The sequence below is a fragment of the Tauraco erythrolophus genome, chromosome Z (assembly GCF_009769465.1).
Source record: "Tauraco erythrolophus isolate bTauEry1 chromosome Z, bTauEry1.pri, whole genome shotgun sequence".
Classification (NCBI taxonomy): domain Eukaryota; kingdom Metazoa; phylum Chordata; class Aves; order Musophagiformes; family Musophagidae; genus Tauraco; species Tauraco erythrolophus.
This window is the reverse complement of record NC_141496.1, coordinates 57,118,581-57,262,759: the sequence shown is the minus strand read 5'-3', so window position 1 is coordinate 57,262,759 and position 144,179 is coordinate 57,118,581. Positions and strand designations below refer to the sequence as shown.

Genomic DNA, 144,179 nt, shown 5'->3' with positions numbered 1-144,179 from the left:
ACTTTGTGTGCCAGTACATGGAACTTTAAATTGTGTCACCGCCACAGAGCTGCTGATGAAAAAAACATGTCTGGAGGATTACTGGAAGTTTTTAAAATAAATCCTAATGAAAAGACAAACAGTTATGGGTTTGGAAAAGGAATCTGCCCTCTGGTAATGTGTCAGGGAAACAAACACAAGGTAGGTCAGAAAATATAGGCTTTCAATGATGGTGCTGGAGAGGTCAGCGAGAGACAGCAGTGTTGACTGTGGTAAGAATGGCATGCATTGTGCAGATTAGGTCCACAGCAGGAAATTAATGATCTAAGCTGGTGAGCCATTATATACGTTGGGCTAAGAATATGTCATGAGGTTTTCTAAAACTAGCTGAGAGCAGGAGCTAGATGCTCCTGAGAGAATATAGCTTGAAGGACCTTTTTAGATTATCTTCTTCATTCCCAATCTCAGGAACTCTACCTGAAAGTTTCCTAACAAAAGTTGTTTTCTAGATGGTATAGGCTTTCCTAGATAATCCATTCTTGCCCTTAAACATCTACACAATCAAAATAATCTAATCTATATGCAAATAGACTACTGCAAATCAGGACTGTTGCTTCTCCTCCTACATCCAGGAGACACAGGGAAATATTTCTTAATTTTTTCATTGCAGTGTAGTCCCTAGACTAAATAAATATCCCTGTCATCTCCAACTCCCTGCCATTCCACCATGCCCGATATGTTTCCTGTTGTTGTTAGACTCTTCTGGAAGCTTTCCACCAATACAACAGTTTCTAAACTGTGGTGCGCAGAGCAGAGTATTCCCATTAGTAAGGCTTTTACTCATGTGGGTTCCTTAGTGAGTCTTGACTACTGATAGTCCTATTAATACCTCAGATGATGCCCTATTGCAAAAGTATGAGTTGGCAAAGCCTCTTTGAGTCATTCCATCCCAAGCTCCTTTCCTGCAACGTTGCTGCATAGATGTTATTCTCGCTGAACTTTTGTAGTTGATTATTCCCACAGAAACATAATATTGTGCACAGACTATTTCCTTGAGTTGTCAAGATCATTTAAAAGGCTTTCTATCTGCCAAAGTGAGTGCAATCTTTTCCACTTCATACACACACAAGCTTATTAAGTGCACTGTCTACTCGAGGATTCGGATCATTAATGTGAAAACCCAGTTGATATGGTTTTACAGTTTGATGGTAAACCATTAAGAACTACTCTGACTATGATTTTTCTAATCAATTCTATATTTGTGCCATGGTAGCTCCCATCAAGACTGCATTTTTGCAGTACAGTTACGAAAATGTCATTAGAGACAGTCAACACCCTCCCTAAAGTAAGAGGTATTGTATCTACTGTCTTTTGTCTATCTACAAAGCTTCCTACGATATTTTTTTAGCCTTTGAGGAGACTGTCTTGAAGAGCAATGTATTTTTCCCTTACTTGTGGCTTTTAGGTTAGACAAACTGGTGTCAGGAATGCCAGAAGGCAACTGGCTAAGAGAATTGACTGGAAGATAACTCGAGGTCTATTTCCTCCCTGTTTTCTGTGATAGAAAGCCAGTGCTGACTAGATTGCTCTTTGGCACTCTGCTAGCTTTATATAAGCCTGATGAATCCAGCCTACAGAGATTTATCACATAAAACTCAATTAAATGTGCTCCAGGAAAGAGCTGGAACAAAGAGATATACTGGGTTATTAGTGAAAAAAATCTTTTGGGAAATGGAAAGAGGTTATTCAGGAACACATCTCATCTTTAAGCAAGGATTGATCCCACAGTAAAATCTTAGTGGAGTCTCTGCTTTCGTATCATCTTGGTAGTTTTATATTTTATGCTCTAACAATGTCGGTTTGCACTGGATTCTCTCAGTTTTCTCCTGCTCTGCTGTCATGTTTTTAGCTGCAAACTCACCAACAAGTTTCAAGGGCTTTGACACTGAAGTTTTGAAATCGATACAGCTTAAAGTGACCTCCATGGAGTTACAGGAGTCACTTGCACATCCTTGATTCAGGCCTGCTCTTGTGTCCACCTCCCTTTTTGCAGAGCTGAGTTGTGATATAATTCTGTGTGCCATTTCAGAACAAACAATGGCCCGAAAAGGAGAGCCATGAAGCACATTTTAAAGACAAGTGCTTTGAGATGCACTGAAAATACATGTAATAGCTGTTTCTGTTACCCGCTGTCAGAGAAAAGAAATACTGTGAAAGGAGTATAGAGTGGATAAACAGATTTTGCTTTCCCTTTCGCCTGCATACTACAGAATCACAGAATTATTTGGGTTGAAAGGGACCTTAAAGACCATCTAGTTCCAATCCTTCTGCCATGGGCAGGAACAGCTTCCAATAGATCAGGTTGCCCAAAGCCTCATCCAGCCTGACCTTGAACACTTGCAGGGATGAGGCAGCCACAACTTCTCTAGGAAACCTGTTCCAGTGCCTCATCATCCTCACAGTGAAGAATTCCTTCCTTAGATCTAATCGAAATCTACTTTTTTTTTCAGTTTAAATCCATTGCCTTTTGTCCTATCATTACCTGCCCTTGCAAAAAGTCCCTCTCCAGCTTTCTTCTAGGCCCCCTTTAGGTACTGGAAGGCTGCTAGAAGGTCTCCCAGAGCCTTGTCTTCTCCAGCCTGAACAAGCCCAACTCCCTCAGCCTGTCTTCAGAGGAGAGGTGCTCCAGCCCTCGGATCATCTTCGTGGCCCTCCTCTGGACTCACTCCAGTAGCTCCATGTTCTTGCCTTGGGGACTCCAGAGTTGAACGAAGTATTCCAGGTGGGGTCTCACAAGAGCGGAGTAGAGGGGCAGAATCATCTCCCTCGACCTGCTGGTCACACTTCTTTTGATGCAGCCCAGGACACGGTTGGCTTTCTGGGCTGCCAGAGCACATTGCCGGCTCATGTTGAGCTTCTCATCAACAAGCATTCCCAAGTCCTTTTCCTCAGGGCTGCTCTCAGTTCATTCTCTCCCACCCTGTACTTGTGCTTGGGATTGCCCTGACCCATGTGCAGGACCTTGCACTTGGCCTTGTTAAACTTCATGAGCTTCTCACAGGCCCACCTCTCCAGCCTGTCAAGGTCCCTTCAGACAGCATCCCTTCCCTCCAGGGTGTCCACTACACCACACAGCTTGGTGTCATCAGCAAACTCACTGAGTGTGCACTGAATTCCCCTGTGCATGTCACCAACAAAGATGTTAAAGAGCACCAGCTCAATATTGACTCCTGAGGAACACCACTCATCACTAGTCTCCACATGGACATGGAACCATTGACTGCAATACTTTGAGTGCGACCATCCAGTCAATTCCTTATCCACTGAGTGGTCCATCATCATGTCCATATCTCTCCAATTTAAAGACAAGGATGTAATGTGGGACAGTGTCAAATACTTTGGACAAGTCCAGGTAGATGATATCAGCTGCTCTTCCCATATCCATCAACACCGTAAACCCACCATAGAAGGCCACCAGATTTGTCAGGCACAATTTGCCCTTAGTGAAGTCATGTTACCTGTCACCAATCACCTCTTTTTCTCCCATGTGCATTAGCATAGTTTCCAGGAGGATCTGCTCCACGATCTTGCTGGGCACAGAGGTGAGACTGACCGGCCTGTCTTCCTTTTTACCCTTTTAAAAAATGGGGGTTATGTTTCCCCTATTCCAGTCAGTAGTATACTTTTTGTTGATATCAGAGTCGCCTCCAGCCTCAGCCATGGTTTGCACGCATCTAGCCCTACCTTTAAAGGCCCTAACTCCTTCAGTAGAAGAGCTTGGTATTACTCAATATATGCAATTTAGAAGCTGGACACTTGTCTGTACCAAAATTCCATTTTTCATCAAGTAAGAGTTATATAACAATGTATTATTTATTTTTTTTTAATCTGGCCCTTCCGTAATGACTTTTTTTTATGATTAGTTCTTAAACCAGAATAGTAGTAGTGATCACCAGGTAGTGATGCCTAATACCTTATTTCCATCTGTCCCATTGCACAAACACACGAAATAAGTGCATATAAAAACTACTTGACAGTTATTTTAATATTTTCATGAAGCTTAGACAGCAAGACAGACTTGCACAGAAGCTGGGCAGAGGCAGAAACTGATGTTCTGGGTACGCCACTTCTGAAAGCTGAGTATTTTCTTAACCAAGTACTTGTCAACCCTAGTTTCTTCTTCCAGTAAAAAAAATAATTCGTATCTCTCTTTTAGTGGGAAAACAGCAAATATTATGTTTCAGTAAATATAGATTGTAGAATTTGTATTTTCTTGTTGTAGTCAACAAACAAAACAGTAAGCCGCTTTGTTTTGACTTAGTGGATATTCTGGAGTAATCTTAAGAAGTTGGCCTTTTTGTTGTATACCATGTTTCTTTCATGCCCAAATGGTCAGTTAAGTTTGTCTAACTTCCTCAACAACTTTGGTCTTGTCAAGAGAAAGACATTCTGAATTCTATCTGGAATATTAAAATAGGTTAAGATTTGATTTGTAAAACAATTTGTAAGCTCTCATCTCTTATTCTGTAGATGTGAACACATGTGTTGAAAGCATTGGGGCTCCAAATGTTAGCATTTGAATACCTGTGATTAACAACACCAGTACTGGCAAATAAGTAAACTCATTGTGGATAACATTATACCTTATAGAGATTTTTTATAAAAAGCTGTGTGTTTCTGCTCCTTTTCACTTTTTTTTCTTTTCCTTTCACCCACTCTTCCCAAACACAAAAATGTGTCAAATTCTTGTTGCACCTAAAAAAAATGTTCCTTTTGTCATGTGAGGAATGACATGATTTTTTTTTTTTTCAATAAATATATTAGGGTTTTAACCACCCTTACGCAGACAGTCAGCTACTCTGGATCTATGCAGTTGGCTTGTTTGATTGCTGGGAAGACATCAGGGCAGCTCACCCCAAGAGTGGGTGATGCCTTTCTTCTGCTATTGCCAGATCTGGGCTATTAATGCCTCTAGTCCAACCTGTGGCCACAAGGAATGCAACTTGTGAGAAGAGCATGAGATACCGTACTGATAAAAATACTTAGAGTTAGACCTTGGCCTGACTCTTTTTCCACCTATGGCCTTAGTCAAATCACAATATAATACCAACTGCTTAAATCCAGGTGGCTGAAACTCCTGCTTACTGGAATACTTCCACTGTGTTCCATACTTGAGCTAGAGGCACAGTCTGTTTTCCAGTCTTTTGCTGAGTTTAATTAACATAGTGCGTCTTTTAGAAGGGTACTGGAGAATCACATGCATCTTTTGTTTATTGAGTTACGGGGGTCTTATGTCGCAGAAGCCCTTATGCAAAGGCTAAACTCTGCTCTGAGTTGTCACCTCTGGAATGATTTCATTACCTGCATGAAACAACACTTTTAACAATGAACTGAACCTGTTTCAGGCTGTCATTTGATTTCTAAAACATTTGGCAGCCACTGAAAAATTCTTATAAACTGAATAACCATGTTCAGGAATCTTGTGAGAAGTGAGAACTTTTTTTTTTTTTTTTTTTTTAACTTGTATTAAGTGAGGTAATATCACAGAAGACGCAGAAATGTTTGCGAGTAAAAGCATCACGGTAGGCTCTTTAGCTTACAGTTTTGTGAATGCAAAAAAGCTCAAGGAATATATCAGATCCATTCTAGAAAATAACACGAGTCTAACAGTGTCAGGGCAAGCTTCAGGTATCACATCCCTCTCAAGTCTAGTGCCAACTGTGGTTATCTTATTTAAAAGGAATGGGGGAGAAGGGCAAGTGTGTGTGTATGCATCGACATGAATATTCAGTCTGTCCCAATATTAAGTGCAAACCCCAATCCACTTCTATAGTCATGTGGCAGGAGATGTGACCATCCCCCAGGACCCTACAGGGGCAAGTGTGTAGTGGGCTGTCCTGTCTGGATGAGGGCTTCCAATATGATGTATTATGAGAGGCTGAAATTTGATGTAAAACAGTTGTGGAGCTTCTTTTAATTTTATTTTTAAGATAAAGAATCAAGCTTAGTACTTACATGTTGTATCAGACTCTGGTTTAGTGTTCATCTACTTGAGAAATTCCTCAAACGGCCAGTGCATGTGTAATGATTTGAATCTTCCTACTAAGATGGCTACTAAGGCTGTCGATTATTTTAAATACTTCCATTCTATGTTAATACTTATGTCACTTGCTTATCAACAGATAATATGAAGAATTCCATAGCTTCATGTGTGCCTGCATTTAATGCTTTACACTGCTGAATACAAGGTGACAGGGTGAATGACAGCAGAGCAATAAATAATGGAAGTCTAGGACTCATAGAGGAGCCACAGATGTCTTGAATTCTGAGAATACAGAACACTGCTTTTTAAAAATGAAGTTTTTAATTCTACAAAATACACCAGGTACATCACAGATGTTCTTGGAGCTTAGAATGATGCTACCTGCTCACAGAAGGGAGCTTGCCATGCAAATAAAGTTTCAATTTTTTACTTCTGAAGAGGCACAGCCTGATTATGTTGAACGGCACAGGAATGACAGCTGTCAAGCCCTGTGTTCCGTCTATTTGGAAATATTTATTCTTTTCACTATGTTATCAAATTTAACTCCAAAACACTTTAGTTTCCTTTTCGGTTTAGAAGGATGCCAAAATTTAACTGAGGGGCAAACGTGTTTCTTTTTTATCACTTCAGAATGATTTAGGGGAATGGTAGACCACAATTACAAATGCAGTCTTTAAATATTTATCTATCTTGGAGACTACAGCTTGGATGATACTGAGTTTAATCTGTTTACAATTGATTTTATTTTTAGAGGCAAATATTTAGGGAGAAATCCAGCTTTATTAATGAAAGGTACTGAACTCAATAGCTTAAATCAATGAGAACTATGAATACTTATTATATCAAGATGTAATGAATTATGCTTTCAAATGTTTAGCCCTTCTCAGGGTTTAGCTCATGATGTGATTAATCACATAGGTATGACAGGCAGGATTTCAACCAGAACACTCTCGCTAATGTACCTAAGCACGCGCAAATAGCGATGAAAAAAGAAGCAGGATCTTTTCAGGCTGAAAAGTGGCTTCCTGACCTTCAATAACTTTGTAAATCTAGTAGAGTTTAATACAGATGAAGAAGAGGAAGTGGACCAGTGGACCACATACAGATGTAGCCACACTCTGCTTTTTTTATGTGCTGCAGCTGTACGTTGCATTGGGAACAAGTCACCCAAGTCTTGAGATGTGAGCGAAGTAAATACATGGCTTTCGTGGCTTGCAGATGTACCATGTTACTGGGAGGCAGCATGGGAACTGGCCCACGTACAGACAGATGCCTGGTTATGCTCAGGTAGCTAAAGGGGAAATGGAAATTACAACACTCTCACAACACAATGCAAAAACACTTTGTTTTTCATGAACTGAGGGAGAACATAGCTGAGGAGAAATTAGTATTTCTGTGTGAATAGCAGGTGAAGGCACACCCAGCACACGTCTCTTGTTCTGGCTGTGTGCTGGGGCCAGAGTTTGTCTAAGATACCTTGCACAGAGAGGACTGCTGAGAAATAAAGAATTTATTTTCTCAGGATAAAGAACCACAGAAGAGCATAAGTGAAGAACAATATTTGTTGTTCTGAATAAATGTGATTCTTCCTTCTGAGCTTGTCTAGGGCATATCAGAAAATGCAGAAGATAAAACCAAAAAGATAGGAAGTTTCCCTTGCTCAGTCAGACATACACAGAAGAGAAATTCCACCTTACCAGTGTCTGGTTTAACGACTAGCAAAATTTCTTTTGCTGAATCGCTTCACTGACGTGCATGTTGCTGCTGTAGAAACTGCTACACTAACATCTCCCATGCACTGTAAACGCCTGCATTTCTAGCCCTCATTATGCAGCTCTATTAAGCTGCACCGCTGTTGTTTCTTGCAAAGGTCCACACAAATAAAATACCCAACTGACGGTCCAACTTTTTACATACTTCTGTCTGTTCATAAAACTTGACTAAGTAAACATTTTATTTTGTTTCCACGTATTTATAGTTACACATATCTGCCTGTGGTAGTGGCACTCGTGTCTACGCAGCAGAAGTCACCAAAACTATATAGAAAAGGAATCAGGAAACATATTTCTCAGTTTGGTGATGATGATAAGGAGTTCTTTTATTAACAGGAAAAATACAGCTAATAATATATGGTATATGTATAGTCAATTTCAGTAACGGCTGTAAATTCGAGCTGGTATTCTTCATTAATGGAAAACTTTAAATACATTTGCTGTAATTGCTTATAAAAGAAAAAAACAGGAAATTTTAACTTGTCCTGGTCCAATAAATTTTGCTTTCTTTTCAATTGGTGGCCTAACTTCAGGAGGAAAGCCTGAGGGCACCATCTGTCCTCAGGCCCAGCGTAGATCAGGGTGACCTGGGCTCCCCCAGAGAATTACCTTAAGCAGAGGAGGCATTGAATCAAAGTCTGGGAAAAAAAATTTCTAAACTACATTTTATGTCTATTTTTGTCAGCTCTTTATTTTTTTTTTTTTCAAAAGGAGAGAGGTTCCTACTTCATAAAGACAATTCCATACCATGCATCTCAAGTGACTGGAAGAAGATGCTTAAGACAAGAAGCCTTGAAGGGCAGTGAGACTTAGGGCATTTTTACACTAATGCGGTCAGACAAACTTGGGTTTTCTTCCTTCTTCTGCTCACCTGGAGACCATAAATGCAGGGAACAAGGCTGTGGGACATACCTGAGCTGGCTGGAGAAGGAATTTGTGCTTTCTAGGTCAAGGTAATGTGCTCTCAACAATTTTGCTTATTCAATTTGTGTCTATGGCATTAAGAGATTTACAGCTCCCGTAGGGGGAAAAAAAGTGGTTAGGAGGATGAATATAGCCAAATACACATAATTACTTAAAATTCAACCCTGGGAATATTACACCAGCAGAGATAGAATCATTGTTGCTGTTAGCCATCTCGCCTGAGTTCAGTAAACGTACTTTTACAAAACCCTATAGCTTTTGCTGATGAATCACAAATCAGAGACCTCAAATGAACCATGGCTATTTTTCTTTTCTTTTTCATTAGGGACCAGTCTCATGGGAAATGTAGGAAGACTGAATCACTGGAGCAATGTAGGCATGCCGAGAAATGGCAACACAAGGCAGCTCAAGACTGCAGCTGTGCTTTGCTGCACAAGATGGGAGGGCTTTTTATACCCTTTCTTCTCCTTGTCCACCTGAAAGCAACTAGCAAAATATGATAAGTATTCACAAAGACTAACTTTCATCGGGGAGCTCTTCAGAGGCGATCTGTTCAGAGCTGATCCACAGGACCTAATCCACAATCGCTTTAGCTTCTGCCTCTAAATGTTTTGTACACCAGGAAGCATTGTCTTACCTTTGCTAAATAGTGAACTTGTAATCTCATTTGCACAGAGAAATTAGATGCTACCCCATCAGCCTCTTTGAGGTAACGGTCTGGTAGGCTTTGGTACAGCACAAGTTGTGCTGAACCTAGAGGACTGTACTTGAAATATAATGGCAGACATTGCTTTCTTCAAAACACAGCCAGACGAGGAGACGGAGGTGATGCTCTGGGCTGGTGTAGGAAAAATATGAGCCTTGGGCATCAGGAATCCCTGCCTCACTGAATGCTGGAGCCCATAGGCTGTACAGCCAGACTCCTTTTCTCTTCTTTTTCTTCCTCAAAGACTGTACTCAATGCTTTGGCAGGGCAAAGACACAGACAGTAAAATACTAGTCTGGGAGGTTTTCCAAAAGGTAGGAGATGAGTTTCTAATCCCAAGACAATGATGTAGGAGGGAAGATGCTGCTTCTATTTCTGGCTTTCTTTTATACTCATGTTGTTCAGGAGAGGTTTCAGGCTCCGAATTCAAAGTGGAGAGAGTTGTTCACCTCTGATGCTTGCTAACCTGGGGAATAGGCTGCAAATAAAGCACATTTTTACGCTTGTGTAACCTATTAGCTGACTCTTGTGGATCCTGTTTGGAAATGCCTCTTTCTCCGGCACAGGCAGCCTAGGTCCTTAAGGCTGGGTTCCTCTGCTTGAATGTTAGATTTTTGCAATGCTCAGAGCTGTGACACGACATCATGTGCTAAATGTGATGGATACTGAGAAGGTAGAGTATCTGGTATTATTGTACATAGAGGTTTGACTCAGCATCTACTAAAATTAATATCTTTTCACTTACTCTCGTAGGCATTTGATCCTACTGAATATTTGATTTCAAGGTGAGAAATTTGGCTTACATACTTCAGAAAACGGAGGACTAAAAAGTAGGCTCAAACACAATTCTGATAGGGGTTTTATATAGAAATTTATTTCTCCTTGCATCAGCTGCAGTTATGTAGCACAGGCAGCAAGACTGAGACTTTCACAGGCCTCCAATGATCAGTTTTGGTCCTCAACCTGGTGCATTTACAATGCCTGATACTTGAGACTGCATTCTCAGCACCTTCTGAAGATCAGGCCTTTTTAACATGGCAAGTATATCTATCAAAAAATAAGACAGACAAACTTTAAAGCCATTTATGAAAAAAATAAAAAAATGGTTTAAAAGATACAGAAAGATTAGGGTCTTTAGCAAAGCACTTATCAGGAAGCAGACCGATTAATTAAGCAAATGAACGTAAGGAATGCTTATACATATTATGCGATAAAAAACCACACTGTGTCATCCAGCTCTCAACTCAATTTATGAAGAGATCTAGAAGGATTAACCAGTTCTCTGATGCCTCAGTAATTTCCAATTCCTCTCCCTCAAATTAAAATCAAAGCCTTTGTAACTCATCTGCAAAGTGCAAATATTATGGGAAGCAGTGTTGAAGTAGAAAGCTGTCTTTTCCACAATACTGAGTGCTGCAAAAGCTGTAACTAAATCTAAAATAGATCCTTTTTTGTCTTTGGCTTAGCCATGTGAGGGAGTACAATAAAACAAAGGGAGTACAAAACAATGTCCTATATATTTATAGATTGGATATAAATAGTCCAGCTGCAAATGTTGAAGTCCAATTTCTTCATTTCTCCTTTATTTTTCTTATATTTACAAGGTTACAAGATAAGCACGACTATTTTTGTGTAGATTGCTAATGCTACTCCTGTCAGATGAAAGACAGAGAATTCAAAGGGGAAATTAATATACAAATCAGATTTGGCTTATCTTTCATTAACTGAATATCTCTGCTACAGTGGTGCTTCTCTTTTGGTAAGATCAGCATTTCTCTGCACTGTTTCTCTTTTCCTCCTTCTCTTTCAATAATCCTTCTGTATCTTCTCTCTTTGTATAATTGAAATCAATATTGTCAGCTAAAACTGCTTCCCAAATCCAGTTTACTGAAGGAGAGAGAGTGTAATGGAAAAGGAATAAAATGCTAAAACATGAAACTTTTTTTTTCTGCCATGAGAAAAAAAAAAAACATTAGGCGTAAGATTCTTCTTGGGAAGGTGAAGAAAAATGTTTCACAAAAAGTATTGACCAGCTGTCAGTCAAAAAGTGACTCAAGGACGCTATTCCCACCCCCTCCTATTTTTATAATTAAATCAGCCTTCAACTGCATGTAGTTATGCATAAAACTCAAGCTATTGCTACTGTATGCACATAGGGTGACAGGGAAAGGGAGAAAAAAATACACTGTACAAAAGAGGAGGAGAAACCTTTCTGTGTATCATCCTTGATGAAACTATCACTTTTGATAAAAGGCTATTTATTGTTCACTTTAAAATCTAATTGCTCTGATTATCCAGCTTAGTCAGTCATGTGAATAGCCTTCCTCTAAAATTAGAGCAAAATAGCATTTTCAGGATTTAGTTTGCTGAATGGTTTGCTGGAGGAGACTCTCTGTCCTCTGACTACTCACCTGGCCATCCTAGCAGAGGTACTCCTGCCGCATAACTTGCACTCTCGTAACAGGCAAAATAAAGGTACACTGTATTTTAATGCAGAGTTTGTTCATATTCAGCTGCTGTTTTCCTTTATTTTGTCTTTTTAAAGTAGAGCCTTGGTGGAAGAGCAGTAATATTACCAGGGCTGCTATGCATCCTCTTAGTACTTACAAATATAATCTTAAAGTGTATATGCAATCAGAAAGAAAAACACTGTTAGAATTAATGAGTTTAAAATGTTTTGATGAAGTGACTTGCTGTTCTGCCTCAGTAAACAAAATGATCTAGCAAATTTTAGTGCTGTGGCCTTGCCATATAACAGTCTAATTTAATTCTTAAGAAATATTATACAGTTAGGGGGAAAAAAAAATATTTACTGCAAAGACAACTTGATTTCAGGGTCTACTAAACTGCCTTTTGAAAACCCCAGTGTATTAAATGGTTATCCCTTGTTAACACAGTTGTGTTTATTTCTTCAAGGAAACAGATTTTTAGATAGGGACCCTCCTGAAGAGGAAGAAAAACAGTTTATTCTCTCTCAAAATCATGTCAATCCATGTATATATTCCTCTATCTTTTATTATAGCTTTTACTCAGTTTTGCAGTTCCAACATCAGGTTTACTGGCCTATAGCGTCACTTATCTTCCCAGGAACCTTGGCATCATATTGGCCATTTGCCAGCTGCCTGGTGTTGATGAAGTCTTCAGCAAGAATTCATATATTCTGCAGTTAATAATTCAGCTATTTCATCTCAAATCACCAAATGCATAGGTAAATAATGGCTGATATGCCCTCATTTATTTTTTTTCCCGCATATCACTTTTCACCGATAAATCAATATGAGATATATATTCAAATTGTCTGCCTGGATCCCTTCTGTAAGATCTGCACTCAAGGCTTCAAGGCCTCCATCATATCTGCTACTTTTTTATACAGATGATTTCCCTTCTATTAGTTAAATTCTTGAGTCATTTGGATATGGGGATGCCCAGGACTAAAATCTTACATGTAATGATCAGCTAGGCCCCCAGCTCATGGCTATGTCTGCCCAGAACAAACAGATCTTGAATATTTCTTCTACCTTTCTCATCACCACGGCCAACTCCAGGAGGCATTTTTGCACCTCACCGTGTAGTTTCTCTCCTTCCCTCACTGCCCCTTCCAAAACAGAGATGCTGCTACCTGTTCCCAAAACTCACTTATTAAACGATCTTAGGGTTACGACTGTCCCCTAGCATGTGAGAGACCATGCTGTAGGTCTCTCCTGTGTGATAAAGTCTTAAATCCCTCTGAGCTAAATTCTCTGATTACCAGAATATGGAGTAAAGTTTTCTCAATTACTCTTACTGTTGAACAGAATAATTAAATAGCCACTGCAAAGCTCTACAGACTAATGGCTGAGAAAGTCATTTGGGACTCGGAAGCCTGGATTTCAGTCCCTGCACTATTAAGTGTTTAAAGTGTATTCTGTTAAGAGCGCATTGAGCTAAAAGATGTACATTAAGGCTCATCAAGCAGAGGAAGATATTGACCTGCATCTTAGATGTGTGCTGAGAAGGTGAAGCGTGGCACAGGTATTGCTGCATCTTCTTCCTCCCTTTTCCACCACCCCTCCATTTTGCAGGGAGCGGAGATGAATACTGTGCCCCAGGAAACACTTTGGATCTGGGAGTCTATGCTGTGTACTGTATGGTGGCATCTTATTTCATGCAGTGCCATCATCCTTCAGGTGGCAGTTGTCTACTGGCTAGATCAGGTTCATGTGTTGCTTCCCAATTTCACAGTTAAATGACTAATTCTTTCAGTGTATTGTGTAAAGTTCCTAGATGTAACCAGCAAGTAAAGGTTCTGGATTACATTAGTGGCTAGATATTCGAGAACTATTATAGTGGTAAGAAATACAGCAACTTTTTCTGTTGCTGTTGTGGTGCAGTTTTTGAACCTCTAGTTCTTGTCACAGAGATTAAGTGATGCTTTGTGGAGCTGAGTGGGTATTGAGTAGTGAGGAGTTTCACTGGTTAAATGCTTTAGAGTTATTTCCTCTATCTTCTAGCATAATAGAGTTCATCATTTTACACAATTATTGTAAAGATGTAATTGGGTGAGAGGTTATTATGTAAATCATGATTAAGAAATCCATCTACTAGGAAATATACTAGAACCAGGAACTTAGAATACGCAAGTTACTGAGCAGCTATTGAAAACAGGCAAATCTTGAAATGAGAGAGGGTGTTCTAGGATACACAACATGTATTTGTCTAAAACCTTTTCAAATTAATTTCTAAAACTAAGTAACTGCAGTTTCAAAGATAAGATTTGAGCTATTGTTGAGCTTCTAATCTGGATTTTCTTCTAATAGTTTCTTCTTTTGCCAACCATAGAACCACAGCTTCTCTGGGCAACCTGTTCCAGTGCCTCACCACCCTCAGAGTGAAGTTTCTTCCTTAGATCTAATCTAAATCTACCCTCTTTTAGCTTAAAACCATTACCTCTCATCCTATCACTACATTCCTTGGTGAAAAGTCCCTCCCCATCTTTCCTGTAGGCCCATTTTAAGTAGTGAGAGACTGCTATAAGGTCTCCCCAGAGCCTTCTATTCTCCAAGCTAAACAACCCCGATTCTCTCAGTCTGTTCTCACAGGGCAGGTCTTCCAGTCCCCTGATCCTCTTCGTGGGCCTCCTCTGGACCTGCTCAAACACATCATGTCTTTCTTATTCTGGAGACCCCAGAGCTGAACGCAGTACTCCAGGCGGGGTCCCACAAGAGCAGAGTAGAAGGGGGGAATCACCTCCCTTGATGTGTTAGCCATGCTTCTTTTGATGCAGCCCAGGATGGTCTTCTGTGCTTCACCGATCCTTCATCATTTCTTAAGTATGAGGATCATGACACATCTTCATCTCAGTTTGGTCATGTACTTAGCGCTAAACTGGATAACTAGAAAGAGCTAATTGGAGATGGGCAATTTAGTGGCCAAATATTGCTCCCAAAATGTTCACTATTGAGATACTCAGGGAATGCAGGTATTCACACAAAATTAAGAAAATGCAAAAGAATTTTTTAACAGAATTTAGAAAAATGCTGATATTCCCCTTGCCAAAGGAGAATAATTTTAACTAGTTTATTTTAAAAAGTGGATTTTTACATCCATGATGTACTGGAAACAGTATTGCAATAAACATTATTTTTATATGCAGGAGTTGTAGGGAAAATATGCTAGCAGTCAATTCATGATTACTCTTTACCATTAACTATTTATTCAGAGTTTAGTGCCTATTGTTGTTAAACATCTTAAAATTCATCAGCGACCTTATTCTTTCATCTTCCTTCAGTTAGCCAAAACGAGAGGGATTCTCTTCAGTAAAATACATGCAGAAGGATGACTGCTTAGCATACAAAACATCTAGAATTACACAAAATTGTTATCAAGTAATTTTATTTTTTGAGATTCCTAGGAGACTATATTGTGTCAGACAACTATAATAAACCTGAACTAAGGATCTGCTTTCTGTAAGAAGTAGAGATAGTCTTCCTCTTTCAGTCTTCTTGCCTGTTCCATTCATTCATATATAAACTAGAACATATACAAAAAGTTCATGCAGTAAATGTATTCATGCAATCTCTTTACACAGAAATGAAAGAGGGCTACAGCAGGTGGACAAGCCCAATAATATTGTGCACAGTTCTTCAATTTCAGATACAAATTTCTAAGGCTTGTCCTTGAAAGTTCTCACCTAGCATGTCTTATTTGTGTCCACTGTCACATGTTACTGAGAAAGTACTTTGCAGTTTTCCAGTATATCTGATTTCAGTACTTATCGCCTCTTTTCCTATATTTCCCTCCTCCCTGAATTAGAATAATTCCAGTAATCTATTTTTAATTTGATGCCTATATAAGAGTAAACTAATACTCTTTAGTGCTCCAAGAGAATGAATGCCACCACAAAAAATAGCCATCTTAAATCAAAACTATTGATTATCTACTGATTTCTTCTCAGATGATTCACGAGGCAGATGTTTGGTATCCATTTTCTCCATAACCTTATGAAAGGCACTGTCTTATTTACATTATTTTAGAAAAAGTCTTTACATCCAGGGAAATCACCTGTGTTCGCTTGCATTGCCACTGTGACACTATTTTCTTTACGCCTGGAATATTTGCACCCTTCTTCTGCCTCGTACCAAAAAACAAACATTTGTACTAGAATTAAGAAAGAGTACTAAATCTGTCAGTATCATAGTAATTGGCTTAATTCTCAGAATTGCTCAGCACCTGATCGAATCGTCAGTTTGACAAAATACATCAGCTAAGAAGTTCCAAAAGATTTGGCACACTGCCTCCAAGAGTTCGACATAACCAGAACATTCATAAGTCTGCTGAAAAGTAAACTGGGTTAATCTTTGCACATGCCTTCACTGGATAAATGATTTTGCGGTGAGCTGTCCTTCACCAGTTACGAGTTCTTTGCTTGGACATTGTAGATGAACTTGTCTTCAACAAACAATTTAAGTTGGGAACCTTAGGAAACTACTGCTTTAATGTAGCAATAAATGAACAACTTTTAAACTTCTTTTACAAAGTCACCTGAGGTAGGAATACTTCCTGTCACTGGAGGTAGCTCAGTGAACAACTTCAATATGCAGTCACAGCCAAAGATGCGTAAGTAACAGGATGAAGAATAACAAGGAGAATAGCTCAATAACTTTGAAGACAATGCGGTAGCCGCCTTCTCTGAAGTGTTGCACTGGGCATTTCCTCTCAAGAAAGGCACTTCAGTGCTAAAGGAGGCTGAGAAAGGGATAATTTCCATTGGCAAGGCATAGAAAATACTTGTGGAAAAAAACATTACATGCCCTCCTCACTTAGCTTTTTTGAGCGGTCTTCTAAACATCTGCATCCCACAATGTTATAAGAAAACATGAGTTTTAAAATGTGTTTTAAGTAAAAGGGTCTAAAAGTAAAATACACATTACAGAAAAACAGAACAGGACCTGTGTCTTCTCTCTTACCAGATACATTAATGGCAAGTAAATGACATTTTAGATACGTAAATATTCAAAATTTATAATGGGATTATTTTTTCATAAAATGTGAACTTTTTCAAGTTACTATCTTGGTTAAGTCTGAGCTTTTAGCTCAGAGAGATGAAAAGGTGGCTGGGATACCAATTTAGATTTACATCTAGCATTTCAAAGAAGAGAGCTTGGAAGAGAGACTCAACCTATTATCTCATAGCCATCACTGCCAAAACTACCATGGAGCAGAGCTGAGATCAGACAGGCATGCCCTCCCCGACAGGGAGATGCACTGGAAAGGGCTCCTGCCAGCAGCAGAGCTATGGTCGTCCCTCCCTCCACATGTACTGATCTTTCCGCACCAGTCACCAGACTTCTGCTGCCCAAGTCATTTAAAGTCAGCCTGAGTCCAACACCATCCCCCTGCCCTCGTTAGCACTGGTGAAGGGGATGGATTATGCCTATATCTACCAACAAGGTCTACTGAATCTCTGATTAGCTCCCGTCAGTGACAGGATACTTGTCTAAACTTGGAGCCTGGGCACTGCCTTCTCTCCACAGATGACAAAGAGGGGCAGTCCCGGTGCTCACAGGTCTTAACTCACCATCTAAAGCTGAGCATGACAGCAAGGACACGTCAGCCATCTCCTCCATCTGCTGAGGACATGGATCAAGTTTGTAAAGATGACAAGATCTTCTTTCCGGTAGAGCTGTTCTTAAAAGAGCATGTATCTTACATCAGCAAGCCAACTTTCATTTTTCAGGACCTAAGCCAAAATAATATTTGTATTCCACATGAATAAAATCTGTTCCCAGATTTTATTATTGGCATTTAATTACTGACATTCTTGCACTTTAACAAATTCAGTGCTGGTGGTACATCAAATTTAGACGATTTCTGCTGTATATATATTGTATTTCTGGCCAAAACACCGCCTCTTGTTCTCGTAATTACACTTTTCAATTCCTATGTCTCAGATTTTTTTTTAAACATCTGCTGTCACATCTATTTTGGAATTGCAGCTTTTTTTATCCCTCATTACCATTCTTTCCACCTCACATAGTTAATCTTTATAGTTCCAGTATTCCTTCATAGTCACTGCCGTCTTATTTTGGTTTCTAGCTCCGCTGTCATGAGTTTCTTTTATATTACAGATCAGAGACCAATAAGCAAGACTGATCCACTTGAATGGCTGTTAGCCACTTACAAAGAAATTTTTTATGAATACTAGTGGGCATTTTCACGCAGGTTCATGCTTTGCCACATTAACAGGCAGAAGTGCCACTCTTCCCTCCAGTGTGGGAACTGTGCATCCATTTACAGGGCTTTAGCACCTAACTTCCCAGTCTGCTTGCAGCCTTGAAGCTACATGTGCATGTGTAGATGCAAATATATTGTCATATATTTGTGCCGACCATACAGCAGCCACCTTTCTGCAAATGTAAGCCATGACACTTCATTAGAAAATGACACCTATAATTGTATGGCTTTTTAACACTGCTTCCTGTATTTCATTTGCTGTAGATTTATCATCCTGACCTAGATTCTGCAATTACATCTGCCACTGTCTTCTAAGACAGTTTTCAAAAGCAAACATTCAGACTATGTCTACAAAATATACGTTTACATCTGCAAAGAGACACTTTTGTACAAAGACATGAACAAACATTCTCTGGCACATGTATTTGGTCTGTGTAAATACTTGCCTGTAGAAATGAAAGTGTTACACTTGAAACAGAGTTGAACAAAGTTGGAAGGAGTACAACTGTGAATAATTTATTTTTCAGCAGGAAAATTAGGAAGTTTAGGTTCACATCAAAACAGATTTAGAAGTTCTTTTTCACCCCTGAGGCAAGCAGAAACTCTCAACATGTAATATCATGTAATTTAAAAAAAGAAAAGTGGTTTAGTTGTTGCAATAAGAAGGAAATAGTTGAGCATATAATTTGATAGTAGGTGGCATTATTCTCTCCCTTATAAAGTAGCGCTATTGTTAGACTGAGTCACCTAGGGCATTGCAAACGTTCAATTCCTTTCTGGCTTTGCACAAGGTGTCCTGAGCAGAGACATTCTTGTGTCACCCTTTTGGTATTTTTCTGTATGGGACAGATAGCTATTCATTGATGCAGGAGCAGAAAGGATGGTGTTCACCTTCAAGCCTTAGCTGCCAGACTTCAAAGACACGACCGCATTGTGTGACATTTGTTTAACATTAAATGTAACAGCCTCAGAAGAAGAAATACAAAAACTTCTGTTCTAATACCCTCATGCCCAGAAGGGAGCATGAAAAGGGTGTGAACTAAGATCACTGAATAATAGCTGATTATTTGAGAAACCAGAGCTGCACTTTATTGATTTATTTTTACCAATGCAATTTCAGATGATTCACTTCTGCCATGTAACAGCTTGGGAACAGGCACCATTTTTTTGTGGAAAATGTTGTGTCTGTCAGGGGGAAAAAATCCCAAACGATCATCCACCTTTGGGAGAACTGCAGTTTCAACCAGATATGTGAAAAGGTGCCAGCTAATTCTAACTTGCATTACAAACATATTTAGCAGTATGTTCTTTTTACTTCTCATCATAACTACTTCTAGCCTTACGAAATTGCCACAGTATGTAGTTCTGCAAACTTACCTACTTTTGTTGATATTGCTTTTTTTGTTTTCACGGTAGCACTGACTAATTTCATAGGCAAATACAACCTGGAGTGTACTTTCTGCAAAGTCATACCATTCAATAGCGAATTAGACATCCTGTGCACGTTCACGGCAGTCAAAAAAAACAAAACAAAGTAGAACCACGCTACTAACTTTTGTAAAACTGGTCACTAGGTCTAGGCGATAGGAAAATTTAAGATGGACGATCATGGTATTTTCTTTTAGCTACCACTGAATACTGATTTGGTAAGTTTTCTTTAGGTGTTTAAAGAGTAAATTTCTAGTAGATCAGAATAAAAATAGTCTAGGCAGTCTTTGCGAATAAACATAGCCAAACCTTTTATAATGCAGCTTTTTTTTTTTTTTATGAATGCCACACTTGCCATGGTGTAAATAAAATGGATACTTTATATCAAATAACGTCTTTTCTCCTTTTTCTGTTATGCAAAATGTGCTCATAGAGCACAAATCATAAAAAGGCTTGATGAAGTTGAAAAAGAAATTGCCAAAGCTGAAGCGACTCTCCAGAGTTAACAAAGAGTACATGCAGACACTTAAAATTGCTTTAAACTAGCAGTCACGTAGCAGTTTCACCTCTTGGAATGACAGTCCTGTCAGTTATGTAGCATGTGCCTAGGAAGGGCAGCAGGACAGAAGCTCACCCAAACTGACAACTGAATGTTAAATGAATGACAAATGAATACGATGACATTAGCTTGCAGTGAATCTTCTTTTTCCTAGATACTCAAGAGATGAAATACTGAATTTTCACACGTAAGAGTAACAGTGATGACTGTTTGGCATATTGTAAACTATAAGTGATTCTTGAAGGTCAGAATAACCACTTAGAGATTGTTAGAAATTTCTAGCAAATGCCATTTGAGCCTCAAAAGACTTCAGGCCAATTCTGAAAGTAGCTTTAAGACCGAGGGCTCAAAGTGCTGCATTCTCCCCTGAGCACTCAAACACTCTTAATGTGCCCATAGAGTCATAGAAACCTGAAAAGTCTGGAGATGGCCAGCTGGCTCCTGGCTCTTCCAAAGGGGACAGCAGTAGATGTTGCAGGGGTTCAGCAGGTATTTGCACACTGCTCTTGGATAGGGGTCTGCAAAAGGGTCTCTCTTCACTTCCTAGAGGGTGATTCCTGCTCCTACTCTGAAGAGAGCGATTGCTTTTTGGCTAGATCCATGTATCTTGTGTACTCTCATTCTGTCTGACCCAATGAACCGTCTCACATTTCATGGCTAAGCAACTGTAAGGGGAGGGATTGGTTGTCCCTTTCCCCAGCTATGATACAGCTTGATTGTTAGGACCAGCTCTCTGAGATGAGAGTGTGCGTGTGAGTACATCCAGGCCGGCAGAAATGAAAACCACATTTTCTTACCTACTGTGATTATGTGGAGAAGAAATTAGCTTACATTTAAGAGAACGCAACGGCTGGTGGTGTTTAAAAGAAAACTCTTAGGCTCCTACCCCATCAAGAGAGGGTTCTCCTGAACAGGAGAGTTGTTGGTTAAGTGTTGGTCTTGCGGTCATGTCCTTGTCCTCAGTGCATACTCCTGACTAGCTCAAGCTCTGCCCACTGTCCCTGAGCTCCGCAGTGGGGGTCAGGTGCCTAGAGAAACGAAGCGTGTGGAGGCGCAGGTAGATGGTGCATCTCCACCCTTCAGAGAACAAGGCTGGCTGAATACTGGAATTCTGTCCTTAAAAAGAAACTGCATTACTGAGTAGTATGTGGCAATTCAATGACTTGTTGCTCTCAACACTGTCTGACATCTATGTTGCTGTTTCCTGAGACAGTACAGGAAGATCTTACCTAGGTGCCTTGTTTGTTCTGCAGCAATGATCACAAAGGGGAAAACAGATTCCTATCATGCCTATGGGTGGCTTTCTCCTCCAGAGGATGGGCTTCTGCAAGACAGAAAAGCTAGTTTTATTCAGATCAGCTTGAACATTGATACATTTTTAATATTAGGAAGATTAGTCTGAGAAAGAACTTCTTGGACATACTTTATAACAGTTACAGCAGATTATTTTGTAACTAAAGCTAGAAGATCTTTTCCATTTCAAACTTGGTTTTAACCTTCCAAAAAGATAAAGAATCTAAAATGCTGGTCAGGAGTGAAGAAACCATACTGTCCATGTATCTCCCATTTCTGCATCAGACTACTCTAATGTGGAATATGTTTTGAATGTGTGAAGTTGTAGACAGAACGAAAAAAAATTACAGTTTTTCCTGAGAAATGGTCTGGTTATCCTAACTTTCAAAAGCAGTCTACATGTATTTTTAAATGTGACTTTACTAATACAAAAGCTACTAATCTGATTTATTGAGTTGCAGAGATGGCTTTTACCCTGCTGGAAAGAAGGAAGTTCAATTCTGTAGAAATATTTTCTGAATGAGATAAGATTTTACAGGCTATGTGAAAAGTCTTGAGCCCTTTCTCCTTAAACTGAGTTTTTATAATTAAAACTGTCTAGTCCTTTTCTCAAAAACACAGTTAATTTTTAGTTCAGTAGTATGGTAATATAAGTGATAAAGGAGACAAGTAAGAAAAATTACATTTCAGAGAATGAAAATTTCATAAAACTTCCTGGCACATTCTGGAATATCATTTCAAATACTTGCTCAGTCACTGAGCCTATCAAGCCGGAGCTGGTTTGAAGCATAGATAGCTTGAGTAATTCCTTACTTCAACAAAAGCTGAGCCTCAGGACTCTTCCCTGTCTTCCACTATCTGATACAGCGGTGCTGTCAAGTACTGTAACAGTAAGCACCCTCTCTCCTCTGCAGTAGGGAAGGGCAAGAAGGAGGGGTAATGTGAAGGGGAGAGGAGTGGAGAAGAGAAGGTGCTGCAGACAGATCTAGCTAGGAAGGAAGATGCTCTTCCCTTAGTGACTGCCCCATTCCTCTGTCCCAAACTCGTTCCTCAAGTTAGCCCTCTTCTAAATTAGAAAAACAACCACACAAATAAAATTGTTTATCAAGTAGAAAGCAGGACTGCAGGTGATGTAAAATTAAACATTGCCTTTCACATTTTCTCTGCTTCCATTTGTTCTGCAAGAGTATACATTTTCCAAACTTGTTAGAGATATTATTTCTGCAGAGGACCCCAACATACATTGGCGTGTGCGTCTTATAAATGTATCCAAAAGGCTTTAGGTATGATGACAACAACAACGAGCAAATGGACATGGGATTTGAATGTGCGGTGGAAACTGTAGAGTCCTTCAGGAAATCAGGACTACGTAATCAAATAAAAAAGCCCCCAGCAAAAACAACCAAAGAATCAACCTTAGACTCTGTACATGTTTTGAATTGGGAGGGCTACTGTCTGGAAGAACTACAGAGCATTTAGGATTTGAAAGCAGTCATACACACCACACATTTGTCACCTGACAAAAGCAAAGTCCTTCTCTCATGTTTTACAGCCTAATAAAGGATCATGTTATTAAGTAACCTAGAATGAATTTTCCAAGTGTAACCATGCCAGAGCAAATCCATAGTAACTATGTTCTGATGGTAAAATGAAAGCAGTAATGGTAAAGTACCAATGGAAAAATATTTATTTTTCAAATATGAGCAAATTAAATTTAATTATTTAGAATCAATTGCTACATGAATCAGAGCTGACATATTTTATGGAGAGGAAAAATGTTGCTAACATCTTCAATTTGTGCTCACTGGACTTGATAGGTGAAAATGCTTCAACTACAGGATTCTTCAAGGTTAAAAGTAAGCTCACACACTTGATAATCCCCCACACAAAGTCACTCTGTGCTTTTGCATAGGCTGAGATAGAAATACTGCATGATGCTACCATTTCAGTAATTGCACGGAATTAAAGTTCTGTGAGAATAATAAAAGGTAGTCAGATTAAACATAATGTAGTATTCACCCGCTGAGCACTTGTAACAGCTGTGCAAAATAGCATTAATGCTGAAGCAATTAGCTAGCTAAGAAATTCCTTGTAGGTGGCAGTATCCTTTGATAACGAGAAAAAAATATGGGCAAGAAGTCAGTAGGCTTACGTGATCTCCAAGTACCATAAAAATATCCAGAAAGGATGGAAAAGCGAATTAAGGGAAGAAACACTTTTCCCAGCTGTTTTGTGGACACCGTTCAATATTTTCAACATGTTTAACAGCAATAAAAAAAAATTGTTAGCAAAAAAATTAAAAAAAACACTCTTCATCCCTTGAGAAAGGATCCTGGATGGGAGGAAAGGTGTGCAGCAATTCTAGACATCCTCTAAGCTGAACCCTCATGAATTAAGGCATCCCCACATCTGAAAAGTTTTGTTAGCATTTTAGAGCTGTCAATCCAGTGTCCTTATCTTTTGTATCCAATATGTCCCAGATAATAGATGAAGAAATAATGAACTGAGGCGAATCTGAATTTTCATTGGTGATAATGCTGGAGAAGCAGAAGAAAATGTAGATGAGTGAAAGAGTATAAAAACAAAAGTAGAAACAGTAAAGCATGCTTCCTTCTAATATGTAGCTGTACTATCTCCACAGAGTCATTATTTGGTATTTCTTCTCCTTCCCCCTCTACTGCGGAACATTATCAAAAGGTCTTTTAAATGAGCACAGGTCGGCAGGGGTGGGATTCCAGTTAGGGCATATAACTACCTGACAACAGAAGTTGCTGGGGTGAATGTCAGAGACATCTGGTGAGTAAAAGCCCTGCCAGATGGTATGCAAAAGGTAGTTTACACATGTGGCTCATATGGTTAGTTTCCATGCCATCGTCTTGGCAGCTGTACTGCAGTCATTTTGGTGTTGTCTCACAAAGCATTTTTATTGCTGCATGGATACCCCTGAATGATCTCGTGATACCCTACTGCTGTCAGTGTTATCTCCATTTTTATTAATGTGACTCTGCTTTCACTGAATGGCATCCTTCTGTGCATACATGGAGCTACGTACTCGCTTTTTTTTTGAACTGGACAAGGCTGTTCCCTTTAATGCTTTCTAGAAACTCCCAGGTCTTGTGCAGAATACACTTTGAGTTCAAAATACTGTTATCGAATGGAATTTCCTAGGCTTCTATTTTTTTATTCATTCTTTTTGTTTACTTTTCATTACTATCTTCCCATATTTTTGACATTTTTATGAGTGCAGAATTCTCAGTGAGCCTGGCATGAGTAGAGGCAAGATGATAACAGCCAAAATAGCTTTCTAATACCTTTTGTTGTAGCCTGTAGGTGTTGCACCTCTACTCGATGCTGTTATGTGAGCTTTTCAAAAGACTAGCCGTTAGCTCTCACTTCAAATATTTGTGTTTTTTCCATCTCAGAAATCTATTTTTTCCTGTGTCTGTTGAATTTTTCCTGTCCTGCTATCGATAGTTTTGCTCGAAGTATTTATCTTGTTCTTGCAATTAGTGCATTCAGAAAAAAAAAAAATTGTTTTCCAAACATCTCCAATAATCATCATTATCAAATGAGATCTGCAGTAATTGTCTCTCTCTTATTTATACAAAGGTGCATGCACTCATGTGTAGACACACACACATACATGAAAAAACAGCCTCTTTAGCAAAGCAGCAGCAGGACCTACCACAATCATTAAAAGCAGTTCCATCCACTATATAACATAAAGGTAGAAAAAAACCCCAAAGTCCCAATCCCAAACAGATAATGTTTGTTTCATAGGGGTTCACTGTTACTAGTTCAGTATGATTTAGCAGTTCTGAGCTGCCCATGCTAATTTATTTGTGAAACAAAAGAATATAACAATTCAATTCACGTGAAGAATGTATTTTATTTCTGAAAATAAGTACACTCATTTTTAAAAGTAAACTTCAAAATTATTTTACAAAGGAAGATGTTACATTAAATAGCATCTTTCTATTCCAGCTCATTAATCAGTGTCATCAAGAGGATCGTTTATCTCTTTAGCTGTGAAAATGCAAACTCTCAACAATTCTTATTTTAGACCTTGAAACTGTGATGAGACATCCCAGGTCACACAATGGAACTGAAATAAAACCTCTAGTTCAATTAGTTTTATAAAATGCTGTGTGATTAGTATGACCTCTTGTGTTAAACATGGGAATATTAATTTGTTTATTCACGTAATGAAACAATCAAGCAAGTAGATGAAATTTCCAAAAGCCAGTAAGAACACTGTCCTTCCCATTTCTACAAATAAACAGGATAGTAGCAGTAGATGTAGTAAAACTGGGACTCGTAACGTTTATACAGGAATTAAAAAAATAAATGCAATCATTCCACCACATGGAACACAGCTATTGTCTATTTTAGTCCACCAAGGCTTTAAAAAGATCCATTATTTCTTCACAATTCTAATAAAACCTTGCATGACCAGAGTAAATGCAACTACAGGACAGAGTCTTGGTAACTTCTAAATAAAACATGAAGAGCTACCAATTTCTTAAAAAGCCTTTCACGGTAAACTATGTCCTGAGGACTTTATCTTCTGTTAAGGAGAACACTTAAAAGAAAGTATCTTTAAGCAAACATTAAGGGCATGGAATACACAGAAAATGAAAGATGAAACCTATTTAAATCTCTAACCAGTTCACAAAACATATATTTTGATCCCACATTTGTGCAGGACTTTTATTTACAGAGTGATAAAAGCCTGAATTCCCTGAGATTTCATTTTCTAATATTCATGCAATTCATGTGTTGTTTGAGAACACAGGCAAAATTGGACCAGTGAGATGGAATTACAGCATCATGTTTTTTCAAAGAAACAATGGAAGATCTGAAGCTCTGTTAAACAGACTGTTCATTCTTAAAAATAAAGGTGTCTTCTTTTTTTTTTTTTTTTTCTGGTCTTTGGCACTCAGGAGAACTGAGCACAGTGGAGAACATTCAAATACACTTTAGTATAATTTAAAAACAGAGAGATGTATTTGGAAAGTGCTTTATCACTCATGCAAGAACGTGCATGTGGATTTTTATTCAAAATGTGGTTGTTTTAAACAAATTGTGAATTATGACAAGACATTATGATGCGGTTTAGCACACATACTCCTATTTATGGGTGCTTTTTCCAAAATAACCTATTCTCTGTAAACATACTCAGAGATTTTTAATTTTTGGTCACTCTCTGAGTTATCTCTCTATATTGTACAACATCAGTGAGGGTTGTTTGATTGTGTGTGTGCAATATGTGCTTGCTTTAAAAGGTACACCCTGGTTAGGAACTAAGCAATTGAAATTTTACAGCAGAGCATATTTTAAAATTTTGTTATTGACAGTGCCTCGCTCAAATTTCTAAAATTCAAGCCATTCAAGGGTGTAAATTTTCAAAAGAAATTGAATGTCGTGTGAGATGCAGAAATCATATGGATGTAGGCTTTCATCCTATAAAGGCTTAGTGAATTTTGTCTTTGACATTAGAGAGAAGTTAAAAGATGTAAGGAAATCTTCCACACTACTAAATTTTGCAGCTGATTTTTCACACCACGAAGACAGTGCAGCCTGACTGGAAAAGGAAAAAAAAAAAAAATAAAAAAAAGAAGAATCCCCTCTTATAATCTCATCCAGGTGACAAGAACAGCACAGCTGTAACAAGGTAAATCACTCACCGTTTTCACGGTTCTTCCCTTAAAGAATCTTCCCTTAAATAAACGCAGAAAAGAGACTTTACCTGGTGCAGACATTACTCTGCCTAGGGGAGCGGTGGGAATGAATTGCTCAGTGAGAGTTTGGGAGGGAAAGGAAGGGGAAGAGGCAAAATGGTAGCAGGCGACCACCTTAAGGACCACGCTGGCGCTGCATACCGGGAAACCGGAGCCGGAGGGGAACGCAGCTACTCGGTGACACCCATCCCCTTTGACGGTAAAGCTGCGGCCGACCCGCCGGCGCAGCTCTCCAGCCCTAAACCACCCCCTGCGGTGTCCCGGGCGGTGGCCCCGCACCCCGGCGGCCGACCCTCCCTTCTCCAGCAGAGGGAAGGAGCGGCCGACAGAAATTCCAAACCCTCCCCGCCCCTATCCCCGCGCCTCCTTCGCGACAGGCCCAAGATGTGCCCGGGAGGGCTCCCCGCACGCTGGCCCCGCGGCAGCCCGCCGGGGACGCGGCCTCTCCCAGCTCCCCGCGGCGGCCCGCTGGCGGCGAGGCCGCGGCGCAGGCGGCGGGAGGCGCGGGCCCGCCGGGGCGGCAGAGAGGGAGCGAGCGCGACGCTGTGTTTTGCAGGGCGGCGGCGGGCGAGCGGGCGGGCGGAAGGCGCCGCTGGACAGCTCCGGAGCGCAGCGCGGCGCCCATGTTCCGGAGGCGGCGCAGATGTGAGCGGGAGCGAGGAGCGGGGAAGCCGAGGAGCCCCGCCGCGGCGGCCCCTTCCCGGCGGGGGCGATCCCGGGAGCGAGCGCGCTCCCCGCCCCCGGGAACTCCCGGGTTTCCGCGGCGCGGGGCTTCCCGAGGCGGGCGGGGGCGGGGGGCGAGGGCAGCCCTTACCTGCGGGCGCGGGCGGGAGGCGGGATCCCCGCGCGGGGCGGGGCGGCGGGGGGACCCTGCGCCGCCCCCGCCGCCTCACGCCGCGGCCGGTCCCCCCCCCTTTCAGGTGACGTGATGCCCGTTGTTTTGGTCCGCCCGACCAATCGGACGCGGCGGCTGGATTCTACGGGAGCCGGGATGGGCCCGTCGTGGCGGCAGCAGGACTCTCCCCTGCCGACCATAACGCATTGCGCAGGGTGCACCACCGCCCGGTCCTCCTGCGGCTTTAACGGCCCCGGCATGGACGCGCCGCGGCAGTTCCCGGCGGGCTTCGGCCCCGAGCAGCAGCAGCAGCAGCAGCTGCCGCCGCCGCCGCCGCCGCCGCAGCAGCAGCAGCAGCAGCCGCGCCCGCCGCCGTCGCACTGTCAGCAGCAGCACGGCCAGGACAAGCAGAACCTCCTCCAGCAGCAGCAGCAGCAGAGCCCATGCCTCCAGTGCAACAACTGCGCCTACTACGGGGCTGCTGCGGCAGCCGCGGCGGATAACCTGCCGCTTCTGCTCCGCGCCTCCTCGCCGCTCTCGGGCGCGTTCCGGACTCACTCCTCGCCGCTCTCCTCCGCCGCCTCCTCCCGGCAGGGCAGCCAGCTAAACGTCAGCGAGCTCACCCCTTCCAGCCATGCCGGTGCGTCCAGGCAGCCTCACCAGTACCCCCAGTACCACCAGTGCCATAGCCTGCAGCAGCAGCAGGCAGCCAGCCCCAGCAGCAGTGTCAGCAGCGGCAGCACCCACCACCACCACCACCATCACCACCACCACCACCATCAGCAGCAGCAGCAGCAGCGCCGGGAGAGCAACCCCTTCACCGAAATAGCCATGAGCAGCTGCAGGTACAACGGCGGCGTCATGCGGCCGCTCAGCAACCTGAGCTCGTCCCGCAGGAACCTACACGAGCTGGACTCCGAGTCGCAGCCGCTCCAGCCGCCGCTCGCCAGCCCCGCCGCCGCCGCCGCCGGCAGCCCCGCCGCCCCGGAGATCGTGGTCTCCAAGCCCGAGCACAACAACTCCAACAACCTGGCGCTCTACGGCCCCGCCGGCCCCGGCCCCGGCCCGGGCGGCGCCAACAACGGCGGGGGCAAGTCCAGCAAGAAAAAGAACCAGAACATCGGCTACAAGCTGGGGCACCGCCGGGCGCTCTTCGAGAAGCGCAAGCGCCTCAGCGACTACGCGCTCATCTTCGGCATGTTCGGCATCGTCGTCATGGTCATCGAGACCGAGCTCTCCTGGGGCGCCTACACCAAGGTACCCGCCGCCTCACGCCCGGCCCGGCCCGGCAGCCGGTCCGACGGCCCCGCGGAGGGGCGCCCCCGGCCCCTCAGAGAGCCCGGCGCGGCGGGGCTGCTCGTCCCCCGTCCCGGCTCCGTCCCGGTCCCGCCCTGCCCCCGGCTCCGTGAGGCGAGGCGGCTCTCCCCGGGGCCGGGGGCGGCGGTGGGGCGGGAGCGGCTCCCGCTCGTGGGTCTCTGAGGGACGGCGGTGTCTTTCTCTTGCAGGAGTCGCTGTATTCCCTCGCTCTGAAATGCCTTATTAGCCTCTCCACGATTATCCTGCTCGGGCTCATCATCGTGTACCATGCAAGGGAAATCCAGGTAACGATTCCTTCTGGGGGTCAGAGAGCATTGCTGGCATAGCTGGGGGTGCGAGGCGGTTTGTCTGAGGGCTCAGCGGCGGTAAGTACATGGCACTTCCCACCGGTTCAGACGGCAGAAGTCATCTCTGCACACCTGCCGAAGTTCAGTGAATGGACCTCGGCCCTGGAGAGAACACGGCGGGCGTATACGTGCCACGGAGCTTTGCCTGCTGGGGACCGTTGTCTGCGGTTGTGCCGTAGGATCGCTTAGCCCTGAGGTGACAACATGCTTTCTCGGTGGCATGCCTGCCGTCTTCTGTAGCAGATGTACAGCAACAGTCTTTTATTTCCCAATGACTAAATTTCGTGCTGTGTGTTTTCTCTTGACGGCAAGGTTAATTGTCTTCCCTGTGCAAGGTATGTAATCTTCACTGCACTGTCTCAGATATGAGCGTACTCTAGGAGAATGTTTAAGAGGAGGTGGAAGACTTATGTTCGACTTGCTTTATTTAGTGCCGCACAGCCACTAGGAATGTGACAGGAGAACTGTCAAGAAAGGTAGGGCTAAAGGTAGGGCGAATGTAATGATCAAAGCTGTAGAATAAGTCTCGCAAATACCATCACAAGTTCTGCCTGAGTGACTTAGTTCTGATTTCAGTTGTATTTTTTTTGACTAAGAAATTATAATTTGGCATTTCAACTCAATCGAGGCATACAGCAGATAGATTTCAAAGTTTTGAAGGGAAAAATACTTTACTCACAGATACATTGGTGCTTTTACTTTTTCAGATTAGTTAGAGATACCTTGAGCTACAAGCTGAAATGACAGCTTTCAAGGGCAAAGATGACTTTTCCCCTGGTACATATCAGTGGAAAAAAAAAAAAAAAAAAAAGAATTGTATAGTACCCTGCTTCTGTGCAAATGAATGCTGTAGTTTCAATGTAAAATGGTATCATAGTCTCCTACTTAGGGTAATGTTAGAGAAGTATTATGTTACTGAAGACTCTTTGCCAAATTGGATCCTGTTGTGCAGTCCTTGCACATGCAAAACTTCTATTCCTGGCTCAGAACCCAGTTTCTCTGCATTAATGTCAAAGATACTGAAAGCTGTTTAATGGTATTGTACTCAATAAACAAGTGTTCTGGTGAAAGAGCATCTTTATAAACTACTGGAGTACTGATGAAGAGATTTATTTAACTGTATAAAAATAAGTAAGTGGCACTGCTGCAATGTGGGAGCCTTCTCTGGTGTATCTTCCCACAAGTGGTGCTTGAGACACGAAGAGCAAAGCTGAAAAGAAAATCTCTGTAAATACTTAAATTACTCTATGCATTTTCCAGAAATTTTGAGTGGAAGATTTTATGCAAGGTGACCAAATAATTGTAGGTCCCTGTATGCATCAGCTTATATGAAGTAGTTACTGCAAGATTCAGTTGGGAGTTTGTTTTGGGTAAATAATTAAAAATTTTCATTCGCTTAGGAATGTGTTACAGATCAGAAAAAGTGATCTTAAAAAACAAAAGTTGTAATTCTGTAGGGGTTTTTTTGTCGATCGTTTTAAAGAACTTCCTCATGTATGCAGCTACATGGAAGGAGTTGTGCAGTCATGTGACTTAATCAAGGTTAATGTAGTTTTCAGTGCTGCCTGACAGTACAGAACACAAGTATAGCTGCCTATAAAATGATACCCTACGTTTTAGTCTGAGAGACACCAAGAACTGCAGTAGTCATGGCAGGGCCTGGAGTGAGCTGCAGCTTCAAGGGGCTTTCTCATTCATGTTGAAAACGAATAGGTTCTCTTTTTCAAGGAGCTTATTAGAAGGAAAGGGCATAGTACTGCCCTTAGGATGCAGAACGTGCAGAGCAAAAATGACATCCATCTGCGTTCATAAATTTGTGTTACACTTGACATCTGAAAACAAGAAGTACCTTTAAAATACTTTGGCTTAGGAATGTACGGAATCTTCTCCAGGCAAAAGAAAATGTGGCGTAACCCTGATAATGTAATCTTTAAAGCTGTTTTCTGAAGGCACACATGCCTTTAATCCAAGAAAATATCCTGCTATGTGCAGTAGAATGAATCACATCTGTAGAATCATGCCCACAGATGGTTGGTTGTGTCCTGGAGGACTGTTTGCACCAACTATTTGTCAATCCTCTTCAAGTTTGAGCATTCCTTTCTAGTTCTTCTCTGAAGCGTACTTAGACTTTACCTACCAGTGGTTGTAATTTAAATAAGCAGGAATTCATTGAGAGTAGAAAAATCGTTCTCTAGAACAGAAGGCGGTCAATGCATTCTGCTTGTGGTGTGGTATATTTCATGCTCTGGTGGAAGCAAACCAACCTAAACGTAAGTAGATTTTTCTACAAAGCATGAGACAAGGCACGTTGGGAAATAGAAAGCCGACAGTTTAGTAATTACTACTGATTGCAGATTTAATATTTAGAAACTCCTGGTGACCTAAAATGCCGTCAAACAGAAATCGGCTTTTTTGTTCTTTTCAGTTGTCTGTGACCTTGATTTATTGGTAGGAAGTCGGAACAGCCAGGCGGCAAGTAAGTCGATGGGGCGTTGCCTAGTAGCGTTGCAGGTGACTTTAGTCTTTCAGCTAAAATGACCTTGTCCATACATTTTGCTTCGAAAACAGCCAGCCACTCAGTTAAACCAAACTCCGGAGTTCGCCTGTCCCAGACCTGCTAAAGGGGAGTTGGAAGTTTATGTAGAGACTCGTAGGGACTCTCCCCAAGAGCCGAGAGTAGTACATTGACGTGAGACGAATGAGTTTTCTTCGTCGTCTTTTCCCCGGGTTGGACCATGGTTGGTGAGCGATGGAGGAGCTGGAGCACCTCCAGTCTCTCGGGGGTGGTGGTTTGTTTGTTTGTTGTTTTTTTTTTTGGGGGGGGTGGGGGGGGGGCGTTTTGCCTCCTCCGCCGCTATTTCAGCACCGCAGACAGCTCCGCGCGGTGCGGGCGGCCCGGCGGGTCCCGGCCCGCTCCCGCCGCCCGCTCCCGCTCCCGCCGCCCGCTCCCGCTCCCGCCGCCCGCTCCCGCCGCCTCCTCCCGCTCCCGCCGCCCGCGCCCGCCCCGTCGCCAGGTAAGCTGCCCCGCCGGTCCCTCCGGGCGTCCTGTTTAGCCTCGCGTTCCAAACCCCTTAGCAGCACGGCTTCGTTTTGGGGTTCCCCGGAACTTGCCCAGGGCTCTGCATGGGGCAGACCCAGGTCTCCAGAAGGGTGTAGTTGTTGTATTTAGGCAAGAGTGGTTGCACGGGTGCTGCGTAGTCTTGTGAAATACTGGAAGTGTGAAAATATTTTCATCAGATAGGTTTTCAGTGATTGCACTGTGTTTGTTGTTCTGTGTAGCTTCAAGAATAGAGCAGGAGCTGTTATTAAGTTTAATAAATGTGAGTTAGTGTTAAGACTATCATAAAAGTCAGATGAAATCAGGTGCATTTAAATGGCAATTCATAACTCTCATTATCGTTTCCAGAAAAGAGGACAGAAATTATAAGCATATTTCCTTATCCCTCCTCCTCCTCGGGAAAAAAAAAAAAACAACAAATGAACAACAGTAACCATGTTGGAGTTGAGGGTAGTGACAACTCCAAATCTGTGTGTTCTCCTTTTGATCCTTTGTTGTCATGCCTATAATGCTGTTAAAAACATCACACTTGGCTGATTATGAAATACACATTTCTCTTTTTCCAAGCTTGTATTGTTGTTGATTCAGTTCATCAGAGAAAGTACCTGTTTGGAAGATCAATGGCAAAAATGTAATTCATTGTTATCCCAGCCTAGAACAGGTATTTCTCTATTACTCCACTTGACAGTTTGAAGAGGTGGTGGAGGGAAGAGCTAAAAAGATAGCATGATCCAATTATCATAATAATTTTTGATGTATAAATTACCCACTTCATGCATAAACAGTTTGTTACTTAATACTATTTTACATAATTAAAGCAGCAACATGGAGCATGGTTAAAATTGTAGTTCCTAGACAATATATTGTTCCATTCCATATTTCTCTAGTGCAATTTGCTGTTAGATCAATAAATAAAGTGGAATTTAAAAACATTTTGAGTGGCAGTGCACGTTGTAAAGCTGCAGTTTTTCTACTTTTATTGAAAAATAGACCTCTCTGTCTCTCTAGTACTGCTGGAGATAGAAATGCTTTTTAAGTGTGCACTCCTGAAATTCTACTGGCACTTTCTTCTCTTGCTCAGAGCAAAAGATTAAAATAAAAATTCTCTGAGGTTACCAGTAAGAGGTCTTTAATGGCTTGTTGGACATTCCACTGTAGCCTTGTTTTTCTTGAGAGATGGTGGTCACAGGAGGAATATATCCCCTGGTACACTTTTCCTTTGATACTGGACTGGTTAGTGTATCCCTTCTGTAAATAAACATTGCCCTTCTATTGCCTGTCATGAATAATATTAACCTGAGTAATGCCAACCTGTGCTTTCCTCGACAGAATTTTAACCCCTTTTCCCTCTCCCTGATACAGATGTTGTCACTCATGCAGAAACGTGAAAGTTGCTGGTATTTGGTAGAAGTGAATAGAAATCTTATTTTTTTTTTTGTATGTTAGTTGAGACTTCTGACCACTTCTGAAATGTATTGCTAGTTCATACTTAGGATGCCTATGGAAAGTCTTGCAAACTCCAAGGTTAATGTTAAGCCTTTGCTTTCACAGCAGAGCCTCCCAGGGCTCCGGGGAGAAAGCAGCTTCAGTCCCTAGATGGTTCTGAAGTGGTGGGAAAATAACTTGCTACTGGTGGATTCGGAGTGAAACACTTACAGTCTTCATTAACTTTATGAAAAGTTATCATAGCTGAGAGCCCAAAAATCTTGCTGAAGAATCAAGAATCTTTTATTCTTTTCCCTGTTCCTGAAAACTTGAAGAAATGGAACAGACAGTATTAGGAAACAGCAAAGAATGGTAATAAATACATATCTTGACCTGTTTATTGTGCAAATAAATTTCATAATGCATGAAAGTAATAAACACTATTTACAGGACTTTGATTATCTTATTGTCATCAGTGGAAAGTTATGCAGTAAAAATTTTGCGCTCATGAACAAATACAAATTTAAACTCCCTTACAGTTTGCTATCATAAGAAGTAGTGAGTATTCTGCAGGCAAAAGTATTTTGTTGTATCTGTATTATTTTGCCTTCACTGGGTGGTACGTGTGCATCTCATTATCTGTCTTGTTGGCAATCTGTTGACTGTGCAGAATGTGACTTGCTGTTGCTTAGGTATATTGAAAGGTCAGGGATTGCACACACAGACTGTAATACTTCTGCTGCAGAGACAAATGTGTTAGATTGAGAGCACAGAGAGCAAGTCTGTTGAGTAACGGGTCAAAATGAAGAAATAAACTCTGAGTGATAATTTTATTCTGACTGAAGCCTGTTGAGAATTAGTGTGGTTTTTTTTTTTTCCTATTTATTTTAATAGGCCTTGGATCAGTCAACAACAAAACTCATTGTGTAGCAGTTTTGATCCAGGATACAGTAACTTCATGTACAGACTCGAAAATTCTCTGCTACCAATCAAGTTTAATACACATTCCATACGGGTATTAAACAGTATATTCCATATGTGTATTGGAGAGCAGAAAATAATGTAGGAATCCAAGGACACCATATCTGTCAAATTAACACTTCAGAGTATTTTTGTGAAAATACTTAGTTTTAGTTCCATTCAGTACATTTTTGATAGATTATATCTGCAGAATCTGTTGACCCGGGAAAAGTTGCAGGGGCCTAGTGCCTCTGAAATGCAGCACTGTAATGCATAAGGCATGGAAGGCAGGCTAGAAAATCCTTTAACATTGGTCAGCATGCAAAAGGACCTGAGGACTTTTACATTACAGTTACATGTAGAAGGTGCCTCTATTTCCAACAGGCTCCATCAGAACGTAGGAGGAGGTTGTACCTGATGATCAGGACACTGAATGGTTGGCCTGGCCATACGTAGAATTATCTATTCATATGCACTGGCGTTCTGAGCATTTTTTGAATGAGGCTGTTAGAAGTTTATCAAGATATAGTAGTGTGTGACAAAGTGCGAGAAGGTATGTTATTGCCACTTTTAGAGGAGAACATTTATAAGCAGAGATCAGATTCTGGATTTGTATAAATCGTGTAGCTTAGCTGAAATCAACAGAGATACTGTTGTCTACAATCTTAGAGGCATTCTGCATGCATGTTTAATGTGAAGGTATCGTACATGTCAGATCCTTCAACTGTGGGGATTTCAGGTTAGAAAATTCTATCAGGTACTTGACTGCAGCTCTGGTTTGCCTGAGTTTATGTGAAAGTGTGCCAGGACTGACAAGTGTAGATTAATGCTCTCCTGATTCTGTTTCTGGTTTGTATGTGATCTACTAAATGTAGTATTCTGGGCTTTGAATTTGATTTGAGACGTATTTGTTGTTCATTTTGAGCAAAGATCAGAGCAGGAGTGGCTGCTGCTTAGGACTTAGGAGAATTAAAAAGCTGCATGGAAGCTTCTGTACAACTTCAATCAGATGTTTTCACCCTTGGTTTTGATGATGAAAGTTGTTGTCACACTCCCTTACTAGAGAATGAATTACTGCTCTGAGCCTGTGAAGCTCCTTTTGAGACATGAATTACCCCTAAGAGAAGAGGCTGTAATTGATCTTGAACTAGCTTTCAGGTAAGCTGGATATAATGGTCATTGTACAAAGTTTCTTTTATTAACTGAAAATCAACTGTAAAGTATGCATTAAAACAAGTAATTTTGTTAGGAAGTTTCCACAGCTCCGTTCTGTGGAAAAGAGAAAAGTTACACATCTTGACAACACCAAAAAAAAGATAAAATGTAATACCACTTTTTTCCATGCTTTTTTTTTTTTTTTAAATGACATAAACTATATCACATTGAAAAATGTGAATGGAAAAACTTCCATTCAAAGAATGGAATATGTGAAATGTCTATGTATCACAGTGTATTTTTAATGAAGTTGTGTAAATTGACTTTGTCCCATTATTTTAATGAAAGCTGCCATAAGTAATTTCTTCTTATGACTGTCAGAAGATCAGGAAAGATAGTCATGAGAACATGTTTTACAGCTTAGAAACATTTCTTGTGTAAAGGGAGTGATAAGACATGAACATTTTATACTTTAAACTGGTGTATCTGAACCCAGGCCTTTGAAACTGAAAATGTTCAGTTCGTGTCATACATAAATATTTTATATAATGCTGATTTAATGTAGTTGCTGGCAATCACACATTTGTAACTTACCGATTCATTCAGCTTTTCCCTCTTGAACAGTCCCTGCAACTATGCTATTTCATCTGTGTGTAAACAGTCCTTAGTAAATGTAGTTTTATATTGCTATTTTAAAAACAAAAGGGTGTGAATGTTAGATGCTCCACGAAGGAGTGAAGAGGGGTGAGTTCTGAAGAGGGATATTTGCATCTTCTAAGGTGTTTCTTTATCTCATTCATTGTAGTGGAGACCAACGGAGCTTTCAGAATTAAATTCCTTTTGAGCAAATACTAAACCTTTTTATGACGGATGGAAATATCCCTGTTAATTCCATATAAAGTAAAACCAAAGGGCAGGCCTTACATATCTTTATATTTTAAAATTGCTACTCTTAGTCTTTTTAAGAGTATTTTTCTCTAGGTTGTTTTTTCTTTATAGAAACATATTTGTTAAAAGAAAAACCCGCTCTGTCAAAGTGGCACCTTCTAAACTTTTATGCATATTAATACTGTAGAGCTATCATGATGAATAGGTGAGAGCTGGATTCTGTGTTATGTGACTGGCCAACAGAATCGTTTATTGAACTGTAATTGAATACATATCACAAAGTTGCTCAAGACTGCAGGAACCATGAGGGTCATAAATAAAGAGTTAAAAGGCTGTACAGGCGTAACTCCAAGTAACTCTTGCAAAACCACTGCAGCTGGTAGGATGTGTCTGTGGGAAGGGACCTAGCTTGGTACTGAGTGTGGGTATTCAGAAGAAGGTATCAGAGGCAAAGGAAGAGTTTCTGCTTGTAAAAGAGCATATTTGAAATAAAGAATAATTGAAAAATAAATATATATGGACTCATATCCGTAGAGTTTATTGCCACCTGCGGGTAAAGAGCTTCCTGAGCTTTCTTACTTGTAGTCTGCAATAGATATTTTTGCTTGTAGTATTTTAGAGTGTAGCTGTGTTTTCCATATAACTATACATCAGTGGTTTGATGAGTAGGTGCAAGATAGCCTGTAAAGAAGGAAACACATGTATAACAAGCATTTATATTGTAGTTGTCATTGTGAAAGGGAATTACCTGGAAAAAATCTTCACATTTTTTTCTGTCATTGAAATGATGTTTTTACAGAAGGCAATGCTGAGACCAAGAGTTCATTTCTGTGGAAGTAATCTGGGGAAGGCTTTGTAACTGCATTTGAAGCTCAGGCTTGCCTGTCTTGTAGTCTTATGCTCAGATCAGTCATTTGTCATGTAAATAAGACACTGTTGTTGCCATCCAGCTATGCCTGTAATTTTTAAGAATTATCTGCCCGCTTTAGTGGATGTCTCAAACACCGTGATGTGAAATGTATGTGGTGCTCCACAGTATGTCCTAATGAGATACCGTTGGGAATCTTTATGAAGCATTTTATTCCTATTACAATTGTTTATTTGAGCTTTCATAGCACTGCAACTTCTGTAGCATCACTGCAGGTGTATGCAGATGTTCACACCTGCCCTACCCCTGACCTCTGACAGTAGTGTCTGTCACTAGAATGATGCATTATGAAGCAATGCTTCATCTTCAGTCTCTTAATAAAACAAAGATTCATCCCAAGTGGTGAATGGTACTTCTGGTTTTGTGATGATTGTTACACTTTCAAGAATAAGATCGGTTGCAACCAGGGAATGAGACATGTCTTTAATTAAAAATAAATGTTGCATCGTAGCTTTGATTCAGTCTGTACCATTGCATCGATAAAATTCACATGCATAGAACTCTGATTTCGGTCTGGGAAAATGGAGAAAGACTGAATGTTCAGGTGTGACTAGACAGCACAAAATAAATTGTTTTCTACCTGAAAGAGTTTATAAAGAAGACTAGCAATAATGGTCACTGAGCATTCACTGATAGCACCTAGTTTAATGAAGTTTTCCTCAAAAGTATTCTCACTGCATTTCTGATACATTAGTTACCATTTTAACACCAGTCATGCATGTTTGAGGTGTGTTTTGACTTCAGAGGAGAATCTGTGAGTATCTAAATTAGTGGGATCTTTAGAGCCTTTCAATTTAGAGCATCCTCATTGTATGCTAAGGATTTCATCCTTAACACCTTTGTCATTATTAAAATGTATTTTCAAGAAGACCTGGAGTCTCTTGAACAGACAGTGATTTATGAATAAGATAAGATGCTCTTTACCCAATTTTTCTTTGCTCATGGAGCTGCTCTCTGCAGTAGCTGTAAAATTCAGTTTGGCTGTGCAGCCACTACACCCGGATTTTAGTGGGTTCCTTTCATTTAGATTCCATTGTAGGATACTGTGTAGGAGTTATTCTTGAGTTCTACACAGGGAATGGGCTGATACAGAAGAAATTCTCATCCATTTGAGTTCCAGTATAGTAGAATAGGTACCCCATGACAGCTACTACTCAACACGATCCTCACATGAATAATGTCATAGGTAAGGTGACGTCACACTAAGCCCACCCCCTCCTTTTATTCTCATTCAGGTTTGAGTTTCATGGTAAAAGGCAATAATTTGCATTCTGTTGTGATTTCTGCAGTGTGACACTTTAGAGTAACTATATCTTTATGCAGTAGGATAGACCAGTGCTGGTCCTAATTTACTCCCCGTTCAGCTTCTGTGTAGTTTTAAGATAGTTTAATGGCAAAGTATGGGGGGAGGGGGAAAATAGGAGACTACCTATGAGCAGTCTGCTTTCCAGATTTGGTTGTCAGATAGGAAAACGTTTGGTTCTCCATCTTGATGTGCAGCCATACATGAATAGACATTTGTTGACCTCCCAGCAACAAAACGGGATACAGCGGAGCCAGATGAGAAGTTTAGCAGTGTGGCTGTAAGCTGACAGACCATTCTTTTCCCCTGCCATTTGACACTTGGAAGAAAAATTTAAAAAAAAGAACAGGTTTTTTTTTATATCCAGCCTGTGATCAAAGATGTCAGATTAATTATTAATTAATAATTCTTGCATTTCACCTGTAACTTTTGTATTTATGTTGTGGCTGGTATCATCCTGTGCTAACTGCTGGACATCAGACTTTTTGCTGCCCTGGACTGTCTTGTTGAGCATAATGGTTGTGAAAACAAAGCTTTCTAAAACACTTTAAATAGCAATTTTGTGTTTAAACCATGGAAGAGAGTGAGGTTGGCAGCACTCAGTGCAAACTTGTTTCAGGTATTTGGTTTGCAGACTTCTGAAAAAAAAACCAAACAACAGAGGACAGAGCATCTTTTACCTGAGAGAGCTGCTGTAAACTGGACAGATTTGATGAAGCTGTAAAATTCAAATAATTAATGGGGCAGCAATAGGAACTGCATATGCTAAGCAATGTTTGACAAAATATGCTGGAGTTTGGGATTTTGGGGAGGGTTTTTTTGGGTTTGTTTTTTTTTTTTTTTTCTTGAGGAAGCAGGTGCAGTCATATTTAGTAGTGGTCAAGTAAAACAATATTTTACCTATAAAAAAAATATAGGTGAATACCTGTAAAGAAACTTGTTTCTCTGTTTATTTAACCTCATGTTGAAAGCTGCCCTTCTTAAAGATATTTTAACTTAATCTTTGAAGCAGTTTGAAGACTTTATCTGCTATACAGTTTAGCCTGAAGCCCTTTTTAGGCCTTCAGGAGTAACAGGTACTACTAAATACCTGCTTTATTGCTGCTCCCTCTCAATTTTACATGCCAGCATGAATTACAGGGGCAGCTCTTGCAGGAATGCCTCTATGCACTTAAGAAGAGTGTGTGACTATGTTTATTAGGATTTTTAAATACTCTAGTACATGTAACTCCACTCTGCTGCTTCTGCTGCCCAGTTCTTAGTTTCCCTTACTTAGGTGGTCATGCTTTAGGGCAATGCTTGAATACTTAGATTTTGCGTTTCTGTATTTGGAGTTATTTTAAACATGTCCTTAAATGAAGTTTCTAGTTTAACTGTGTGTCTCAGTAAAAACAGTACAAGGACCTTGTAAATCCTATGTATTCACCCATTGTAAGTTAAATAAAAATTTACCCAGTTTAAAAACAAACACACAGAGTTTCCCAAATCCTGGCGTATTTATGTCATAAGTAAACACTAAAGGAGAAACTGAGAACACAGATTCTTGTGTATATGATGTATTGGTACCACTCATTCCTTGAGAACAAGTTCCTAAGTTTAGAGTCATTGGTATAGTCCTTTGGCAGAATGAATGAGTTAGCTCATTTTATCTAGCTTCATATTCAGTGTTTCTTTGTTTAACTTGTTTCCCCTGTTCACTTGCAAAATATTACTCATTTCTTCAGAAAACACATCCTTTTTAAAATTGGTTCCAGTTTTCCTAGGAGTAATGAAGCTGATCATCCCTGAAGAGAGCGAGGCTTCTTTCGCGTTGGGAACAGTGGCAGATGGCAGCTGTTTCGGGAGATGGCATTTCTTCGTGCAGTGATCTGTAGGACAAATTATTTTTGGTACTGAATGAAGGAAAACAAATCCTAAATGAAGAACTGTACAATAATAATTTAAAATTAACAACATCAAAATACTGAAATGTAGATAGTTCTTCCGAGTCACTTTTGCTTCTGCAAGAATATTGTAGAATCAGAGGCACTTTATTTCTGAGGTATTCAAAATGGGGAAGAATATAACACAGACCACTAGGTTTCTTAAAAAATGCATACTGAAAATTAGTTCTGTAAGATAGCACAGTAATTTTGTGAGAAGGTGTGCTGTGTTCTTCATATACAAAGTTTTAGAACTGCTCCTTCAGTGCAAATCTAAATTAATCTCTAACTTTGAAATCAGCGATTCCATCCCTGTACTGCCAAGATCAGTGTAGTAGTTGTAGCAGACCTGAAAGACCAGAAGAAGTTTTTAAAGAGATTGTTCTTGCTGTTTTCTGATTCTCTTGTTAGCACACTAGTATTTTCAGTGTAGTCATTTGTTTATGTTTGTGAAAGTACAAAGGGAACCTGAGCAATTCATTCATTATTTCTTTCCAACTTTCCCATTTGGATGTAATAAAGCTGGCATAGCTCATGTCCTGCTGCACTCTCCTAGCAGGGAGAGTGAGCCAGGGCAAAAGCAGGGGGGTAGCATGGAGTGGCAGCTGGTGGAAGCTGAATTCTGAACAAGTTGTGGTGTGGTTAGGTTAGGTTAGGTTGGATGCTGAAATGCTTCCTAAGGGCTGCATTCAGACAACCTTGCTCACTCCTCAGGTTCTTGTGGAAAAAAAACTGGTTGAAAACTGTGTATCTTTTTCATACCATCTCTGTCAATTTTATGAATCCACTGTTCTGGTTTGCCGCCCAGGGTATTCTCTAATAAATACATCTGTTACGGAGTAATGTACCTATTCTTTTTATTATTTCTTTTTATTTCTTCCCTGCTTTTTTAATAACAGAATAATAAATAGTATAAAACAGATTAGTGCTATTTTAGTGAACTGGTTCTGTTTTCCTGTTTTGCATGTTTATGCAGGAGACTTGTCTCAACTGTTCCTTCTATGTTCCTCTTCCTGCACTTAAAAAATATTCCAGAGCATTATTAAGTTATACTCCCTCTGTATTTGCTTGGAGAACATTTTTGATTGTCAACCTCAGTCACAGAGCTTTTGGGAGCTGCACATGCTGGATGGAAGCCTTCTACCAGTGGTAACTTAAGGAGCTTATTCTCATTGTGTTTTAAGCAGCTGGAGAGGGTGGCATCTGAAACTCTAGTATAAAAAAATAGCTGTTAAATTAAGAATATTGTTAAAATGAAGGAATACTTGTGGTGGACATTGACTTTGTAGAAAGTCCTGATTCAATCAATTTAATTCAGTCACTTACTGGTGAGTCTACTGAGTATCTCAAATGAATATAGTAACCCTGAGTGGTGGACTTTTACTTCTGGACCTCTGATCTGGTTCAAAGGATGATAAAAATTCATGTAACTAAACATCTCCCTGTTGATTACAGATTTGGGGAAGCTCAGCTGTGATTGTTCCAGCACGAGACCAAACCAGATGAAATTAGATTGTCTTGTGAAGTATCTTTTTAAGAATAAAAGTGAAAAGAAAATTTGTTTTTATATTAATCTTTTTTTAAAATCAGCCCTTTCTATTATTAAGTTCATTATCTGATTTTTTGATTTAGTTATATATTTATAAGCTTGTGATGATTTCTTAGTTCGATGCATAATTACGCTTTTCTCAGGAGATTCTTTTTCTCCAAAGCATTGGGAAAGAAATCTTGGTATCTTGAAATGTCCTTTTCTTTCCTTTGTAGCCCTTGGATTTCAATTCTTAACATTATTACCTGCATAGAAAGTTACTGGGTAGAAAGAATGGCGATTTTAGGAGCATTTCACCTTTTTTGAGTCCCTGCAGCACATGCATATATATGCAAACAAATTATGCTTGTCCCAGCAATTGCTGAGTACTATAATGGTCTTTTGGCATTGTAGGCTTTTGAGGAGTTAAGCTATTTCACAGTTGTTTGAGACAAATGATAGAGCTGAAAGTCTGGCCAGTACCATTTAAAAATCTTGAGCAATGCCTCTGAATATCTTTGGAGACAGAAAGCTAAAAAGAATACTGTCAGTCTGTGATTTAAAACAGAAAGGAAATATGGGTTGGCAGAATTTAACTTTGTGTGCTGTGTTAGAATTTAGCCCTATGTTAGTTTATGTGATCATAAATGTCCTTTCTTTGTAAAAAATCTCATAGAGTATTTGGGGCAGGTTTTTTTTTTTTATAACAATCTGAGGGATAGAGGTTAAAAAAAGATTTAGGCAAACCTGATAAGAGCGTTGTTTAACACATACCTGTTTTTTGAAATGGTTGTTGTTGTGTGTGGCCTGTCAGAGTAACTAAGATTTATTGTTCAGATGTATTTTAATGTGAACTTTTTGATGCTGCACTTCTGAAAATACAGTTGACAAAGACTGTAAATGGTCAAATGGTAAGGTTTAAATGCAGTCTTTGAGAGAAGTAATTTGAGCCTGCTTAGCCACCAGAATGAAGTTTTCTTTACATGAATTGATTTACACAGTATTTATATCAGAATATCAATAACTGCAAAAAACTCGTTTTGCACGGAGATGCCAAAATTAAAAAAATATACTATGCAAATAATCATTTTTGTGCCAAAGCTAAGTACGTAATTTTTACAATCCTCTGTTTCAACTGGCATTTTTATAATTGTGTGTGTGTGTATACATGTATACATACATAAGTGATAGATCACTCTGGCTTCCCCATTTCAATGAACTAAGCATGTTTCATTGGGCAGATAGCTATACCCACCAGACCTTGTGGATCAATTTCTAATGACCTACTAGAAAGTTTGTTTTTTACTCTGGATGTGGGAAGCATTCTGGAAAATGTAAGATAGCCAAGCCCTCATGTAATTTTGTGAAAAACATATTCTTTGCCTTCTGTGCTTTGCATGCAGAAGGTGCCTCATGACTTTTACATATGACTTAAACCCACTAACGTTTCTGCTCTGTGGCGTTGTATTTAGGATGAGGAGTACAGCAGCCCTCAGGAACTCCTGCAGGCTATCCAACATCAAGAACAGGCCTTTAGGTAGCTTATAGACCATTTGATTATGTGCCTTCTGATGATGGGAAAAGGTCGTCTTCACTCCCTAGTTAGAGGGAACTGTGTTAAAGACTAGAGATGTCTATCTCCTACCACCATATGGTTTTAAATAATTTTTGCTTAATGGGGTTCTGTGGGGACTTTGGCTGTTTGGAGTAGTGGGACAAAAAAAAGTATCTTCCTCTCTGAGTACCATAATGGTCTTTTTGGTTATTTAAGTGATTTTTTGGGGATTAAAAACTGTAGAAAAATGTCTGGTTAAAAAAGATTTTCAGTAAATCAGCAGGCTCAGAGGCTCTATTCTGCTACTCTGAATCATAGTCTCATCAGTTGTTTTATCAGGTTTAGGTGACTCCAGTATTTAACTATTTTAAATCTGTATTTTTAAATTAAACAGTTGCAACAATATGTTTGTGAGTACAGTTGATTCCCCTTCTGCAAGGAACACTTCTAGGAGTACAGCTGATGCTACTTTATCACTGTTTATTGTTTCCTTTTTTTATTTCTGTGTTAAGGTATCCCCACAGTATTACAGCAAGGTAGTGATACAGTTTTCAGATTTGTTCTTTTACCTGGATTGTAAAGGTACTTTTAGAAAATTGCTAGTTTCCTTGTTCTTTGCATTCACCAACATCTTCTTATAGGCTGTTTTGATATACTAAAGATTTACAAAATTAACTTCTCTCCTTTTGTTTTAAGTAGCTTTCGGGAGTCTCTGATCTAAGTTGTCGTTGTGTGCAATCTGTCTACTTTGAATGTGTTTCTCTTCTTCTCATCTGATGTTATACGAATTTAACAAAGTGTTAGGTAAATATACACATACCTATATAAATATCTATGATATGATATTTATTTTTATGTTTTTACTGTGTGGCATTGCAAGTATGAAGTTTATTTGAAGTTAAAGATTCATTTATGTCTTACATTTACATACAACAAGCTGGAAATAGATTACATAATTGCAAGTGAAAATAACAACATTTTTCTTATAGAGTGCGGACTTAGTAAGGGTGTATGAGAGTTCTGTATTTGAAGAACGTTCCAGAACACTAATGAAGTACTTGCATTAAATTTCAACACTGAATAATTATAAGAAATGTGAAAGCAATGAAGAGGCATAACATCTTTGCCCTTGACTGAGGTTAGGCCTTCTCTGTGGAGTGCAGGACTCAATTATATTGGAAGAATTTGCTCGCTTGTTTATTATGTCCTCTTCTTATTGCTAGCATCGTTCTCTATTCAAATGGAGAGTAGTATCTTGAAATTAATGCATGGTTATTATAACAGGATTGAGTGAAAGCAGCTGAAGGTGTATCCGTACACTTTGTGTACGGATTGTGCTGTTCAGCTATTCTTTCTTCATTCACTTACCTTCCTTGCTTTCCGAATATGAAATGTACCTAGCCAAGCACACAGGCACGCAGAAATACCTCTGTTTCTTCCAAATTAAAAGTGAAACTTGCATTTAGTAGGTTGAATAATTGCAAGTATATGAAATGTGTACTAAATCGTGTGCTAATTTCTGTGTCAGTTCAGTATGTGCCAATTTAATTGTTTTTCACAGCCTGTTTTGGAGGCTCGTATTTGTTCCAGAGTGTTTGATATCCATCATAGTTTGAATTTAGAGACACAGAATTGTAAGGAAATCTCCCTCATAAATATGATTTTGAAATGGTAATATTTTTATAAAATATAAATGTTTGTACCGGATCTGTGGTCCTTTGTGGCTTCTGTTTTTTTCTACCTTCCATGTTTTCACCTCCCAAATTTCATTACATGACGGCTGAAGATATTATCACTTTAAAATATTATTTTCCTTAGAACAAATTGACACAACTGAGGTCAAGGGAAGTTGATAAGGATCTTCTGTGTCTGCAAACATAAGCTGTTCCACTGAGCACTACAGAGAAACTTCTTCCTTTGTAGCATGTTAGGATTTCTTCTGCTAACAGGTGAATATGATGTCAAGTATGTATTCCATAATGACGTCTTAAAAAGTTTTTAAAAAACCCAGTGATTAAATAACATTTTCTTCTAAGAAAATTGTAAGATCAAATTTTAATGCCTGAGTTAAACTCAATGTTCTTCTATTCTTATCTTTTAAATTGAATTAGTACTTAAGGTATCATTTTTCTTGAATTGCCTTTCTGCATATAGAATTCTTTTTGAAATCTGTGAAGATGGTCGGTGAAAAGGAAGGACAAAAGACCATTGCTTTTTTCAACAGATTTTGTAGCTTTAAAAGAAATTTTGAAACACTACCAGTTTGACATGATTTTCGTATACTTGTGAGAACTGGAATATTTAACTCTGTTAATATATTATTCTTTTCATTGGAAACCCAGACAGCGTTTGAGAAAATTGATATTATCTATCTCTTTTTCAGTCAAGCTGGTTATTATTAATCTGTATTCTGTTCTAAATACCTGGACTTCTTCATAACTGATGTAGCACTTCTGAGATCTGACTGACAGCATTTACAGGCTAATCACAAGATTAACCTGTAATCAAATGCACTTGAGCCTTACTGTACTTGAAATTCAGCTTGGCCGGTCATACCATGTAGTACGTTTGCTAAGTGCAAACCCAAACTCTTAGCAATACATACATACATTCATACATACATAAGTTTGCCTTCCAGTATCAATTCGCATATCTAGCATGTGAAGTTTGCAGGAATGACCACAGGTAAAATAAAGCCTATGTGCTCATGTTTCATACATTGAATTCACTGAGTGTTTCTTTAGCTTAATTCAACACTGTGTGTCTTTAATAGTACTGCAATGGAGGTAAGAACTATGCAAAAGTGTGGTGGCTTGGCCTTGGCCAGCTGATAGATTCCCCACCCAGCCGCTTTCTCACTCTCCTGCCTCCCAGAGACAGTAAGATGAAAAAGTTTGTGAGTTGAGATAAAGATGGGAAGATCCCTTACCAATTACCAGCACTGGCAAAAGAAGCTCAACCTGGGGAAAATTAATTTAATTTATTGCTGTTTAAAGTAGAGTCGGATGGTGAGAAACAAAGACAAAAACTAAAACACCTTGCCTCGCCTCCATCTTCCCAAGCTCAACGTCTCTCCATTCCCAACTCCTCTGTCTTCTTCCCTGTGAGTGGCATGGGGGATATGAGGAATGGGAGTCTGGCCATGACAGTTCCTCTGTGCCGCTCCTTCCTCCTCACACTTTTCCCCCTGCTCTAGTGTGGGTCCTCTCCACGATCTGCAGCCCTTCAGGCTCAACCGGGTCTAGCATGAGTCCTCCATGGGCATTAGATCTTATAAGGAGAATCTGCTTCGATGTGGGTTCTTTTCAAATGGCAGTTCCTTCAGGAAATACCCACTTTCCTCTGGCGCGGGGTCCTCCGTGGGCTGCAGTGTAGGTATCTGCTCCAGCTTGGTCCTCTCCAGGGGCTTCAGGGAAATACCTCCTTCACCGTCGACTGCAGGGAAATCTCTGTTCCAGTGCCTGGAGCGCCTCCTCCCCCTTACTATTCTCTGACCTTAGCGTTGCCAGGGTTGTTTCTCACACTTTTTTTCCTTGCTCCTCATTGCCTGGGCAGTGTTTTGCCTTCTCTTAAATATGCTTTCACAGAAGCACCACCAGCTTCACTGATGAGCTCAGCTTTGTCCTGCAGTGGGTCTACAGCAGAGCAGCCCCTGACCTCTTCTCGCAGACATCACCCCTGAAGCACCCCCCACTACCAAAATCTTGTCACCAACACCCAGTACCATAAAATGGAGGGAAATAACATAAAGGGATGAAAACCAAGTCCACAAATACATGAATTTAATTTGTTTTGGTTTTCGATTTCTTTTAGTATCAGTTCGACTACAATAAAGTTAATTTGTGGTTAACACTTTTCTAAACAAATGACTAGAGCAATTTTCTGAAAGATAAACAATGTATTGGAAGGAGGATGTAGACTGTGTTTTCCATCTTGAAAAAGCATTCACAGAGAGGTCAGGCTTATAATTTTAAACTCTTGAAAGATGGAAAGGGACAAAGAGCAGTGCAGATGAGTAACTGTTTTTTTTTTTTGGCTATGTATATTGTGTGTAGCAAGCTGAAAACACTTTTCTTACATTAAGGAGTGCATCTTTTGTGTACCTTTCCTTCTCACCCAAATTTTGAATAATTTTTAAAAACTTGCAAAGATATTTTTATTTCCTCTTACCTGTTTACTGAACAGCCTTGTTTAGTTTCAGATTATAGTTGAAGTGATGAGAAGGTCTTCTCCTGTCAACTGAGATTGCATCTTCCTTGTCATTATGGGTTATGTTCCTTGTCAAAAAGTTGCCTGTTTGCAACTTCTTGCACACCACTACTCTCTACTAGTGACAAATGCTGTTTGAGTAAGTATTTATTTAGTAAATCATCAGGAACATCATTTACTAAACAACGTGAAATGTTTCAATACATCTGTTCCTGGGTGACAAACTGAAGGCCTTAATTGTGCAACAGCCAGCATGTGCGTTTAATTTGCAGCTACTAGTAGACATCACCTGGCTGCCTGAGCTACTCTAATATTTGACAGCCTTTGCTTTTCAGAGTTTCACCGTGAGATATCTTTTTGAGTTTGTGCAGTTTCTCACATAGTTTTGCACCCTATATTGATCTGCAATGGTTCCCGAAGCTTGAAGAAAGCTTGGATAGCTCTACAGAAGCTGTAATATCACCCTAGCTGAAGCATGGATATGCTTTAAGGCAGGCTTAACGTTGCAACTTAGAAAGTATTTTCAGTTTGTAATTCAGATATCCATTCTGAAAACACTTTCTTAAATTTTTCCTGGTTTTATCAACTTAGAGTAAGCAATTGGTTTTGAAGGAACAAGGCTTAATTTGTCCAGAGTTTTGTTTAATTATAAATGGCAATTAAAGAAAATACAAGGAATTCTTAGTAAATAATATATGAAAATTCAGTTTCATGTACATTTTTTAAAATAGTGCATGGAAAAATTATTTTTGTCTTAACCAGAGTTATGTTTCACTTCATAGTGATGTAGTAATGTCATTTTCTGAAATGGCATATTTATTTTCTTTTTAGTGGTCACTGACAGCTCTGAAAACTATGGTATTTTAAAATTGAATTATAACAAGGTTTGTTAATGACGTACTAAAGTTAACCTTATATTTTATTATTTCAGTTGTTCATGGTGGACAATGGAGCAGATGACTGGAGAATAGCCATGACTTATGAGCGTATTTTCTTTATCTGCTTGGAAATACTGGTGTGTGCTATACATCCCATACCTGGGAACTATACATTCACATGGACAGCCCGGCTCGCCTTTTCTTACGCTCCATCCACAACAACAGCTGATGTGGATATTATTTTATCTATACCAATGTTCTTAAGACTATATCTTATTGCCAGAGTTATGCTTTTGCATAGCAAACTTTTCACTGATGCCTCATCTAGAAGCATTGGAGCATTAAATAAGATAAACTTCAATACCCGTTTTGTTATGAAGACTCTAATGACAATATGTCCAGGAACTGTACTGTTGGTTTTTAGTATCTCATTATGGATAATTGCTGCATGGACTGTCCGAGCTTGTGAAAGGTAAGGTTGTTCTGTTTGTTTAGTTCCTTTTGCCTGTCTTTCTGTTTTTCTCTCCTGTTTTGCCTCTTCAGTTTTGGATTCAGGGGACCTAAACATTTAATGGAATGGAGCTTCCAGGTCCTTGATAGTTTGAGAGTTGATTGGTTCTTATTCTGTGTCACTGATTGTCAGGAATGCTTTGTCTTTTAATCTGAAGGACTTCTGCAGAGAGGTTTGTAGCATTGTGGTTTGATTGCAGTGTTTTGATATAACTTCAGGTATCTTTGCTAAAACACAGTGGACAGATGCCATAAAATGTCTTTTAAGAGTAGTTGTTGATACTCTGCATTGATATCAGCTTTCATTTATTTTGGTTGTAAGTTAAATTTATTGAGGATAAAGTAGATAAAATAGCTGTGTAAAATTCCAATGGAAAATGTTTGGGTGTTTGTTTTTTTTTTTTTTTAATTTGAGTTTTATTGTGCTGTAAAAAAAAAGAGTGCAAAATATTGTTGGGGAGTTGGCAAGATCAAAAAAGGGGAACAGGCAGAACAATTACAGTAATATAACTCTTTTTTCTTCCCCTAAAAATCAGAAAAAGTGCATGTGAGAGGCAGACATTCATTCCTTTCAGATAGTTCTCCAGCCTCCCCCTCCCACAGACTTCAGTGTAGGTGCAGAATACATGGCTATCAGTGCTGACAGCTTGAAATTGAATTTCTCAAACATAGCTTTAACAAAAAAGAAATGAGCTTCTGATTGGATAGGAGTGCTTAGGAACATGAGATAGGTAAACTCTAAGGAGACAATTAGGATGATTCCCTATGAAAGACTTAATGACTGGGACAGCTCTTAGATCCTGGAATGAATTTCTCCTTATTTAAGCTAGAAGATCTTCAACATGTTTAAGGCATTTCTGCTGCTGGTTGTTGACCGTTTTGTTTTTCCTCTTCCTTTCCATGTCTGCTCATTTTAGAAGCAGTCTAGGGGAGTTATATATGACAGGTAGCTGACTTAAATCAGCAGTTAAATTGCACACCAACTGTTCTGGTTATGTTACTTTTGGAAGTTACTCCTTGTGTTACTTCTCAATTTGTTACAAAGAAAAAATAGAGTGTAGATATCATGTTGACATTGCAGTTTTTATTGTTAAAATTGCCAGAATTGTGAAATGTAGTTTGTTACAGTAAATGCTTTGTGTCAATGTTGTTTCCTCATGTTATGGCAAGACTAATCATTTAAGAGTGTTCTGAAAATGCTGTGTTAGCAGTGACATATTATAGTTTCAAATTATTCCCCATAGTGGGAGCAGACAGAGCAGCCTAGATACCGACTCGATCTGTAATAGTTGTATTTTAATAAGGATGTTCTCATTTCGTATTTAACTGATTTCTGCAAAGCTTCTCTTTTTTGTTTCACATTGTTCACTTCTGTGTGCACCAGTTTTCTTTCAACAGAATTACTGCTCAGGAATTCCTGAGTATCTGCTCAGGCGTTTTCCAAATTGTCACTTGTGAAGTGGCTCTGAATAATTTCAGCATCCATTGCTGTCACTGTTGTACATATCACTGGTTAATAATCTGTATTATTATTATTATTGAAAAGTAGAATTAAATAGTCATTGTGTTATTAACTTTTTAATAGATGCACATTCAAAACAAGCTGATAAAACTTGTGCCTCTCACAGTGAAAATTATTGAAAAATATGAACTACTGTCTGATACACGTTTGTAATACACGTTTATTTGTTACTATAAAGATGACAGGACAGGAACGTATAGTGTATAAGAAATACTAAAAGTAAAAGAAACGAATACTACCTCACCCATTTTCCAGTCGGGGAGAGTGAAGACAGCACTATTACAAAGTTTTGATTTGGTTAGTATGTTTATTTTTATTTAGAAACTGAGGCACTTCTGCATCACTGTGATCCTGGGAATATGGTTATTTGTTTGATCAGATACACTGAACTCAGGGTTACAAGAAAGGCTGAATTTTCATCAACTATCTGCTCAACTAGTAATGGATTTTCCACATTTTAATTTGAAGTTACTGTCCTTAAAGGGACTGTAGTGGTTTGGACAGTAAGGTGGATAGCGAATGACTTCTCTAAAACTGAAACAAAACACAACTGAAAGCAAGTTAAATATAGAAGAGAGTGTTAGATTAATATGTCTCTAGCATAATTACCTTCTGTCAGTGGAGTCCAGTCCAAGATTATGTTCCTTCACATTTAACGAAATTGTTAATTTTATCTTTCAAAAACACTAAAAGGGATATATTTTGGCTTTGGGAATTAGATACTTATGTCATTCCTGCTAGTTGCACTGCCAATTTTGCATGTTTTGCCTGAGATTTTCCCTTTAGGGAATATGTAAGTATTTTGCCAAATGAATGTTACTGGCTCTGGATTCCGGTTACTAATTAGTCCACCAAAAACCTGTAGATCCATAGCCCATAAGAGAAGCACATTTTTTTAAAAAGCCCTCAGAAGAAAACCTCAAAACCCCACACATTGAAATGCTCTTAATGCTCTGCCATCTGAAGCTAAACGTCCCTTTTTGTATAGCTGGAGACAGATACAATATCAATTTGGTATGGGAAAGGACAAACATGTCCGCTGAATCCATTCTGTGCTGTGTAGAGGTCGTAGTCATCAGATGTCTCCCGAGGTCTTAATGGCTTTGATTTGCTCACTAGCTAAAAGTTTAGTTTACACAAATAAAATACATTTCTTTAATCTGCTCTTGATTTTTTGTTTTCTCAGTTTTAACTAGAGGAAATCTATTTGTTGGAATAGACTATTTTATGTACACAAAATGATCCTGAAAATAAATATTATCATTAGAAGGAGTATTTGCTCTTCTGCTTTGCACTATACGTGAAACCTTAATGAATTTTGATATATTCATCAGAAAATAGGTAGTAGGCAGCATTCTGTTAGCTTTGTTTTGATGAGAGAGAATTTATGTGAATGAAATTCGATGCTGTTAAACGGTTCACAGCATCACTTTAGCACCAAGCTCTTTAATTCATGTTATGTGGTAGTTTTACGTAAAGCTCTGCACTAGCGGATCTAGTATTTCTTCAATGTATTAATTCAGTTAGCTGGCCATCCAAATTGGAACAAGTTGATGGTGGTAAGATTTAATAGATTAAAATATTAAAATTTTAGAATGGAGATGAAACATCCTCATGCTATTCCATGTCCTTGGTGAGGGGGAAGTTGCAGTAGGCTGTGTCCTTGCTGTGAAGTTGTGTGTGCTCAGCAAAAGTTGTTGCTGCTGAATGACAGCCTGATTTTGAGACTGTTGTTCTATTCAAAATCAGATTTTTCTCATCGCCGGCTGTCCTGGGAATAGAAAGGGAGATTTGGAAGCACTGTGTTTCATAGTAAGGAAGGTAACATGAAAAAGTGTCATTATCCATCTCTCTAAGGAAAACTCTGTAGAGACAGATTATGGGTCAAGGCAGTAGAGTGGACAATCTGAATAAAGACTTCATTGCTTCATCTGACTGATCACTTGATATATACTAGGAACTAAGGCAGTACATGTGTCTTTCTCAGTGCCTTAATGACTGTATTGTTAGCTCCCAGAATGCTAATTATAGCAAGTGACACTTTGGGGTGGTGAGCAAGGTATTTTCCAGGGTTGCAGTTTAAGGTCATCCATGAGGGCAGAATGTGGTACAGATCGTGATGGTGGACAGCCAGCTGAATATAAATGGGTTGCTAGGACTGCAGAGTAATCTGGCTGAGGGAGTTTGGGAAGAAAAGGTGGGAAAAGCACTTAAGTGTTACTGTGTACACAGTGCCCAAAGTTCTTGCTTTTTTATTGCTGGGGTTTTTAGTCTGTTTGGAGGAGAAGACTACATTGCACAGGTTTTAATAACTGCCTTTTCGTTGCCAGCATCAATATATTGCTGTCTGTCATATGTAGGCTTCATAATGAACATCTAAATTTTTTATTAAATCTAACTCGATAGATGGTTGTGCTTATAACATCTCTGTGGCGCACAATCTAGAACACTTATGAATGTTACTTTCCTATAGGAATTATGAGCCCTGTAAGCAGATTACTTTTTGCAGTCTCCCATACTGATCTTGTTAGTGAAATAGCTCTGTGCATGGCTGTCAGTTGTTTATAGCAGTTAAAATAGAAATATTTGGTTTCTCAAACAAAGAATTAATATGTATATCATTAAGTCATTAAAAAGTCTGACAAATTTGCTTCACTCTTCTGGAGAAGACCTGTCTCTGCTGTTAGAAGCGTGCTGCTTTTCTAGGTTATGTAGAAGGTAGTCACTCTTCTTGATCTTTTATTTTTTCTGTGCAAGCGAAGTAAGAACCTTGCCTTCTGAATGCACACATGGCTGTAACGTGCCCATGTGTCAGGGCAACACAAGCCACATGTGCCCACGTTACACTGTTGTACATCCAGAGTGGCTCATGTCACATACCTGGAGTTACTGTGGATTTACAGCAGCAGAACTGAGAACAGGAGTGGATTTTCTGCTTCCCCAGAGGGCACATTTTTGGCACCATTTTTGGTTCTGTTTGTACTTCTCTCTAACTTCTGGCAATGAAGTCAGTTCAGATTGAGCGGTTTGTTTAGTCAGCATCTCTTCTTCTATCAGCTTCTGTTCTGTATTCTTTCCTTGCTTTAACAAAAACAAACAAACAAAAAACACACACACAAAAAATCTGTCCGTGCGTGAAGTGAAGTCCTTTTCTGCTCTCTGCTTATTCTTGTTTTCTAGAAACAAATAAATAAATACCTGTCTTAATTCTTGGAAATATGCTTCTATCACAAAGCTCACAGTAAGCAGCTAGGCAAATGTTAAGGATTCATTTGATACAAGCGTGTGGATGCACCCGGACTTCCAGTTGTAATTCTTGGAGGAAAAAAATGTTTGTCGGCTATCTCATTTCTTCTCAGTATGTGTTGACTTCTTTGGTTGGCTTGATGACCTTATCTGAGGTTGTACACTGCACATAGAATCCCAAGGCTACACTGCACAGGAATTTGCCTTCAGCAGTCTCTGCAGTGCCAGTGTGAAGATTCTTACTAGTAATTTAAAAAAAAAAAAAACAAAACACACAAAAAAGACCCAAAACCAAACCAAACTTGGATAGCTACTTTTAAACCTATTTCTAGCCCCAAATGCTCAGAAGCAATGACATATCATTTTTATTCTTTCTAGTTAATATATCTAATTACTGTCAACAAATCAAATAATGTTTGTATATTGGCAGTGCTGGCTGTTTATCACAGCTCTTCACCTTCTCTTGGCTCTCTGAAACTAAAATGTGCTACTTGCAGTCAGATTTCTCCAGTGGTGACAAAAGTTAACTGTTAAATATTCAACACAAAAGTGATCAAAGATGACCCATCATCACCTTGACTTGAATCTGTGCTATTGATGAATGATTCTCTGCCTTCTAGTCTTGATTCTTGGTTTTGGAGATTGAGTGTAGATTAACTGCAGATGCTGGGTTACTGTTTTATAATATTTATATCTCAAAGCAACTCATAACTAAAACATTTTCGTTGAAAATGTTGCCAATAGACATTAGATATATTGTTTTATCAAACAATGAAGGCAACAAGGGAATCCATCAGAGAAGTACATCAGTGAATGTCTGATGTACATAACCCAGATCAGAAAAAGAACAATTGATCCAAATAAAAAATTGGTTTGCCAGGTGTATCCAAAAGGATTAATAGCTAAATGATGCATTCTTTGGCGACTTGAAGACAAAACAGTTTACGTAGTTTAATGAAGGTAGCAGAGGCACCTGTTCTAATGCATGTAGAGTCTGATTGCTGTCCTTTTAAATTCTTAGTTTCCTTCCCTTTGGAACAACGCTTGTTGTGTATTCTCAGCAAAAGAATTTTGGGAATACAAGTAAGAAGATATTCTTCATTTTGGTTGGATTTATAGATTAGCCGTATAGCTATGGAAAGTAACAATAACTGATGCAGGAACTCAGTGGATATAGTCATCCCTTCACAAAAAATTATCAAGCGAAGATAGATAGGTATTTGTCTAGTCCAAAAATAGGAGACCCAGCTTGGGGGAAACGAGTGCAAAAGATAAAAAGTTAGAAAACAAGTACAAAAAAAATCTCCTTGCTTATGTAAAAAAGATCTTATATCTGTTTTTCAGGGTCATCTAACTAGAGCAGGAAAACTTTTTTTAGGTTAAATTCCCTTTTATTTACAAAGGATTTGTATGTGCAACAGTTGTATGTGAACAGAATGAAGTGGAAAAGCACATGTATAGTTCCAAGGTCTTTAAGAATGGTGAGCAAAGTGAAAACTACTTCTCTAAACGCAAAAGTCTGAAAAGAATGAGAATACCTACAAAGGAGTACTTACCTGCTCTCAGGGACAAAATTAGTGCTTTTTTTTTTTTTTTCATTAATCTTGAATCTGTAAAACGTAATTCAGGGAATGATCTTTCTTCTGTTCAGCAAGAATGGTTATCACATTCCAAATTCTTTCTGACAAGAGAGCAATTTATGGCAATTTTTTAATCATTATTTCATTACTGGATCCAAAGATACATCCTCTGGTCCTTGCATTTTTAAATGCTGTAGTTCATTGTTTTCCTCTCCATTTTAACCAACACCTTAAACTATTCAGAATATTTTACTTCAAAAGGAGTCAAAACTGTTTTCCATAATACCTTAAAAGCAGTCCTTAGAAAATGTGATCATACTGAAGCAGAAATCAATTTCTTTTCACTTCAAAATATAATTTGTTACTCTGGTAGCTTAATGTATTTGAAAAATGCATCCTGAAATGGGGATTTAGGCTTTACTACTGGTTTTCTTTTGCTTCTTGATCTGGGTATCAGGCCACTGTGAGAAGTTTGGATCATGGTTGTCACTTTAGTGCTAATAAATGGGTAATATGATGACTGAACTCTGACCTTAGACATTAAAGAATTATTTTATTGGGAATCTACAATTCAGTCCTAAGAATTCAAGTCCATAAGGTCAGTTACAGGAGATAGTGTGGGGTGAATTGCACAGTTTAAAGAAGTTAGTGGTTATATGGAAAGAAACATCAGAAGGTGCCTTTAAAATATTTCATATGTTTTTTGTTTTCCTTTTCAGTGCTCCTCTCCCTTGTCTCAATTCAGATATTTTTTTTTTCTTGGGTATTTTTTTGCCCTGAAAAGTTAAAAATCAGCTATAGTTTTTACTACAGCTGTTCTTGAGGTGGTAAGTGATTTGCAGCCAATCTGTCATAAGTGTTGCAAAGACATCACGCTAGTGGCCCATCTATGCTTAGAGCTTCTTCTTAGGGATACAGCTGTGCTATATCCCCATATATTTAACATATATATGGACGGTGCAGCTCACCAGACAAATCTTTACTACCAGTACGTCCCATAGCTTTACATATTTGCAGGTTACTTTAGTTTGTTCCAGGTAATTTGGTAGTTTTGTTCCCGCAGAGCTGAAAAAGCCTTATATTAAAACTGCTTATTCAAAGGATCCCTAATAGTGTGTCCTTCAATATAACTCAGTTATGTACACAAGCCCATAATCCCTATGGAAACATTTGATATTTAAACTTGCCACAAAGTTTAACAGCAGTTATCAGAGTGCCCGAATTTTGTGTCGTGCTGTGGACCAGTGCCCAGTGAGTGGAGAGGTCCCATCCCCGGCCCTTATGGATTATTATTGAGATGTTATATCAGTGTCAAATTCAGAAATGGCAGCTTCTTTCTCTAAGCAAGAGTGGAAAAGGGCAGACCTCTGCCTGCATGACTTGATCTGTGTTCCTGACTGTAAGAAATTAATGCTGCAGGGAATAGGCACTACCGAACCGGAGCGATGTGTGTGTCAGGGATTAGGGAGATTTACCTTGCCATGGCACCCCCGGGACTGGTCTGCGAGGTTGGCACGCTTGTCGCGTGCAGAGGCAGACCAAAGGTTGCATCTGTTTGCTTGCCTTCCACTCCAAGGAACTCACCCCTGGTATTTGTTTATTAAATGGTTTTATGTAAAAACAAATAAACAAACAAAAAACATTGTTACTCAGAGGAAAAGTGACAAAGTGGTAGAGGGAAAGGCATTTTGCCTTCTAAATTCATTGCAAGTGACAAGGCTCTTCCCCATTTTGGCCCAAAACACAGGAATTCTCATGTCCTTATGTAAACTTCAGTGGTATTTGTGGACTGAAATCCAGACAACTTTTTTCACTTTTATTTATACTGATTTGTTTTAAATATTTTCATAAAAGTACCCTACATTCTAACATTTGTAGTATGTTTTAGACATCTGCATTTGGATTACTGAATCAGAAGGAAATTATGATTACTTTTTTAGAAGAAGCTTGTCCTCCTGTTTCGTCCATCATTTTCTGTGGGGTGTGTATGTGATCCTGGGATCTCAGTGTTCTCAGATTCACAGTGCTCACTAACAATCAGTTTGGAGTGAGAGCCATGGTGTGTGACTTTCTTTCTTAATCTTTTAACTGTGCAAGTGTTGGTGTGTATTATCACCTACACTTATGCTTCCAAAACCAGTGATGTTACACTAGTTCAGGGCTTGTAGGCTGATCAATCAAAAACATTCCTGAATTAGAAAAAAGAACATGGATCTACTTGCAGTTATTTTTCTCTAAAACAGAGTGATATCCAATATTTCTTTTTCAGCCTTGTCTGTGTTAAATGAAATCCATTGGCAAAATTCCTGTGGGTTTCCACAAGAGTGGTTCACTGATTTGAAGTATGTTAATGGAAAACTGAAGCTGTCAGTGCAATGTGAATTGGACATCTCGGATTATTTAAGTTACAGGCCTCTGGGTTAGGGACTGTCTTTGTTCTGTGTTTGCACACTGCTTAGCACAGTGGTATCAAGAATAATACATATATATGATATTTCAGGATTAATAAATGTAATAATTTCTAGTGAGGAAAAAACAGAGGTAAACAATCTGAAAACTGATAGATGCAGATGAATGCCTCCTTCATTTGTTGATAGAGCAGTTTAAGATGAATTGTTCCGTTTTGATGAAAGCCGACCATGCTGACAGCTTCCACTGATAACACTGCCCAGGCAGGAGTAACACCCTGCTAGATGGCTTGTTTTCCCCACAGAGGCTCATTGCCCGGAATGGAGAAGATTGAGGTGAGAGGCTCTGTATTCTCACTTGCAGAGGGGAAGCTATGTTCATGTCAGTCTAGCGATGGGACCTTAAAATCCACTATCTAGTAAGGTCAGGCAACCATACTCCTATCAGGTGTGTGCAAGCACTGTGCCCAGCATTACGCTGCAAACATACACCAGGTTGAGTTGTAATGGCCTGGCACTAAACTGGGGTCTCCGTGCTGTATTTTTATTTATGGCGTCTGTGACACAAGTGCTTAAGTGTATTTTCTGATGCCAAGCTTGACAGCACAAAGAGACCAATCCCTGATCACTGGGAAGGTGCAATGAAAGTAAAAAATATTCCAAATGTTCCAGAGTAGCAGCTACCTGAATAGGATCAGAACAGAAACAGTAGTAGGTGGCGTCATTGTCATGGGGCTGCAGCCTGGTTTGGAACCTGACGCAGAATCTGTGGAAGCTAGTGGACTCACATTGACTTCAGGGCCTTTGATGATGGAGTCAAAATGATTGCATCCTGATTGTGTAATCATGCAAATCATGCCAAGTTGTTGGGATAAGCCTTGGGTACAAACTGAAGTATCAGTTGTAAGGAATTGTGTACAGGTCTGAAAATAGGTTTTGCAATGCTAGAAAATAGGGATGCATGGCAGAAAAAAATCTGACTGGCATCAGTGTACATGAAAAGCAACGTTATCATCACTTCAGAATATCTATGTCAGTGTGTGTTTATGTGAAAGAGAAATAGAGAAGGAGAAGGATGTCTGGCAATAGCTATGGTTAGAAGAGTGGGTTTGGGGGTTTTGTTGCTTTTAAAATGTTTATTGATTCCATTGATTCACTAAATATTTACAAATAACTTTGACTTGCAAAACACTACTTACAAGGTGAAAATAGCAGTAAAAACTGTATGCTATCTTTGAAACAATAAAACATAATGTAATTCTCCCCCTTTACTGTGCTCTTGTGAGACCCCACCTTGAATACTGCGTCCAGTTCTGGTGCCCCCACCATAAGAGAGACATAGATTTGTTGGAGCGTGTTCAGAGGAGGGCCACAAAGATGATCCAGGGGCTGGAGCACCTCTGCTACAAAGACAGGTTGTGGGAGCTGGGATTGTTCAGCCTTGAAAAGAGAAGACTTCGGGGGGACCTAATAGTTGCCTTCCAATACCTGAAGGGAACCTACAGGAAGGCCGGGGAGGGACTTTTTACAAGAGTGTCCACTGATAGGACAAGGGGAAATGGGTTTAAGTTGAAGGAGAACAGATTTAGATTAGATTTTAGGAAGAAATTCTTCAGTACGAGGGTGGTAAGACTCTGGAATAAATTACCTAGAGAAGTTGTGGATGCCCCCTCCCTGGAGTTGTTCAAGGCCAGGTTGGACGGAGCCTTGAGTAGCCTGGTCTAGTTGAGAGGCGTCCCTGCCCATGACAGGGAGGTTGGATCGGATGATCTCTGAGGTCCCTTCCAGCCTATGCCATTCTATGATTCTATGATTGAATATATAAACAAGAAATGACAGAATGATTAAAGATGTAACTGTAGGACAGAATCTTTTTATTAATATTAATGTTACTGTAGTCTTCTGTGATAATAGTGATCACATAGAAGTGTAAACAAATTATTCACTTAATATAAACTGAATGGGATTCATATGTGGGTATGTCAGGACTGCCAGATTGTGTCCCCGTTTTAGGAGTGCAGTGATGTTCACCAGTGCTTATTTTGTTATGATGACATAATAAAGCAGGCCATGATCATGTTAAAGAGTATTTTAGTAGTTGTAAACTTGAGAAGATACAAATGTGGTTACGTAGCATTTGTTTTGTCTCATTGGACAGGCTACGTTAAAAATATATTGAATTGTAAAATATATTGAATTGTAGGCGACTTCAGAGTACAAAGGAGATATAAACGAGAAAGGTTTTAGAAACCTAGGAATTAAGAATTGTGTGGGCTGAAAAATGAACATATTCTTTCAAAGGTCAAGATTTTGTATAAGAAGATTAGGATACTAAAAACTATCTTTTCCAGACCCATATCTGCAATCTAGGGGTTTTCACTCACTACAACTATGCTTTAATTTCCTCGCCTTTAACACTGTGACCCTCTTTTAGGGCAGATTATTTGGGCATCTTCAGCAGGTGCAAAGAAACTCTGCAAGCAGATTATGCACTGCTCGAAAGTGCAAAGCAATTACTACTTAGTAATGCACCCAAAAGCTAGTTGGAATTTAGTGAACTGCTGGACTAAACACGAGGTCCCTCACCACCCCAGTGGGTCACCAGAAGAGCCTTTGCTGGCCAGGCAAGCGGGAGCTAGGCAGTGACGTTCTGGCCTCTACAGCTCCCAGGGACAGTCCTTTGCGCTGCTGCGTTGTCACCCCTTGCTGCCCTGCAGGCATGGATGGATGGATGGATGGATGGATGGTCTTCCCTGGCCCTAGCCAGACCCACCAGCCTGGCTGGCCTTCTGGTTTTCTACTTTAGTACTTTATACTTGTCCGCATTGGGGTTTTACCTCTTGAATCGTTGAGTTACTAACCATCCCTCTCAAGCGGAGGAGGTGTAGTTCCTTCTAGTTATAGTAAAATTTAGTGATTATGACCCAAGGCCCTGCTAACTTAACGCATATCCGTTTTGGAACATGTTCTTCATTTGCAGAAGAATAAACATTTGCATCCTACTGCTTGATGAGTTACTGAACTTCCATTGTATTTCATCTTGCATCTTTGGTTGGGTGTTTCTTTCTTAGGTTCAATAGCAGATCAACAAAGATATGAAGAACAGTTTCAAAGTAATACGGTTCTGAGCATTGCACCGTAGAGCAAACATTTAAGTAGAGATGTGACTAAAAATCTTTAAAAATTTGGGACTTAACTGTCAAAACAGATGCAGGTTCAAGCTGTGATCTGGCGATCTCATGCTCTCATAAGATAAGTTAGGTAGAGCCATGAAAATCTGTGTTCAGGAATGGGTACTGATTCAATAGCTGGTGCTGAACTATCTAGCAGTTAACAGGTCTGTGATACAGAAGTGTCATTTTTTGTAAGGCTTATATCAGTGCCTAATTATTATCTTTAAATTCTGTGATCTTTTTTCACGAACACAAAAGATAGTAATATAAAAACTTCTGAGGGGAAAACTTAAACATGGGTTTATAAAACATTGCGCACCAACTGCTGGGTTTGCAGTGGGGTGGTGGCAGGAGAATGTGGAGTTTACTCCGCAGGTGGTGCTGGTGCTGTTTGGCAAGTGCACCATCAATTTGGTGCTTCAGGCTTGCTTTTGGTAGTTACGGAGCGATGACGTTAATCTCTGTCCTGTCTCCTTTGGCCACTGCATTCTTTGTTGTTACTGAATAACCTAAATTTAACAGTTGTGTAGACACTTTGTTTAATTGGCTTGACCTGAGAATTGTCCAGAATGTTTTCGTTTCTGACCTTAGTGTCAGCCGGGGCACTGGACTGCAGGACTGCGTATTTCTGGGCATGTGATAGCATATGTGGGAAATGACCTTGCAAATGATTTACATTAAGTAATAGTCTTCTAATAAAAATTATTTATCTCTTCACCGAGTTTCAGAAAGAAGATACTTGATGTTCTAATTCCTTGAGTTAAAGGTGATTTCTTATGTTATTTTATACTTTAAAGAAGGCAGTAGATGTAACCTGCAAAGCTTCCCACAATCTGAAATCATAGAGATGAAACATTACTTGAAATTTAACAGTGAGATTTCAGATCAAGATTCATGCCCAAATGTCTTTTCCTTTTGACTTGGTTTTTAATCACTCATCTTTTCAGAAAATCATCATACACCTTCAGACTAATGAGCTTCTAAAATTGTAACCTTGACTGTTTAAACTTTGGTGTTAAATTGCAGTCTTTCACAGTAGATTCTTTCCAAGGTATTCAAAAGCAAATTATATGTTACATTTAGTTAATTTAACACCAAAGATGCTTGTCAGCTCTCAGTAGTATCTGCAGCATTAATTTTCTTCCTTTTCCAAGCCTACCAGCATTTAACAAAAGTTATGCGGTGATATTTTTTGATAATACTGCTTTTGGAGTGGTATTTGCTCAAACAGTTGAATCTCCTTGCAGGCAGATCACATCGGTTGCCTTCCTTTTTCTTTGTGTGCTGGGAGGCAGAAGACCTGCTGACGCAATCAGTGTGCCGCAGCAGGACACTGTTGTCCTTCAGTGATTGTATTTCTGATGGCAAGGAGTATGGTTTCTCTTGATTTTTGGAAAATGCGATCTAGCCCAGATAATCGGCCAAGAAGCAGATGCTGTGGCCTGATGTTCTAGTGTCTGCTAGAGATGCAACAATCTGGACTAGGAACTGCATGTTTCATGAGTTGATTTTCACTTTCTTTCAAAGGAAAATAAAAATTTAGACTAAAATAATGTTAGCATGGTTTTAATAGAATTGACCCTAATGCTTTGCTACTATTCAGGTAACCGGCAGTAGTGTTCATAGTATATAGAACATTGAAATGAAGGTTTCAGTGTATCAGCAAGAGTATGCTAAATATATACAAATAATTTATAAATTCACAAAAGTATTAAAAAGTGGATGTTTTTTAGTGGAAAAGGCCGTTATTTAATGATACAGAAGATACTCTGTTTGTTACAGCATGAAATAGAGAATCCATCCTACAGTTCTGTTGTGACCTTGAACAAAGTCATGTAAGCTCTTTGTGTCTATTCCATGCAGAGAATTATATTTACTGTTATTGTTTGGTGTGGCGTCCTTACACTGAATAACAAAATGGTTTGAATTTGCCCAGCAAAAAGTCCTATTAAACTATTACCACAGTGCTAATGCTTTTTATATTGTTCAAAATTATTGTTCAGATAGAGATGCGATCTAGCTATACTGATTCTGAGGAGCAAGGGGAGGAGTGTGAAAACGCAGGAAATGCTGTTAATTCTGTATGCTTACATTTTGCTTTCTCACGCTTTGGGGAAAGATATTCAAAAAGCATAGGCCATGACCTGCAGAAGGCTGCGTGGCTGTACTGCAGCTCTGCACCTACTTGTCTTCAGTCATGACTCCTGAACCTAAAGGAGAAATTGGCTGAAGTTGGGTGGCATGGAAGACTGTAGATCTCATGTATTTTCCAGGGATTTTTAATCCATATAGTTTTAAGTCTTTGTTCTCTTCCCTTTTGAGAGATTCATGACTAAATTTCTTCACCTCAAAAGTTGCAATCTAGAGAAACCCAAGATTTTTTTCTTTTAAAGATGGAGGATAATTTTACTCTTATTCACATCTTTTCTTGAGTTCTATAAAAGATAACACTCAAAAGTAGTTGAACTCTTATAGAAAAATTTTTCTGTCTATGTTAAATATGCCTTGTTTGTAAATTTTTATAATGAATGTTTTGTAGCTGCAGAAATACAGCTTAGGTATAAACTCTCAACTCTACTAGAATGAGACACATATCTGCAGTTCAGTGTCTAGTTCTCTTAATCCTCTCCCAAACCAAACATCTTCTGCTGAAAGTCTCTGGCTTGTTTATTGTTTAATGCAATGGACTTTTGCTAATGGAACAAGGAGACTTTTACCTGTAAACTAGTGGTCATTACTCGTTTGAAAACCACAAAGATTAGCCTCCTTTTGTTGCCCTTAGCGATGCTTTCAAATTATAATCTCAGATGCTTTTTATGAAGCAGGATGGCTGAAACAGTTAAGGTACCAGAGAAGTTGTAGCTCTAGAGTCACATTTGGAGCTCTACAAATGCCCGTGATTTTATTTTTTTTTTTTTTTCCATTCGATTCAGTTTCTGTTGTATATGTAAATTCTTGCAGAAGGCAGGTTTTGCCAGGCAAGTGAAAGGAACAGGATTAATAGCTCCCTAAGGACAGCATTTTTCTTGCTAGAGCCGGACTTGCTCACACATACACATTTCCCCGTGTTTGTCCTATCAATGAACTTGTCTCATTTCTAGGGCCAAGAGAACACTGTAAATTAGATTTCAAGTTTGTTTAACATTTCGTCTTCCTGCTTGTACTCGTTGTTGCAATTTAATACTAATAATGTGGGCAACTTTTATAAACCATTCCACAGTTTGAAAAAGGAATAATTAGTGACAGTTGAAATTAAATCTAGTTTTCCTATCAAGCACGTATAGTTAAAGACAACATGCCTAAATTCACATTCCTGTCCTAGACATCCTTAGTTAAGCATGACCCCTGGTTGTGTGCTTGCCTACCTGAATCATGACCAAAGACTTGAGTTTAAGTATGAAAGTCACATAGATACCTCACACTTCTACTGTATGGTTTGCATAGAAATTACCAGTAGAGCAATCAATAGGCATTAGATAATTTCTGTTTTATTAAAGGATTATTCCAACTTGTTCAACACGTATACTGCCAGACAGATGCTGTAAGTGTAGATAGTGCAAAAGGTAAATTCAGTTGTCACGCTATCCGGACTTCTCCTCTCCATTACAACACAGAATGCCTATGTGTAACTCCTCTTTCTTGCTGAAAACATCCCCTGCTTGAATTCCTTCATAGAATTTCATTCCTTACTACAGTGCTTCACTGAAATCAATAGAAATGAAAAGTCAGAAAGTCTTGAATAAAGGCCAAAATGATCAGGCAACAGCATGGTCTTGGTAAAAAGAATTTGGCAGCCGGAAGAGCTTTCTCATGTGTACGGTCTTTAAAGAAAATACTGCAAGATCTTTTTTTCTTTTTTCTTCTTTTCCCTTTTGATAAATGTTAGTAGTATTTTAAAATGAGGATGATCCCTACAAAACTTATTCTGTCCTGAAAGCAAATAACAAATAAACTAGAAAATGCAAAACTAGCAAAACCAAAAAGCCCGGTTTTAATCTTTTTAATTACAAAGTAGGGAAGAAAGTAGAAGACTGAGACTTCCTATAATCTCACTCTCCCATTATTACAAAAATTGATGGCAACATTTCAAGGCCTAAAACGGGGCAAAGAAAGCTGTAGCTATATCTGATTTTTAAGCATTTTCTTTTTGTGTGCATTTAGCTGGGCAGTACTTCTGTCTTCAAATATGGCACTGCAGACATCTGTATAAGAAAATGAGGATGATATTCGTTCATTATCGTCACCAGAGCTAAGCACTGTGTACAGCTGTATTGCATTTCTCGTAGCCTGACTGAAATGATGGTATTCTCTCAACTTGCATTTGCCTTGAGAGGCTTGTGTCAGAAATCCGTCCCATAGTTGATTCGTGTATGCACTCACGCCACTATACGGCATACGGCACCAGAGAGATGCAAAAATTTGTCTTCTATGTGATAACGTTTCTCAATTCTTAGTAAATGAACATCCCTAGATTAATCACAAGAATTGATCCTGAAGTATTTTCCTAGCTTTCTGATCGGTTTGATAAAGAACAGAATTAAAAAGGGAGAACATTTTTCTCATTTAAAAAAAAAGACAAAAAAGACAACCTAATGCTGAAGTTTCATATGTAAAAATATAAGTGGAAAATATTTAGGTTACAACTTTTTTCCTTGTTTCATTTGCTATATAGCAATATATAGTTATGTTTTTATACTTCTTCATGTTTCATAACATAAAATGTACTAACTGTCCCCAGTACATCAGTAACGAACTGTTAGTGAAATCTGGTACGACTTTCAGATGACTCTCGAAAGTACATAGACTTTGGATTTGGAATTATCTTTATAAATATTCAGTAAAATCTGTCTAGTCTCAAGCAGTGTGACTTATAGAAGCTAAACTCAATACAGCCTTTCCTTTTCATAAAGGAAATTAAAATATACTCAAGGAATAAGGACACTTTAGCTTGCTTTAACTTAAGCATGTGGCTTCAGCAGTGTCCATGATACAGGCTGTGAGCCTACTCCCAAATCTGAGACAGTCAATGAAGTTTTTTTCAGTGATCATAGACTTCTGCTCTGATCCAAAGTTAGTTTAAAAACATTCTGCCTAGACTTTGTGAAATAGTTACTTGTAAGGTGCTGTGCTATGTAAGACAATTTTATTCTCCAGTTTATCCAGAACATATATTTTGATGAATCTATAAGTTATTTTGGTTTTTATTTCTAAGGAAAATGAAATTGACTTTGGCACTTTTTTTTTTTTTTTGGTCATCTGTTTACAATCTTTATTACATTAGAGAACATGCATATGTTGGAAAAATGGTTGATATTCTCGTGAAGTTTGGACCAGAAAAAAATCAGGCTTTATGGTAGTGAGCTTGTGCTTCATTTCTTTTTATGGAAGGCAATACATACATCAGCTTCTACTGTAGAAGACCAAGATATTAAAAAATAGTAATTTGCATGATGGTAAATGAAATTAGTTCCATGAGAGAAAAATACCTTCAGAGTGCTTAGTTTTTCAGAAAGTCTTCTGTGAGAATTCAGCATAATTTTTGCTGTATAGTTTCCCCTTCTTCTCTTTTCTCCCTCATTTTCCCACATACAGGGGAAAAGGAAGGCTAACTTTTACCTAGTTCTGCTATTTTATGTCGGAAAAAAGAGTGGGGTTAATTTTAAGTGCTTAATGATTAATTATAATTTCTAAAACTTCTATTTCTGAAGTTTTTCATCAGCAAATTACTTCAGATTCTTTAGACATCAGTTGATTCTGATGATCTCAACTTAAAAAAAAAAAAGCAAAACACAAACCTTTCCTCCTCTAGAGGGGCATGTGTATAAAATAGTAACAGGGTGTCTCCAGAGAAAATGCAAAATGCAAGATAGGGGAAAATTTTAGAAGGAAATTAGTTGCTAGTGAATATAATGAATCATTCACAGTAGAGCTCATTAAGAAACTCTTTTGATTTTGAATGATTCATATTTCTATCATAACACAGCTTTAACCAATGCTGTTACAGACTTCAAAAAATTAAAGCAAACCTTAAAAATAAGATTCATTCTTACTGTATTGACAAATTTTGAAGATTAGCCTGTGTAAAAAAATATATGACTGCATAAAGGAAATATACATACATGTATATATCTTTTAAAATAAGGTTACAAAGTACAGTGCTGAAGAATAAAAAGTTTTCCCTCAAGGTTGTGTGTGTCCCTTCAGCTTAATTATTTTGTATTCATGCCTTATAATATTAACTGTGTATTTGTAGTAGCTTCTTTTACTGAACCTCATTTGATGAAGACGATGTACAGATCGAGCAGCTCTTGGATATTTTGAGTTTTACTTCTATTAGTCTATATGTTTGTTATCTCAGTAATTTTTTAATTACTTGCTGAATTTTGATTTGAAAGCAGAGCTATTGTTCACTCCAAAGAGTGGTTTGTCAGGGATTGGGACAGACACGTTCCCTTCTCCAGCTCCTATCCTAAACCTTTTAGGCAGTATCTCTCTCCACTAGATTAAAGAGTCATGCTCTCTCCATATTGAATAAAGTTTAAAGTTGAAATAGCTTCAAAAAGATATTTTAAGATACTTCCACAATCTGTAGGACAGTGAGATGAAGGTGTTGATGTGAATCAGCCTTGTGCTTGAGAAGAGACTCAAGCAAGTTTGCTCCCTGTGGGGGATGCTCTTGTCATTAAACTGCTAAAGTAAAAAAAAAACGTATCAACAACTCTTTTCCCTGTGCCTTGTGGGAAGCCTGATCAGTGACTTGTTCCGTAAGAATTTTTCCATATATGTAGTTTTACGTATGGATACTGAGGCATTTAAAGGGCTATTTGCTGCTTCGGGACATGCTGCTATTTTTGGCAAAGTGAAGAATTTCGGTGTTATGCAACTTTTGGATGTCTAATTTAAGAAGTTTATTTTTAAACATATGTGTCGTTATAGAGGACTTTGAGTTCATTGGTTTTTAGTCAGAGCTTTGAGCATCCAGGCTAATCAAACTGTGAAGTACGGAACTGAAAGCTCAGAAGATAAAGACCACCAAAATAATGATAACTGTAACAAAGACAATTAACTTCATGCAAAGAGTCTGCCAGAGACCTATAAAAAATTAAACCATAATTTTTGATTTCCAAAAAATGAGGCAGAAAATTGTATGACCACGAAGTATTTTGTGCTATGGTTGTCCATTCCTGGAGCAGAGCTGTACTTTGCATTGAAAAAGGTACTAGTGTGTTTTCGTAAAGACTGAAAAGTAGCATATGGTCATGGAATTATGAAGCACATTGTAATACCCGTGCCAAAAGGGTATTACATGAATAAAGATTGTACCAGACCTTACTGTTTTGGTGCTGCTTTTGATCCAGCAGCTGATAACAACCATTAGAGCCCGAGATTTCTGCTTAGCTCTTGAGTGATACGAAGCATGCTTCGTTTTTCTGTGCAACCTGGACATGCATATAGGACTTGAGAAAGACTATAGAGTTGACTTTTTAAAATCTGAAGTTCTCTGTGAAACACGAGAACTGTTTTTGCTGGAGACAGAATAATATCAAATGTAAATAAATTTCAGTAGAGCTGGGAAAAGCTGAATCCCTGAGCCTGTTCCATAGTGTGAGGAAGCTAGATCTATCTGAAAGAAGATTGTCTGAATATAATAAAAAGTATTAGTCCAAATATTTAACATTTGACAAAATTTTACTCAAAGGATAATTAACATAAGTTTTCTGAAATGACAACAATCAGCCGTGTAACCTTCACGACAGCTGCTACTGTTAGTCCTAGCTTTCATCTCTGAGAGACAGAAAGTTATTCCTACTGGCCTTACTTTCTTTTCTATTTCTCTTTTGCATATTTTATTAAAATGAGCCATGTTTAGACACAGTGAACCTGATTATTTTTCAGAGCAGTCAGGATGTACGTTTAAAAAATCGTGCTGTAGGCGGAACTCATCCAGGTCTGTAAGAGTTAAGGGTGAGTTTAAGAGTTGGGGTACAGCTTTCCAAGATCTTTATTGTTACTGTTCTACTGAGTCATAACAAGCATGTTGGAAGTAAATATAGCTAAGTTTAAGTCCCCAAGCAAACATTTCATTTCATTATTATGCTTCTAAATGTTGAAGAGGAGACACATAAATTTTTACATTTTCTTTTTAGTTTAATTAGTTTAGCAATTTTATTAGGATGTTTTTTGATATACGTAATGATGTTCATAATGGCAAAGCTTTACTGGCATCCAAAATGTGCATGAAGACAAAGGCAAAGGAAGAATTCTGAAATGGATAAGCTTGGAAACACTAAATGGAAACATTTTAAGGGATGATCAGCGGAAATTCTGCCAAAAAAAAAAAAAAAAAAAAAAGAAATAGAAATCCTGGTCCCACTAAAATCAATGGGAACTTTGCTGCTTACTTCAGTGGAGATAAGATTTTACTTCAGTTCCGCCACTGTAGGAATGAAGTAGCTTGAAATTGCTGAAAAGAACACAGTGGGAGTAAGAATATTGTTTTGAGGATAAGCCCCAAAGGTGGGGTTTGGGTGGTAATGAGTGTGTTTCTTAATCAAGGCAAGAAAAAATTCTCCTTGAGCAAGCTCTCTAAAAATTTTTGTGAGACAGGCTAGTGTTTCTATATGGTCTAAGACCTTCTGAAGCAGTAGGTATCACTTTATTCACAGCAGTGCTTTTTTGTACACTGATACGGAGCACTCCTGTCTTTGCTACTGTTCCTTTTAGTGGATTGCTGCCTGTCACAAATTTAAAGGTTTCCCGATTTCCCAGTACTTGTAGCACTGATTCAACAGATTCTTCTTAACACTCTTACACATTTATTGAATGCAGGTTAAAAAAAAAAAAAAAAAAGGCAGGTAATACTTTAAGGAGCTTCAGCAGCTTTGATATCTTCAGAATATGCTTGTAGCTGAATGGCTTCTCTTGGAAAGATGGAAAATCCATCTCCCGCAGCTGCAGGCAGGTATAGCGATTTAACAGAATGTCAGCTCTTTACAGCACCAGCAAAACAATGCAAGACCTTCACCAGTGGAGGTCAAATAGAAGTTTGTACCCTTCGAAAAAATGGCAATTAGTCCTTATTTCTCTACTGGCAGGTTGCCCAGTGCCCACGCATTGAGAGGTAGATATCTGACAGCAGCTAGGGGTTTAAATAATTTTATGTCTTCACAGTTGTATTTAAGCTGCAATTTATATTCAACAATAACGATAAAATTTCTTAAAATATGCCATCTCACCTTTGTATTTTTGTGTTGATTTCTCTCTTTCCTCCTGTTTTCTTTTAGCTTTTTTTTCTGTCCACCTTAGGTAACGTAGTAACATATGCTACTTACATAGTGATGTTTAGCATTTCTCTGTTGGATTTATGAGTTTTCCACAAATATTCCACAAATACCTCGAATAAAACAATCATGAACATTTTGACCACTGTAGAAGCAATCCAGACTGCTTGCTGGCATCCGTTATTTTTGGTTGGGTTCAGAACTGCTACTTACGTATGAAATCCAGACATTTGCCATGGTGTTTTTTGCGGTTTCATGAAGTGGTTTTGGGGACAAAAACATTTTTGCTGCTGTTCATAAATATTTGGCAGATGTCAACAGACTTGTTAGAAGAAAGACAAGGAGCACTCTTCAAGCTGCTTTTCTCATCTTAAACCCATCAAGGCAGGCAAAATGTCTTCTGTTGACTTCATTAGACTGAGAGTCAGTCCTGCTGCTCCTTCCAAGTGCTGTCATGGTTTTCTTTTTTTTTCTTTCGTTCAAACAGGAGGAAGTGAGAAGGAATAAAAAGACCTGTCTATTATTATCACTGTATTAACAGATAAAGAGCTGCCAGTACCTACCATCTAACTAAGACTAAAAAGGCACTTAGTAATGGAATGGCCTGCCACTGTGACACACTCTAATAGCTGGTTAGATCAATCAGTGTCTCAGCAGAGTTTTGACAAGTTTCTGATTTAACGGGCTGAGCCTGTTTCCAGGTGTTATTAGTCTAAAAGTTTTTAAGGTTTGACAAGACTAAACTCAGCCTGAATTGCCGTTGTAGTGCACGCCAGGAATTTCTTTATGATTAAGATAAAAGCAGGACATTGTCTTCCCTACAAAAAGGGTCATTTTTTCAACCTTTTTTTTAGTTCTTTGCATGACTTGTTCAAGAAAGCAAAACCAGAATCGGTAAATATGTCAAAGGCGGTCCTTGGAGGCAAGATGCACTGAAATGAAGCTGCTAAGCGTGAATTAGTGTGCCAGTGGTCAAGCTTAATGTTATACTTGATTTCTTATTATTCATCACTTTTTAAGATGAATGGGTCTTGGATGTCAAGATGTCAGTGTGTGATAACTGTGTGCAGATGTTTTACCAGTTAAATGAAACATCATCAAATATGAACATAGTTCTGAAGGAACGCAGTACTGAAAATCACAATACTGATAGCGAAACCAGAAGAAAAGGACTGCTGTTTGATAAAGAATCTGGAATATTGCTTTGACAATCCAAGCCACTGCAGAATTGTCAGCTGAGGAATATATTTATGTCTTCCTGAGATGAATGGTAAAACTCCCACTCAATTTGGCTTAGGAAGGAATTAAGCCGTGCTATTTTTGCACAAATCTAATCATTCAGCTATTTTTGGTTTAAATTACAGTAGTCTGAGGATTTATATGTGCTGGTTGGTGAGAACTGGATAGTGGTGTTTCACAGGATGGGGATTGCTTGGTGAGTAGCATGTTCCAGCTGCAGCACTGCCTGCCTGCTAGCATGCTAGCACATTCCTTATTAGAGAAAAAGTGATAAATAGTACTTATGCCTGTGTGACTTCAGCCAAAGATTTTCCTACTTTGGAGGAATACATAGCTTTTCTAAATGACCCTTTATTCTGCTGCTGCGTGAGGCTGGACGTCATCCAGAAAATGAACCTGTTTATAGCTGCAGTTTTAACACAATTAAATACTAGTTCTTATCTGCAAGTGGCTCACTGTGTTTCTAGTGCAAGTTTCTATTAACTAAGAATAGTGCTCTTTAAATATTAAAATAAATTTATTTTTCTAGTGATTTGAGATAAAAAAATGAAATCTTTGTAAAAATAAAAACCTTTATCAAACTGAGGGTTAATGACAAAAAGTTTATGTTTTGGAATTTGTTTGGTAATGACTGGATTTTGCTTTGTGTGGAACTTGTTACTGAAAGGAAAATCTTTGTTTCTTTGTCTTTACTTTCTGAGCTTTCGGGTTTCTGAGCTGTTCATGGTACAGTATTTTCCTGTCCAATTTCAGAGGTCTCGAATACAGAGTGAATGGGTAGTTTAGGAAAACTGCAGTTGAATTCTGGAGTGTGTTACATCCAAGCTGTCTTTCACAGTCTAGCTGGAGGGAGGAGATGTTTGTAGTGGCTGATGGCGACTGACAGTAAGCGAGACAGCTCTGCTCCAGGTGTGGCTGGCTTTTCTCCTCACTGTAATGTCTGCTGTGATTGCCTCTGATGGGGATAGTCTCAACAGCAAAGTGAGAAATATGGTGATGGGAATGGATTCTCTCACGCCTTCTGGTGACTTGAGTGCAACACATTAGAGATGCACTGAGGGAAAAACATGTGAAAGTTTAATGTTTGCTGTGATCATTTTACTGTTCCCTGCATAAATGGAGAGAGGTTCAGTCTTTAGGGCTGTCATAACTTCTAGAGCAAGTCAAAAAGGCAGTAAGTAGATTTCCTTCCCCCTCTTCAAAACAAGTGACTCAAATGCCTCAGGTGTTCTTTTTCAGCCATTCCCATGGCCATACAAATAAGACTTTGCAATTCCTACTGTTTTAAGAAATTACCTCTCCTGTTTTGATATAGATGTAATAATTTGCTACCTGATGGTGGACGCAGGGTAGATGAAGACTCCACTGGCTTTGCTCGTTCAGTTTGAATCCTGAGCAATGGCGGTGCCTACTGATATAGCAGAGCACTTGGAAGTGTATGCCGGCACAACTGTCATCTTATGAAAATCAGAAGGCTGTAGGCATGTACCAGAATCACCAACCACAGAGATTCAAAAATCATGAATGAGGTTGCAAAAACCAACACATAAAAAAATCCACCTTCCTATAAATCTGGCATAGGAATGATGGGATTATCAGGACAGTGACTCCATTCCTTTTTACATTGTCTCTATTTTACATACAGAATTTTAGCTGCAAAAGTCACTCCTTCAACTTTCTCTGTACAGTTGTGAGAGAAAGGGTTTTGGTTGTCAAAAGATGAAATTAGTTTGTAATTTGCATGCTTTGCCAGGCTTGAGCAGTTGAGCCCGTGGAGAAGGTACAAAGTATCCTTTGTTTCTCAGTCACAGTGAAGTCATAAGTACGGATGATGATTTTTAAATTAACTGTGTGCCATTTGATTCACAACCAGGTGAAATATTGAAAGCAGAAAATCCAAGAGTGCTGAGCTAACAAGATAAAAACATTTGAACAGGTCCTTGAAGTGTGCTACTAAATATGGATGCAGATGGCTTTAATGAATATTTAATCTAGGGGACCTTACTAATTAAGATCCATGTCTCCAATGAAACTCAAAAAACTACTGTTGTATTTTTTAAAATTTAACCCTATGTCAACTTTGTTCAATGATCTATGAGTAGGTTGGGTTTTTTTTCCTGGCATGGCTAAAGGAGAATAAATGGATAAAGACTCCATTATCTTTTCCCTGTATTGTTCAAGGCCTAAGAGAGAGGTTTTGGCATTCTTTATGTGAAGCTGGTGTTTATTTCAGAAACTTACTGACTTGTATTTGAATGTTCTGTTTCCAGCTATATCAAGATTTCTATAAGTATCATCATGTAGGGCTGAAATTTTGTAAGGTTGTAACTATTTAGACAAAATGTAGAAAAAATCAAAAGCATTGCATTGAATTTTCATCTTCGTAGAAAAAATGTTTTCTGTTTGAAGTAAGGAAATGGCCAGGTTCAAAACCCAAAGAAAGCATTACAGAAATGTATTATAAATATTTATATAAGCATTTATTGGTATTTAACTGCCAGCCTTAGAATATGTCCGATGGCTTTAGCTCCCTTCTGTGAAGCTCATCCAAAGCCTGTGAGTCACATCACTTACGTGATACTCTGTAGGGACTTCCATGATACATAGGCTTTCTTCTTGCCTCCTGGATGGGATGAATATGTCTTTCTCCCTGCATCCATATATTTGCTGAGTTTGTTAAGTGGAGACTAAAATCCTCAGCGCAGACTGGAAAGAAAGCAATGTCAGATCTCTTTTTGTTGTGGAGAGCTGTGTGGTCATGAGCTAGACCAAGTTTACTGTCATTTTTTTGTTGCTGTTGTGGTTGTCATTATTTATGTCCCTATCATCCTTAGGAGCTCCAAATGTGGGCTGTTACTGCATAACTCTAGGTGCAGAACAAAAAACCTTCAAAAGCTTGTATGAAGTATGTGAGAAAGATAACACTGACACTAGGAGAGAGAAGAGTACAGACGAAACATGGAACAGACTTGTTTGGAGTGATTGCTCTGGTCTCTGCCAGTCAGAGAGTTTTTAGGTTGTTTTAACCATCAGGGCATAGTTGGTACTTTGAAGAAGGCATTTTGCATATATTTATAGTGAATATCTTGCAAGTGAGAGAATAGGGAATTTCCTGAAAGTGAAATTGTGCTCACTCTGCATTCCTTCTCTGTCATGGAGACTGCGGTCCGGAAAGGAAGAGAACCAAAGCAATTATTTCTGTTGTGGAAAGCAAGTTGCTTATGGATTTGTGAACTAGTTCCTTGATTGCTCTCTGTGAACTCCGTGACCCACTGTGAGACATGGAATTAGGGACCGGCTAAAATAGTACCCTTGAGGATCCAGCAGCATAGATAGCTAACCTGAGGCTTCACAGCAGCTGCAGGGGTTATTGCAACCTTGAGGCTGCAGTGGCTGCCACAGATAGGTAGGGTAAAGATCTTTTAATGATGAGAAATACAATGGCACACTTTTCTATTTATCTCGAACATGTTGAAGGAGAGGGAGGATCTTAGTTGTCTAAGTCAGCATTTACATGATAGCTTATGATTAGATTTCTGATCACAGACTTGCATTCAGGCCAAGGAGATGGAGATGTGCTCCGCTGTCTGCTTACCCACACGTCCTTTTCTGACTCTTATAATTGTCTCAGGCTGCAGCAACTATAGTAGACTCATGTCTTACGTCGTTGCAGAGGATTAGCAGGACTTGTACTCCCAATGAAGAGATTCTATTAAAAACCAAGACGTTTATGCTATTTTAGTAATAATAACAGAATACTGAATTTTAAACTACTGGTTCTGTTGTTGTAACTTCTGTTTCTTTACTGCTGAGGTAATTGTATTTAAGGTTTAGTTAATTCCTTATAGCTGCTTTTAAAAAGGAAGTAACTGTAGAACTCAAGAATGCTTGCATGACCAGTTAATGTGATTTCTTTCTGATAACATAAAAGTTTAATGAAAATTTTCATGATAAAGAAATTATTCTTTTCCAGGTACCATGATCAACAAGATGTTACTAGCAACTTCCTTGGAGCAATGTGGTTGATTTCAATAACTTTTCTATCCATTGGATATGGTGACATGGTACCTAATACATACTGTGGGAAAGGAGTCTGTTTACTCACTGGAATCATGGTGAGTGTTTCTGAATTTATTCATTGGATATGAGATTAAGTTTGCTGCAATTAATCCCAAAACTTGTGGTAGTTATAAAGAAATATTTGCTGGTTTTCTAGAGTGTATATACTTAACTCACACCATTCCACGGTCTCTCCTTCCTGGTAATAGAATAGAGGACTTTCTTCTTTAGGTAAAATGCAGCACCTGTGTAATGAAATACAGAGAAACCAATTCCACCCAGACATGATTCACAGCTTCAAAGTCTCAATAGTATTTCATTAAATGTTAAGGTATCACATCATTTTGATTATCTTTGGACATGTGTAATTGGACCTGTATAATACTGAATCTACGGTTCTGTCTTTTGTTTCTTTAAGTTACTCACAAAGAAAGGTGATGGTGGCTAATCTCCTAAAGCATTTTGCTTGGGCGTAGTTTTCTACATTATTTTATATAAGTCTAATAACATACTATCCATAGTGTTCCATTGCTTTAAGTGAATTTATGTAGTGCAGTTTTTGCTGTAAGAGTTTCTGTCACCATTGACACAACGCAGCCGTTGTTAATGCATGCATATTCAGTACGTATTTATTAACTGTACTTAATGTCTGGTTTTAATTTTCCTGTATTGCACAGTTTGGTCAAAGTCAGGCAGGGAGTAAAGCAATGTTTTATACTGTCTGGGAAATGTATGCATATCCACAGTAAGTTAGAAGTTAAAAGCTCCACTCTGCCACTTTTATTTGTATCGACTCCTGTGTAAATGTCCCTGTGAATGAGAAGGGCAGAATGAGCATCATATATACTGTATATAACGGTGAGATACATACTTGTTTCTGAATTTTTGCCATTGATCATAAGTAATGCAGCTCCAATTTCTTCCTCTATTAAAACAGATGTATTTGGATTATGGCTGAAAACAAATAGTGTCAAATAGTTGCCCGTTTTGAGCAAGTGTTTTGGTAAAAGTTTTGTTTGTAAGAGTGTATTTTGTGTCCAAAGAGTAACATAGATCAATGCAATTTTGTAATGTTTAAGAATTTTTTTCAGATGCTTTTTTTTTTTAAAAAACATCTGACGTGTTTCGGGTCATCAACTTTTATTGAGAAAGACTTCCAGTACATTTTGCCAGTGGTGGTAAATTCATATCTCTTTAAATACAGAGTTTGCAATTTACTTGCAAGGTACAGGCTGAAAGCAGAGGAATGACTCAGAAGGCTTTTTTAAAGGCTGTTGGCTAAGCTCAAATCTGCCATCTTCTGGGGTATTTGCCTTTGCTTGTCTTTCTGTGATGGATTTTGATGCCAGAGAGAATAAAATATGGTCGTAAGTTCATTAGGAAAAAAGAAGGACGAGCAGTATATATTGGCATGGGGAAGTGCAGAATGGGGACAGAACCCTGTTATAAAATTTCCTTCTTCCCAGGCACTATTGAGAAATAAGAAGCAAATACTGGAAGATGGAGGTATCGGATCATTTTGTTCACTCAAATTGTTCAGCACTTTTTGGCATTTTGTTATGAAAAAAACTTACAGTAACAGAAATCTAGGACCTTGTAAGCCCTGCTGAAGTGCAATGAGAATAGTAGTATTGATACTATACATCTATGAGTTTCACACTGTTATGCTACTGCAAATGATAGCAGCATCAGGACTGTTATTTTGAATAGCTGTGGGTAGGCTTATGATTTATTATGATGAAAACAAGTTAAGAAAAATATCAGAAAAACAGACTCCAGATTATTGCAAACGTAATTCTATAGGCCTGTGAATGAACCACACCGAAGCTGAAATTAAAAGATATATTTGTCATTTTGGTTTTGACAGAACCATTTGGATTCAGATGTAAAATTATTTATGGGAGTTGCTTCTGTTGCTTTGGTGAAAAACTAAAGTACTGATTAATATGTATCATTTGCACACATGGCATTTCTTTTTGACAACTCAAACAAGATTCCATTGAAAATTAGACTTGTAAAATATATGGATGATACTCACTTTCATGTCTTTGATTGGTTTTTATGATTAAAAGTTCTGATGCTGCTTTGGAAGCACAAAGGCTCTGATCAGAATCTCATGGTAATGTGTTTGCAATAAATACCTCCAGAGACAGAAGGCATTCTTAACCAAAAAAGGGAGCCAGGTATCTAGTGTGTGATGATAGGTAAAACAACACTGAATGCCTGACCCCTAATTACATTTTTAAGGACATCTGATAGCTTTGTCAAATGTCATCTTTGATAAAACAATTGTATAGGAATGGGAGAAAGTCCGATGTTGAAATTACTCTTTTATTTCTTCTTTTTTATAAAGGACCATGACAGATATGAAGTGTAAAACAGTGAACATAATAATGAACTATCTTCCAGCCTAACCTGCAACACCAAAAAACTTGTCGGTCTTAAATATAATTCTTTAAAACCAGCTAATCTTCTGAAACATGCACAGTAACTAACTAATGTTTATTGTGGAAAAGATAAGATCCTAAAAAAAAGGGATTTACAGATTTTTATTTCAGTAGGAGTGGTTGATGGTCTAATTAAAAGAGACACCAGGATAATTTTTGAATGAATGTAACAAATCAAATCGAACTGTGTGTGTGATTCTAAGAGGGAACATGTAATTCCCTATCATCTGAAGTAGCAAATATGTTCTTGGATTAGTGTGATCAATACCAAATACTGCTAAGTTTTTGCTTTGGGATAGGATCTCTGTTAAAAAGTATGGAAGGGAGAATATACAGAAATACTTGTGAATACAAGTGTAGTTACCCAGACCACTGAAGAGTTAATAATTGGCTTTGCAAAACTGGTGGCCCATGGAGGGCTCCTTCAGTGTCTTAACTCCAGTGAAGGGAGAGCCCGGGTGCCTGGGCTGTCTTCTCACTTCTGCGTAAGGAATTGCTTTCTGTGAGACAGAAATTGGACTACTCAGGATCAACCCTGCATTGTGCTTCAGCCTGGGAAGTAGACTTTTTCAGTCTGCTGATGGCACCAGGTTGTGCTGGCTACTGAAACTGTGGCTACTGCTATCTCGAGGCACTGGTTCAAGTGACATCATTTACATTCTGCACATGTACACCACTGGAAAACAGGAAAATCATTACACATATTCAGATTATACCAAAAGGGGAAAAGCCTTGAGAATTGTTAAGACCAAAGAAGTTTGATTAATGTAATAGAAAAACTAAAAAAAAAAACAACAAACACACACAAACACAACCCTATGAATAAGAAGGCAAATACTGAAAAAATATGTACTGTCAAATTGAAAAATTTGCTTTTTGATCTTGCAAGGTACTTAAATATGTGAAACTTTAGTGAAACTTTAATGAAAATATTGACACAGCGCAATACAGAGTTGGTAGCATGGGTTGATGCAAAGACGCTACCGACAGGCAAGTGAAACTGAACTGGGTGCCTCAACTCAATTGCCTATCAGTTTTTTTCTAATGAGATTTCACTAGGCAGCAGTAGTAGACTGTGGGCCAGGTGGACTATAAATCCGGTTGCAAATGTGTCCTCTGCCCTCTGTATACATTAGGTAGGTCTGTAAGAGTGTGATCAGACAGATAGGAATACAGTCTCTAAGATCCTGGTCATCAGGCTGAGATCAGCTGCAGGTGGAACACTTTGTGCTGGTGCCAAGTGGAACTGCTTATATAGACAGCACTTCCACCACCTTAATGGCTTTTTGGATTTAGAGTCTGGGAGTGGCTTGCCAAATTTTCCTTGCTTTATGAGAAGTATAATAAAGTTAGCAAAAATTTAAAGAAGGGAAATAGAACTCAGTAAATGTAAAAGAAGAGGACAAGTGTGAGAAGATAGGGGAAGATGCATAATTATGGACTGTGAGATGGATAATTTTTACAGATCTATGTAAGCTTTTTGTGCCTGTGCAAGATAAAATAATGGCAATCCATTCTTCCGGCTCCAAATACAAGTATCTGTTGCCAGGTCTGAGAAGGACTCTTTTCCTTTTACATCCAGCATTATGTGGTGAGCTAGTGCATTTATTGTATGATGCAGTGCTAAATATGCAGGACAGTTAGAAGCAGACATGCAGAACTGGTAGGTCAAGCCTATGTTGCTACAATAAAATGGATGAGTTGCAATTGTCCTGTCACAGGATGCACAGGATGGTTGGCTACAGCTTGGATGAAGATTGCTTTAAATGAAATAGCTGTTATTTCAGAGTATCTGCCTGTTTAATGCTGAAAGTGCAGCTTAAATGCTTCCGTTATTGAAATGAACTCCAAAGAGATCGTTAAGCCTATGAAAGAACCAAATAAATTAGAAGAAGAATTTTCTTAAATTTACATTGTAGAGGTGGGCAAGATTAGATGTTTCTTTTGGAAAATTAAGTGCCATATTTTAACTACAGGATTTGAACACCTTCGTGTAGGTGAAGAATGCTTATTAGAGTAGTTGCTATGCAGTCAATATGTATAATCTGGCCTTAGGGATACTAGTTTTTATTAGTTCTAAATCTTGACTCAAAAATAAACCATATCTGATTTTAAAGCTTCTCGTGCTGCAGCTTTTAATGCCCTTGCGGAAGTCTGCATTAAGTTCAAAAGAATCACAATTCCTTTGCTATGCATCATGAAGAAAGTGACGGGGATGAGATGTTTCTGAGAATAGGGGACTCTTCACCTGGAGTTAAATTGTAGTGTTTGTGCATACATTTTTATCTCACACTCAGCCTGGTCTTACCAACAAATACAGAGAACTATCTACAAGGGAAATGTGGCACCTAGAGTAGTATGGGTTTTAACCATATGATTTTTTGTTGGTAGCAAGATCTGAACTGTAACATCTTCGATATTCAATAGTTTCTAGATTGTAAGAAAAAGAAAAAAAGTAGATTCTAACTGCACAGTTAACATTGGCTGCAGAGCTTCTGGGATGATTTCCTGAAAAAGAGAAAAAGAAGGTAAACATCAGATTTGAGCAGTGGAATATGAAAATTATTTTATACAACTTTCTATGGGTAATGTACAAAAAGGTCATAAATTATTTTGCATAATAATGCCGAAAACTTTGTGAGTTTTTTGTGAAAACTTTTGTTTAGATTTTTTAATTCTGTAATGAGTTGTGATAACAGGCAATTGTTTAGGAAACACAGAAATGTATTTTGAATTATACTCAAACAGCTGGAAAGAGTAGCTGCTTTGTAGCTAGATAGGTATGGTTGAACTGATAGAAGCAACTCATTTTTCCGTAACAACAGTAAAAGAATAATAGATTGTATTGCTGTTTAAAGGTTTACCTAGAATGTTTTGCATATTGATCAAAAATATTAATATTTTTGTCATTTCTAGTAACTGTTGATAAAAGGTCAGAGCAATGTGGTGAACAGTGTGGATTAGAAGCCTACTAAAGGAATTTCCAAAACCTAGAACATAGCTCAGTTTGTACTTTCCTGAGAGTACAGAAAAATATGAAAAGCTTTTCATGCAAATTGGTAACATCTCAGGTCCATGTCTCAGATATATGACAGAATTTAATTCAGTTTGTTCTGAGAATTCCATAATAAATATGTGACATCAAGATTCCTTCCAACATAATACAACCTCACTAGACAGTGTGACAAGCAAAAATGTAATATGGAGAAGACAGTTAATGATGCTTGAATTACTAGGATTGAAGCTATTAAAAGTTGGGCTGCTCAGAAATTATCCAGTTCCTCTACTATTGTTCCAGCACACCAGATAGCTAAAATGGAAACTTTTGTAAAGAAACAAACATAGTTTGGGATTATTTTATGGGTATGGCTTGTTGGGATGAAATTTCTAACTAAAGTAAAGAAAAATAAATGATCAAAATTGAGTGAGAAGCTGCAGAGCATGATCCCTGAAGGAGTGGTGGTTAGGCCAGTAATCTGAAATGTCAGAGGACAGCAGAGGTTCTACCTCTATTTAAGTAAACAAAAGTTCCTGGAAGGTGTAATCCTCTTTTAGAATTAGAAAAATTAGGAGGAGAAAACCTCCCTTGGAAGATCTTCAGTTCATACTAGTAGAGCAGGGAAGTTTTTGAAGTGTCAGAGGGCAGGGGAACTGCTTCCCACTTAGATCTAGCTATGAGTTATGGGTCCATTTCAGCAAATGCAAAGGCAGTCAGTTACTGGCTGGAATGAAGAGCGATTGTCCCGTGGTATCTTAGTTGACATAGATATGACTGGAGCTGACAACTGTTAGAGCAAATCTTCTGCTTTGCTTTGAAAAAAAAATGCACTTTGGTTTGGTTTCATCTGCAATAACTTCAGATGTAGTACAGCAATTTTAATACATTTTTATATATATTCTCATGCAACTTTTGTATTTACAACACAGGTGTTGGACAAGAGCATCCTGAATTATTGAAGTAATGTTTCCCATCAGCATTGTAGGCTGATGAGCCTGCTCGTTTAGTGAAATCAAATTTCACCTCTTTGCTCAACAAAAAGGTTTTTTACACATCGGCAGAAACTGTCTTGATCTCCAGGGGGTTTTTATCTGTTACGACCATTGAAGGTCTCCCAAGAGCCCAGCCACCAGGGTGCATTCAATTCTTGGGCTTCTCTGAGTTAACGCTACTATAATTTATAGGTTCCCCTGCGGAAGAGAGATTGTGTTCATTTAGTAAATGATCATTTTCTGTGCCATCTCAGGAGCCCTTTCCCAGTACCCAGCTTGTGTTACTCAGGAAAAAGAGTTTACTTCACTCCCGCTACCGCTACCCGTTACTGTGTCTGAGAGTATTTATTCAATTTCATATTTGTATATGACATTTAATGCTCTTCATAATTTTATTTTTGCCACACTGCTAAAAACCTTATGGACTAATTAGAAGTAAAAGATTCTGATCATCTGCTGTTGTATAGATTGGAAGTTCAAATGTTGAGATAAAATTATAGCTGTGGTGTAGACAAACTTCACTGAAGACAATAGTAGCCAGGCAGATATCAAATAGATGAAAGTATAAATAATGCAAAACTATTTTAGGTCACCTTTTTAGCTGAGATGGCATAGTTCTTGTCCTGTTACTCATCCTATTTTGTTTCAGTGTTGCAAGGTTACACATCTGTCCCCGCAAACAGTGACAAATTCAAAATCACATTTCTACATCACCATTTCCCTAGCCTCTGTCTGTCTTGTGGATGGATTTCTCCCTCAACTTCTGCATTTCTTGTTTTGGAGAAAGTTTTTTAGTTTAAGCAAGATATTTTTTTAGTATTTTTCCCCCCCCCCTTCTGTGGTGGTCCTTCAAGTCCAACTTCTAGAGAGCCAAATGAACAGTGTACTTGTTTAAATTCTTACAGGATTTTCATTTTATGCAGAGCAGCAGGAGGAATGTTGTGCCTTTTCTGGTGCAGAGCTAAATTTCCCACCAGAACCATGTGTCTGCAAAGCGGACCTTCTCTCTCCCTCAGTGGATCCCAAGGGAAATGAGCAAGAAATGTGGCAACTGCCTTCTTTCAGCTACAGGCAAGTATAGTAGGACGTTTTTGTAACAACTACAGCACTAAAGACCGCACTTCACTTACAGTGCAGTAAACCAAAGCTGCCAGGAGACTTTCAGCTGAGACATTGATACACAGTGGTGCTTCCTTTCTCCCCAACACCACCATCCAGGCATATATATGACCTCCAGGCGGTTGCAGAAACGGCTCAATTCCTTGTTGTCTTGTAAAGGTATTTTTGAATCTTACCAAAGAAAGAACCAAATGGAAATGCCAGAGCCATTTACTTGGAGGAGTACAGGGTTTCTCTGCTGATCAAACACTGTTTTCGGTGCTGCTTATCAACCAGTGCTGACCATTCTTTGCCTTAGGTAGCCCTTTAGTAGAAGGGTTGCAAGCACCTGTCTTTGGTCATCGCTAAAACTGGGCTCTTACCAGAATTTTAGATGTAAACGCTAGACTTTATTGAATCCTGAACCCTGCAGTTTTACAATCACTGTGTATTGCACCAGTGTGAACCCTCAGTCTTGGCACTTGTGAGTGGCAGGAAAGGCATGGTCTTGATCCAAACTTCGTATCCTCAGCCTCATTGGATACTTTGGGCAACGCCAGATTCTTCTTTCAGGGTGATATGGCTATGTCTGCTGTGATCTACCATAATGTGAAATCCTCTGCAGTAAATTTAGGTTAGTCAGCCTTGGTCTGGTCGTTCTGATGGTAACAGCAGAAAGCTCGGCTGTGTCAGTGAAGAGAAGGACAGAGGACTGTGATGAGACTGCTAAAGACATCTCAGCTGTTATAATATATAGTATGTATATTGATATATAATCTCGGTAAAGCACAGCAGATTCTGAAGGAGAAAAAGGCAGTCAGGTCTATCATTATGATGTGTACGGTATAGTTGGTTAATGCAGACCAACCATTTTTATTTATTGTTATTAATATTCCTGTAGCACTTCAGGGCTCTGACACCTGTATAAAGACAGTAAAAATATATAGTTCAAATTGCTAACAGTTTACCATCACCTTATAGCAAAGAGAGTGGGAACAATGAGGATCAAAACAAGTGATCTTAACACACCAGAATGTTAAGCACCTTCACTGGTTTTGCTAGGCTTTGTAGTAAGTAGTAGCCTAAAAAAGAGGGAAGGAAATTGGAAGAAAACTGTACATTAGATTTGTATGTTTCTAGGGAGCTTTTCCTTAATCAAGAGATGATGCAAAGGATTTTGTCTGAAAGGCCGTATTAGAGCTCAAATCCATTGCTTCCGTACTGATGAGATGGAAGAGCCTGGAGTCACAAAATATTGCAACTTAGGGTGAATGTTCTAGATGTGATGCCGTAGAGAAAGGAATAGATGGGCACAGAGCAGAGTAACAGTAAAAATGACAGGCAAAGAAAATAATCATTGCAGCAATCTCTGATATGGCTAAGAAAGAGATAATTTGCTTTGTTAAAGCAGATGAAAGGAAGCTTGCAATAATTCAGAGCTAAGTGCCGAGAGGAGAGACTGTGGGACAGATAGGGAAAGTTGCAGTTTATGATGCCTAAGAGTACACTGAAAAATAACACCAAGTAATAGTTATTTTGTTCTGAAGGGCATGTTTAAGCATTTTGTTCAGTTGCTAAATTTAACATATAACTTAAAATATAATGTTCAAAAAGCCAATGCCTGTTGACATTTTACTTTATCCCTCAACTTACACTGTTGTTCTGTTCATTTTTCGAAGGAACATCAGTCATCATTTAGACTTGTGTAACTGAGAAAATAATTAGCCTACGTATATTTGTGAGTCAAATACCCACATACTCTGATTTCTGTGAGGGCAACTTTCTTTGGATTCTAGGCATCAAAAAGGGTACCAAAGGAGGGCTTTCATGGATTATTGCTTACCTGCATAAGCATTTGAGCTTAAGGCATCATTCTTTGTCCTGAGCAGGAGCAGCATGTTTAGAATTAAAGAGATGAAGTATGTCCCAAAGTTGTTTGCAGATACATCAAAAATATTTTCATAGAGGACAGCAGATAAACAGGTTGACAGTTAAGGCAAGTTCTGTCCAGTGTAAATGGCTGTAAACCTTGTTCTTCAAGATCGTACTGCTCACAAATGCAAGTTGTGTATCACCATCAGAGAACTGATGCCTCTGTGCAGTCAAGTGTTTGTTGCTTTGCCCAGCTGGAAGACTGAGGATGTCATATGTTTGTTTTCAGGCTTCTTGCTTCTACTGAAGACTATTATGCACTTCTTCATATCAAGCAAGAAACACTATGCATTCAAGATGAGGTTCATGTGCTTCATCTTCAGATCCTTGCAAACAGAAAATAGCCATTGCTCAGTTCATTGGTGGAGTCCTGGTCTTGTAGTTTTAGAGAAGCCCATTTTAAAATCTGTGCTCTTTAAAGGCTTCTCTTGGCTTAGTAGATAAATCTATGGAGCTGTTGGAAAACAGAAAAATTCCGGTAGAACAGCTTTTAAAACTAGTGGTTGCTGGCACTCTTTATCATAGAGTACTTGAAGGAACTCAAATTAATGGATGGTTAATTCTGTTATTACTTGTTTCAATTAAATAGAGCAAATGAGCAATATAGTCAAACCTTAACTTTGGCTTGCCCAAGCTGCTTACTCTGTATCTGTTGTAATAATTTGTGTCCAGGTTTTTTAACAGTTGTGTCTAAATTGTCAACACAGCTTGTAACCGTTTGCTTCACTTTAAAACACACATTCTTCACGGCTGAGAAACTGTGAAAGCTGAGTTGTCTGTTTTTCAAATTTGCCTGAAATCACTGAAAATTTGAATAGTCAGCATGAATTAATTGAACTTTTTGGCCATTTTTTCCCTTTCTTGTGAAATAGTCTTAAGCAAGGCCTTTTAGTTCTGATGTACATAGTTATGAACATTTACTAACTAGCACAGACTGATACTTTTTAATTCTTTGAAATCTGACACTTGCTTTTTCATCTTTTACTTTAGCCACACCTTGAACGGACTGATCAATGGGGTAGAAGTTGGTGACTTTCAGAAATATTTATGTCTAGCTAAAGCTGCAGTGGACTGATGAGGGAACTTTATGAATATTAATTCTTTGATTCTCTTTTTTCCTCAAATTTTGACATACTGGAAGTCCTAAGTGTCCTTAAAATCAAGCTGCTTACCAAGCCAAAATACACTGCAATAACTCTGTAGTGCAAGAGGCGTACAGGAGGCTGACTGAGGAGCGCAAATTCCAAATAGAACTAATTACTGCCTGGATACTTGAAAATATATGCATTCCTTCCTTTTTCATTTCCTTTGTATGATATATGATTCCCCTGAAAGTTAAGCAAGAGCTTAAAGCAGTGATTTAGTTTATTATTTACTTCAAAACAGGATAAAAAGAATGATGTTGGAAATTATAAAATGCAGTAATCAAATCTAAGGCTTCTTAGAATTTTATTCTCAAAAGAGCCCTTCTTGCTGTTGAAATAATTATCGTGGTGCTTTTACTTAGCCTAAGTAATTTTAATTTACTTTTAAAAGTAGCTGCTGCATTATGTAGTATTGATATAAGAAAAACCCCTGAGCATCTGAGCATGAATTCACTGAATTCATGTTACTGATTGTTGTGTGAATCAGGATAATCAGAAACATGGCAAGTACGATGCTTACAATGCTACAATTTTAAAGTAACTGTACTGCCTCTGTTTCATTTCTGCAATTTGGAATCATTCTCTATTAATATTTTTAAGGATGCTGCTGAGATCTGTAGGAGAGCCATGTAATAGTGAAGAGCACTGTAACATAAAATATTAATTAGCATCATGTACTTTAAAGGGAATTTCAGTCTTTTTTCTGTAAGGTGTTAGTTGTTTAAAGAATAAGTGTAATTTGTTTTCCTTTCAGGTACTGTGAAGCATAAACATGCAAATTATAAAATTCTTCCTTCTTTTGCAGAAATGCTAAAAGAGCTCATTTTTACATTCTGAGATCCCATCATATCCCACAAAACCAAGAGGGGTAACGCGAATCTAGAATACCTTGCCGTTGCAGGAAGCTGTTCTGGAGATAAGGAATATAGTAGTGTATATACACCATAGAGGTGGTTGTCATAGCTTGTGGATGACAATATTCTGCTGCTCGCAGGCACTGTCTTTCATGTGAGATATAAAGCTACTGTATTTAACAGCATTTGGCTCTTGTAACTGCTGTACCACTCTGAAAAAGCATGAGTTAATCACAAAGGCTGGAATAATTTCAACTCAAACCAAATTCATTTTGTCTGTCAGCATTCCTCTAGCCTTTTTTGGAGGGGTTGGGAAGGGAGATCTAAGATGTCTCTCTCCTGGTAACTCGGCATAAACAGCTAGTTTGTGCCACTTTGCCAACGGCGTCTGTGCTAATATCCCATTATGTTTTAGCATTCTTTCTGTAAGCAGGCAGAATTCAAGTTATGTCATTAAATCAACATCTGGCCCCAGTTATCTTGACATAGTGGGCCAAAAGATGTCTGCTTTTCTCTTCATGTTCTTGCTATTGTATGGGGCAATTTATTTTTTTGTTTGCTGTCGGAGAAGTCTTCTACGTGTTAGCACTTCCCTCCTGCTGTCCTTCACAGGAAGGATACCAAAGGAGACCTGTCTATTTTCTGGGGAGGAAAGGCATATGCTAGAGCATCTCTTGCTTAGTCCTCTTCTCAAAAGGCTTGGTGTGTTTCTGAAGTGCTCATCCTTAAACTGCATTGGCTGTTTTCTTCTTTGTAACTTTTAATGGGATCTGGAGAAGCAAAGGAACTTCCATTTTGACTCATCTCATGGAGAGTGCAAGATTTCAAGTAAATTTCCATGAACTTCTTTCAACACAGGGTTGGAGAACAGAGGGAGAGGGAACAGCAAAGCTAGAAAGCTTAGTATTGCAGGCAGGGGAGAAGTAGAAAATACAGCAAAATTTTGAGGGGCTTATTCAAGGGAATGCTGAGAGCTGTTGGGGATAGAAGCTTTGCTAGGTGAGAACTAATTGCAGAGAATTAGGTGTTTGTAAGGGAGCAGATGGATTTCTTGGAACAATCTACCAGGAAAAATGAAAAATTAATTAATTGGATACTCACAAAATTTATTGGGTGCCTCAGTAAGTTTGCAGAAAAAGCAGATTTGTTCGTTTGAGGACTCTATGTGAATAAGGGTTTCCAATGAGTTAGTTTATTTTGCAGTCTGTGTGTCTCCTATTTTGAAATCTGGATTCAGAGATTTCTTCTGGATTTTCTTGAGATAGTAACACAGTTATAGAGGTAGGGAACAGAGAAAGTAAATTAATAGGCGAAATACAGAAAGAGTGGAAGAAAGCTCTGTGAATGAAAATGTAGTAAGCTTCAGTGTGCAACAAGAAATTGCTTTGTACTGAAGAGTAACTGACACAGGTACAATAACAACTAAATTGGGGTGAACCCTGCAAATTACACACAGCCTTATGTATTTAATGTGATTTTTATACTTTTATAAAAAGAACCTGTAAAGATTTGGGTGGTTTTTTTTTTTTTAAAAAAAGACTAAAGCAGTAGAATTTATTAATAATGTAGAGTAAATGATACCTCTAGATGTATATAATAGACGCTGCTTCTCATTACCTGGCTCATTTTAACCTCCTTTCCTTTCCTCTCCGCCAAAAAAACATTTAAATTTCTGAAGCTGATAAAGTCACTGCATTTCAAAGGGACAGGCACATACTTACTTTGGCTTGTTGTGAACATGCATATCTGTGTATATATGTGCATATGCATACATATAAGAAAAACAAATTAGAAAATTGATATTTTCTCCATCTAAGTTTTGAAGAAATGATCTTGTGTATGTGTGCTATTTTAAATTGTAATAAGGTAAGCAGAAATACTGTAGGAAAAGATTGTTGAACGACTCAGGGAACAACAGGGAAGTATACTAAAGTGAATAAATACTAAATTTATGATTATTTTTAGGCCCTGCAGAAAATTCTAAGAAACTTTTTTTTTGTATGCTAAATACTAATCTAGTCTTATTTCCTCTTCAGCAATTGCTGTAACCTTGAGACAATTGTTAAGAACAGGGTATCATGGATTTATTTACTAATATTCTGGGTTTTTAAAGTTGTATTGACCACCCCCTTTGTTTATGCACCAGAAATGGGATGCGTTCAAATTTTCAGCCCCTGCAGGAAAAAAAAAGCAGAACTTTTAAATGGTACTGCTTACTAATTATTTTGGTGCCTTGACAGTTTACCAGCCTGTAATTACTGACTTTTCCTATTACTCTGACTGAAATAGCTGTAGTGAGTTCACTATATTTACCAGGGATGAATCACCTGATGCCTGCCATGCTTCTACAGCAAAGGAGAAGCTTCCACTAAAAGCTCTGTAAATATGCAGTAGCAACATCTTAGGGGTTTGTTTTATTGTTTTCAGGGTGCTGGGTGCACTGCACTGGTGGTAGCTGTGGTGGCAAGGAAGTTAGAACTTACCAAAGCTGAAAAACATGTGCATAATTTCATGATGGACACCCAGCTAACTAAAAGAGTAAGTCACACTTTATATTCACAACTGAAAAGGAAATGTGTGTTAATTTACTTCTGCATTTGTTTTAAATAGTTTCCTGCTCTGTTTTCCCACTGAACTTTTTCACAGGTGTGATTTTGCAAGGAGAAGAATTGAATACCTTGAGCTTTTCTCTGAGTTGAGGGCAACTGCGAGTTCTCAGCAGATTCTGAGGATTAGAATATTCTTCTATAGGCGGTCCTTGCAGCTGGAAGATAATTTTTATAACCAACAGTTAAATGCTGTGAAACTAAAGACTATTACATAAAACTAAAAAACTCTCATGCAGCATATAAGAATATTTAATATTTTTGTAGCTAAAATAGGTGAAATGGCTGATAGATACAAGAATTTCAAGCTATGAAGGATGTTCTTAAGAATAAGATGTTTTTGCCATATGTGGGTGAGACAGTCTTTGCAATTGCTTTGTGTACTTAACACACGGTGTTTGTAGATAATATATTTAGATTTTAAAAAAGAAAACCTCTAGAAATGTTAGAACTCATAAAATTATTTGAAAATTTGCCTTACGAGATAGAATTTAAATAACAATAACATCTCAGAAAATTAAAGAGTGTGGCAAACAAGGCAATAGGAATTCCCTATTGAAATAAAACAGGTCAGTGTTGAGGGAACAAGAAAATGAGTAGGAGCTACACAGTCCTCTCCAGTTGTTTGATCTTCATCATTAAGAAGAGCCAATACGGACAGGAAGGTCCTTATGCTCACAACAGGAACTCAAGAGATCTTTTCTTTTCTGATGAGAATAGAGGGATCTCAATACCTGAGCTGGAAGCCACGGCTCTGCTCCAGATGGGAAGGAGGCTGGGTGACCCAGCAGAGCTCCGTGCAGCGGTGCAGTGCTGCACTGCCACTGGTCCTCTGCTGCGGAGAGCCGTGTCATGTCTCTACACACTGCATTTCCAGGACACGTCAGCACACCGCTCTGGTTGTGCTGGCTCCCTCGCTTCTATGCTGATTGCCACTAACAGCCTATCTCCCCTACGCAGTCATGGTGGAGAAAGGATGAGAGGGGAGGCAGTTCTTACATAGGTATAAAGGGTGTCTCACTTGAGGTGCCTGTCTGAGCTTGTTGATTTACACTCCTATTAAAGCCAGTTAAGGTCTTGACACTAGACCGCAGACAATTTGTCTCTTCCTAACATAGGCACTTTTCTAGTGTAATCGGACAACTGAGCTCAAAATGTCTTTCAGGATGGAAAAATTATAAAGATTTTGAGTCTGGTGGTCATTTGTGCCTTTTAAAGTTTATTTTATTCAGCTGTCCTTCATACAAACCTGAGTGTGTCTAATCTAATACAGTCTAATACTGTATACAAGTGGTATTTTGGTAGCTTCAAACTCAGGAAACTCAAAGCACATGAAAACCAAACCAAGCAAACAAATCTGAGATGCACAACAGGTCACAAATCAGTTGCGCAGATATTAGAGAGATTTCCTTACAGCCTGAATATAGCCATACCTTGTAGAAATGCAAGGACTAGACAGAGAGTGTGTGGGGGTCTCTAGAATATGATTATGTTTCCACTGAAGTCAGGACCAAGGTTCTCCAACACCTCTACAGGTACAAAGTGGAGACCTCTTACTGGCAAGAGCTACTGCATGGCATTCCTGGAATGCTTTTACCTAGACGTTGATTTAGCTCACATTGCAGTGACTGGCATGATATAAAGCTAGAGGGAGAGAAAATAAAGATTAATAATGAGGATCATTTTCCTTTGCAAGTAATCTAGTCATTCTGTCTTTAATTAACATTGCATTGAAATTCTTTGTCTGTTGTTTTCAAGCATTCTTGAAAATTTTGCAGGGCCTAAGAAGGAACTGTAGGTACTCTTACCTTTAACATTTTATGGAAAGTTTCATTTTAAAAAGCATTCAAAGCACTTATGAAATAGAACACTGGCCACAATAATTGACAGGTTATTTTTTCCTCTCCTCAGAGAATGGTAAAAAAGAAACAAGAAGAAAAATGTAAACAAAAAAAAAAAAAGAAAAAAAAATGTTCAAACAGCTCTGGGAATTTAAAAGACTGTTGAATTGCTAAAAGAATTAAGAGATACTAACCATAGGAAAAAAAAGAGAGAAATTTTGTAATCCTATTAAATACATTTAGTTAATTACCATACAGATAATGCATTAGTATTTCCTTGCTGTAATTTATCTTGCCATAAGCACCAAGCAGTGCTAGCTCTTTAAGAGGGAGAGATTATTCCCTGATGCAAAGAGAGCTGGTTCTGATATCATGTTTATAAGTAACACAGAAATTTCTCAGCAGTCCCCTTGGTCCAGTTATTGCTTTCTGCTCTCAGTGCTCCAGCTTCTTTTGTGTACCCACTTCTCAGAGTTAGGCCGGGTCTGAAGTGCTTTAGAAAGAATTTATACCAGAAAAGAGACAACATGACGTAATGCTACTCTTGTCAGCCTGGTGTTTTTCTTTTATTAAACAGGTGAAAAATGCAGCAGCCAATGTACTCAGGGAAACATGGTTAATTTATAAAAACACAAAGCTGGTTAAAAAGATAGACCATGCGAAAGTAAGGAAACATCAACGCAAATTCTTGCAAGCTATTCATCAGTAAGTACTATTTTGCTTTGATTTTCCTCCCCAGATGTTTTCTCTCTTAGTTTGCCTGTCCCTCAAAGGCACCCTTAGTCCCTGTGTCTCATCCTGCCCCCTCCCTTCTCACCCCACCCCATTCGTAGAACGTTGCTCTTGAGGTTGATTTTTCTCTGAGAGTAAGAGAGCATTTTACTGTATTACCTGTGTATAAAAAAAAATAAAAAAAAAGTATGCTGGCTCTGTATGTCCAATAAGGGGTAAATGAAACTAACTTGGGTTTTTTTTTTTTGAAGTTTTTCATGCTGCTTGAATCATCTAAGACCTTTTTTTGTCTTTTGCCACTGAGGCAATCCTATCAATCCTATGTTGTTATGTATTAGCTTATGGATAGTAAGATACAACTACAACAGACAAAAGAAAATGAAAAGTTTTGTTTGTAGTAGATGCTTTTTTATTATTTAAAACCAGATTGATGTGATAGAAGAGAGCCTATGAGTATGTATGTAGTGTTTAACGAAAAGAGTATGCATCAAGCATCATTGCAGCACCCAACAGCAATTAGTTGCCTCTCTCCACCATATATTCTCAGTGCATAAAATCAAATATTAGTATGTCAGCTATGATGCCTGACATCCATTCTAGAAAATGGGAGTGTATGCCAACAGTCACTGTGTGACCTTTAAGCACCTCTAGCATGATTCAGATGAGTTCTTCCCCTCTGCTGAAATCTTAAGGGGTTGAAAGCAAGCGTGAGAACTGTAACCAGTAGTAGGATTAAGATGAATTATGATATTGTCAGACTACAAGTATTTGTCTAAAATTCATAATACATGTTTGTCATAAAGCACATCAAAACCAGCAGAATTGCACAATGATTCAGTTACTCTTCCTTGGACTACATGGGAGAAAAAAAAGAGACTTTTGTCCCCAGGAACCACAGATTTTTCTTGAGGAACGGTCAGGACCCATGCCACTATTTGTCTGCTATGTTTGATGTTTCCATCCAGCCTGAGGCAGCCGTTTGTACAGCCTATGAAATTAGTTTCCGTGAGAGATACTGAGGAGATGTAGATAAATTGAGTAAGTTTAATTTTGCACTGATGTTTTGATAACTTTTGAGTGTGAGTCTGTGTCAGAGCCTACCTGTGAGAAGATGTGAGGGAAGCATCCATCATGAAAAGAACACCTATGTGTCATCTTGCAGGAAAGACAGGAAGGAAAGGCCAGGTTTTCATATTTCCTGTTATTAAATTTAGGCTAACCATCATCATTTTTCTGTTTCATAGCAATGCTTTAAAGCAACAAGTAGCTAAGCTTAAGGTATGAAGTATTCTACAAACCTTGATTATATTTAGCAAACTTGCAGGATTAAATGTTACCATGATACTGCAGAAATACTTGAAGGCATAAAAAGGTGACAAAAATTGAGGCATTTTTATGTGGATCTAAAAAATGTGTTTTCCCAGTTTGGTCACCCTGCTTAGCTTAAAAGATTGGGAGGTGAAGAGGAGTGGCAGGGGTTCTGGAATAGGGGATTGCATGTTCTGTGCTTGCTTTGCTGGACTTGAATCCTAGATGACAAAGGTTATTCCTTAACATTTTAACTCTGCTGTTTATTTTGTGTGTGTGTGTGTGTCTGTCTGTGTGTGTGTGCACACATGTTCAGAGAAGAATCTAAAAAGCACAACAGGCTCAGTCTACAGCTTTGTATATCATTCAAGCCCAGAAGAACTTCACAAGATTAAGTGTTCTGCACCTGCCTTAAAAGTTCATTAATCATCTGTGAAGATATGTCAATAATGCATTTCCCACTGTCCTTTAGCACTTCGCATCCCATTCCCAAAACTTCTGCATTTATGCAAAAAAAAAAAGAAAAAGATAATTTTCTCAGTATGTGCCATGGATTGCTCTAGCAGTTTGCTTTCTTCCAGCTGTAGCAGAGTAGATGGGTTAAAATTACTTTTTCTCCCTTTGCATCTTTGAACATTTCTCAAGTGACTCATGGTAGTATATGGTTCTTTTCCATCTCTCTGCATCTTAAGTTTTTATTAGTCCTTCTCCTTCACCTTTCCAACCATTTGACTGGGGACAGAAATAAAAGGAGTGACTTTTCAGGGCCGGATTTATACAGAAACCAGAGCGGATCATGATAACAGTCTCAAACTCACAGTCACAGCTCTAAAACTGCCTTCAGCTGGTCTGGGTCTTTTTTTGATTCTTACACATACTAAATAAGATGAGGGTGAGATGATCACCTAAATGGTACTATTAAAAGGCATTTTACGTACAGTATAAATAAGAAAAATAAGGGAATGTTTGAAGCTATTGTAGGTTCCTTCATCGTGAATGCAGGTGAGTTAGACTCCACTTCAGGCAGTTAGATTGAAAGAAGTAGCAACACCTGCTGAATCGAGCCCACTGTGCACATTTGGTTGTTTTAGTATATTTTACAGTTTGTTTTCTTTTGTTTTGTCTTTTTATTTCAACAAAATGAAAATAGAGCTCGGAAGTAAGTTGTGTGAGCTGTTCCTTTCTAAATTTGCAGAATTTACCACTGTCTGCATGCAAAAAAATAGAGTCTTTATTTGTGAACTTCAGTGGTCTGATTGCTGCCATGGAAACGCGATCCAGAATCATGATCTTTTGCTGTGATAAGTGAAGTTCATAAAATCAAGATGTTTCCTATTTTCTTGTAATGAAAAAAGAACGAAAGTCTGACAGTTTTCTTTAAATCTGGCTGCTGCAGCTAAAGACTTGCCATTACCTGGAGATACATTCTTACACTCTGTGATAGGTCTTGGGTTGGTTACCATGAGAAATTGTTGTGTTGCTGTCAGCTGGTACTTGTATTGCTACAATAACAATGGATTTCTTGGAATTTAAAAGTTAAAACACTAACTGGCAAACAGATGAGTCAATGAATCTTAAGAAAAGCAGAAAACACATGCTCTGCAAATTATTTGAGAGATGTTCACCAAAACACTAGGGTTATCATTCTGCAGTCACGTCATTACATGTTTATCTCTGAGTAATTATTCTGTTCTGCAACTGTAATGATATAACTCCATACCTTGGAGACTCCTCCATATTCTTTGCTTTAGAGTAGCTCCAGCTTACAGCCTCTGAAAGCACCATTCCTACAGTCTGCATTTGTGTTGTGCTCTGAAGGAAGCCTCCAAGGGAAGAAAAGCATATGACATTCCAGTAAGAAGCTGCTGGAATGTTAGTTATTATGTGAACAATTGATTTCTACCTTAACAGAGTTATTTCCATGTGTTTTAAAAGATATTTCACTCTTCGCAACTTTTCTTCTTATGGTGGTTAGCCTGGATATGAAAGGAAATGCTTGGTAACTAAAGATATGAACAGAAGCTTCCTAATTTTGGAATATAGAATCTTAGAATGGTTTGAGTTGGAAGGGACCTGAAGATCATCTAGTTCTGACCCCTCTGCCATGGGCAGGGACACCTTCCACTAGATCAGGTTGCTCAAAGCCCCATCCACGCTGGCTTTCAACACTGCATCCACCACTTCTCTGAGCAACCTGGTCCAGTGCCTCACCACCCTCAGAGTGAAGAATTTCTTTCTTAGCTCCCCTCTTTCAGTTTAAATCCATTACCCCTTGTCCTATCACTACATGCCCTTGTAAAACATCCCTCTCCAGCTTTCCTGTAGGCCCCCTTTAGGTACTGGAAGTCTGCTAGAAGGTCTCCCTGAAGCCTTCTCTTCTCCAGTCTGAACAATCCCAACTCTCTCAGCCTGTCTTCATAGGAGAGGTGCTCCCACCCTCAAGAAGGCTTTCTTTATCTCCAAGAAGGCTTTCTTTAAACTAGCTTTCTGAGTAACACCGTCATTGAGAAATAGGCAGAGAATGCATTAGCGAGCCACCTGCTGCAAAATGCTGCCAAACTCAGTTTAATTCAACAGCTAACCAAATGGTTAGCTTGGTTGGCCCTTGACATGCTAGTAGACTGGATGATATCTTATCACACATTGTTTATACATTGACAGATTGGTTTTGAAAAATGTTATTTCCTGCTTAGAACAACCACCAGAAAAGTCATTGAAAGTCCAAGTAATTTCGTATTGTGAAATGTTGAACAAATGACTCGTACTTAAGGGAGAAATTGCTTATTTGTGAAAATCACATCTACAAACCACTCCTTTAGTAGTTAATCTGAAAAACATGGACTTTGTTTCAGCAAACACGTGAGAAAGGTCATGTATATATCTTTCTTGAAGAAGGTACGTAACTAATAATATTGCAGATAGGTAGGCATCAGAGAGAAAAATATACCCTTCTTTCATAGTTTTTCAATGCTGTTATTTGAATAGAGCATATTGAAAAGGAATGTGTAATCAAGCATTAAAATATCACATTTCGATTCACAAATTCGGTAAGAAAACTTAATGTATTGGCAAGCATATTGGTTATTTAGCTGCTGGTCAGATGGAAGTTCTGTTTAAAGTAATGAGAAACTCACTTATCACTGTATTTCCATCAGGTTCAAACACCTGCTAACCCAATCCATTTCCGACAGAACAGGGCTTATACCTGTATCTAGTCATGTAGGCATGGGAAGATTCTTGATTGCTACATTAATGACCAAAAAAAGTTGTTCTATGTTTCTTCCCATATCTACTTGTCACGATACTGAGGCTTTGAGGAATGTTTTGGCTTTCTTTCATATAGTCTGGATAAATTGTTATCTCCCTTTTTGAATTCAACTTTGACCATGGCAAATGGTATTCTCAAGGACATCACATTTCCTTGCTCTTTCCTTTTTTGTGGTGTTGAAGAAGCATGCTTCTCATTGTAGCAGGCACATGACCAGTTCTGACTTTACACAAAATACTCAAGGCATTGTCCATGCAGTTATTTGCTCTTGTAAGTTTTCTGCATGCTTTTTAGAAATCCTAATATGTCCACAGACACAAAAAATCTGACTTAAAATTCCACTTTTTAGACTAAGAAGTGTAAAAATGGAACAAAGGAAACTGAACGATCAAGCCAACACTTTAGTGGACCTGGCAAAGGTTAGTGGGCAATTACTGTTGTTTTAACATTCATCCCTTCAAAGTTAAGAGTTTGTAAGTGAAAATGTTAAAATGTTGTTAACAAGTCTGTTATTTGTAGAAAATGAAAATGTATGTCTGTTTTGTGGTAACACCTGCTGAATGAAACATCTTGTTTATGGCTCTGACTGAAGTTTGAAGGCACTGCATTTTTTTTTTTTTTTTTTTTTGTACAATTGAAAAAGATTTCACAATTGAGAGGCTGATCCTGAGAGGTCCCGAGGTGACTTCAGTGGTCATGGTAAATGCTGAACTGTGAGTGGGCCATAGTAGTGTAGTGCTGTGTAGTAAAGAGATTTCTCATCTGATGGTAATGACTGTGCCATGAGGGACCATAATACACAGGCTCTCAGGCAGACTAGAACTAGAGGTTCTGGTTTTCTATTCCTTTTGTCTTACATAACAGTGACTTTGGACAAGTAAATTTAAGTCTGCATTTGTTTAAGATTTTATAATTAATAATAGCTGCCTACTTTTGCTGATATATTATAAGCCTTTATTAATCTTTTTAAGCCGTTTGAGATGAGTTAAAAGAGGCTATTCAGTTGCAAACTGCTTGTCTATTGTTGCTGGGATTTTTTATTAATATAAAATAATAACTAGAGAGCTAGAAGGCTGAGCTGATAGCATTCCAAGTTTCACATTAGACCTCCATATTTAACAGTTACTTTGATCTTAATTTGAGGCTATGTTAGAGGCATTAATGGGTTTTTCCTAAGGGTTTCTTGTAAACCTCTTCATGTACCTCAAAATCCTCCTCAATTTAAAGCGCATCAAAGCAAAGATTAAACTCTTCAGTGTTCATTCCCCTTTTGCTTTAGAGAACTACCTGACAATTTCAGTTACTGAAAACGCATTTCCGTCTAATGCTCCTGACAACTGATAAGAACTTTTCCGATACTATTTAATGTAGACTACTTTGCTTTCAGGGGTTATGCTGGCATCTTGAAACAGGGGCCAAAAAAGTGGGTTATCAACACTCATCTCATACTGAAGTGCTTTACGCTTCAGGCAGTCAGTCATTCAATTAATTTTTATTCCCTTTGCATGGTTTATAAACTTCAACCAGTTTGTCTACTGAATTGCATCCAATTTTGACTCAAACGTTAAGCCGAATCTGAAGTCTCAGTCAATCAGAGGGAGGAATTCAGTCATTCTTTTTAACCAATTCCAAGTCTCTATGAAATAATACGTTTCAGATTACATTGTCTCTGACGTCTATGGCATATTAAAGTACACCCTATATACTTGCTTTAACCAAACACTGTTTTGTAGAGGGCCAATAGATTGAGGAATGCAGAAGTAGAGAAGCATACAATTGAGTTTTTACTCCTTGCACTATGTTTCAAAAACAATCCACCCAACTACTCTTACTATAGCCAGTCCAAGAAAACCTGGTCAGTTTAAGGAGAAAGCAAATGAACAACATTTGTGTTCTGCTTAAAAGAATGAAGATGTTTAAAACCAGAGGAAATACAGAAGAGTCAAGGATGGATCTTGTCTTTGGAGCCTTCGGTGTCCTGGTGGCTTACACAACTGACTATTCACAAAGCTTAGCATGGTCCATTTCTAAGTACCTGAACCTCCAAAAAAGGTCTGGTCTTTTGTCTAATTCATTTAGACCTTGACATCTGAAGTGCTACTCAAAATATATTACATTTCTGTTCAACAAATTTAGTAGAAAGTTTGTTCTGAATCTACAAGGAAAATTATTTCACAAGACTAGATATTATTATAATATTCATATCCTTTTTTTCTTTTAAGTGCAAAAGCATTTACAAACCCTTGTAGAGTTGTGCTGCTTGTTACAGTATTTGTAAGATCTCTCTAAACCTTTATTTACATCCTTCTACTTTCAGACTCAAAACATCATGTATGACATGATTTCTGACTTGAATGAAAGAAGTGAAGATTTTGAGAAGAGAATTGTTACTCTGGAAACTAAACTGGAAACTTTAATTGGAAGCATTCAAGCTCTCCCTGGACTGATTAGCCAGACAATCAGCCAGCAACAGAGGGATTTCCTCGAGGCTCAGATACAAAATTATGATAAGCATGTTGCCTACAGTGCTGAACGATCACGGTCTTTGTCAAGAAGAAGGAGATCATCCTCCACAGCGCCACCAACTTCATCAGAGAGTAGCTAGAAGAGAATAAGTTAACCACAAAAATAAAGACTTTTTGCCATCATATGGTCAATATTTTAGCTTTTATTGTAAAGCCCTATGGTTCTAACCAGTGTTATCTGGGTTCTGATGTCAGAATCCTGGAAACCTGAACACGTTTTAGGCCAAAATGAGTGAAAACTCTTCTTTTTTCCCCCCTCCTCCTCTCAGATGCACAGTGAATGCACCTATTATTGCTGTATTAGATTGTTCCTCCTGTAATTTCACTAACTTTTTATTCATGCACTTCAAACAAACTTTATTACTACAGTATATAACATAAAAAGATTAATTTCTGCACATAGTTGCTTGAGTACTTGGACTTAACAACTAAAAAGCTCACAATCAAAAGGCCTAATTTACAAACTTTTAAGAAACAAAATTGAAGCTTAATAATTATCTCTCAGTATGAAAACTAATTCTCTAAACTTTGCTTGCAGTGGAGGGGGAAAAAAAATCAATATTCATCTAACAGTGTGCTGTATATGTATAGTCATTTTAAAAGGTCACTGACAGCTTCGATTTCTGAAGTTATTAACTAAAAATATAGTTTATCCTAGAAAATAAGTCATGAAGTACGCTATGGGTTTTTTAAATCTCCTTAGGTCTTTTGTTTAACATGCATTTTTACGCACACACATAGATAATATATATACATATATACTTATGTATATAAAATTATTTATGCAATGCCCATGGCAAAGATCTTTTAAATTGACTATTTGTGAAGCTACTGGCATGCAAAAAGCACAGGTAAAGTCCTGTTCATTTATTCAAAGCCTCATAATTATGCCAGTTAAGTATGTCCAGACAGAAGCGTCACTTTCAAGCTGGGAGTCTCCCATTAATGCTGTTTGAGTTTTGAAAGTGTTAGGTTACTACTTTCTCCACTCCCTTTTTTGCATTTAAAGTTTCTGGAGTGAATGACTGACACACAGAGCTATAACATACACAATTGCATGATGGCAGCACAGTGTTCTGTATACATTATGTCTAGATAATCCCTATGATTTCTGCTATGCAGTCAAGCTTAGCAAGAAACTTTTAGCAATACTTCCAAAAACTTGTAAAAGAAACCTGCTGTAGACTGACGTTACAGCAGTGGGGATCTGTGGTACTTTATTTTCATGCACAAATAATGTCTTCTGCTTTCTTAAAAAAACCCACAAAGCATAGCGTACATGTTTATGAAAAAAGTTCTAGCTGACTTTTCTCCTGGGTTGTATTCCAGAGTAGCAAACCTAGGTAAGCTTAAGTGCTCAGCACACACAACTTGCATTCACAATTCCTAATTGTAAACAGGAAATTATCTGACTTTATGAAATATTTTATAGTACTTGCTATTTATGAAATATACTAGTCCCATCCCCTCCCCTTAATTTACAGACACGGGTGAGACTATAGCTAAGTATGACAAGTAGGCATGGCTGACTGCTTCCGAGGAATACTACATCTGCCTAGAAGTAACTAACGTGCACGTTGAAGGAAATGCCATTTGCTCCATGAGACATTGTGAATTCTGGTCAGGAGTGACAGGCAGAGAAGACAGTAATGCAGAAAGTCAGGGCAGAGCCATGCTGGACAAGACAGAACAGCTGTTCTCCCCAACACCCGGATTTGCCCAAGCCAAATACATAATCTGAAAAACAGCAGACACTTCAGGCCTAATTAAAATAAAGGGTCTGCTATTTTTGGGGATATAAATATGTAACTGATGAATATAAGTTACATCCAGAGGCATTGCTTGTTTATGGAAAGGTCAAGAGTCTTTCCAACACTTATGTCCTTGAGAAAGATGATGACTGCAGTATCTTTCCTCCTAGTGAACAGGACAGTTGCATGCCTTTGGAGTGCCTTCTTTACAGACTCTGGTATTTTGTGACTGGGAATAATAAGCAGTTTGCACAGTATTTGCAGTTCTGCTTTTGTTTTTGTGAAGTTCATTTCCAAAGGAAAAGATGTATATTATATAATGCTAATACTGTCCTAGCGCAGTCCTAAAATAGATGAGATTTTGAGTGGTCATGAGCCACTTGCTTTACACTGTTGGCGAGATTAGAAGTAGTGATTAATAATATTGGAATTTAATAATCAAGTTTCAGAATTATTTGTTGAAGGATTTGTTTGTCCATTCTCCCATTTTTTGTTTTTAATTTAGAATATTTTTCCTGTCATTGAATGTGAAATAAACTTGCTGCGGCTTGAATACATTCCTTTTTGTCCTGTTGGCTTGAACTAGCTCTTTCCTTGTTTACAATGTCTTTTTTATATTTGTAAGACCCGTTTTTTTTCTCCTCTGGGTTGTACAGCTGGGTTTTTAAAGAACTGTAGCTCCGCATTGAAAGTTCTTGCCAATCTGTCAGAGTTAAGTTTGAATTAAGATCTGGCTATACGCATTGAGCTGGTTTATTCTGATGTGAAAGAGCAGCTGTCATCTTTGACCTCTCAATTCTTCTACACAGTAGGACACAGGAGCCAGAACCTACTAACTTCTTGCAGCAGCTTTCTGCTAGCAGGGTTGTGAAATGTACTGGGATGATCTCCATCAGTAAGGGTCTATAACAATCTGCCAAATTCTTTTGGAATCCTGTCTTTATTTCTAAAGAAAGCAACAAATGATAACACCATGGAATACTCCAGTTCAATTTCTTAATTTACTGTAAAGCTCACCATGAATATTTTATCTGCATTTTGGTAGTGATGATTCTTTTCTTCTAATACCTGGTTTGAAAAGTACTTAAGTGCTACATGTGAATCTAGTCCAAGAAAAGACAGGTATAAAGTTATATTCAGGAGAGCACAAAGCAGTCCGGGTTTAATTTTCTTACTTCTTGATGCAATATTCCTTTTAATCTTTCCTTGTTTGAGTTTTGTAGTACCACAAATTCCATTGCTAATTTTTTATTTCCAAAACTTAAGCTTCTTCACCACGTTCAGCGTATGAGCTCACCAAAAGGAAAAAGTAGCAGTATGACAGATCTCTGAAAATGCTTGTGTAGTTAAATGTAGATTTTTCTTGAAAGATTGTTTGCAAACGACAAGGAATCTTTCTCAAAGCATGTGACATATTTACCATGTTACAGTTGAAAAGCTTTATGTACCTCACGCTTTAGTCTCACAGATAGAAAAATTCAGCTTTCAGTTGCTATTAAATTTCTCCTTTTCACTGCATTCCAGACACTGATTCCATTTATGAGTTACTTTGGAGTCGTGTTGCTAATCCCTGCATTTTTAATGACACTTAGCAAAGTTATCTTGCCTGTAAGGACTGAAACGTAAGATCACAAATAAGCTTATTCACCATGCTTAAAGCTAAGTAAATTGATTTAAATAGTATTTTTTAGTTACATTTAAGTTTTTGCAAGATCGAAATAATATGTTCAAACATAATATACTTGCAAATGTTCTGCAGTTCTTAATTCTGCAAATCATTATCTATTGTAAGTCTGTGGATCTTCCCAGGTAGACTTGTGCAACTCAGCCTTTCTTTGCCTCCTGCTGCTCCATAAAGATGGATCTGATATAGAAAGAGCTTCACTATCTAAAAGTTAAGCATGCATCTTAGGAGCTCTGAACACCTTCTGGAAGTCCATACCTTTCTTTGTGAGCTATTTAAAAACCATGGCTCCCCAGACTGATTTTGAATCACTGTCATCATTAAGAGGTCAAAGATAAGTGATAGGCATACTGTTTTATGCCATTCACTTTGTAAGACTCTTTCCGCATCAAATAGACATTGAAATTGTTACACTGCCTACTAAAAGCGTATCTAATCTTAAAAGAATAAATGGTTTATATATGAGTGTCTAATATTCAGAATAAAATCTATTACCCATAACAGTACTACAAATGGAAAGTGTCTGAAGGGTCTTTTCTCCTACCTAAAAGTTATGAAAAATTCTTAGTAAGTTTTATCTGCAGAGGGAAGATTTTCTGGTTAGTAAGTCTGTTCTCTCCATCTGCCAAATTTTTTTGTTGCTCATATTGTTTCTTTTTTTAAAGGACAGTCCTTAAAGTCCTTTTGCCTCTCAGAAAAATTATTAAGTGGTAAGAAGTGGCCGAATAAAGAGGGAAGGGAGGAAAGAGCTGACACTGCTGTGTCTCACTTTCAGAAACCTACCCCTGCATCAGTGTATCTGTGTGCTCAGGTGTAAGTGGTCACAAATTTCCTCCACCAGCACTCCTGGCTACCTAGGTACTAGCCAGCTGTAGCACGGGAAGGGCACTGCAGTATCAGTACAGTCCGGAGGTGGAGCTTACACACATTCAGAGCCAACCGTTTATGTGCGTGTAACTTTATGTATGGATGATAACAAAATTAACCTACATCTGTCAATCAGGGCTTATGGATCTGATCGTATACCTGTTCACACAAGTGCAGAGAAGACCGAGCTGTAATGTCTGTTAGCTTTTTTCTTCCAGACTTTCTAAGGAGTACCTGTAAGGATCTTTGCCCTCTCTGTGACTCAAAAAATAAAGAAAAAGAGAGGCTTAGGAGACACTTGGCAGTCAGGTGTGCTCAGGTATGGCTCTGAGCTGCCTGAGTGCCTCACCATCTGCATATCAACTCTGGTCCAGAAACCACGGGGTTTCGCTCACTCCAAAAGTCACAGGTTTCACTCACAGTAGCGTGAGCGAGCACAGCACCAAGCAAACAAGCCCCATCTCTCAAGAACAGAAGATGCGTGGGATGATCACAATGAACAGGAGAGGACAGTTGTGTTAATTCATGCAACTCTGCTCAAGACTTATGGCTTAGCATTGCACCAAGCCTAATGCAGATGCTTGGCTTCCTGCCAGGAATTGCTTGCACCTGGGCAGTATGGCACATGGATGGAGCAGGTGCTGGATAGTCTGGGCTAGAGTGTGTAGACGTGCTCTGAGAAAGCTACAATGGAGGCAGTTGCCAGAATCAACATGACCATACTGCTGTATATTAGTCTTTATTACAGTGATACAGTTAAAGCTCCACCAGGGCAGTAATTTTCAGGGATTTTTATGAAGAAGAGTCTCCTGCAGAGGACTGCAAGTGTTTCTGCGTGATGGAGGGTATGCAACAGAGCTGCAGTGCAAGAAAAACCATAAGCCACAAACATGAACCTGTTGCAATCTAGCATGGCAAGTAGCCAAATCAGATGGAGAAGTGAAGTGTAAAATGCTTTATGCTGACTTCCCTTGCATTCAGATTCACTTTAAGCCATTAGGATCTTTAAATATTTAGAAGAACGTAGTCTGTTTTCAATGACACGTGAAGCAAGCAACAAGCTTTTAGTTAGAGGTTCTACTTTAAAATTGCTGCTCTGACCTCTCGTTGCCTTCCAAACCTGCATTTCCAAATATCTTGAGTCTAAGGAGGAGCCATGTGTTCTGCTATGTGGTTACAACAAAGCAGGTCTCTGAGTGGGAGAGCATCTCCAGTCCAGATAAATGATAAAACATCATGTGCCAGCAGGGATAATAAGAGTTAAAAGAAAACTTTCAAGTAGGTAAATTGGCCAGCTACAGGTTTCAGAGCTTAGAAGAGGCTTAAGCGAAGCCTCGCTCCAGGTCTGAAAGTCATGGGTATCAATGAAAAGTAAGAGACCGTGCAGTTAAGGTTCCTGACAATGAAAGATGAGGACACACTGTGTTTAATATTATCCATCACCTTATATGGAGAAGTTGTCAAACTGTTACAGAAGTATGAGGGCTGCTCGTCACACAGAAATAAAGCAAGATTTTTTAACAACTCCAAACTCTATAATAGAAATGAGGAGAAGACCTGAAAGAGCTTGTGCTAGATTATTGTGTTGAAAGATAGACAGCCTCCAGAAAAATTGCAAGAAATGAGGTTTCAAGTGGTCTCAAGCAAAACTCAAACAACAAAAAAACAGTAGTTTTGCGCACTTAGAGTTGCCCTTTAAAATAATAAACTTACACAGTGTTCTGAGTGGCTCAAATCTGTGCAGAATGAAGTATGGCAGTGCTCTGCCTCTCCAAAACGACTGAGTTCAGATTCCTACTGGAGGAGTTAGAAACATCCAATGGTCAGCACATGAAGCTGACATGCGTGTAGGAGAAGAGAAAACCTATCTTCAGAGTCACTTCTAAACTTAACCTGCAGTTTCATATCCTTGCAGCCTACTGGGTGACATTGCAGTAGCGATCAGAACCCCAAGACTTTGTTTTTCCAAACATCACTCACCAAACACATGCACGCATGCGTTCATGGGCTTTATTTAAAAGGTTTCTCAACAATGCATGCCGCCCACTCTCCCTCCATTGCTCCTGCCCACCCTCAGCTCTTTTCTCTGGATATGTTTTCCTCCATCAGCTGCTGAGTGCTGGGACCCATGGCTGCCGCCGTCAGCGTCCTTGGTACGGAGCCACCAGTACTGATCTGAAAGGTGAGGTGGCCCCAGGGCGTTTGAGAGCGCACTGGCCCAGTGCATGTAGCTGGAGAGAGCAGATAGGAAGACCCAGCCTGAAGGTGGTCATGGTCCCCTCAGCAGGGCAGCGGTGTGTGACCCAGGGGGCTCACGATGAGTCCATCTGTTCTTCCTTCCATGTCACTGTATTGCTACGTTCTATATTTTTCTCAAATGGTCTTATGGACTGAAAAATGCTTTTCCTGTCACATCTCAAGTGTGATAAGCCCTCACTCATGTGCCGCTGCTGTGAGGAAAGCACGGGGTCTGCTGCTCCACCACAAGCACAGGGCAACACTGTGCCACCCAGCAGGACCCCGCCAGACAACTGCCGGCTTTCGGAATCAAAACCGACAGCGCTTCACCAGCACCAAGGGGAAAAAGCCTTGGTAATGTGCAATGAGATTTAGGAGCTTAGCTTCTAAGTGGTTAAACATTAAAGTCTACTTCCAAGAAAATGGGAGGGGGGTGGGAAACAGTGCAAGGGAAGACGTCAGTTAGCCTTTCTCGCCATCCGTGTCAGCTGGAGTTCGGAGTCTCACTTGTGCTGCATGACGGTGAGACGGAAGACACACAGATTCACTTCTGAGCACACGAGTTCAGAAGACAGTCGCAAGGCTGAAATGTACCAGTGAGCCCCCTAGCTTCATCAGCTTCCTTTGAAACCGGGCTTTCAGCCAGCTCGGCTAATAATGGTGAGTCAAATGCCTTGCGTTACATGTGGCTCCAATGCGCCATGGAAGCACCTCCTGCGGCCGGGACCAGGACCCTCTGAGCCACGTGTTGGCTTCAAGCAGCTCCCCTGGCACCGCTGCCGGGCCACTGACACAGGTGAGCCAGAACGTGTCTATGCCCATTGAATTCACCTGGTCAGCAGATGCTGTGACACCTTTTATCCGCTGCTCAGCACGTTGTCCCCACTCGGGTCTGGAGAGAAGAAGATTTCCCGTTATTTCCCAAGCTACTTTGGAAGATAATACAGGAATAGCTGGGAGGGTTTCTGTTCTTTCAGACTTTTCAGTTACAATCTACACACAGAGGAAGCTAATCACGTATCAAAAGCGCAATGGCAGGAAATTAGGCCATACTTATTTTAGTTGTCAAGTGCATGAAAAGAAATGTAAAAATTGTACATAAGAAATAGACTGCTTTTCCAGAGCTCCCAGATTCAGTGTTATATTTCCTGCCTTGCTACCCTGTTTTCTCCAGCCTATAAAATGTATTTAGTGATTCAGCTATATTTATTTTCATTTTGAAGCAATTGCTGTAATACAGGACCACAAAATATGTGCATTTCCAGGATTGCAGATATTCTTTTCAGCAGAAGGGAAACAGAAGAGAGATGGGCAAGTAGTGAGTAGGCTTTCCAAAGAAGTTTTGCAACAAATTTCAGAGAGGTAGAAATAGGGCAGAAAGAGGGTTTGATCCTCAGCTGGCACAGGCTGCAGCCTCTCTATGAGTGGTCAATGGATAGGTCTGAATTGTCCTTTGGAGACCATGTCCACATATGCCATGAAGAGGACACCGGCCATCTCTACAGACAATGTAGGCATGATCTGGTGTTTGGTGGCACCATACGGGCATTGTCTGTAGCCCACACTTCACTCATGTGAACATCTATTTCCTCTGCCAGCTCTCTGCTCAAAGATCTCCAGCTGTAGCATACAATATTCAATGACGACTAGACGAAAAAAAAAATAAAATACAGACAACTAGACGGCTACCATAGAAAATATTTGCTTTTAACTGTTTAACATTTGCTTTCTTTTTCCTCTGCATTAAAAAGATTAAGAAAGGAGAAATATGAAGAACAGTATTGGTTTTATTCAGTAGGAACAGCTTGTTTCTGTGACATTTATACATTAAGCTTTTTCTAAATGACAAGCAGATAGGCAAAGTCTCTCCCTTTTTTTTTTAAGCTGTCTTCACCCTACCCCTCTTTGATCTTTGCTTAGCAGATGTAAAAAAGACATTGTCAGATGTAGAGGCCTCTTGTAACCTTCTAAGTTGGTGGAGAAAACACCTCTTACAAGTGTTTGTGAAACAACCAGATACTGGCTGGTGGCATTCGAATGGACGATTCAGGATACAAAGTTCCACCTGCCTTGACTCACACTATTTGCCCTGCAAGGATCCGCAGAACAGCACGCCTTGTTCTGCTTCACAAGTTGTTTCACAGTTGTTTGACCGGTTCTGGCTCAGTTCGTCTGGGTGCCTGATTAATTGACTGAGCACTAAGACGAGGTACAAGGCAACTGCACAAAGGAGCCCAGCAAAGGTTGTGGTGATTTCGGTCTTGTGAATTGAATAAGCACCATCCCACTGCCCTGTTTAGTTCACTTACAGAGCCAGAAGCTTCCCTGAAGCTGCATGTGTATTATTGCTTCACGTAATTCGCAAGATGGCTGTCAGAAAATCTTCTGTTGCAAGCCCTGGCATTTCTGCTAGAAAACTCTCCCATGGAAGGCAAGTTACTGAGACCAATCGAGTTTTCTATTCAAAGTAAGCTATAGGAAATACCACTCTTTTCCCCAAGATTTGATTTCTAATCCCTCAGGGATATATGTACATCACCCACTCCTGTAAATAAGAGTTCAGTGCTTCTGCCAAAAAAGATTTTTTTTTTTTTTTGAGGACAAGTATTTGAATTAACCCAAAAGCATGGTTGACACTTGGAAGAAAAAAGGATTTTTCATTTCTGTAAGGTGGTTTGATTCAGCTGCCTATTTTTCTGTATGTGCTCAGATGACTCAAATATAAAGATACCTATTAGAGCAAGAACTGGCACACAGATTTCTTCTCCTGCTCCTTTCCAGGTGTGTACTGTAACGGCTATCCATCCATCAGCTTCATTCTCCCTACGAGGGGATGCTTTCCTCTGGAAAGCAGGAAGGCTGGGCTCAGATCCCCATAAAAAGTGCTAAGCACATATTTCCCTACAGCCTCTTTCTTGTCTCATTGGCTGGGAAGATGCGCTGACAACCTGGTGGTTTGCTCCTTCCACTTTGGAGTCAGACACAGTCTGAAATTGTGCATCAGGCAACATTGCGCAAGTGCAATATTAAAAAAAACGAAGCTGTTTCTGGTGGGATTTAGAAGCAAACCAGACAGAGAGCAGCTCAATGATGCAAATGCCAGAAACGCTTTGAGAACTAATGCCAGTGTTAAACATCTCTTGTGAAGTTAGTCCTAGTCTTTTTCTATCCCCACCTTAGTTTTACAGGAAAGAAAGGAAAAAGAAAAAAAAAAAAAAAGGCCTATAGCATTTTTAAAAGAGGAAGTAAAAAAATAATTACTTTAAAAGTTTTTCTATAACAGAAAGAATGATCAAATAATTTTTTTTTTTCCAGAAATAATGGAGTGACTCTGCACTTTGGAGAGTAACCCCATAGGGAGCCAGCAGTAAAGACAGGCAGTTTCATAGGTTGCCCTACCAAGTTCAGTGCTTTTCCTTTCCAATAGCTGTGTTGCCCTGTAGGCATTCAGAAACACTTACAGTATCTCCAGCGCAACAGGCTACCAATACTTTTGGCTTTATGAGGAAAACAAACACTAGTTAGATTGCTGTTTACCTGTCCAAGTACTATATTTGAGCACAGTAATATCCCACAAATGAACACTACCAAATTTATCTCATTAGCCAGCAGATCATCAAGCTTCTACTGGCAGGTGTTTACACACCCTGCTCCCCTCCTGTCACTGGCCGTACCTGGCCAGCCTGCTGGCCTGCCCACTCTTGGTTCTTATAACATCGTCGCAGCCCTGAGAGGCACCCGGCATGTCCTATCCTAAAATCAGGCCCATCAGATTATTTTGGCTGCTTTTCCATTATGGTCTTAGATACAGAGTGAAGACTCTGTTAACACAAGCTGACGTCTAAACTCCAGATTTCAGTACTGTAATCAGAAACTTTTATATGAAATGCTCCCGCAGTAAAGAAATACAGGTATTTATATGAATCAGCAAAGAGAATATGCCATACTGTACATTTTCTTGCTTTAGGAAAACAGATTGACTTGAAAGGTCACAGAGATGGCTGCTTGAAATTCTACTAAAGAGTGCTGACTTTGCTAATAAAGGACGTTATATTTTTATTGAATGTTATGTTCCATAACTGCGATAAGCAAACATGAAGACAATGTTAAAGTTGTTTTTTACTATATTGTTTATACCACATGGACCAAACCTAGCAAGTTGGTTAAAGTTAAACCATATGCTATTTGAGTGATGGTGACAGAAAAGCTTAGTCTGATCAAGGTGAAAATTGCTTAGACATGACAATGTACAGAATAGCTACAACTGAGGTGTTAAACTCAGAGATTAAAAGCATTAACTAGCGTTTTAGTGCAGATTTCTCATAGAAGGATTTGAGTACCTGTTGTACAATTAGTGATGAGCTAGGAGATAAAGAGTCTCCTCTTCAGCTGTGTTTTAGGAGGCAGTCAAATATAAGAAGAAAAAGCTTAACTCCAAGAGGAGTGGAGTGATGCACCCAATTAGGGAGAAGTATTTCTTGTTAAATATCTAAATCCTTTCCCCTCACCTCAATTTACCTGCTCATCTTTAATTATCTGGGCATTTTTCTTCTAATCATCCTTCCCAGCTGGCCCTCAAAACAAGCTGCCCCACTCCTTCATCTTTGCATGATGAGTTAGTTCTCTCTGTTGTTTTCCATGATGCTTTGGATGCCAAATCCAGGCCTGAGTATTCCACTAGACAGCTGACTATCTTGGAAGGAGGTATGTAAAATACAAGTCGAGTAGCATTCACAGTCTTTTGAGAGCCCCGGTTCTAAAATACCATTAAAATTATTTTTTAAACCTCATTTCCCCTCAGTTAAATGGGGTCTCTCTAAACTCCCAAGAGCATAACATAGGGGCATAATATAAGAATTTTTGTAGTAGACACACAAACAAAACTGCTAGAATAGTACTTGGTTACACACTAAATGAAGGGAAAAAGATAAACCAACAGTGTTATTGCCATTTACTTTTCACTTAAAACATTGCAAAAATTTAATTATATGTAAAATGTTTAAGTGATTTCTTTTACAAGAGGTTCAACAATTTCAGAGGTAATTTGTAACATGCAACCAGTCCCTTTAAAAGAATCACGTGGGGATTTGCTGCTGAAATATTTATGTAACATCACTGTTTTCAGCTATACTAGACTCTAAAAGAAGTACGTAGGATAAGTCGATAAGTTACGCTTCTCTGTTCTTTCGGACTTGCATTATCTCAATATTTTTTGAATTACAGGCCAGAGATGAGTTCTGTGGTTCGAAGAAAAAAGTCCATGCATTATTTTAAGATTTATCTTAAAATATGGATGCTTCCTTCAAACCTTACCCCCCCCAAAAAAATGGCTACTGTTGATGACCTGCTTTCTTTCAGACTTCCACACACTTGTCATTTGTATTTTCTTTCAGTAGTGACAGATGCATAGAAGTCTAGCATGGGTACCTGTGGCGTGTCTACTGGTCTGGAGTCATGCTTTTGTTACTTAACACCTCACTCTTCCTCCCAGCCAAGAAAGTTCAAAATTCGTTGGATAACAGAAAATTTGCATTCGCCTAATTTCAGCCAGTTCCTATCAGTTCTACAGCAAAGACAACAAGAGGAAAAATATCCAGCATGCCAATAACGGGGAATGGATAGGGAAGAGAATTACAGAAAGATTGAAAAGGTTATAAATTAAAATTGAAACCACAAAAAAACCCACAGAAATATTTTGAAAACAAAATCAGTCAAGATTAATGATAGCCTTTTAAACAGATTTCCACAGGCTTTAGACAAAGCTCTTAGTACTTTAGCAGGATCAGAAAGAGTAAATACTACTTCTCACCTCTTGGTCAGATGCTGAGACCCAGTGCTATTTTACCTGTGGCAGCTACAGCCTTTCAACTCTGAATAGATTTACTGGTTTCTCTGAAATAACCTGTTCAGGTCTTAATGAACAAAGGCATCCACTCTCGGCTCTGCCAGGAGTTTAATTAACATAACTAGTGTCAGGGCTCTACAACTGAACTCCTCCTTCATGCCTGCCTCGAAGAGACTCTTTTGTTTCCACAAGTTGTAAAGGGTTAATTTTAGCAGTAGCTGCCCCCTTGCTAACTAGAAATCCTCCCAGTGGATTTTCAACTGGTTGTTACTAATTTCTGAGGAAGTCAGATAAGGCCAGGAAGAGAATATTTGAACATCAAATAGCTGGCACTCTGTGTAAGTGTGGTTAATTGCGGGCCTTACAGCATTATAAGCCAAGAATATGTAGCTGTTTCCTGACACAAGTGGAGAGAAAATAAGTAAAAATTAATGGAGAATGGTGCACACAAACTTCATGTATTTTTATACATATATACACCAAAATATATAAATCAGTCAAGAATTAATATTTAAAGGAATAAACGATTTTCATTTCAGATTTAACTTTCTAAAGCACCTGTCGTTGTAAGATTAACACACCTTTATTAGTATATAAATTCATCTTCTCAGCTAGCATTAATAGCCTCTTAATTCCTGTAAAAAATTTATGCATTTGCACACTAGATCTTCATGACCTGTTACATCATCCAAAGTAAAGAAGGTATTTTACTGCATGTTTGCTCCCCAGGAGGACAGAAGGGAAGTCCACTAGTATTGTAGCTTCTAGCAAATAATAGCCATTAAGGAAAAGTAAATCAAAGCAGTGGCTTTTGTGTGGCTCCCAGCACTAGGGGATGGGGCAGAGGCTCTACCACTTTTCTGCTGCAGTCCCCGGGAGCTGTGAAGCCACCTAACTGCAGAGGTCTTGAGGACAAGGGGAAATAGTTCAGACTACATCAGCTTTTAACACTTTTCTTTGGTCTGAATGGGAACAAAGACAAAACAAAAAATAAACGAAGCCTTTCAAATGTGTTCGTGGTAAATAAAATGGTTCTACCTGGTAAGGGCACAGGAGTGGGATATTTCTAAAGATGTTAGCTTAATCCCTGCTTTGCAGCACACGCAAGACTAATGTTTTTCTCCAGATCAAATAATGGTAGCTTATACTTGCACTGGACATATTTCTTGACGCATACTCATTTGCAATTCAGCAGAAGTTTCCCTCACTTTTTTCTAAGTCATGAAGGAGAACAATGCTTCTTCATTAGATAATCTGTCCTCAATGAAAAAACGTTTCCCTGAAAACACATTTGGCTAACTTCCCCCTACAGAGCACATGTCCCTCCAATGCCACAGTTTGGTCAACAGTGTGGAGCAGTATCTGCTTCCAGGTAGATTAAGAAAGTGCAGACCACTGTGGAGCATCAGAGACTGAGATAGTGTGGAGCAGTACTTACTTCTAGGTAGATTAAGTTAGAAAGGCAGGGCCCTGTAGACTCCTAGCATCTGTAGATAAAGTCAGACCCGTAACACAAACTTGCCATGACAATTCATTTGCTCTTAGCTATAGATCAGTTGTGACACCTGTTAAACTTCTTTTTGGAGAAGGGAAGCAAATGTCAGTACTACTTATACTGGCAGACTTTTCTCAGCGAGGAGATAGGAACATAGCTCGTAAGGCATGAGGATGCTCATCATTATTTTTCTCACCCCCTAGGCGAGTTACCTCCTTACTCTGGCCATTATGTCATTATTTAAAAGCCCAGAGCCTTTCAATTGTATAATACATCTTTTTACAGTTCATCACAACTTACAGTATTTTTTTTTTCCTTAAGGGACAATTTTTTTCACGTAATGGATGTGCTTATACATTATTCACTTGTTTTTCTTCACTTTGGTAATAGCAGAGTACTTCCCTGGCTTTTCTTCAAGGTGCTCAAAATCACATTTGTTTACACAAATCCGTTCATCTTTGCAGTTACCTTATTCACTCTGATTCAAGCTATTGGACATCTGCCAGAGCACTAAACAGAACACGGCATACCGAAGCAACAGGGTGCTGAAACGGATAGGTGTTGTGGTCATCACATAAAACCCCTCCTCACATCATGGAAAGTACATGCTACCATCTCTGTTTTATTTCCTTTATTACCAGCATTTTGAATGATCCATATTGACAATAGGGCAAAATATCTTGTGTACTGGTTAGCAAAGATTGGGGTTGTCTTGCGATTTGGGTGTCTGCACGCAGTGAGAGTATCCTTACCCTCCCTCAAAGGCATCCAAGGCTATACAAGTTTAAAAGCAGAAGGGAAACTCATCCTGCAAGTTCAACAATGAAACAATGGCAGAATTTGGAGGTCTCAATCAAGATCAGACCCCTAAGCTTGTAGGCCACCTGCTGCTCAGGAGGACGTTTTGACCAGCAAGCTTTTGGCAGCTCTCTGCTAAGCACATGGAATTTGCATATCGTATTTCAAAAAGACATAACCTTTCAGATACACTGCCTGCAAATCCTTGACACTTAACTTTGGCAGTCAGGGTCACACAGCATGAACAGGGAAATGAGCAACTCTCACATGACTGCAGCTTTCATTATACCAGATCCTCTTTTTTTTTTTTTTTTTTTTAAGGGCAGATATGTCAGTGTATCAATTTTGTTAAAACCACCTTTACTCTATATTAATAGCACCTTTGGTCCTAGATATCTTTTTTTCCAAGGGAACCTTTGACTTTAGCAAGTGATAATGCAAAAAAAACCTAAACCTTTTTACTAAAGCTTTGGGTTTTGTGCTGCTGTTTATGGCATTTCCTTTTCACTTTTCATTTTGTGTTGGTTTCAGGGTTTGAGGTCTCCCTTCAAATACACTGCAACTTCTTTGGCCATGACAACTAAATTGGAAGAGTATCAAATGCCATAAGCATTTGAAGTCTGCTGTCTATCTAAAATTGAAAAAGCTAAATAAAAAGCTAAGACTCTAGACAGATCATTAGCAAGAATGAAGATTAAGATCCTCCTCAAAAAAAGAGGATCAAGAGGTCCCCGGTTCAAATCCGGGTGCCTTTTTTTATTGGAGCAGGGGAAAAGGGTGTAAGGACTCCTTCTCCTTTAAGAAAGAAGCAGCAGTAACAGCACGGAATGAACTGACCTGCACTCCCCCAGTCCCTGCCCCCTGTGCTGCTGGGGGGAGGAGGTAGAGCCGGGAGGAAAAGGAAAGAGGGGGGAAGGCGTCGGTTTTAAGATCTGGGTTTGTTTCTTTCTGTCCTCTCGAGTAATCGGTTTTTTGTTTCCCTTTGTCCTTCTAAGTTATCATTAATAAACTCTTTTGCTTTGAGAAAGCTCTGCCTGTTTTGCCCAGGACCATGGTTGGTGGGTGCTCCCTCTGTTCTTGTCTCAACCCTCAGTCCCTTTGGTTTTTTTTTCTCTCCTCTCTACTTTACTGGAGAAGGAGAGACTGTGTGAGTTTTAGTTGCTGGATCAGCCTAAAACAACGACAACCTGCATATTCTGCCTTTGATATTTTCTTTCTGTTCATTAATTCCTGTCAATTTGTGCAATTTATTTCTTTGCTTTGAAACTCCTGTCCAAGAACTTCAGTCCTTACAGTCTTGCACGGTTGCTTCCCTCTGAGAGGTCAGAGACCAAATAAGCTACAAGCTTCCCTGGGGAATTCTACAAGATACCAAACCTAAAAAGCTTCTAGCAACAAATGAAGCTGGAAAGGGAAAGAGAGGCCATGCTAATTAAAACTAGTTTGCCAGTTAAATAAGAATAATATTGGGAAACCTTTCATGATCTCTGGGCTTTCATTACAAACACTTGCAAATTTTAATGCAGCTGTTAGAGCAGAAAGAGGGGTAAAGCGGTCCCTGAGCATAGTTGAGTCTTTCAGATGAGTGGGCACACTCATACGACAGGAAGCAGTGGAGTACTGAATGTCAACTTAATCAAACCAGAGCTGTCACGAACGCTCGTGAACCTCAGCACCCTTTCTGCTCACGTGCAGCTGGATCTGCACAGCTAGTAACTTTTTTACCAAACTTCAAGCGGGTGTTTTTAGCTTGGTTGTCACAAACTGGTCTAGAAGAGATGACTGAAATGTGTCTGCTGTTGCAAGAAAGGCAGTGTAGGAATCCAGACCAGTCAGCCTCATATCATCATTTGCTTTAAAAAACAAAACAAACAAACAACTACAAAAAAACCCATCACTTTTCTCCAAACACATCACACAACATCTTCTACATGAGCCACTAAGACTTAAAGATAAGCAGTCCCATGAGAGAAGGGACTACAAAACTGCTTGTCCAACAGACTGTGGCTGAGGATCCAGCTGCTGCACGGATGCTGCCATGCCACAGCACTTCTACCAGCAGGACAGTAATAGGTCCTCTCTTCCCACAGCTGATAAGGTCCTAGAAGTTTTGAAAAAAATGTTTGATTTTACTCTTTCACTTTGTTAATTTTTTCTGGAATTAGCTGACTCTTTCAACAGGAAAGAAGGGACTGATTGATTGCATAATCCTGCATTCCTCTCTGCTTTAGGAAGCCAGGTCAAAGCACTTTATGTGCTCCCACAGAGATATTAACCTCTACCAAAATTAGCTAGCTAGCTAGCTATTGCACTGTTATTGGTAACAGAGAATGAACTGGGAATCACTGCCTGAGTCACAAAGCATGGTTCACCTACAACTGCAGAGAATCCTAAGATGGGCGTCTGCACAAGGCTGCTTTCGAACACAGGCATTTTGTTAATTAATTACACCTCCTGGCTGATCTGTGGCAGTGATGCACATGCCACTTTCCAGAGGCAGCTAGGAGGTGGAGAAGTAGAAGAAAAGAAGGAATGTTTGCTTATAGACTCCTAACATGTGCTTCATGCACGAACTACAGGACTGCTCAGAAAGCATCTGCAGTTCCTCAGGAGTTGGAGTCTGAAGCATCTGGAATACCTCAGACACTCACTAGCTTATAACACAGCTTTTCAGGCCAGAGTAATCTAGCCATGTAAATATTAAAGCACACCAGCATTTGCTTATGTACACGTAAAGAAGTCTACCTTCTGCTCTCAGCCCACATTTACCACTGATGCTTTTATTTCTCCTCAACATAATGAGATATTAGGTATCAATTCTATTTTTCAATGTCTTATGTTCACTTTTACAGTAGGACACCTCAACCCACGCCCCCTTCCCCAAAGATCTTAAAACATGAAGGCTAAGCAGTGAAAGGGGAATAAGTTGTGCAGTTGTCTGTAGCCTGACAACAAAGCTGAAGATTTTCATTCCCTCCTCCCTTATCTCCACTCTACCATATATCCCAAACTTTTGCTTTCATGGCAAAAGAAAGCCCACCACCACAGCAGTGCCCTTCTAATTGTTTGCATCCAATAAACATGTCTTCATCTCTGAGGTACATTCCACTGCACGTGCAAAACTGGTGAATATTTACACATAGTCCTACTAATTCTGAACTTTTTGTGGACATCTTGCTAGTCATGTTCAAGACTGACTCCTTTGCATTGCAAGTCTACAGTTCTGAAGACACTAATCATGCGTTACTCCAATGCATGGGATGTACATCGTGTTTGTACATGCAAGAACTAAAACAGACCAAAATTCTTCTCCCGCACAGTTAACATTAGCACTTTACTGGGAATAAAAATCTTGCAAATATTACTTTGCCACAGAAGTTATCAAGTCTTCTTTATAAGACACTCTGTCCTCAAGAGTTTTTACCAAAGGGCCCAGTTCATTAAATCTGAACATCTGTCTAGCATCTATTTGCCACATATGGAAAAAGAAAAAAAAAAAAAAAAAAAAAAAAGACAGGATGATGCTATGTGAAAAATAATTACAGAGAAAACAGATGTCAATAAATAAACCAAACGCTTGGTGTAGTACAGCAAGAATTAAGGTACACCTTGATTCTTCTAAACATCTTAAATAAACTTTAGAGTTTTAATGCTGTTAGCAGGACTTAATAGTCTTAATAATAGTCTTTGCACTCAGTTACATGGTCACACATTTCTGAGTGAGCAAATTTTTTGAGAAATACTGATTTCTTAATGTTGGCCATAAAAGTGTCCACATATAGCACCTAAATCCATATGCCAGTCACAAATTACCAACTTAATTTTAGAGCTTGGACAGTGCATTAGCTTTTATCAAATTTCTTGATGCTTCACATATTGTAACACTTGGATAGCAATTTGCATAGAATCATAGAATGACTTGGATTGGAAAGATCATCCCTAAACAACACCTTCTCCTCCTAAATTTTGAAAACCCTATCTGTTTAAACTAGTTATTGTATGTGTTCTGCAAATAAGTGAAACTGCTGACTGTAATGTAAATAAAAATGTAGGGTCTAATTTGATGAGCCAGCTACAACCTCTTTGGCTGCACTCTCCAAACAACTGAATTTGAGCTGTATTTGAATCATCTGCTGCTGTCGTTGCAGCTACTAAGTCCCCATTCTCTTAAATAGGTTGAATTTTAATTGAAACCTTGTATACATCTCAAGGTGTTTTTCTGAATCTTTCAAATTTCAGTAGAGATTTAGTAAAGAAAACAGGAAGGGCTGGGGAGGATAATACTTTTTTTTTTTCTCAAGCAAATTCAAAAGGAGACAACTAGCAATGCAAAAGGAAGGGTTGCTTAGCACTAGAGCACATAAAGAAGACAGGTGTCTTCTGCAAGATCTCTTGAAATGGAAGGTTTTGTTTGCTGACAAAATTAGTTGCAGAAAGAACAAAGATCAGCTGTCCTTCCAGTCACTTCAGCGATTCCTGAAGGTAAATGGCTGACAGCACAGCAGAAGAAAATGAAAACTGAAAACAAGGCTTTAGCAATAAGGTGAAATTGGACTTGAAAAGAAATAGTTCTGCTTTAATTACTGTATTCTCTGACAGAGAAATTGAGTCTCTCTCAAATGTGTTTGAAAGCCAAGATGGTGTAATCAAATCTACTTGAATTTCTGCAGAACTATTTTTCTTGAAATAAGTTAAGGCTAAAAGAAAAATATGAAGTTCATATTAAGAACATATTAAGAACTTTAAGTATCATCTTGCAAAATAAATCTTAACTGCAGTCTCCCTTGTAGACAGGAGCCCTCTACCACTTCTCATGTGAGGCATTACCTTGACAGCTGGAGACCACGGTACAAGGCTGACTACAACCAAGAATCAATGTGAAGATCCAAGGATGGCAAACACAACAGGAAACAACTGCACTTGTGTCTCTGGTGGCCTGTTGTCACCTAATACATTAATGTCAAAGGCAGCCTCAACCAGGAGGCTCTTTAGTGTCTGACACCAATAGAGAGTATGTTATCCCAGATAGATTTCTTTCAAAATTTTATTATTTCAACCAAAAACTTCTTTTACTTTTAGGAAAATCCCATTTAGGATGAAAAGCAGTGTATTTTGAGTTCCTAAACAGTCTGCGTCAGAAGAGACATGGATCAAAAGTTTACACAGGTCTGTCTTTTCCTTTGTGCTTCCTATGTGAGATAATGAAGGAAAAGGTACCCGAGTGCTTTCAAGTGTGCGACCTTCAGGGGGGGATGGAGGGAAGAGGAAGAGGGCAAAACCAAAGCAGGTTCCTCTTAGCGCTGCGCTTCTGAAATTGTATCTCGAGAAGCGTAGGTCAGAGATACTGCATTTCTTAAGAAGGTGCTAAAATCACAGTCTTAAATAATATAATTATTACTGGATGCTGTTCTATCTTTCTAAACAAGTAATTACCTAAGTCTAAACTTGTCTAGGCAATGATATTTCTGGCCATGTCTTCACTGGAATACTTATTCATTTCTGGCTATGGTAGCAGCAAGTTCCTTTGTGGACTGTCTTCTAGCATAAAGTAGACTTTTTTCCCCCAGGACCACTAAATAGTGGAGGATCCCTCCACAAACCTTACATACCTTCAGATTGTGCAACCGGAGTAGGAAACACAGACTGGGTCTGTCTGTCCTTAGCACAAAGCAGTAGTAAAGTAAGAGAGTCCCAGCCCTTTGCGATCTTACCTTGCTGCTTTACAGTCCTGATTAGAGGCTGATGCAAATAAGGGCTTCGGTTTAAGCTTATTGCCACCACAAGAAAAAGACAAGGTTCAGGGCTTTGCAGGAATACTGTACGTGACACATGCATCTGCATCTGCCCAACAACAGCTGGAAGTGTGGTAGGGACAAGTGAAGTGTATAACTGGATTTGGTTAGTCTGGATGATAGCAGTGTTTCTGCCTGAATGGCATCTTCACAGGAAGATGTGGCAGTTCTCCACAGAGGTGGGACTTCCATGCCTACTTGTGGTGAGCACCGCGGATGCTGGCGCTGCAGTTGCCTGACAAACACGGCTTCTGTGCCGGTAAGACGCTTTGCACTGATGTAAGCTGTAGTGTCCTCGTGGATAACAAGGAAAATATCTAAACAATAGAGCTCATGAGTGAGCAATAAATATTGATCCTTTACCTCTGGTCATGGTATGAATCTTAGCCAAAACCTACAAGTTTTGTTTCAGCTGTGGCACCCAGCATTGTTTCTCTCAAAAGCCACAGAACCAAAATTAAGGATCACTTGCTGGATAGTTAGAGGAAAATTTCTGAAGAGTATCAAGAGTTTGGTGTCTACCACTAAACCATTGACAATAGCCATTTCACTCTCCTTTGGGAATGTGGAAACACTCAGGAAAATGGAATAAAGCAGCATGACTGCTGCTTTAGGACAGGTAACACTGAGGAGTTGCAAAGATTTTTATTTTTCTTTTTAAATAAAAATCTGCCTCTTTGCATCTTAAATACTGAGCAATCTGGAACTATTTTCTTTTCCCACCTCAAAAGTTCTTTTATAAGTCTGTGAAGAGATGGTAAAATCTCCCGGTTTAGTTTGAAATCATTGAATGTCAACTGCACTTATTTTTCTGAAACTATCAGGTCGTAGCTGAAAGGTAACTGGTTGTTGAAAAGGCAAGGTATGACATCATAAGGGAGATGAAAAGACTCACTAACAAAATGCAGATGACGATACCTGTGATCAGCTTCTGAACTGTCTTCAATCTGTGACAGGGAATCGGGTCGACCAAATATTACTTTAGCTTCTCTTTTACCTACTGGCAAGTGTTGAGTACAATGAAAAACATGAGAACACAAACATAGTATCTCAAATCAGCACCTATACCAAAGAAGCTTAACTCATTTTTAAAGACGTTTGAGGAGAGAGAAAGTGGAGATGGGTAGTGAGGGGATGATCATAATCATGAGATCCAAAAACTTTCCCTGCTACTCACAGCATACTCAAGAGAAGAAATCTGTCATTTCAATATTATAGCACCTAAAAACCAGTTTTTAACTTCACAAATCATAGAATCATAGAATCATAGAATCATAGAATCATAGAATCATAGAATCATAGAATCATAGAATGGTTTGGTTTGGAAGGGACCTCAAAGATCATCTAGCTCCAAGCCCTCTGCCATGGGCAGGGAAACCCTCCACTACACCATGTTGCCCAAAGCCTCATCCAACATGACATTGAACACTTCCAGGGATGGGGCATCTACAACTTCTCTGGGCAATCTGTTCCAGTACCTCACCACTCTCTGAGTGAAAAATTTCTTCCTTATATCTAATCGAAATCTGCCCTCTTTCAATTTAAAGCCATTGCCCCTTGTCCTATCACTACATACCCTTGTAAAAAGTTCCTCTCCAGCTTTCCTGTAGGCCCCCTTTAAGTATTGGAAGGCTGCAATAAGATCACCCCGGAGCCTTCTCTTCTCCAGGCTGAACAGCTCCAACTTTCTCAGCCTGTCTTCGTAGGAGAGGTGCTCCAGCCCTCGGATCATCTTTGTGGTCCTCCTCTGGACCCGCTCCAGCAGCTCATGTCCTTCTTGTGCTGGGGACTCCAGAGCTGAATGCAGTATTCCAGGTGGGGTCTCACGAGAGCAGACTAGAGGGGCAGAATGACCTCCCTTGACCTGCTGGCCACGCTCCTTTTGATGCAGCCCAGGATACGGTTGGCTTTCTGGGCTGCCAGTGCACATTGTCGGCTCATGTTGAGCTTCTCATCCACCAGCACTCCCAAGCCCTTTTCCTCAGGGCTGCTCTCAATCTATTCTCCGCCCAGCCTGTACTTGTGCTTGGGACTGCCCCGATCCACGTGAAGGACCTTGCACTTGGCCTATAAATCCATAGCCCTATAGCATACATTCATTTCTGCCAACAGACTGACATTCCAGAGCAGTTTAACATGAGCAAATTGATTAAGCAAGGAGAAAAGCAAGTACTACTGCCAGCCAGATCACCAACTGAACTGTTGAGAGCACAAGGCTGTCTTCCAGCAGCTGACTAAATACCACCTACAATAGCCTTCTAGACCAGAAAACTGAGCCTGCTGGGAGATCCAAGTACTTCTTTAAACTTAGTATTAACAGCATATCCATTTGGGGAAGAGAAAACTTAAATTAGGTTGCTATAAATACTGTCAATCTCAGTGCCATGAGAGGGAAGTTAAATTAGCTCAGACTAGTCCCAAAAATCATATTCTGAAAATGAGATAATGATGAAACACCACATGCGTGTTTTTTTTTAAGAAAGTTAGCCATTCTGTCAGTAGCTCAGAGGGAAAGCTCAGCAGCGTCAGAAATCAGGCGTCTTTTCTGTCAAAATGCAGCAGCTGTTTGTAAGGGCTTGTTGAAATCACCATGAAACTTGAACTGTACTGGAGGGAAGGCTGTGAAACAAAATAGCCTGTAAAGAGCAGCTGCATCTAAGGAGTTCAGCTTCAGTGCTTTTAAACTCCCAGCTCCTCACAGAGAGCTTTTTCTAACCTAAGGAAATAATTCTCTCTATACCAGGGTTAGAGGAATTTTTAAAACCTCCCCGGATCAGAAAGCTCATTCATCTGTTTCAATTTCTTGCTAAGACTAACCCACCAGACTTTCAAGAACTGACAGTGGTCCTCTCACTGGTAAGCGACCAAAGCAGCCAACACACTATCTACCACAACACTTGACCTTGCGTATTTAAAAATAAAAATTAAAAAACCTAGGATTAATTACAATGCTAGTTAAAACACCTTGTATTACATCTCCTCTGCTACAAAGGACAGAGCCTAGCTGTCTCTTAAATGTTGCTTTTCCCTAGTGAGGTAAAAAATAGATAACTTTAGCATTGTAAAAGGATTGCCAAATTCTGAGCAATTTTTCTGGGTGCTGCTGCTGTATGTTTACACAGAATCACAGCACATTTTACTTTACAGAGTTTCCCAGATATGCAATTAATACAAATAGGAGGCTGAGTAGACCGTAATACTGGCTTTGTAGTAGTGGCAAGCTGGGAGCAACCCTGAGGATGGCTGCGTGAGGTGCGAGCAGGTTGATGACCTGCTAAGCCGGGTGGCGCAGCTCCAGGATGAAGTGCTGGAGCTCAGGGAGGAGGTGAGCAGGTTAAGAATAATCAGGGAAAGCGAGAGGGAAATTGACAGCTGCCATAATCTGGTTGTGGCAGAGCAGAAAGAAGTGGAGAGGGTAAAGGGGATCAGGGAATGCGAGGAATTAGGGGACAAGGAGCAATGGCACAAGGTCCCTGCTCGGCGTGGCAAGCGCAATGGAATAGCAATTCCCTTGCCCCCCCAGGTGTCCTTATGCAACAGGTACAGTGCTCTGCAAGGGGAACTAGATGACAGGGAGGGTGATGGCTGTCCCTGCTTGGAGGTGTCTCCAAAGCCGGATCAGACTACCATCGGTATTAAAACCTCATCAAAAGAAGAAAACATAGACGAGGGCCCACGCAGAGGGTTGCCTAAGGGGAGTCAGTCTGCTCCACGACTTCTGACTGCCCCTGTTAAAAGAAAAAGGAGGGTAATTGTCATAGGTGATTCCCTTCTGAAGGGAACAGAGGGGCCAATATGTCGACCAGACCCAACCCACAGGGAAGTCTGCTGCCTCCCTGGGGCCCGGGTCAGGGACGTCACTAGGAAACTCCCTGGTCTGGTATGGCCCTCTGATTATTATCCATTACTGGTAATGCAAGTTGGTAGTGATGAGCTAACAGAGAGAAGTCCAAAGGCCATCAAAAGGGACTTCAGGGCATTGGGGCGATTGGTCGAAGGGTCAGGAGCCCAGGTAGTGTTTTCTTCAATCCCTTTAGTGGCAGGAAAGAACATAGAGAGGAACAGAAAATCAGATTTGATTAACAGATGGCTCAGAGGCTGGTGCCACCGACGGAAATTTGGTTTCTTTGATCATGGGGAGGCTTTCCCTGAACCAGGTCTGATGGTACCGGATGGAACATGCCTTTCTCAGAGGGGAACCAGGGTCTTAGCTCAAAAGCTAGCAGGGCTCATTGGCAGGGCTTTAAACTAGATTTGAAGGGGGAGGGGGGGAATATCAAGAATGATAAAGATATGCTGGAAGTACCTGTAGAACAGAAGAAGGGAATTCCAGCCGCTCCAGCCAAGAAGTCAGATTCATACCGCTGTCAGCATGGCACCAGTGCCAGCACCGAGGGTCCAGAGGCTGAGGAAGGATCGCAGGTATGTTCAAACGAACTTACACTGCCGTCCAAGAGAACCCCTGTCGCTCCAGCCAGCGAGTCGGCTTTGTCGGAGGCCCAGCTGAAGTGTATGTACACCAACGCACGCAGCATGAGAAATAAACAGGATGAGCTGGAGATGCGTGCACATGAGCAGGGCTATGACCTTATTGGCATCACGGAGACGTGGTGGGACGACTCCTATGACTGGAGTGTCAACATGGAGGGGTATAAGCTTTTTAGAAAGGACAGGAAGGGGAGACAAGGAGGGGGTGTCGCTCTCTATGTCAGCAACCGGCTGGAGTGCGTGGAGCTTTGCCTGGGGTCGGAGGACGAGCTGACAGAGAGCTTATGGGTCAAGATTAGAGGATGGGGACGGATAGGGGATGTTACGGTAGGGGTCTGTTACAGGCCACCTGGCCAGGAGGACAGAGCAGATGAGGCGCTTTATAGCCAGATAGGAGCAGCCTCGCGGTCACAAGCCCTGGTCCTCATGGGGGACTTCAACCGCCCTGACATCTGTTGGAGAGACAATACGGCAGGGCACAGGCAGTCCAGGAGGTTCCTGGAATGCGTGGATGACATCTTCCTCCTGCAGGTGATAGAGGAGCCGACAAGGAGGGGTGCCATGCTCGACCTTGTGCTCACCAACAGGGAGGGACTGGTGGGTGATGTGAAACTCAAGGACAGCCTTGGCTGCAGTGACCACGACACGGTGGAGTTCAAGATCCATGGGGCAGCAAGGAAACCATTCAGCAAACTCTGTACCCTAGACTTCAAGAAGGCGGACTTCGGCCTCTTCAAGGACTTGATGGGCAAAGTGCCGTGGGAGGTGGCCCTGGAGGGACGAGGGGCCCAGGAAAGTTGGTCCACATTCAAGGAGCACCTCCTCCAAGCTCAGCAGAGGTGCATCCCGATGAAGAATAAGTCAGGCAAAAAGACCAGGAGGCCTGCGTGGATGAGCAAGGAGCTCCTGGACCAACTGAAAATGAAGAGGTTAGCCTACAGAGGGTGGAAGCGGAGACAGATAGCCTGGGGGGAATACAGAGAAGCTGTACGAGTGACCAGGGATCAAGTGAGGAAGGCTAAAGCCCTGAAGGAATTGAATTTGGCAAGGGATATAAAAAGCAATAAGAAAAGCTTCTATAGGTATGTAGGGGACAAAAGGAAGTCCAAGGAGAACGTAGGCCCCCTCCGGAAGGATACTGGTGCTCTGGTCACCCGGGACATAGAGAAGGCTGAGGTACTCAATGAATTTTTTGCCTCAGTCTTCACTGATAAAGCCTCTTGTCTTACCACCCAAGCTGTGGAAAGAACTAGCAGGGACTGTGAGGATGAACCACCGCCCACTGTACTTGAAGAGCAGGTTCGGGAACATCTGAGGAACTTGAAGGTGCACAAGTCCATGGGACCTGATGAGATCCATCCGCGGGTCCTGAAGGAACTGGCGGATGAAGTTGCTAAGCCACTGGCCATTGTATTTGAGAAGTCGTGGCGGTCTGGCGAGGTCCCCGATGACTGGAAGAGAGGGAACATAACCCCCATTTTTAAAAAGGGGAACAAGGAGGACCCGGGCAACTACAGGCCGGTCAGCCTCACCTCTGTGCCTGGCAAGGTCATGGAGCAGATTCTCCTGGGAACCATGCTAAGGCACATGGAGAGCAAGGAGGTGGTGGGTGACAGCCAACATGGCTTCACCAAAGTCAGATCGTGCCTGACCAACTTGGTGGCCTTTTATGATGGGGTGACAACATCGATGGACAAGGGTCGACCAACGGATGTCATCTACCTGGACTTGTGCAAAGCTTTTGACACTGTCCCGCACGACATTCTTCTCTCTAAACTAGAGAGGCATGGGTTTGATGGATGGACCACTCGGTGGATAAGGAATTGGCTCAATGGCCGTACTCAGAGAGTAGTGGTCAACGGCTCGATGTCCATGTGGAGACCGGTCACGAGTGGCGTCCCTCAGGGGTCCGTGTTGGGCCCGGCCCTCTTCAACATCTTTGTCGGTGACGTGGACAGTGGCATGGAGTGCACCCTCAGCAAGTTCGCCGATGACACCAAGCTGTGTGGTGCCGTTGACACGCTGGAAGGGAGGGATGCCATCCAGAGGGACCTCAACAGGCTGGAGAGGTGGGCCCGTACCAACCTCATGAAGTTTAACCAGGCCAAGTGCAAGGTCCTACATCTGGGTCATGGCAATTCCAGGCACAATTACAGACTGGGTGGAGAATGGATCGTGAGCAGCCCTGAGGAGAAGGACTTGGGAGTACTGGTGGACGAGAAGCTCAATATGAGCCGGCAATGTGCTCTTGCAGCCCAGAAGGCCAACCGCGTCCTGGGCTGCATCAAGAGGAGCGTGGCCAGCAGGTCGAGGGAGGTGATTCTCCCCCTCTACTCTGCCCTCGTGAGACCTCACTTGGAGTATTGCGTCCAGTTCTGGAGTCCCCAACATAAGAAGGACATGGACCAGTTGGAGAGGGTCCAGAGGAGGGCCACGAAGATGATAAGAGGGCTGGAGCACCTTTCCTATGAGGACAGGCTGAAAGAGTTGGGGCTGTTCAGCCTGGAGAAGAGGAGGCTCCGGGGTGACCTTATAGCGGTCTTCCAGTACCTCAAGGGGGCCTACAAGAAAGATGGGGAGAGGCTGTTCAGGAGGGCCAGTTGTGATAGGACAAGGGGTAATGGTTTTAAAATAGAGGGAGGTAGATTCAGGTTGGATATTAGGAAAAAATTTTTTACCATGAGAGTTGTAGAACACTGGAACAGGTTGCCCAGAGAGGTGGTGGATGCTCCATCCCTGGAGACGTTCAAGGCCCGGTTGGATGAGGCCCTGAGCAACCTGATCTAGTTGGAGATATCCCTGTTCCTTGCAGGGGGGTTGGACTAGATGACCTTTGAAGGTCCCTTCCAGCCCTAACGATTCTATGATTCTATGATTCTATGATCTACACAAGGAGGAATGAGGAAAGGAGATGAGCACTCCTTGATGAGATATCTGCAGGGACATAACGCACCCAGACTGCAGGAAGAGCTGCTCGAGCGCAGCAGTTGTGCTCTGCACGGTATCTAGCTCATCTGCCACAGCTTCTCTCTTCTGTAACTGCTGGCACATGTAGAGCAGCAGACGATGCACCTCCGGTTAAAAAAAAACAAACAAACACCCAGAGAGTATAAAGCCATTTAGAGTCCGAACAACAATTCTCTGTGCAGGTATCAGAAACCACGTGGGTACACACGGGCTGCACAGATCTTGCAGTATTTGCAGTGAGCAAGGTTAGCTATGTGTGCGTGGGGCAAATCGGCAGTCTGGGGCCCAGCCCTGATTTGGGGTGTTCGAGAAGCGTGGCACTTAAAAGGGATTTGAACAAACCGCAGCAGTTCTGCACAGCAACAGCCTCCAGGACTTGAGCATTAGTCCTCCCTCTACCCTTTTCCAGCTCTGAACTCAAAACAGCAGCTTGCAGATGGAGTAAGGGAACAAACACCCACAGAGAGGATGCTCAGCTCGCTCCCTGCATTAGTCCCAAGCTCACCAGTCTTCTTGTCCCATCTGCCAGAAAGGGGTCACTCAGCTGGATGGGCAGCGCTACTCGGAAAAGAAGTTGCCTTGCCATCTGCAGCCCTGGTTGCAGTCTTACGCCTACCATCTGCCACAAGGCAGGACAGGACAAGGGTTGGCTCATTGACATGAGGGCTGCATCTGCTCCTGGATGGATTTATAGGATGATGGCATTTAGAGAGGTCTGTCAGAACTCAGCGTTGACTGGTCACAGCACCTAAAGCTGAAAAAACATCAAATAATAATAATAATAATAGGTAGCACATTTGCAAAGGATAAGAAAAGTGGTGGTTTTTCCTAATCAACTCAAATCAAATCTGATTTCACCCTCACAAATACAGAGCTGTCAGTGTAGTATGCTCCCAAAATCTGACCCTTCTGCCTTCTTGGTCATTTTGGTACTACATGAGGAGAGAGGAAACCAAATGATGGGAGTTCCTCCTTGGGAACTGTTAAGCTCATTTGAGTAAAAGCAGTCCTTACCTACCATAACTCAAGTGATACTTTCTCCATTTATAACATGTTCTGTTTGAACACTTCACGACATTTCAGACCCGGTTCTCACAACCTTGCACATATCTGTCAACGTGGGCACCTCGAGCTCACACAGAAACAATCAGAGTTAACGTGATAGGACAGCATTAGGGTCAAAGCTGAGCAAAGCCTTGCCTCTTTCACATGCCCGCACAAAGCCTCCATCGCCATTACTGCAGCTGCTCTGTCGCACTCCTTTCTGTCACTTACTCTGCTAGAAGAAGTAGTGCCAGAAGGAGGTTTGGAAAGGAAGGGTTCAGAGGAGGACTGTGTGGCTGCTACTTTTGTTTTTGGAACTGGAGAGCAGACTCAGCAGGAATGGGAGCATGGAATCACAGGTCTTTGTTGGCAGTACGTTGTACTGGAGGCAAGGCAGTTGGCCAGGACAAGGTTAACAGTTTTCCATTTCTAATACTTTCTGCGGTCGCAACACCCTGTTGAGAGGAGCAAGTCAGAAGAATATAATTTCATAATACATGTTTATTCTGCTTACTGGCAACCGAGCATTTGAAGGAAATCAACTTTATTAGCATGTCTGATACATTGCTATTTGCAGTATGTTGTCCAGATCCATAACCTGTAGTGCAGTGGGTTGAATGACAACTGTAACAGAGAACCCATGAAATTAACATATTACCATGAGGTTGGAGCTGTTTAAATGTAAAAATTAAGTGAGAAGAAAGTCTTAAAAATGCCACAGTATGTGAGGGCCCTGTGTGAGGAGGGGAGACTCAGCAATCTTTTCACCCTGTTCCTCAGGGTTTAGCTGACTGTGTTCAAGGTTGGTTCTGCCGCAGGACAGCCGTGCAGTCTTGGACGAAACTCTTGTGAAAACAGCTATTGGTTGAGAAGGAGCGGTGGGATGCTTTATGGAGCACTTCTTCTTTCTTGGCTCAGGAGCTACATTTAGATTCAGGCTCTTGCTCCTTGGTTCTTGCCGGAGCCACTTTGCAGATACGTGCTTCCTGGGCTTACATTTTTCTGACCCTGGTCTGCTGACTTGGCTCCCTGACTTGACTTCCTACTAGCCTCATTGGTGGTGCTGGTGCAGTGGTCACAGGTCCCCTGGCTACCCCTCTTCACCATCCCAGCCCTGTGCAGCTCTCCTTGTTGGGGAGCTGTGGTCCTGTGTCCTTCTTGGCGAGGGCATGGCTCTGTCACCCTTGGCTCCCTGCGTGTTTGGAGCAGCTGGTCACTCACAAAGAGTGTCTTAAAAACAAAACAACTTTTGAACCAGAGAGACGTATCATGTATCAGCATCACAAACTTATCTGGAGGATGTACCAGGCTACCACTTCCACAGTTGCCTCTGCCCTTCCTTTCAGGGATGCCTTCTCAGAGACATGCTGAGCAGCTGCTCTCCTGTCCTCCCCTGCCTACTTTCTTTCACAAGGCTCACAGGCAGCCAGTGTGCCAGAGGCAGAAAGCAGGACAGCTTCGTGGATTCCTTCAGAATTTTTTCATATTTAAGTTGGGGCGGAAGCTGGGGAAATCCGTGAAGAGCAGATCTTTCTACTCACCCTCCCCATAAAACCGCGTGCCAATCAGCTTGTGTGGGATCCCAGGAGTTCTTAAAAACAGAAATCAGGATGAATTCTCAAATTATATCTGCTTCAGGGAAGGGGATAATCCCCCTTACATATTTGTTCAGCTCCACTGTACTGCAGCCCCTAGGCATCAAATCAACTAGTAATTTCGGTTCTATTTCCAGAACATGTCAGAAATCTCTGAAGGCGTTCGCTGAGAACCAATGAATTAAGTGCCCATTAGGGAACACCATTTCTTTGACTTGTGAGGATTGCAGGAGAGTTAGTCTAATCTAGAGCATTTTCAAAGTGCTGTTGATTTTCATCATCTCCAGTGGATCAGGCACTTGCTACTTTGCTATTCACTTTCATACAGCACAACAGAAAAATCAAATGATATCTGGGTCACCGAATCTCTGCCTTTTGTGTAATCCTAAGAAATAATTTTTTGCTGAACAACAAGGATAGAAAACACTCTCATTCGTCTTCTTTCACCCAACAGCCATATTTAGATGCTGGGAATTGCTTCTGTAAACAATCTCCACTAAATCTTTACAAATATGTTGTGTCACATTGCCAAGGTGTGTGTAGGAGGTTCTTGAGCAAGTTGCCATGTATTTTTTTAGCATGTGAACTATGGAACTATGTAACAGAAAGGTTGCTATGGTAAGCATGCAGTTTTTTGCTTTTTAAAAATGCAGCATCATATTCCACAGTCACAGAAACTTCTGCAAGTTGCTGGCATATAAATGCTGCTACTCCGAGCTAACTCATCTCTCAAATTCAACCTTTTTTTCACTTTATTTTCCTTCAGGAACAGAAATTTTTACCATGCAACACTAAATTTTCAGACATTACAGCTGTTCCTGTATAAACATTGATTTGCCCTCACACCACTTACACTTGCTTTCCAAAAGAAGACAGTTTAAGAAGTTTCAGCCATGCAGTTGGTAAGTTTATACTGGTTTAACAGCATATACATTACAGTCTTGTTCTGTTGTATATATCGACTTTTTCACATGTTTTGGGCAAGATTCTGTTGTTTTCAACAACAACTTCTGTATGTTAATAGGAGTCCAGCTGGCAGCAGCATTGGACCCTAAGGCCTGTCTCTACTACTCCTCATGCAGAAGTCACTCAATGTTATTAAAAGGAGTTCTTAGTTTGATAGTCTTTCTATTCTTCCCCACCCCATCACATCCATTCTCATTTAACAAAATCATCTCATCGACTCTGGTACTCTACTCTGTCCCAGTTGACCTTCATTCTCAGCAAATTATGTTGGAAAGCACCCACCATGCTGTGCAGAAGGAAGGGGAATGTATTTCCAGAGCTTTTTAACATCTCACAAATATTCTTTTCTACACATGAGAACTGATGTGCTTCCATAGAAGCCTCCACCTTTTTGCAGTTATTCCATTGCATCTCTTGGCTTCCTTTGCATACTTATGGCATTAACAAGACTGCAAAGAAGCCATAGGTCTGTACTTATTAGCATCTCTGTACACGTACCAAGTACTGTGGCCTATAACTGGCAGAGGAAACTCTATGTTTGGAAAGGATCACAGTAAATCACAGAAGCATGTTTTAGGGTTTTTTTTTCTGTTTTAAGAAAGACTTCCCATCTTTTCTTTGTCTTCTTCCAGCAAAACACAGGTTTTCTATTATCAGGGCTTGTTTATACTCACTTGGTGAAAGTCCATTGCATTTGACAGAGTACAACACAAGCTCTAGACATTACTGTAAGGCATCAAGGACTTCAGAAGGTGATGCAACACTCATATGAAGTACATTAAAGTGCCTTGAGCTTCAAATGTCTTGACATACCCGACCAGACATTGCACTTGGCTTGCTTCCTAGGTGAAAGTCTAGTCTCTTGTTGCTTTTGGAAGAGCAGACAGAGGACAACTCAAGTTCATTTATCTACTTCATATTTATTTCTTAGCTGGCTCTGTTTTGTGTGATCTTTCTCACATCTAGAGAGTTTCTGATAATGTTTGTGGTTCGCTGATCTAGAGAGCTCAAATTTATCTTTCTTCCTGAACAGAGATGCAACCTGTGAATATATATGGATGTTTACAGCTTTTAACATGCCTGAGATAAACTAACCCTGAAAAGCTGTAAGAATACCCAGAAATGCCTTTCCTCACCTCCGCCATCAACTCTTCCACATACTGTATTTACCACAGACTAGATACTAGTTATAATTTTTCTTTATCAGATTATCTAGCAGGATAAGCAAGAGTTATTCTCCAGGTATTTTGAAATCATCACAGTGACTACAGATCAAGTGGACTTTCACGTTTGCAGATAAAAAAATTGTGTTCCTGAATGAGTCTCCAAGCCATTATGAGGACTTTGCAAGACTGCACATTTCAGCCTCATGCAAATCCAGAGACAAGATCAGATCTATCAGGGAAAAAACCAACAACAACAACGACAACAACAAAAAACAACCCAAACCCCAAAAGTCCAAGACAGAAATGCCAGCAAATTCTCATGTCTGTTAATATTGCTGAGCACAGTCACTAAATAGTCTTCTCAAACCCATTCTGAAATTCTTTGTAGCAATCTAAGGTCGACTGAGTGGCTGCAGCACTAAATCAAATATTATCCCTTCATTACACTGAAGTGTTGCATTTTCTCACTTTAATTAGCCCAAAAGTTTTCACAGTAAGACAAGATAAATAACTTAAGTGGAATTAAAGCTGCTGACAAAGTTTATTCAACATGCAAATAAAGAAGACTTGAATATAGCACAAAAGTTCTGAAGGAAACAAGCATTTAAGAAAGGCTCTTCTCTCTCATTCCTCAGCCTAAGCTTTTCTTTTTTTAAAAAAAGAAAAAAAAAAAAAAAGAGATAAAACAGAGCCAAGGATTTTTCTCTTTTTTTGCTCAAGTGTTGCATGTATAATGGGTTGCAGAGACAAAAAACACTGTTTGGAGCAACAATGGGGCATTTTTTTCAGAAGTTCCTCCAGTTTCCCTGGATGATGCAAAGACTCGGAACCACTGAGAGTCTGCTTTCCTGATCATACTCCCTGTGGGATACACGTCAAAAAAAAGTTCGCCACCTGGAAGCCTGGAGTGGGGAATGGATTTCTACCTACAGATTAGGAGGACATATTCTTCAGCAAAACTGTTTGTGGAAGATATATCCTTTAACTTTGAGATCTGCCACCATCAAACATCTTCCCCAGCAGAAAAACACACAAACCATAAAACAGATGCACTTTTCTCCACAGCTGTAGAGTTTCTACTGGTTGTTCGAGATACTCAACACTCTTCTCCTCTGTAATCATTCTCTACTACCAGAAATTTCCATCAGAAGCTACTATTGCCTGTTGAGAACAGAATTCCCAAGGAGACAAGGAATGAGAAAAGGGAAGAGAAATTATCTGATATGGTTGCAAACTTTAGCACTAAGAACCAAAAGATTATTTTAATTTTCAAGAGATGAAAATACCTGCAACAGTGACTTACTCAGGCACTACTTGTATCTAGTATCTCTCTAATTCCAACAGGTACTAAACACATTTTTCCTGCCCTTAACGTTTATTGTTGGAGAAGGGAACATTTGATTATAAAAGCTGTAGGTTGAAATTAATAAAGCTAATGCAATTCTGAAAGTGTGTCAGAAGTCTGAGGTACACCAATAGGACTCCGCATTCATTTTCTGAATTGGTTATGCTACTAGAGTGCTTCGTCTCCTTTCACTATTAGGAGATGAAAAGAAAGACTCTTTCCAGGGAAGACTGGGAGATGCTCAGCCAGTAAGGGAGGCAAAATAACAATTAGCTGATGATTTTCACCTGACAATTTTTGTGATCCACATGTCTGAAGTCCTTCATGAAAGTTACAAGCAAGGTACCCAGTGAAGTGGCAAGCTACAAGTAACCCCCTTTAACACAGCATACAAGGAAAGCATGCACTGGTTTAATATTGTTTGAGCAACTTCCTTACTCTACCTATGAGAAATTTCAACCAAGGCAATTTCCTCCATAACTTGGATGGTAAGGACCCACTTACTTTCTTCCTACCCACTACCACATTAGACTGGTTCAATATCTGTTTGTGTTTACCTCCAATTACTTTGCTGTGCAACAACAAATATGCCTCTGTACTTCAACATCTGACACGAGTAAAAGGTAAGAGTAGCACGTGTACGCTGAATTTCATACAACAGTGATGGAAAGCCAGAGCAGAATCACAAAGACCTAAGTCTGTGCATCCACGTGGAGCTCCTTTCAGTTTTCTGCTTTTTGCAGAGACGAGCAGGTTTGTGCCTCAAGGACACAATTCTGTCTTAACACTTGGTAATAGCAAGCCCCATGTTGAGTTTTATCAACTCAGCAGGAAACCACTTCAGGTCTTGGGTCCTTATCATACACATCTATACATGCCCTCCAGATGTTAAAACTGAGGTGTCGTGATCTTTAAACCTTTATCTTTTCCCATACTCGCCTGCATACCTCCAGAATTAGGGTTTGAAATATAAATGTCAATACAGAAGAACTTGGCATTTCAGGATATTTCCTGCTCTATGCCTTCAGAGGTATGAACATTAACAGGTCTTTTCTAGGCCTGATCTTCTGATGTGCTTGAAGGCTACTTAATTTATGAGCACAGCTTTCCATCCCACTCTGTAAGGTGTCTTTAGGATTGCATACTACCTTGCACACAGCCTACATAGAATATAAGAATAGCTGAAATAGAAGGTATTTTTTACACTGGGATGCAGTTGTCATGGGGGAGACCATTCATGATATATTAGGTTCATGGTTTCCAGTATGAAATCATTCTGCATGACCATTTTAAGATTAAGGGATCACAAAAAGTTTGAAATCCAACACTTAACTCAGAGAAGGTCAAAAAAAAAAAAAAAAGGAATGAAAGGAACACATTCTTTAAAAAAAAAAAACAATCTCACAATACTGAACTAGAGGCGGTTCACTTCCTAAGCCCATGAAAGAACAAAGTTTCAACTCTGTTCTATATACGTTTCACCTTCACACAAGAGTAACTGCATGATCTCTTTCAAGGCAGGGTAAAGTACGTGTGCAAACATCAGGCTTGGCTGTGAAGATCTACATGTGATTCTAGTGGCATCAAATCCATGACTCACAAAGGAGTTAACACTGCACTGCTAGCAACATGGTGTCTTTAGCTCTTGGACTCCCAGTTCCGGGCCAGAAGATGCTACAGTCGTGTAGTGCACAGCCCAGTGTTGGTATAAACCAACTTGGGTAGATCGCATTGCCACAGAAAGATGAATTTTGCATAAGCAGGCTTCAGGCTAGTTTTATGCTGGCTAATGAAAGCAAGACAAGATTTTGTCTCATTTATTTTCTTTACCACATCCTTTGGAAAGTTCTACAGAAGTGGGATCACATGTCATGCCTGATTCAGTTCAGATTTTTATCACTGAGTTGAGTTGGTACTGTGCTGATCCAGTTTTATGATTGTGGAAGAAACAGCCAAATACAGCAAAGAGGTTTATGAGACAACAAACCTTACACTTGTGAATAAATGCCATTCCATGTGTAGCACATTAAAAGCTACTGGGACATAAACAGTTCCGTCACCTTCATTAAATATCTCACTATGGGTTTTTGGTTTTGTAACTACACCAGTTCTTTTCCCTTCGGTCTTCTGCATTAATGTTAGTTAACACGATACTGTGTTATTTATACTTACAGGAAACTGACAACAGCTCCATGTCCTGTCATTTTCAAAGTCAGTATCTGTCAGGCACTCAGGGCACCAGCAGGCTCAGACACTGTCCCCCTGCACCACAAGTGTTTAGCTGACAGCATTCAAGGTCAGCTCTGCCGAGGTGCAGCCTTGAACAAAACTGCTGGGAAAACAGCTGTGTTGCGAGAAGGAGCTGTGGAGATGCCTCGCTGGGCGTCTTTCCCTCCTCAGCTCAGCTGATCCGTGTTGGCTCAAGCTCTTGCCCCTTGCTGTCTCTGACCTGCTGACTCGGCTTCCTGGCCGGCCCTGGACCTTTCTCATCAGTGGGGCTGGCCAGGAAGACCCCTTGGCCACCCCTGTTCACTGTCCCAGCTCTGCACCACTGTTCTTGTGCCCTGGCTGATGTGGACGTAGTGCTGCTGACCTCCCTCTCGCTCCCGGCTCTTGCAGAGCGTTTGCTCTCTGACAATATCCCAGACTGGTCAATCTCCTTTTCTACCCTAGGGTCAACCAGTGCTTCTGCCTTTGTTCCAGCTGTTTTCAGCTTTTAGATTGTGTCCTTTCATTGCCCTTTTTAATCTATGTTCCAGGAGTCTTAGAGGAGGTTGTCTTTTTTTTTTATTAGAAGTTCTCAGTAAATCAGCTACAACAGTAGTAGCAGACTTTATTAAGTTAGTTTTTCCTAGTTAGGGACATAAAGTAACATAATATTTTTTGCACAAAAAGTTTTCCCCCTCTAATTGGACACTGACAGTCACCTAGAGAGACAAGCAAAATCAATACTTCCCAATTAATTTTGTTCATAGTGGACACTGTTTTCCTGGATTTCTCCTGCACCACACTGAATGATTTATGATGGTTTTTAACCTCACTAAATGACAATTTGCCTTTGGATGTTATGACTCAGCGTATCTTAAAATCAGAAATCATGAAGGTAAATATTAGTCTCAGGAATCTGAAATGTCTCATTTTCCAATGCTGCAGCCTGGCAATGAGCACTGTTCAAATCCCACAACATATCTCAGTGTGAGGTAGGTCTCTTCAATTGTAACTGTTTATTTAGTGCTTCTAGTAATTTTCTCACAATGTTTTTTGTTTGTTTGTTTTCTAATGTTTCATCATCATGTGTTACAGTGTTACTACTTGTTCCATGGCAACCAAGTACCACTAGCATCGATCTTGTCCTCTAGGGTTCTCAACAGCCTCAAGACTAGTCGGTACTTGAAGAAAGAACTAAGGACTGCAGAAAGTGTTACTAACCAGCTTTTCCAAAAGTATTCATTCGGCACAGAATTGATTACAGCTCTATGACTTCTATGCTGCTTTACATCACAGTGAACAACCCAATTACTTAAATTCTTCTCTTCAACGCTTCTGTGAGCCAGCTTTTATTTTTTGTTTATTCAGTAAGCTATTTAAATTATTGTATATCTATACATTGCACTATTTTGTGAGAAATGGCTATGATATAGTAGCACTTTGACACTGAGATGAACATGGAGTGAAGAGAGTTACCTTTCCTATCACTCTCTTTGGGAAGGAGGGAGGCTAGATGGATGACAAAGGAGAACTCTCCAGAGCAAAATACATTCTTTCTTTTTCTTTTATTTGGCTTGTACCAGAATATTATTTTAATCCACATGGGAGCTGAAGTTCTTGTGAGCTCATCATAAAGAGACAGAGTAAGAAGCAGTAGCACTAAAATTTAGGACCCAGCACTTAAGTGCTGCAATTGCATAGTTTATCCTCACTTACGGCTCATCATATAGCAATTGTAGGCAGATCTGAGAAATGTCATCTTGACATTTGCCAGTAACAATAAAATAAACATATCAGAAATATGCTAGCACCCAAGATGAGAATATAATCCTTTTTCCAGTTGCATCTTCAAACATGCAAGGGAAGTACAAAAGACTTAGGTTCCATAGACCAGGTCATTTATTCGACAGATATACTAGTGCCTTCTCTACACCTATTCTTATAAGTTTCAGAGTCTTCCACTCTCATTCAGATCTTTCCTTGTGCAAGATGGCTCTCTATACATGAATTAAGGTCTTGAAAACTGCTCCTGTGTGTTCCTTCTGGGCTTTGGCCACCTCTTTGCATTCAACACTTGCCTGATGGGACTCATATTAGCCATAAACTGCAGCCAGCTGGAGACAATAGTTCCTTAAGCTGCAGCTGATTCCAAGTCACTTTCCTCTTTGCTGACCTCTTCTGCCCCATACACCAACAAAAGTCTATCCTTGACATTGTCTAGCTGAATAACAGATGAACTTATATTTTACTTCGCTTCAAATTTGCTGTTTCAGAAGGGCATGTATGATGAAAAACATTATTTCCCTGCCCTTCTATGTCACCTGGTTGAACTGTTTACTTTAAGGCCATAATTCTGTATTTGTACCTACATTTATTTACGCATCATTATTCCCACACCATCCACACCACCGCTCTGCTTCATGGATTTCACAAATCTCAGGAAAACATTGTCTTGCAATTCAAAGTGTTTTCTTATATTCTAGTAGGATTGAGGGCTATTAAAACTCTTACAGCCCTTTTCCTCAGGTATAGAGATTTCAATCCTTTCTCAGTGAGATGATTCAAAATTTCACTTTGGGGTTGTAGATAGGCTGAACTAGTGACCTCAGCAAGGTGCATAGTTCCCCTAGAAAACCTGTATTTCCTTTGCTTACTTATCTTGCTTTAAGCTTGATTCCAACCCCCAAAACCATCACAAAGTCCCATTGCAAAACTCTGTAACATTTACCTTGTCTCTTAAGACATCAGCTCAAATCCTGATCTTAATCCTAATTCTATCTCACAGTTTTACTGTAAAGAACTTGTGTTGTTTTGTTCCTATCTAGAACTCCAGAGCTGGATTCATAAAGACTCTGTGCCTTTTCTCAAGCGTTGTATAGGACAACACCATAAAAAAACCAGATCATTAATGCAACAGAAAATTCAAATTATTGGTATTACTCTGTGAGGAGATTTCTTTAAGGCTTTGCTTAAACCCATAAGCAATAAGAAATGCTCATGAGTATCTGTGAAGATCTGCAGGATAGTTACCTTTGGTTAAAGAAAAAGAAGATGAAAAGGAAATGCAAAAAAGAGAATGGGACATCGCAGAGCTTTTTTTTGTTGTTTAAACAATAGGTTGTTCACAGAATCACAGAATCACAGAATCACGGAATCACAGAATGTTAGGGATTGGAAGGGACCTCAAAGGATCATCTAGTCCAATCCCCCTGCCGCAGCAGGACCACCTGGATTAGATCACACAAGAACGCGTCCAGGCGGGTTTTGAACATCTCCAGAGAAGGAGACTCCACAACCTCTCTTGGCAGCCTGTTCCAGTGTTCTGCTACCCTAATTGGGAAGAAGTTCTTCCTCATGTTTAAGCGGAACCTCCTATGTTCCAGCTTATATCCATTTCCCCTTGTCCTGTCATTGGATGCCACTGAGAAGAGCCTGGCTCCATCCTCATGACAGTCACTCTTTACATATTTATAAACATTAACGAGGTCCCCCCTCAGTCTCCTCTTCTCCAAGCTAAAGAGACCCAGCTCCTTCAGCCTTTCCTCATAAGGGAGATGCTCCACTCCCTTAATCATCTTTGTGGCCCTGCGCTGGACTCTCTCAAGCAGTTCCTTGTCCTCTTGAACTGAGAGGCCCAGAACTGGACACAATATTCCAGATGCGGCCTTACCAGGGCAGAGTAGAGGGGGAGGAGAATCTCTCTCGACCTACTAACCACACCCCTTCTAATACAGCCCGGGATGCCATTGGCCTTCTTGGCCACAAGGACACATTGCTGGCTCATGGTCATCATGCTGTCCACCAGGACCCTCAGGTCCCTTTCCTCTGTGTTGCTCCCCAACAGTTCAGTCCCCAACTTGTACTGGTACATGGGGTTGTTCTTACCCAGATGCAAGACTCTACACTTGCCCTTGTTGTATTTCATGAAATTTCTCCCCGCCCAACTCTCCAGCCTGTCCAGGTCTCTCTGAATGGCAGCACAGCCTTCAGGTGTGTCAGCCACTCCTCCCAGTTTAGTCTCATCAGCAAACTTGCTGACCATGCACTCTATTCCCTCATCCAAATCATCGATGAATATGTTGAACAATACTGGTCCCAGTACCAACCCTTGAGGGACTCCACTGGATACAGGCCTTCAACTGGACTCTGTCCCATTGACCACCACTCTCTGCCTTCTATCCTTCAGCCTGCTCACAATCCACCTCACTACCCCATCATCCAGACCACACTTCCTCAGTTTAGCTGTGAGGATGCTGTGGGAGACTGTGTCAAATGCTTTACTGAAGTCAAGATAGACCACATCCACTGCTCTACCATCATCCACCCACTGGGTGATGTCCTCATAAAAGGCTATCAGGTTGGTCAAGCACGACTTCCCCTTAATGAAGCCATGCTGACTGCCCCTAATGACCCTCTCATCCTTGATAGGCCTAGAGACAGCCCCAAGGATAAGTTGTTCCATCATCTTTCCAGGGATGGAGGTGAGACTGACTGGTCTATAGTTACCTGAGTCTTCCTTCTTGCCCTTTTTGAAGACTGGAGTGACATTTGCTTTCCTCCAGTCCTCAGGCACCTCTCACTGTTCCCCACGATTTAGCAAAGTTGATGGTGAGTGGCCTGGCAATGACATCCGCCAGCTCCCTCAGCACTCATGGGTGCATCCCATCAGGACCCATGGATTTATGGATGGCCAGGTTGCTTAACTGGTCCCTAACCAAGTCCTCATCAACCAGGGTAGACTCCTCCTCTATCCTGACTTCCTCAGGAGCCTCAGGGTTCCGGGGCTCATCAGGGTAGCCTCCAGCAGTATAGACTGAGGCAAAGAAGGCATTCAGTAACTCTGCCTTCTTCTTATCCTCTGTCACCAAGGCACCCTCCTCATTCCCCAGTGGGCCTACATTGCCTCTAGTGTTAGTTTGATCTGCAATGTATTTGAAGAAGCCCTTTCTGTTGTCCTTCACCTTTCTTGCAAGGTTTAATTCCAAGGAGGTCTTAGCTTTCCTAGATGCCTCCCTACATCCTCTGACAGCAGACCTATATTCCTCCCGAGTGGCCTGCCCCTCCTTCCATGATCTGTACACTCTATTTTTCCACTTGAGTTTTCCCAACAGTTCCCCATTTAATCATGCAGGTCTCTTGGGCCCTTTCTTGACTTCCTACCTGTTGGGATGCACCTGTCTTGAGCTTGGAAGAAGAGGTCCTTCAAGGCTAACCAACTGTCTTGGGCCCCTTTACCTTTCAGTATTCTGTCCCATGGGATTTCTCCTAGCAATTGTTTGAATCGATCAAAGTTGGCCCTACTGATGTCCAGGGTTCTAGTTGTGCTAGGTATTCTCTTCCTGCCACATCAGATCCTGAACTCCACCATCTCATGGTCACTACAACTAAGGCTACCATCGACCTTCAGTGCTTCAGGCAGACCCTCCTTATTAGTGAGAATAAGATCCAGCAGTGCTCCTCTCCTAGTAGGCTCATCCACCATTTGCATCAGGAAGTTATCATCAATGCACTGAAGGAACCTCCTAGACTTTGGATGGCTGGCTGAGTAAGCCTTCCAATGGATATCAGGATAGTTGAAGTCCCCCGTGACACCCAGGGCCTGCATTTGTGAGACCGCTATCAGCTGCCTGTAGAAGGCCTCATCAACCTCCTTGTCCTGATCCGGTGGTCTGTAATAAACACCAATAACAGTATCACACATGCCAGATTGTCCTTTAATTTGCACCCACAAGCTCTCAACTTATCCTTTTCCCCCTTTGAGACAGCTGAAATCCGTCAGTTGCCATCAGACCCGGTTCTGTGAAAACCTCCCCATGATCAAAGAAACCAAATTTCTGTTGCTGGCACCAGCCTCTGAGCCATTTGTTAATCAGGTGTGTTTTCCTGTTTCTTTCTGTATTCTTTCCTGCCACTAAAGGGATTAAGGAAAACACTACCTGTGCTCCTGACCATTTCAACCAATCACCCCAATGCCCTGAAGTCCCTTTTGATGGCTTTTGGACCTCTCTCTGCCACCTCATCAGTTCTGACCTGCGTGACCAGTAACGGATAATAATCAGATGGCTCTACCAGACCAGGGAGTTTCCTAGTAATGTTCCTGACCCGGACCCTAAGGAGGCAGCAGACTTCCCTGTGGTTTGGGTCTGGTCGACATATTGGCCCCTCTGTTCCCTTCAGAAGGGAATCACCTATGACAATAATCCTCCTTCACATAGAGACTTCTGGAAGTTCTAGAGACAGACGATCAATAAAGAAAATGTTTAGATACTTATCTGAATTTTCAAAAAAAATATTTTAGTCAAATCACATACCTGTAGAAGCTCGGAAGGCAGAAAATTCTGAATTTCAAAACAGGAATGTTACTTGACTAGTTCTGGAAGCTGAATCTGAAGTAAAAAGGGAAGAAGAAGAAATGCTATAAACAGAAAGACTATAGGCATGAAATTGTTTTTCTTGATATCCATAATGAGAACTCTATTCTCAATAAGGCTTAAGGAAGAAGATATTGAAAAATTTAGAAGAACCTAAGCAGTAAAGCAGCTAAAAGGTTTATTGTAGCATCAATGGTAAGTTGCAAACACAGGCATATGCAAGGCCACAGCGTATTATAAAAGGAGTAGCACAGTTTCGGTTTCCAGAGGAAAAGGAAGTCACAAATCCTGTGCTAAGCAGTTTTGCTGTGATGGTATGTGAAATCAAACCTTTACATCTAAAGTGCTTCCTTATAGGAACATAGAGGTATTAAGAAAGAAAACTATACTGACTACACGCAAACAAAATCATTAACCTAAATGCACAGCTTTCACAAGGACTTTAAGGAAAAGTTGATTTAACAGAAAAATAAGAAAGAACTGCCAGCCTAGATCATAGAGGAATCAGATATACTGATCTTCTACTGGATCAGTAGCGCATCCCTCTACTGTTTTCCTTCCACTTTCCTCTAAGGAGCCCTGTTGTAACAAAACTCAGAGGCACCCCAGGTTTCAGTTTTGCATTATCATTTCCACGGCAGCTGCTATGGTGAAGAGCACAGGGCTGGGTGCTCAGAAAGAGAGGCAGAAATTGGGAAACACATGAGCTTTGTCTCTGTTTCTCACAAGTTGACTCACTTGTCCAGTCCTGCGTCATCTGTTCCTCTGTTCTCTCCTCCTCCATATCCTCTCTTACTGGTGCAGACTGCTCCTTCTCTTGGCTCTGGCTGCTCTCAGCATCTTCCTCAGCATTTTGATTTTCTTCCCACTTCTCACATTGCAGGTAGAGTTGTATGTATCAAACATCCATACTTCGCTAACACCTTGCATCTCCTTGTCACGCTTCCCTTTTTTTGCTAGAAATTCCTGAGCTGTCACCAGAATAGCTTCCTTCTCTCCGTCCCTTCATATCAGCTGTGCACAATGTGAGCACAGGTTAAAGGCTGGACTCTTCCAGCGGCAGCAGCTGGGCAGAACTCAGGTCTGGGATGAACTGGAATGGAGCTGAGGAGCAAGATGAGCATCACAGCTGCTTGGAGTAGGGAACTTGTGGAAATGCACATACAGATGCCTCAAGGGATATCTGAGAGCTGTTAGAGAGGCTCCAAAATTCAGGATGAAGCAGGGTCCTGTGCTGCTTCAAGGCTCCAGCATCTCTGAAGGCATGGCCCAAACCACAGCCCACATCACTTACTACTATGGCTCTTCCTCAGCACACATCTTGTTACGC

At 39.9% G+C, this 144,179-nt stretch overlaps 1 protein-coding gene across 5 annotated transcripts; it reads left to right on the top strand.

Moving 5' to 3' along the window:
- Positions 1-27,780: 27,780 nt before the first annotated feature.
- KCNN2 (potassium calcium-activated channel subfamily N member 2) lies at positions 27,781-100,309 on the top strand. 5 transcript variants are annotated; one of them, XM_086628916.1, is made up of 10 exons: positions 28,581-28,654; positions 28,695-28,716; positions 28,788-29,249; positions 29,498-29,593; positions 49,519-49,937; positions 76,398-76,539; positions 90,377-90,487; positions 92,974-93,101; positions 98,054-98,123; positions 100,022-100,309. In XM_086628916.1, exons 3-10 carry the CDS (start codon positions 28,824-28,826, stop codon positions 100,307-100,309), a joined length of 1,680 nt encoding a protein of 559 aa, XP_086485042.1. In that variant the 5' UTR covers positions 28,581-28,654; positions 28,695-28,716; positions 28,788-28,823. The 5 variants fall into 5 exon arrangements, with proteins under 5 accessions (XP_086485039.1, XP_086485040.1, XP_086485042.1 ...); XM_086628917.1 differs by lacking the exons at positions 28,581-28,654; positions 28,695-28,716 and adding exons at positions 71,610-71,636; positions 72,645-72,656 and having other exon boundaries at positions 28,797-29,249; positions 49,519-49,942; positions 76,397-76,539; XM_086628913.1 differs by adding an exon at positions 27,781-27,802 and having other exon boundaries at positions 28,078-29,249.
- The last annotated feature ends 43,870 nt before the right edge of the window (positions 100,310-144,179 follow it).

Coding starts and splice junctions, on each gene's coding strand:
- KCNN2 (XM_086628913.1), top strand. CDS start 27,781: ATGTTCCGGAGGCGGCGCAGAT. Junction 29,594..49,518: donor ACCATGCAAGGGAAATCCAG/GTAACGATTCCT, acceptor TTATTATTTCAG/TTGTTCATGGTGGACAATGG. Junction 76,540..90,376: donor GTTTACTCACTGGAATCATG/GTGAGTGTTTCT, acceptor TATTGTTTTCAG/GGTGCTGGGTGCACTGCACT.